The 141,681-nt window shown below is 33.1% G+C and overlaps 7 protein-coding genes and 1 pseudogene across 26 annotated transcripts; 4 read left to right on the forward strand and 4 right to left on the reverse strand.

Annotated features, from left to right (window-relative positions):
- Positions 1-24,511: 24,511 nt before the first annotated feature.
- Positions 24,512-33,124, reverse strand: LOC148619598 (uncharacterized). Of its 2 annotated transcripts, XM_088579694.1 has the most exons (5): positions 33,006-33,124; positions 31,527-31,586; positions 30,203-30,271; positions 29,227-29,308; positions 24,512-25,637 (listed from the first exon to the last, which is right to left on the reverse strand). In XM_088579694.1, exons 1-5 carry the CDS (start codon positions 33,013-33,015, stop codon positions 25,415-25,417), a joined length of 444 nt encoding a protein of 147 aa, XP_088435820.1. In that variant the 5' UTR covers positions 33,016-33,124; the 3' UTR covers positions 24,512-25,414. The 2 variants fall into 2 exon arrangements, with proteins under 2 accessions (XP_088435820.1, XP_088435821.1); XM_088579695.1 differs by lacking the exon at positions 31,527-31,586 and having other exon boundaries at positions 33,006-33,079.
- Positions 33,125-38,555: 5,431 nt separating this feature from the next.
- LOC148619599 (sulfotransferase 1B1-like) lies at positions 38,556-45,105 on the forward strand. Of its 3 annotated transcripts, none has more exons than XM_088579696.1 (6): positions 38,556-38,632; positions 39,690-39,856; positions 41,724-42,047; positions 42,709-42,812; positions 43,941-44,109; positions 44,930-45,105. In XM_088579696.1, the coding sequence occupies exons 1-6, from the start codon at positions 38,571-38,573 to the stop codon at positions 45,046-45,048; spliced, it is 945 nt and encodes a 314-aa protein (XP_088435822.1). In that variant the 5' UTR covers positions 38,556-38,570; the 3' UTR covers positions 45,049-45,105. The 3 variants fall into 3 exon arrangements, with proteins under 3 accessions (XP_088435822.1, XP_088435824.1, XP_088435823.1); XM_088579698.1 differs by having other exon boundaries at positions 42,763-42,812; XM_088579697.1 differs by lacking the exon at positions 38,556-38,632 and adding an exon at positions 38,872-38,900.
- On the reverse strand, positions 45,012-51,642 carry LOC148619600 (uncharacterized). Of its 8 annotated transcripts, none has more exons than XM_088579704.1 (5): positions 51,516-51,589; positions 49,021-49,211; positions 47,417-47,515; positions 45,789-46,468; positions 45,012-45,328 (listed from the first exon to the last, which is right to left on the reverse strand). In XM_088579704.1, exons 3-5 carry the CDS (start codon positions 47,488-47,490, stop codon positions 45,267-45,269), a joined length of 816 nt encoding a protein of 271 aa, XP_088435830.1. In that variant the 5' UTR covers positions 47,491-47,515; positions 49,021-49,211; positions 51,516-51,589; the 3' UTR covers positions 45,012-45,266. The 8 variants fall into 8 exon arrangements, with proteins under 8 accessions (XP_088435830.1, XP_088435827.1, XP_088435831.1 ...); XM_088579701.1 differs by having other exon boundaries at positions 45,789-46,471; XM_088579705.1 differs by lacking the exon at positions 49,021-49,211 and having other exon boundaries at positions 51,516-51,642.
- A 466-nt stretch (positions 51,643-52,108) lies between these two features.
- Positions 52,109-55,157, forward strand: LOC148619601 (uncharacterized; annotated as a pseudogene).
- A 3,645-nt stretch (positions 55,158-58,802) lies between these two features.
- On the forward strand, positions 58,803-89,716 carry LOC148619602 (uncharacterized). Its single transcript, XM_088579708.1, has 21 exons — positions 58,803-58,860; positions 61,174-64,361; positions 64,636-64,754; positions 66,544-66,691; positions 67,729-68,082; positions 68,554-68,727; positions 69,035-69,185; positions 70,767-71,281; positions 71,770-71,918; positions 72,340-72,693; positions 73,263-73,367; positions 74,437-74,546; positions 75,309-75,552; positions 76,780-76,892; positions 77,487-77,616; positions 77,898-78,197; positions 79,346-79,476; positions 80,968-81,145; positions 81,797-81,913; positions 83,866-84,048; positions 84,354-89,716. The coding sequence occupies exons 2-21, from the start codon at positions 61,256-61,258 to the stop codon at positions 84,444-84,446; spliced, it is 6,774 nt and encodes a 2,257-aa protein (XP_088435834.1). The 5' UTR covers positions 58,803-58,860; positions 61,174-61,255; the 3' UTR covers positions 84,447-89,716.
- Positions 89,717-91,192: 1,476 nt separating this feature from the next.
- LOC148619603 (transmembrane protein 26-like) lies at positions 91,193-98,115 on the reverse strand. Its single transcript, XM_088579709.1, has 3 exons — positions 97,592-98,115; positions 93,050-93,230; positions 91,193-92,550 (listed from the first exon to the last, which is right to left on the reverse strand). The coding sequence occupies exons 1-3, from the start codon at positions 97,783-97,785 to the stop codon at positions 91,744-91,746; spliced, it is 1,182 nt and encodes a 393-aa protein (XP_088435835.1). The 5' UTR covers positions 97,786-98,115; the 3' UTR covers positions 91,193-91,743.
- A 4,836-nt stretch (positions 98,116-102,951) lies between these two features.
- LOC148619604 (uncharacterized) lies at positions 102,952-120,462 on the forward strand. Its single transcript, XM_088579721.1, has 3 exons — positions 102,952-103,037; positions 114,606-114,678; positions 115,996-120,462. Exon 3 carries the CDS (start codon positions 116,009-116,011, stop codon positions 117,932-117,934), a length of 1,926 nt encoding a protein of 641 aa, XP_088435847.1. The 5' UTR covers positions 102,952-103,037; positions 114,606-114,678; positions 115,996-116,008; the 3' UTR covers positions 117,935-120,462.
- An 8,460-nt stretch (positions 120,463-128,922) lies between these two features.
- LOC148619605 (uncharacterized) lies at positions 128,923-138,768 on the reverse strand. Of its 10 annotated transcripts, none has more exons than XM_088579711.1 (4): positions 136,040-138,389; positions 134,760-134,865; positions 134,163-134,263; positions 128,923-132,796 (listed from the first exon to the last, which is right to left on the reverse strand). In XM_088579711.1, exons 3-4 carry the CDS (start codon positions 134,238-134,240, stop codon positions 129,545-129,547), a joined length of 3,330 nt encoding a protein of 1,109 aa, XP_088435837.1. In that variant the 5' UTR covers positions 134,241-134,263; positions 134,760-134,865; positions 136,040-138,389; the 3' UTR covers positions 128,923-129,544. The 10 variants fall into 10 exon arrangements, with proteins under 10 accessions (XP_088435837.1, XP_088435842.1, XP_088435841.1 ...); XM_088579716.1 differs by having other exon boundaries at positions 138,271-138,287; XM_088579715.1 differs by having other exon boundaries at positions 138,236-138,252.
- Positions 138,769-141,681: the final 2,913 nt, after the last annotated feature.

A 141,681-nucleotide genomic window follows, 5' to 3' on the forward strand; every position in this document is an offset into this window, starting at 1 on the left:
CCGACTTAAAAACATTATACATCGTTGTTTTTTCCAGAAAAGATGGTACACCCAGATACAAATATATATTTCTTGGTAGAGATTCATCATACTTTGTAAGAAATAATTCAAAATCATCTTCCAAATAAACAGAGGAAGATGTTTACAAAATGCTGGAATTTTTAATCGACAACATGTTTTGTCCAGTGTGGTTGACGTGTTTTTCAACAAACGGTCGGCATTCCAATAGGAACAAATTGTGCTCCTTTACTTGTTGACCTATTCCGTAACTCTTATGAGGCTGACTTTATAGCTGATCTGATCAGAAAGAAAGAATATCGTTTGGCTAGATCCTTCAATCTCAGTTTCCGCTATAATTTCGGGGATTCGATACGTCGCATCTATCCCCAAATGAACTTGAGATAAAGGATACTGCAGACACTGTGAAGTCAGCCTCATATCTTGACCTACACTTAGAAATCGATGGTAAAGAAAAACTATTTACCAAAATTTACGACAAAGGTGATTTTTCATTCAGAATTGTCAACTTTCCTTTCATATGTGGCAACATCCCTTCAGCACCTGCGTATGGAGTGGTCACATCACAAATCATAGGTTATGCCAGAGCTTGTCGAAATTACGCAGACTTTTTGTATCGCACTAGAACTCTAACAAATAGGCTTCTAGAAAAGGGTTATGTTGCTACAAGATTGAAATCATCACTACAGAAGTTTTATGGTCGTCATCCTTAACTCGTGGATCGTTATGGTGTATCCATCTGCACCATGAAAACTGATTTATTCAACGGGACATAGTTTTCCTTTCCTCGTTTGTCTACCCCGGACTTGACTTTTTATAAGCAACTCGATGGGTGTTTCTAGAAAAAGAGGACGCTTACCCTACCGGTACACCTGGTCCATGATCCCAGTTTTTAGTGGAGTCCGATTTGCTCATTTGCTTTTGTTACTTTGTATGTATGATATTAGTTACTTCATGTTATGCAATAGTTTAGGTACCGACAAAGATGTATCTGTAACGAAATGTAATCTGATATCCGTGTAAAGTAAACCTCACATGAACACCTAGACTATACATCAAAAAGGTATATAACAATTTTATGAATTTAAACAATTGCAGTTTTTGAGAGAGTAATCAAGGGAACCAAGGTTATAGGGTAATCAAAAGAATGTAATCCAGGGACAAAGACCCGACATGGAAAACAGACATACACAACAAAGAAAATACAGTAACTAAAATTATACATACAAAGTAACAAAAGCAAATGAGCAACTCGGACCATAGAACTTCTGTAGTGATGACTTCAATCTTGTAGCAACATAACCCTGTTCTAGAATCCTATTTGTCAGAGCTCCAGTGCGATACACAAAGTCTGCATAGTTCCGGCAAGCTCTGGCATAACGCACCAGCTGCGACACGAACACTCCATACGCAGGTGCTGAAGGGATGTTGTCACAGATGAAATGAAAGTTGACAATTCTGAATGAAACGTCATCACGTTTGTCGTAAAGTTTGGTCAATAGTTTTTCTTTACCATCGATTTCTAAGTGTAGGTCAAGATATGAGGCTGACTTCACAGTGTCTGTAGTATCCTTTATCTCAAGTTCTTTTGGGTAGATGCGATGTATCACATCCCCGAAATTAGGATTGTTTAAAGATAATACGTCATCTATATAGTGGAAACTGAGATTGAAGGATCTAGGCAAACGATATTCTTTCTTTCTGATCAAAACAGTGTTTTCGGCAGACGTCGTCTTTTCGTCAGTGTTATCTTAAAAGTATGATATGATTCAGAACCCTATCTCGCTTATACCCCAACGTGACCTACTATCAAAGCTCGTGTCAGTGTAACATTTGACATGTCAGTAAAAAAAGGAACAAAAAAACAAAAAACACAAAAGTTATTTATTGGCAGCATCTGTGTACACAGGGGAAACATCTTTTACACCACAATGTAATGGAACGTATTTCAGATTTCAATAAAGCGAGCTAAATGCTGCTAAAGAAGATAGAGCTTTTTTATTATATGAAATTTCAATTAATACTTTATATGTATCATATTTGATTCAGATCTGTCCGCATTTATCTGCTTCCAGTTGATGTATTATATTGCACTGTTCCGTACCATTTCACGAATACTTTGCTTTTTCCATTTAAAGCCATTCATTATAAATTATAAATCAGTACACAATATATTAAACTATATTGATGTGAAATAAGAAACATCCCACGAAGACCGTAGAAATTAAAGCATAAAGTACTACATTGAGGAATTATCTAAAATATATTTTCTTCTTGCTGTGTTTTATTGTAGGTTAATGCCTAGTTAATTATTGGTTTTTTATTTAGTTCTGTCTAAGTGACCCCAAGAACAAATTTTAATATATGGTACAGCCACAGATAATTTCGCATTCCCAACAGTATTTTTTCCCTTTTTACATTTTTTTATTTTATCAAATTGCACTTTATATTTTTACATTCTTTAATATTTAAACTATTATTTTTAATTAGAATTAATAAAATTAATTATAAATTAATTATTTATTAAAAGATTAATAAAATAATCCATTGGTCATATCAATAAACACATAAAAAACCAAAGTTTTGTCCACATCTTAAAAGCTTCAACTTAATGATATGTATCATATGTATTGAGGCTATATCAAGATATGGGGCTGACTTCACAGTGTCTGTAGTATCTTTTATGTCAAGTTCTTTTGGGTAGATGCGATGTATCAAATCGCCGGATTGTTTAAAGATCATACGTCATCTATATAGGGGAAACTGAGATAAAACAATTCCAGTATTTTGTAAACATCTTCCTCTGTATATTTGGAAGATGATTAGGAATTATTTCTTACAAAGTATGAGGAATCTCTACCAAGAACTATATATTTGTATCTGGGTGTACCATCTTTTTTGGAAAAACAATGATGATGTATAATGTTTTTAAGTTGAGATTTTAACTGAGTATGTGGAATAGAAGTATACAGTGTTGAAAAATCATAGGTGTTAACGCTATTATATTCAGATACTGATTACTTGAACTGATTGTCTCCAAAAGATCTTTCGATTTTTTCAGGATCCACATTGAATTAATACCACTACGGGAGAAACAAGTGTTGTGGTCGGACTGCAGACCCTCTTTGACAGTTGTGAGTATAGGTGTTTAAGGTTTTGAAAGAGGTTTGGTGGTACATTGTGCAGATCCAGCTATGAAACGTTGTTTGTATTGATTCTTGTGGAGTTTAGGAATCCAGAACATAGACGGTAAATCACAATCATCGTCCTTGGTAGAGAGACCAAAAGAGGATAGCACAGATTTATGGTTTTCTACAATCTCTTCTTTGGAGAGTGTGGTAACAGTATATGTTGGTTAACACTGCTATTATTTTCTACATCTAATTCTGATAATAAACATTGGATGAAAACGTTTTCCAGATAAAAACATTATTTTGGGCTTCGTCTGCTGGTACGACAGCATATTTTTTTATGTAAAGTAGACAATATTTTTTGCTACATAGGGGTTTTTGAAAACTGATGTAGCTTTTGCACTTATTGACCTACTTAAAATTTTCATTCGTTTCAAAATTAACCTCACGACCTTTAACCACTCTGACAGAGAATCAATATCTTTTTGTTCTCGTTTTATCTATTTTCTTCCTTAGTCCTCTACGGCATCCAAAAGAACTTTAAAGTTATAATTCCAATTTATGGAGCGTGGTTCACGGTACTTGCGACCTTTACAAAAGGCTATTACGCAGAGATTCCTTTTCGATGATGGTTAAATTTCCCGTAACGACGTGACCAGAAGGACCATATTTCAATGGAGAAGTTTTCCAATCTCGAGGTTCTGCAATAGCCTTTTATAATTGAAAATGTTGGATACAATTGGTGAAGTATAGGAATACGAAATAATTGGTATGGATTTGTCTTTGAAATATGGGGGAATTTTGTTGTTAACGTTTTTGTGATGAAGGGTGTTAGCCAAATTAATTGCATCTATACCTTTGTTGACAAACGGTAGTGGAAGAAATGATCGTTTTTCTTCATCTTTCATCTTCATACGATGAATTTTTCTGACCCTTCAATAAGTTTACGTTATCTTCACTGTATCAATTTGATCCGATGGAGCAGTGTAGAGAATAGAGTCGTCACATTCTGAGACGTTGTATAATACTGATTCGTTGTGACATGCATCATTAATTTGATCCTCTATCCTACATAATAACACCTAGATGAACTGTCTCGTACTACCATACATCATGTACTAAGTTACAGCCCTAGATTAATCCTACGAGGAGGAATCACCCGGCCAGCGAACGCTATATTTTTATATAGCCTAGCTGGCCGAGTGGTCTAGGGCGCTGGAGTTAGTGCAGGCGGTGTTGCCATAGATGTCACAGCGGTACGAGTTCGAGTCCCGCGGAGGGAACGACAAAAATTTGCTTCGCAAATTTGACAGTTCTAACATAGTTGGGAATTTTTCAGACCCTTCTATATATATATATATATATATCAGTATAACTAATTGTTAACTTTGTTAAAGATATCCACCCAAAAGAACTTTAGTTGACTTAGTCTAACATAAAAAGTACTCTTACGCCTTTTCCTGATTTAGAAATAGCACTAGAAAATGGCAGCTTTCAAAGCAAAAACAATTGACAAAAGAGACGATTTCTCTATTGTTGATTTTTCATTTCTTGATGATGATGCACACGAAGTATTCTCCTACACTATTTACTTTTCATACTAGGTCCATTTTGCTCGCATTTGGAAAAAAGTGATTTTGATCAACGCAACATATTACTCACAGGAAAGGTTTTGCACCAGGGATATCGATTTCACAAACTTATAAAATATTTACAATTTTCTTTTCACCGTTATAAAAATTAATACAAAAAAAAACAGTTCTTGCAAGGTTCTTAATTTAAAATGGGGTTGTTCCTCCAGTTTTGTTTTGTTTTGCTTTTTTAATTTTATTTTTTGAATTATAGTCTATAAAGTACATTCTTTCAAACAAAATTTATCAACTGTTCTTAATAGCCTAATTCTAAAAGATACGATATTTAATTCATTGTCTAATCTTGGACATTTTATTCACAAATATCAATATTCGACCCCTAATTGCACCTTCATATTAAAAACAGTCATTTTTATTGTTGCGCTTCATCAAATTTTCCTATTTAGTACTTGAAGTTATTGCTCATAATTCAGTCCCCTGGAATGTAGTGAACGATTATTTCTAATGTTTTCTATTTTTTATGGCATTAACATTCTTGAATATGTTATGTGGTAGCTTTCAGTAATTCCAAGCGTTCTTTAATTTGGTATTTTGTTTTGTCTATATGCTCTCGGTTAAGATATTCCATGAAAGGATTCTGATGTTTCACTGCGGGAATTAGATGGTATGTTTGTTTGTTGCTTCCTATAATGTTTGACCTGATATAAATGTGGATGGTAAAGGTCTTATAAAATTAGTTGTACCCTACCGCATGCATGCACCTGTCCACAGTCATTCTAACAGTTTCTAGTAAAGACAAGGTTGCTTATTTGCTTTCATTTCTTTATACATTTTATTACAGTTATTTTAATTTTTTTTCCCTTCGTTTTGTTTTGTGTGTCTATTTCCCTTTGTTTTGTGTGTCTATTTACACTTTGTTTTGTGTGTCTATTTCTGCTTTGTTTTGTGTGTCTATTTCTGCTTTGTTTTGTGTGTCTATTTCCTCTTTGTTTTGTGTGTTTATTTACACTTTGTTTTGTGTGTCTATTTCTGCTTTGTTTTGTGTGTCTATTTACACTTTGTTTTGTGTGTCTATTACTGCTTTGTTTTGTGTGTCTATTCACCCTTTGTTTTGTGTGTCTATTTACACTTTGTTTTGTGTGTCTATTTCCACTTTGTTTTGTGTGTCTATTTACACTTTGTTTTGTGTGTCTATTTCCGCTTTGTTTTGTGTGTCTATTTACACTTTGTTTTGTGTGTCTATTCCCGCTTTGTTTTGTGTGTCTATTTACACTTTGTTTTGTGTGTCTATTTCTGGTTTGTTTTGTGTGTCTATTTAACCTTTCTAGTTGTTAGAATTATATTCCATTCTTTTTGTTACCTTTAGAATTATTGTTCTCTTGATTTCCCTTTTAATTACTTATATTTCTTTTGTGTTACCTTTTGAGTGTAATTTTCCAAGTTAAAGATTAAATAACCATGAGAAGTATGATTTAATTCGAGACAATTACAGGACTTAAGCTCTCACAGATTCAAAGGTATTCTAATGAGGTTAGAAAATATATCATTCTCTTTCTATATTTTTTCAATGATTGGCATGTAGGAACACAATATTTTGGTGTAAGAGAGAATGGGGAAACTGGACGTGAGGTAACACAGCTTTGCGAGATAGAGTTGGTACCCTCTGGCAGATGGTATACATATCTCAAGTAAAATTGTCCGTCTTGGTGTAAAATGAATAATCCATCTTTATTTTATAAATTGAAAGCTCAAAAAGATAATTACCTTTTTGTATTTTTGTATGTTCTTTTGAGTTTGTGTACACTCATTGAACACTCAAAGACCGAATGCTTGTTTGTTCTCTACTTCTTTTACAACAGTTCATGCGCTTGGTTGTTAAATTGGCCACAGCAACAAATAGTCCTTGCGAGCCACAAAGTAAAGTAAAAATATAGTCAAGCCATTCAGATTCAAAATAAGCTGCAAGTATTCCAGTAATCCAAAAACATCCCGAAATACTTAAAATTCTGAGGAAAATCTTCGCTTCTGAAAAAGTCGACGATTGTCGCAAATTGCCTTTAGATATAATTGCCATGTGAATTCTGACAATAACTTGTACAATGCTGAAAGTGTTTATGGCTATTGAAGCAAGAACTGGTCCAGTAAAAAAAATGAGGTTTCCCGGAAATTTAATCGGAAAGCAAACATCATCGTTTGCATATCCAGGGGAATAATAATTTGGTCCGTACTGGTCAACAACTAATGCCGGTCCAACGAATAATAGGGGTATAACAAGCCCTATTCCTGTCATCGTGCGTCTTTTTCTGGTTCTGGTTTCTTTGGTTTGAATACGTCTCGATTTTAACTGCATAAGTGACTTTACAATGTGAAGAACTGCTAGGCTTGTAAATGAAAATACTGCCAGCCATAGATAGTGTGAAGTCACACTTACCGCATAGCACATCCAATCGTGTTTATAGGTCGCCACAGTCCCAATCATTAAGAGAAGATTTGAAAGAACAATGGAAATTCCGAGGTTCTCTAGATTTGCGAATGGAATTTCAATGTGAACGTGATGCCGCCGGTTAATAATGATCATTATAACAAGAGAAAGAGAAGATACGCCTGATAATATGAAAGTTAAAACGGAAAGAAAGGGAAATTTATATTTAACCAAAGACTTTGTTTTGCAGTTTATAGATATGACGTGGAGTGATAAGATACCCCTACGTAACACTAAAATTTCAACATCATTGCACAGTGTTTTAATAGCGATGTCAGGAATTGTTATTCCAAAATCGACAAAATAACTTTCCATTGTTCCGGTATTGAAATACCAATTAGTCATGGTAGTCATATTGTCCTCTTCGTGGGTATATTTTTGGTTGACAGAGTTAAACCTACGATCTTCATTATCTATTTCAACAATGGACACTTTTTGGTTGTTTACCTTTTTGATAATGTTAGCCAATTCATGGCTGAACACTGTTTTCAGTATTGTACATTTGACATCTTTAACTCGCATTGATTTAAATTTCTCCCCTACCGCTATCGTATGAATTGGACTCACATCCGTCAAGCCATTCACTGACTTGACAAACATTGTAAGAAGAGCTGCTTGGGTCATTTCAATTGATGACGTGTTTTCTGGCAGCATGATGTTTATGTCAATGTCAATTTCTGCGTTGGTATACCTTGGCAAATGTTCACAGTCTTTATCAATCTAAAACAAATGATGTTTGTAACACTTCATGTTAGGTTCAATGAATTACTAAGGGAGGTCTCTTATTATTTAATTATTTAATAGATAAAAACAGTATTTGTTACTTTCTGTGTGGTATTGTAAATTTAACATGTTTTCAGTGGGATTATATAAATTATCACGAGAAAATTTTCCATTACTGAAAAACTTAGTCCTTTTCTTTTCTGATTTCCTTTTTTTCAAGTTTGCATTCTAAAAGTATGTATTATAGAGGCTTGAGACAACAGACGACGTCATAAGCAAACTTAATGGTTGGCCACTCAAAGCTCCTTATTTCAGTTTCGTCTATATTCCATAGATTAAACCTATCAATTTATACAATGATCTTTTACTTAAGGAGGTAGACATAACTCTTAAAATCAGTAATATATTTGTATCATATTCAATTCCAACAAAGCCTATCAAGTTTTCATTTGAAATAAAATGAAATCAGCCCAAGTTACTTTGATGCTTACACGAGATTGATGTTAAATGCTGAATACAAACATTCAAATGACTTGTAAGACCATTGTACCTTATTCTAGGTCTATCTTCTTAATTGTCTTAATTGAGGTATTTTATTACGAGGTTTTTCTTCTTTTCTTTGTTTAAAACTGTATTTGCTCTTTGCCTAACGTTGTCGAAAAAATTGCCAGTCAATGGTAAATATATTGAGGAATTTGTATAATAATCTGTAAACTATTATTATGACAACCAAATCAAATGAAATAATAGAAACATTTTAATCTTTAAAATTTTAAAACCTTTTTCAAACTTATACAAATTTTGATTATTCAAAAGTTTGAATTTCTCAATTTTATATGTTGTAAAATGATGGAAGCGATTTTACTGAGTTGACTGGAATAAACAACTTTCGACATCGAAAATTTTCAGTCAGTCAACAGCTGATACCGTCAAAATAAAAATTATAATTATTGCAAATTAAAAATAACTTTATTTATTTAGTTTCGTTGGTTGTTTTTCTTTTCTTTTCTTTTTTGTTATTGTTTCTTTTTGTTTTTGTATTTTTTTATTTAGTTTTGTCTTGTTTTGGGTTTTTTGTGTTTTTTCTTTAGGTTTTAACCGTTCATCCTATAAACATTTAATATTACCTCCTTTTTCCATTCTCTACATTCTCGTTTGTCGATTTGCGATTTTGTCTCAGTGAACGAAAATAATATCGACAACTTTGGAAAGTCAAAGAAATAGTCATACCCTGAATTTTCCGACAAGAGATCCATGAATTCTTTTATACAAAGGGGAAACGATGTATCTGCAATGTCCCTGCACAAGTTGTTCCTGTAAAACTTTTGCTCAGCGTCGTAATAAATTGGATTACTATAGCGATTGCATAAATAATCTTCATTTTGAACCAACCCGGAAATGCAATATCTAACATTTACATCTTCAGGAATCACAAGTCTGTATGAAGATATATTAAATAAGAACTCCTGAAATTTAAAATCATTCATTTTTGATAATTGGTCAATATCATTATAGTAATCTTGGTCAGTACTAAAAACAACGTCCATACTGGAAACGGATATTCCATGACACAAGGCACAATATTTATTTCTGTAAACGCGTGATTTATTGTGCAAATCAAACACAGGTGGTCCTGTATTTCTTATATGACCATGCGTGCATTTTCTAATGTCAGTGTCGCTTTGGTAAGAAGGTGGACAGTTTGATATTGTTTGAATTCCCCATAAAATTTCCTTGCTTTCGTCAATGACCATACAATTATAATCAACATCGGAACGTTTGTCTTCTGTTAAGTTGTGACCTTGACAGCAATCATTATACTCCTCACATAGCTCATCACATTTACAGTACCAATACGGAGCATCAGCAAGATCGCATCCTCCATATTGGCTACAAATGTCTTGTTTTGGAGCGTCGGAAACACCTTGTGCTGAAATGCTAGACCCATCATGAGGTATTGGGATTTCTGGTATAATTGTTTGTTTAATGTAATTATTATTTTCAATGGCTGTTGATTTGTTGACGTTTCTAACCTGCTGATTGGTAACCGATGGAATAAAACTAACCTTCTTAGAAATATAGGTCCATGATTCAGATCGTTGCCTATCCGTTATGTCTGTGACTTGCTCAGAAGTATCTGAACTAAATTCTACCGAGTCTTGTTTATTCGCTCTTGTCATGTCTACATTCTTAACAGATTGATTATCAGTGAGTTCCTCCATTTTGTTTACATCAACTGCAATTATGTTTTTTTTCTGTACGATTAAATTGACAATCACCAAAACAACATAAACATAGCGTCTATTCATTTTCAACTGAATTCAGTGATTTACAAGTCACGAAATACTATTGAAGTCATTACAATCATGGTCGCAGAATGTTTTGATATAACAAGCGATATTGTATCTTCTTATATATCTTTTTAAACAAAGACCGACAAGGAACAAAGCCCTACTAGAAAAACATGATTGGTATCCGCAGATGACAATGCTTCTAGACTTAATAAGGCTTTCATCATATGTAACATTCCAGTCGTTTTATGTTCAATTTCCGATTAACATCATGTATTTAAACAACAAGCCAGATAATTAGAGAAAACGTAATGAGATGAACGACAATATATATAAATGTAATACGTTTTTATATAGGGAGAATAAATTTTAAAGTGGTATTTTGTTATTTTTTTATTAAGGATTAAGGAGTTTCTTAAATTTCTACACCTCCGCTAGATTAGTGCGCAGTTTTTAAACTAGCTGAAAGTGTCCTTAATTCGGTTATCAAAGAATAGCTTGGTTTAGAATTAAAACCAATACTTCTTATTTCATTTCTAAGCAATTCAAGTTAATATTATGAAGTATCTATAATCAAAAGGTAACTTAGGTTGGAGTTGTTTGCAAACTGCTGACTAGTAGACCTCGCCAAGTAAGTCTTGACAAAATAACCAGAGAACCAGTCAATCAAAAAGCTTATTTCAAATTGTACTAGGTCATGAAAGAACTGAAAATTTGAAAGATAAACCATTTTTAATTATTTCTTCTATTATTATCTTAGCTTATGTAAACTTTGTGATACTTTCAAAACGCACGTTACAGTGTATATCAAAAATTTGATTTATGCACAAATAATTTAGACCAAAGACAGAAAAAGATATCTACCTCGATTAGAAAGCGATCACTTTGTAGGCTGTTGATAACTATCTTCTCATTTTTTTCTCCAATAGTTCGAGAATGGAATTGTAATATAATTCCGTTTGTCATTAAGACCAACTGTCACAATCAAGCATGCATTATTTGAAAACAACATAATTGTTTATATCCAATTTTCATATGGTGTAAAAAAATATTTTTATGATTTATATTGCGTTGCTTTTTAAGTGTAAATGTTTGTACAAATCAGGCAAAATGGGTAAAGTCAGAAACATGCATGGCGAAACCCCAATGATCTGACCACTCAAGGATTCTTTCTTTATTTGAAAGACAATTATTTGCATCATCGGAATTGCTTAGAAAATTTTCAATAGAATCTTAGAAATGAGAGGTTTTTGACAGAGTTATCTGCCCTTGAAATAGGCATTTTCAATGCATTTCAATGAAATTGTTACTCAATGGTCCAGCATGATATGGAAAATCTTATATGTTTTCCTTGATTCTGATGGTGAAAATTGTCAAATTACACTATCACAATGATGGGTTTTTCATATCATGTTTCACCTACCGCCTGATTCTTACAGGGACTGACACTTGAACTTGTGGTTGTATGAATCTGTAAGATGACCAAACCTTTTACATTATTATGGTATACATATATATATTTACGTATATCTTTATGGTGGAAATTCATCAAATCTTACAAATCTTTTCCAATTTTCTCTACCCCGGATGAGCAACTTGGCTGTTGATTCTAGAAAATCAGAAGACAATGCCCCTACCGATACATCCCGTCCATGGCTGAGTCTAGATTTCTTTGTAAGTATTATGCCGGGTTTTTCGCGCTCTTTGTTTTGTGTGTGTCTATATTCCTTGTATAGTCGTGATTCTTCGATTATTTTATATCTGATTAACGTTCGAATCCAATTTCCTTTTTTCCCTGACGCAAAAACTATAAACAGTCGTCGCTATCGGACACATTTTGTACCTTACAATGCACTCTCATGTAATTAAAATACAAAATTCATATCTATAGATGTTCCTTGTAATTTACTTGAAAAGTTATTTGACACTTTAGTAATGCATGTAATTCTTTATGGAAGTGAGGTCTGGGGAGCTGCAAAAACTTCAAGTGACTCTGACCCATATGAACATTTACATTTGAAATTCATAAAAGAAATCCTTGGAGCAAGTAGTAAAACTACAAACAGTGCATGCTTAGCAGAACTGAACAGAACATCTTTACATCTAAAAGTTCAATTGAACACGATTAAATTTTTAAACCATATCCTTAACTCCCCTGATACACTAGTTTACAAAATGTTCATGGAAGTTAAAAACAACAACTTGTGGATGTCCCATGTAAAAATATACTAAATGAATAAGGGTTCTGTCATCTTAACTTACAACTTAATAACGTTCAATTTTATATCTAAAGAATCAAACAAAGACTACACGATCAATTTAAGCAAAATTGAATAGGCTCACTAGCTATGAGCAAAAAACTGTCATTTTTCCGTAAAATATTTATTCCGTCTAAAAGATCCCCATATATTGATTTATGTAAATCTAAAATAGAAAGATCTATCATCAGTAAATTTCATTTGAGTGCACATGCACTAGAAATAGAAAGGGGTCGGTACAAAAATGTAGACAGAAAAAAATGTATTTGTAAATCATGTGATAGTGGGAACATAGAGGGTGAATATCATTTCTTCTCGGTATGCACCCACTACACACCGCAAAGAATTCAATACAGAATGAAATTGGACAACCATAATTTAATTTCTTCATCAAAACCTCACCCCACACCAAGAGATATAGCATATATATTAAAGAGTAATCAAGGGAACCAAAGTTATAGCGGTAATCAAAAGAACATAATCCAGGGACAAAGACCAGACATGGAAAACAGACATACACAACAAAGAACATAAAGCAACTAAAATCATACATACAAAGTAACAAAAGTAAATGAGCAACTCGGACTCCACTAGAAACTGGGAGCATGGACCAGGTGCACCGGTAGGGTAAGCGTCCTCTGCTTTTCTAGAAACACCCGCCCTATAAAAATACTAAATATAACTATCAAATTCATGACTGAATGTTGGAATCGAAGTTCAATTTGATTTCACAGAAATTATATTAATATATAACGTTTAAACTCTAGATTAACCTGTTTTTATCAGATTTACACCACTGTCGCACCATGGTCATAAATTCAGAGTTTATAGGTTATAGTTTAGTTTATATGTAATGCCAATTACATTGTACATTTATGCAAAAAAATTGTTTATTGTCTATTGTAAAATTTGCCTTATGTTCTGTATGCTGTTAGTTAATTGTTATCTATATATAATATGCTATTAAGGAAGACAGCTCATATGTTCAACCTTACTTGAACCTGATAAATTAGTGTCTTAATGACGATGCTTCCACCATTCATAATCCTAAATTTGTAGAATGATGTCCTTTATTTTATCTACCAAACTAGAAATAACAAACTTTCAACATTTAAAATGTTCATACACTTCCCAGCACATTCCCAGACATAGTAAATTACCCTCAAACATCATTTCAACAAACAGACATATTTTTGGTACTTGTCTAGAGCCAGGAAATCATTAAAACAAGTGCAATCATGAACAAGAAATGATTATGATCCAAAACCGGCCATGTCAGTGTTCAAATGAGAGCATTTTGAAATTGTGGCGGGAAAAGCTGTTCCCATGGCAACAGTTATGTTCGAATTTGAAATTTCAAAAAAATGGACTCGGCAAGTTAAACTTATCGTAAAAATCAAGTTTCATCCAAATCGGAGCAATTTGAAATTTTGGTAGGAAAATTGGTTGCCATGGCCACAGCAACTTTTGAATCGTCGTTTAGCCTATAAATTCCTATTCAACATGTCATGTTTGCCCTACAAACCAAATTTATTACAATTTGAGCATTGTGACATTTTATCAGGTGAATCGTTTGCTATGGCAACAGGCAACACATCAATTCTATCGTTGTTTTTTGTATAATCTTGTACAGCATTTGAAACGCAACCACTGTACTAAATTTCAAGTTCTTGGCTACCAAGGTTTCCGAAATATTGTGATGTCCCATATTTTGACCTTTCCCAATTTTTAGCCACCATTTCAAAATGGCCGACTTTTTCGAAATTCTTGATAACTTAGACAGAACTTCAGGTGGTACAGCAGATGCGTTTCAAGTTTTGTAAGAGTCTTAAAACTGTGTTCTGTAAACAGTCCTTATTATTATACATGTATATACACTTCCATATAATTAAGCAATGGTTAGTGGACTGGTAATTTCGAAAGATAGGTTGACAGATGTTACTCAAGAAACATTAATCGACCTCTTTGCAAATAAGTGCAATGCTTTAATGAAAACGAAAGGCTATAAGCAGGAAAGTCCCACTAGGTCACATTTAAGTGTGTATTTTGGAGTATATGAATAATTAGTGTGTGTGTGTGTGTGTGTGTGAGAGAGAGAGAGAGAGAGAGAGAGAGAGAGAGAGAGAGAGAGAGAGAGAGAGAGAGAGAGAATATTGGCATATTGACATGGTCCCTTACAATTATATATTGCATTCAAAAAGCGTATCATATACAAACAAACCTATTATTGTAGTATATGCAATAAAGCTTCTTTGAAGTCCTTTTTATATATTTTTCCTATACATAGGCTATAGAATAGTACTTTTCGTAAACAGTTAAGTGTCACAACTGAAATTCTAATTCTTATTTCTTATAAATTTCCAATTATCAAAGATAAAGATATCAAGTTTATTATCATTCCATTTGCATGTAAATATAGTCATTTTTTTTCTAATTGGAAATGCTAAAGATAACATTATTCACTATTTTAAGATCCAATCAGAACATTGTTTTTAATTTCTATCATTGCAAATGAACAAAATGAACAAATATAAAGAAACAGAGGAGATAGATGGGTAAGTACATGCCATTCTAATCGAACTTTTCCCATTAGAATTTTATGAAGCAGAAGAATACTGAAGGTTACATTGAGGTGCACTGCTTCGGACACACGTCGAATTAAGTTAAACTTAAAAATAAAGGTGAAACTTGTTGAAAATATTGCTTGTGGATAGCAATCGGAACACTTCAGTCTTTCTAGTTACATAAAAGAAAAAAAATCGGAGGCACTAGGCGGATGGAATTTGTCCGGAATTTGACCGTTCCGATTCTAAAATTATAGTTAAACTGGTTGATTTCTTTTTACCATTATTTTTATGTTAACCACACTTTTCGCGCCAAAATTCTTAATTGTTTACTCAAACTGTCACAGTTCAGTATAAGTACATGCCATGTCATTATTCTTCAAACAATCATTGTATCCACAGGAAATGACTGCCCATTCCTCAGCCGATAATTGGAAACTTTTGGAAAGTAATTCTACTGTTATGGTTTTTTTTCTAAGAAACGACATACATTTGTCGTATATGCATACAATGAAGCAGAGAGTAGATATATTTTAACCGGAAATAATTATTTCATTCGAATTAATATGTTGATCGTCACATCTGTCGTCCTTTTATTTAAATGGTTCAATGCTTTTCAACATTCTGAATTTGAAACTGAAAAGTAACTTCTTTAAGGGATCATTAACAATATATGTTACAAGTTTGAAGTTGGTTCTACTATCATCCGTGGGAAATGACTGATCATTTCTTCCTCAGAGACAACTGAGAATATTTTTAATATACTAGTCATACAATAAAGCAGACATTATACTTGTTTGAACCGGAAAATTATTTCATAAGAATTGGCATGTTTTTCGTCACATCTCTCGTTCTATTGTTAAAACAATTCAATGCTTTTTAGAAAATGATTTTGTTACTGAACAATAATTGGTTAAAGGGATCTTTAACAATTTATAACATAACCAACAACAACAAAAGCATAAAGTGATGATTTTACATTTACGCATGTGCGGGACGAAATTAAAATGTTGAAGAAAATACAATTATCCATGACAAGTTTAAAAGAGTGATCAAGGAAACCATGGTTATTGCGGTAATCAAAAGAATGTAATCCAGGGACAAAGACCAGACATGGAAAACAGACGTACACAACAAAGAATATAAAGTAATTAAAATCATACATACAAAGTAACAAAACCACATGAGCAACAAGACAGCACTAAAAACTGGGAGCATGGACCAGGTGCACCGGTAGGGTAAGAGTCCTCTGCTTTTCTAGAAACACCCGTCGAGTTGTTCATAAAAAGTCATGTCCGGGGTAGACGAAAAAGGACAGGAAAACTATGACACGTTGTACACATCAGTTTTCATGGCGCAGATGGATACACCGTAGCAAATAATTAGTTAAAGCATTATCACGACTGACATTAAAACATTTGCAAATAATTGACCTACCTAAATCACAGCAAAATTAGTGTTGCTTGCATATATTAATTATATTTTGCAATTAACATTCTAAGAAGGTTTATGTGTTAATGCGTTAACTCTGATTTTTCTTCTGTTAACTTTTGTTAACATTACTTGTAAAGATTGAAGATGCACCAGGGAAAACTGGGAGCATGGACAAGGTGTACCGGTAGGGTGAGCGTCCTCTGCTTTTCTAAAAACACCCACCGAGTAGTGTTAACTGTCAATTTACGGAGATATACAGAGGGTAAGACTCTTAAAATCGATGGCTGGTTTGTATTTTCATCAACTTCATCATATTCATTCAACATTCAGTTGAAACATTGTTAAGAGGGTGCCCATAAAATACCAGCATTGGGTTGCACATTTGTTCTTCTTATAATAATTCACTTCTCTCATATCCTCATATCGCAGATGCATTCTTTCCCAAAGTTGAATGTTGGTTTTTGATTTACCACAACGTTTTAGGAGAAATAAATTATGTAGAAAGCATTGTAATTAATTGAAAAAGGGAGATAATATTTTCGTTTTATGCAAAATGTGGTTGCTTTCTTGGGGAACTTTCTGAACTATCCATTGTCGATTTTAAACAAATCTGTAATTTATATATGATATAAACATTTCATAGGAATGTAATTCCTATAATTCGAGAGGCATATAAATTTCATTATATGCCTCTCGAATTATAGGAATTACATTGGTTCGAAATTGACAGTCTCTTAAATCAATTTATTTAATGTAGATACTTACATGATAAATATATAAAAAGGTATATACAAACGTACAAATGCTTTGCAAGTGTTATGCCAATTCATCTAAGTGTATCACCTTAAATAGTTTTCATATTTTCGTGTGTTGGCAACTTTGACCTAGGAAGATTACTTACTTAATCAAAATACATGCGCTGTACATGTACAACACATTTTAGTTCTGCGCTATTAACATAAGAAGTCTAGAACTATCAAATGTACCTTAAAATAAATAAATTTGCAAATTACATAGCACGGAAAGGTTTATGTCTTGATAACACCAAAAGCATTTTTCCATCAATTTTAAGGATATTTTAAATGAACGGTTATAACAAAAAATATCGAACTGATATAGTCTAGGCAGTAGTTAATAGGAAAAGTCTATTAGGAAAGCCCGTATAACAAATGGCAAAATCAGGGCAAAAACTAGAAAGTTGCAAAACCATCACAATGGTCCTGACTTGGTACAGGCATTTCAAAATTATAGGTGGGCCAAACCAGGTTTATAGCGCGCTAAACCTCCTGACTTCATTACGGTTCATTACTTACGGAACAGTTTAACACATATGGGCATCGGGAAATTGCAAACAGTCCAAATCAGTGAAACTAGTAGTCAAACCAGTACACAAGATATATAAACAATAAAAAAATAAAAACTAAAGAACTGAATACAATTAACATGATGTAAATCCTAGCAATTATTTTCAGAAAGTATTAAACTTAGTGTTGAATGTGAGTCATGTTTAAGATGAAATAATGATGATAACTACAGAAAACTTATTTGCACTATGAGAATAAATGAATATGTTTTGAACTTATCAAAAGAAGTACCTAAATATCAATTTATAGTAAATAAATGGTGTTTTGGCTGGGAAAAAATATTTAATTTCTTTAAAACATAGGCCAATATACAAATGTTCAGAGAGCGTTGTCATTCTGTAATGTTTAGACGCTCTTTGGTTTCCCAAATTTCAAATCAATTCAACGAGGCACTTAAGGAATAAATTATAATGAAACTAATTTTACCTTTATTTAAAATATAACGAGAATGAAAATATTTTGTCATTTTTTTCAATTGCAGAGTTTGGTCGAAAATAACAGTAAAAAATTATAGGTGGGTCAAAAAATAATCAAGGGAACCAAGGTTATAGCGGTAATCAAAAGAATGTAATCCAGGGACAAAGACCAGACATGGAAATCAGACATACACAACAAAGAACAGAAAGTAACTAAAATCATACATACAAAGTAACAAAAGCAAATGAGCAACTCGGACTCCACTAAAAACTGGGAACATGGACTAGGTGCACCGGTAGGGTAAGCGTCCTCTGCTTTTCTAAAAACAAGTAATCTAAGAAACAAAAACCAAACCGATTAATCTGCACTGTCCCTGCACAAGTTGTTCCTTTAAAATTTCTTTTCCACCTCGTAATAAATTGGATTACTATAACGATGACACAAATAATCTTCATTTTGAACCAGCCCGGAAATGCAATATCTAACAACGGCATCTTTAGGGATAACAAGTCTTTATGAAGATATATTAAATGAGAACTCCTGAAATTCCCGGTCATATTCGAAAATCGGTCAATATTATCAGAGTAAAATTCGTTGGTAGGAAAAATTATGACCTTACTTAAAATAGAAACTCCATGACATAAGGCGCAATATTTATTTCTGTAAACTCCTTATTTATTATGCATGTACAACACAGGTGTTCCTGTATTTCTGAAATGGCCATGCTTGCATTTTTTGGATTTCAGTGTCGTTTCTGTAAGAAGGTGGACGGTTTGATATTGTACAAATTTCCCTAGCAATCGTCAACGCATCTATACTTCATATCATAATGTTTGTCTGTAAATTTATTACCTTTACAGCAATCATTATACTCCTCATATAGCTCATTACATTTACAGTACCAGTGAGGAGCTTTAGCAAGATCGCAGGCTCCATATTGGCTACAAATGTCTAGTTTTGGGTTGTCGGAAACATCTTGTGCGGAAATGCTAGACACGTCTTGTGTTGGAGATGTTGTATTATGATGTATTGGAATGTCTGTCATAAGAGATTGTTTAAAATTATAAATATTTTCAGTGGCCATTAATTTTTCGATAGTTTTATAATGTATAGTGCTAACCGATGTAGTAAAATCAATCTTCCTCGTAATATAGGTCCATGATTCAGATGGTGGCTTATCAGATATTTCTGTGACTAACTCAGATGTATCTGAACTCAATTCTACCGAGTCTTGTTTATTCGCTGTTATCCCGTCTATGTTCCTAATATGTAGGTTATCAATGAGTTCCTCCATGCTATTTACATCAACTGCAAGAATGATTTTTTCTTATATTGAATTAAATATCACCAAAAACTACATAAACATAGCATATATTCATATTGAACTGTATTCTGTCTTTTAAATTACACTAAGTGCTATACTTAACATTATAGCCATAGAACATTTAGATATAAAAGACACGTTTTATCTTTTAATATATTTTTTAAACAATGAAATTGAGAGGAAAGTTTTGAGAAGAACAATAAACATAACTGCAATTTGTTAGAGGGAACAAATTTGAAGTAGCGGTTGATTGATAGAATAATCAAGGGAAGTAAGGCTATAGTGGTAATCAAAAGAATGTAAACCAGGGACAAAGACCAGACATGGAAAATAGATATACACAACAAAGAACATAATGCAACTAAATTCATACATACTAAGTAACAAAAGCATGAATGAGCAACTTGGCCTCCACTAAAAACTGGGAGCATGGACCAGGTGCACCGGTAGGGTAAGCGTCCTCTGCTTTTCTAGAAACACCCACCGAGTTGCTCATAAAAAGTCAAGCCCAGGGTAGACAAAAGAGGAAAGGAAAACTATGACACGTTGAATAAATCAGTGTTCATCGCGCAGATGGATACACCATAACGAGTTCGTAATGACGACCATAAAACTTCTGTATTGATGACTTCAATTTTGTAGCAAGATAACCCTTTTCCAGAAGCCTACTTGTTAGAATTCTAGCGCGATACAAAAAGTCTGCGTAGTTTCGGCAAGCTCTAGCATAACGTATGAGTTGTGATATGAACGGTCCATACGCAGGTGCTAAAGGGATGTTGTCAAGGGAAGTTGACAATAATGAGTGAAAAGTCGTTTGTCGTAAATTTTGGTCAACAGTTTTCCTTTATCATCTATTTTTAAGTGTAGGTCAAGATATGAAGGTGAATTTACAGTGTCTGTAGTATCCTTTATCTCAAGTTAAAACCATGTCTGGTTTTTGTGCCTGGATTACATGCGTTTAATTGCCCTATAACTTTGATTTAAATTGATTACTCTAACAAATTTGTATTCATAAAAACGAAATATATAAGGTCATCCAATTAAATATATGTTGATAATATTTGGAAAGAGACCAGGTAACATGCGTTATTGCTCAATGCTTCAAGCGAGTTTGCCTGACATACAAGCTTTAATGTATTTCTGGTGATTGCATAGTGTATGTATACTTGCTGCAATTACTCTTGATATAACAAATGATAATAAAGAAGTGTTGATCATCCTTTCAAAATGAACAGATTGTGGATGGAAGGATATTGCTGTGTATTTACAGAGGAAGTGTATGGCCTTTTTATAAAGGCTCTTTTGTATTTTAGTGTTATTGCATATCTATAGAACCATGTTCTCGTTTGGCTTGAGACCATATATATATTTTTAAATACACCCTTGTTGAGAGTCCTTAGAGCTGTGTTCACTGTAACAACGTGGTTGTAGTTCATGTTTTAAATTAGCATAGTTGGTGATACTATAACCGTCGATCAAATCACAATATGTGTTCCTCACTTTGTCAACAGTTATGTCCGTCTTTGTGTCGAGCCTAACTGCCATTTGAATAGAACATAAATGGGGCTGCAAGGTTAATGAAGGCGGGAACTTAACGTTGCATAATATTGATTGTTGTGACATGCATCGTTAATTTGATCCGCTTTGATACATAATAACACCAAGATGAACTGTCCCGTACAATCATACAGCGTGTACTAAGTTACAACCCTTGATTAATCCTACGAGGTGGAATGACCCGGCCAGCGTAAGCTATATTTTATATAGCATAGCTGGCCGAGTGGTCTAGGCAGGGCGCTGAACTTTGTGCAGGCGGTAATGCCATAGACGTCACAGCGGTACGAGTTCGAGTCCCGCTGTGACATCTATGGCAACACCGCCTGCACTAAGTCCAGCGCCCTAGTGACAGTTCTAACATCGACCCTTCTATAAGTTTACGTTATCTTCCCCGTATCATTTGATCCGATGGAACAGCGAATATAGTCGTCACATTCTGAGACGTTTACATATATATATATATATATACAACGTCTGAGAATATGACGTACACTGCTCCATCGGATACAGGGAAGATATATACACATATAGTAAGGTCTGAAAAATTCCCAATGATGTTAGAACTGTCAATTTTGCGATGCAAATTTTTTGGTCGTTCTATCCGCGGGACTCGAACTTGTACTGCTGTGACATCTATGGCAACAACGCCTGCACTTAGTCCAGCGCCCTAGACCACTCGGCCAGCTAGGCTATATAAAAATATAGCTTTCGCTGGTCGGGTCATTCCTCCTCGTAGGATTAATCTAGGGCTGGAACTTAGTACACGATGTATGATAGTACGGGACAGTTCATTTTAGATGTTATTATGTAGGATAGGGGATTAAATTAATGATGCATGTCACAACAAATCAATATTATACAAACGTCTCAGAATGTGACGACTCTATTCGCTACACTGCTCCATCGGATCAAATTGATACAGGGAAGATATATAAACGTATAGAAAGGTCTGCAAAAATTCCCAACGATGTTAGAATTGTCAAATTTGCGATGCAAATTTTTGGTCGTTCCCTCCACGGGACTTGAACTCGTACCGCTGTGACATTTATGGCAACACCGCCTGCACTATGTCCAGCGTCCTAGACTACTCGGCCAGCTAGGATAAGTCTAAAAGAATCTCTGTCAAACTGCAAACTTAATGGGTATCAGATGGTCAAATCATGACGATGCAGCACAAAATAAATATATATAGATATAAGTCAAAGAATTGCACAACGATATCGATAAAGATGTTGATACACTATAATAAAACATATAATGAACAAACTTTTCGGTCATCTAATGACCCTCTTCAGTGCCTGAAATAAACTGACTGTGTATGAAATTAAATGGTCTGTGAACACAACTCACTACCCAGTCAGGGGAATACATGTGACGTATTGAAATTCTATTGACAGTTGGTGTTATATGGTGTTATAGACACACGTTGTTGTGTGCTAATCTTGAACATTGTGTAAAACTATCAAATTAAACATATTTACAGACTCTGTTATAAGAAACAATACAAAATAGGAAGAACTTTTTTTGTTTTTATCAATGCCGTGAGGATGTAAAACACGGAGTTCTTTTATCCGAAATCTCACCCACTTCACTCTCTTTAGATCGCTCCAGATCGTGTTTTGTTCCACTATAAAGATTTGCATTTTGTCGAAATCATCGAGGCAGTGGTTTGGTATTCTGACGTGTGGTCACTGGGAGTAAAGGCTATTTTGTTTGGTCGCTCCTAGGTCCGTTCAAGCGCTTGTGAAAAGGCTGTTTAGATACACCAACATATTGAAGGCCATAGATGAGACAGTGAAGCAAATATATTACATCAGCACTCTTGCAGTGCACGTTACAAAATGTTTTGTAGCGTTTCTCCGAGACCATGCCGGTGAATAATGACGAGTGGTGCATCTGGTTGCAACATTTACACATTTTGTCACCACAGGAACGACTCTCTATGTCAAAATCTTCTGACAATTCCATATTATTAAGTTGATCCGGTAGACGTAACTGTCCAATTGTTGTTGTTTTAGAACTTTAATGTATTGACAAATGAAATGTATATCAATTTGGTTTTGATGTTTTGTATAAACGTGAACAATTTGATCTTCGAACTCTATACGAACCGTCGGCAGCAATAGCCATCTTTTCCGCAATGTCAATTTAAATGAAAAGATCGATGTCATCAAAAAGTTGGCTTAAATTCAAATTGTGTATGGGCAGAAGCAAGTTTAAGATCCTTGAAGAACATTGAATACCAATCTAAAATATTTATTTATGGCGAGAAAAACTCCGAATATGCATTTTCGATTCGACAATGCTTGTTGTTAGAGGAACGGTTGTTAATGGAAGTTTTCAGTAAAAGAATATGTTCAACTTACATAAAAAGGTTATACAAGAGACGAAAAGTCTGTATGTCTGTATATTTTCTAAATTCTATTTAAGTCGGAAAAAATTGAAAGTGACAAAAGAGGTGAAACATGTGGATTTCTTCTCTATGGTATCGAATAGGGAAAAACAAGCATTTAATACATAGAAAAGGAAGATTCTGTATAAAATTATCGCGGAACTGCCAAGATACTACAAATCTATTATAATAGTTTTAATTTTGGATCTCATCCCTATTAGATGGAGAAAACCTTGAGTTTCCTCTAAAGTACAGATTTGTTTTCATTTTGTTCCTGTTTTGTTCGTCTTAGAAAGATCTTACCATTGTTCTAAATAGACTGACACCAAGATGGTCTTGTGCAAAGAGGGAAAAAAGACAAAATGATGATTAACAATGAATGCATTGGTTGAAAATAGGAAATGAACTAATCGATTGGGAACAGTGTGCACATAAAATAATTAAGCTTGATTGCTATACTTCATCGTTGTCTTTTTGCTTTAGCAAGTCTGATGGTCTTTGCACTTTTTCTCGTTTACACGTGTACATTTGATTTATTAATCAAAGATTAAAAAATTTACAAGCGAAATGCTAGTTAAACGGTTTTAAATCAATTTTATATAATCTAATTGTGAGATTGGATAGATAAATTTTGTATAAAATGTGATTAAATAGACAAAATCTATTGCAGTAATTTCTATAAAAGGGTCAATTTTATACTCAGTGTAAGCATATGCCATGTATAATTATTCTTCAAATTAGCGATATATCAATAGGAAATGCCTTCCCATACCTCCGTCGTTATAAGAAGGCCTATCAAAAGTCTCACTGATTAATATACTCACTGATAGAGGACAACTTTTTTTCAATGCACAAACAATGAAGAAGACAGATAATGAACTGAACCAGAAATTAATTAAAAAGCACAAGAGTGTTTTTTTTCTGTCGTTACTGGATGCTTCATTTTGTTACTGAACAATACATGTTAAGTAATTATTTTTTTATATATAACATAACAAGTAACGGTCTAAGTGAAAAGTGAACATTCACAGTCGTTTATAATCGACAATTTCTAAAATTGCTGTAATACTGATGCAAAAAGTCGAAAGAAGTAAGTCTTTCCAAACGTCATATGTGAGGTAAATATATGAGACAACTGTTGTTATGACAAGAAACATTGAGACCTCAGATTACCTACAAAATGATCAATCTTTTTACCCGTTATAGAGGGTTATCATTCTCTATTATTCTCCTTGTTATCCATTAAATTTGAAAAGAAATAAAACGAACAGATGTATCAAACAACTTCTCTACAATCTATGTCTCTGATACACGGCTCCCATATCCAATAAAATACAAACTATTTGATCCATTTAGTTCAATTGTTACCTACAGATTAGTGAACAACCGGTGCAAAATGACAGTTGTAAAAATCACATATTTGGGTGCCATGATTTATTCATCTGAAGATGACTCAAATTGTGTTTTTCTTTAATTTCTTTTGCAATTTTGACACGCAAGTAATTGTCATGTGATGTTTTGTTTGATTTTGAAAAAAACAATGAAAACCTGCAGCCCTTTTCACAATAAAATTGTAAGAGTAAAATAAGTTGTAAATTATGACGTCACAGTACTTTCATAATTCATAAGTTACGACTATTTTTTTCTTATGAATTTTGTTGATATGTATGACCAATGCAAAACAAATTATTTCTGATTTTTTTAATATTCGTACTTTACAAATAATACGAATATCTTTCACAGAAACGTGATGGATGCAGAAGTCTATGTTGGAAACCAGATAAATTTTTGAATGTAACAATTATTTTCCTAGGCTAGATGTTGTGGCAACAAACATGTCATTGTTTACCTTATTACTTGTATTCAGCTAAATAATAGAATGGCGATATGATGCGCGGTTTTCATTTAATAAATCATCGGCTGCTTTAGGTCGAGGTGTAAATGAGTAAATGTTTCCCATTGAGACACTTCTTATATCGTTACGTTTAATTTTCAATAGTTCTGTCTGTTCCAGTCTTCTTATTTTTGGGGTAATGTTGTTTTGTTCTGCTTTACTGTTCATCTTAGCCTCTGGAATTGCTTCCTTCCGCCTGATAAAAAGGATAGAATAATACTTTAAAGTATGATTTGCAATTATTAAATTGTGAAAGAGTATTCAAGGTAACCAAGGTTATATCGGTAATCAAAAGAATGTAATCCGGGGACAGACCAGACATGGAATACAACAAAGGACATGAAGTAACTAAAATTATCAATACTAAGTAACAAAAGCAAATTAGCAACTCGGACTCCACTAAAAACTGGGAGCATGGACCAGGTGCACCGGTAGGATAAGCGTCCTCTTCTTTTCTAGAAACACCCGCCGAGTTGCTCATAAAAAGACAAACGAGGAAAGGAAAACCATCACCCGTTGAATAAATCAGTTTGCAGATTGATACACCATAACGATCCACGAGTTCATGATGACGACCATAAAATTTCTGTAGTGGTGCCTTCAATCTTGTAGCAACATAACCCTGTTCCAGAAGCCTATTTGTTAGAGTTCTAGCGCGATACAAAAAGTCTGCGTAGTTTCGGCAAGCTCTGGCATAACGTATGAGTTGGGATATGAACACTCCATACGCAGGGGCCGAAGGGATGTTGCCACAGATGAAAGGAAAGTTGACAATTCTGAATGAAAAGTCATCACGTTTGTCGTAAAGTTTGGTCAATAGTTTTCCTTTACCATCGACTTCTAAGTGTAGATATGAGGCTGACTTCACAGTGTTTGTAGTACCCTTTATCTCAAGTTCTTTGTGATAGATGCGATGTATCAAATCCCCGAAATTAGGATTGTTTAAAGTTAATACGTCGTCTATACAGCGGAAACTGAGATTAAAGGATCTAGTCAAACGATATTCTTTCTTTCGGATCAGATCAGCTATACAGTAAAAACTTTCGTTTTGGTCATACCGATATTGTTGGTTGATTTTTACTATTTCCAGGATTGTAGCAGAAGCAGAAAACAACTCACTTAATTATCAAATAAGTGAAAAGAAAACTTTAAACTTCTTCTGAAAAATGACTAATAATATAATAAAGGATTTTGACATCCACCCCCAAATTCAAAATATTTAAACATTGCTATTAGTTATATAGAATATTGCAAGAACAGTGACACAAAAAAAAATAATTTTATAAAAGTTTAAATTTATAAAATTATAGTATGTTTAGTTACGAGTGTAACAAATGTTTTCTCATCAGGTTAGCAACAAATACAGTTAAATTAATGATTTATAAGTGTTTTCACGACGCCCTAATTAATACGCATAAATGAAAACCTGACGTAATGCTCAATTACCATATATTGAAATGCTAGTCATTGGTTTAATCTTCATATTGTTACATTGAAGATGTACACATGTGCCCGAAAAAATTAATACATCTTCGAAAACAGCTTGTATATATGATACAGAGTGGTCTATTGCTCTATGTATGGGTGCAATAATTGTGTTTAGAAAGTTAGAAGACTAAAGTTTTTCTTGTTTTCTGTCAGTTTTTCATGAATACACAACTACTTTAAATACTATCTTTTAGGACTTGAACAGGGCGGTACAAGTAAAATACTGACACTCTCCGTATTGTTCTTTCTTTGTCGCTGGGTTATTTTAACAAGCCCGATAGATTTAAGTATGACCAAGAGATAGCGTTGGCGGTTTCTTTAATTTGTGACACAGGTGTCGAATTGCGATTGACATGCATGTGTATGACTTTGATGATAATTGAAGTATAATTGTATTTTGTTTGTCTTGCGAATTTTTTAATTAATCATGGAGAATTTGACATAAGCACAGTATATAATAGGTAACCCTAGGTAAGATTAAGCAGGGACTTTTTATTACACTCTAATATACACTCCCTGGTTTAAGACATATGAATTTCATTTCATTATGGAGTGTCCCTTTTCAGTGGAAAAAGAAACAAACTTTTTTTTATAAAAGCCTGTCAACACGACCTAATTATGTGTCGCCAGAATAGAATAAGCTTGGAAAACTATGTAAATATATCAAATGCATCACAAAAACATATTTTCTCTAGGCTTACGTTTTAAACTTCTTAAAAAATAAATATTTTCCTGGAATATGGGTGGGTGAGTGTGTGAAGTAAATTGCTATTGTCTGTGTGTGTTGTCTTGTCTTTTCTTATTTTGTTTTGTTTAGTTATTTAAAATATTTAGTTCTAGCAAGAAAGATTTTCAACACGAGGAAGCATCAAACCATGAAAGGGTTATTTTATCCAAAAAAAAGAAACACGTTCGTATTATCCTCTGTAAAAAATTGTGAGGTCAATATCTTCATTACAGATCGAGATCGGAGCAGTTTGAATCCTAGAATGTGAATTTAGTTTAGTTTATGTAAAAAAAATCAATCCTACATGACAGAATATAATGGAATAATTCTGTTTTGAAATCGTGCTACAAAAGCAGAAGCCCCCACGCATTTCATTCACTCGAGCTATGAATAATTGAAAACCAATGGCGTAACACGGTCACATGACCACATGTCTAATCATAGTGCTTAGGTCATAGTCGTTTTATAATCAATTTATCATTAATTAAACCACGTTAGTGACCACAAAGGGCGTTTGGATTATATAAATATTAGGTGTACTTAATAAAATAAATCAAATAACAAATTAAAATATTTTTTGTGTCACGTCTCCTTTAAAAAGGGAAGCCACCAATATTTTTTTCTGCACACTTTGTAAGAGAAATGTTATTTGTATCCTATCAGATTATTTTATTCCCATTTTGAAAAAAAAATTCTGATCACGAAATTTATTGATTAGTAGAATTCCGTCCTGTTCAAACGAGTAATGTTTTTCGAAAGTTTTTCTTCAATAAATACTTGGAAATACAACATTAGACATAAATTCAGAAAAAATATTAATGAAACTGTTTTAGTCTACGTAAACTATGTAAAAAAATCATTTATATAAGACAATGTGAGACGAAATAATGTAAAGTATGAAAAATAGCTATTTCATTGTTTCGTGAAAAATGCGTATCTGTGTTATTAGAAATGTACCTAGGATTTGTGTTCAGTGTGTGAAAAAATAATCAAGGGAACCAAGGTTCTAGCGGTAATCAAAAGAATAAAAACCAGGGACAAAGACCAGACAAGGTAACCAAACATACACAACAAAGAACATAAAGTAAATGAAATGATATATATAAAGTAGCAAAAGCAAATGAGCAATTCAGACTCCACTAAAAACTAAGAGCATGGACCTGGTGCATCTGTAGAGTAAGTGACGATCACTCATATTAGAAGCGAAATTTGGGGGAAAAAGCTTTATTTTGATTGGTCGCAAATTTTCTTGAATCTGAAGTAAGACATTGCTATAAGCGATATAATTAGCACTGTAAGTAACATCCCCAGAAACTAAAACAAGTTTATATTTTGAAATATCATCGCTTACTTCATGATAAATGTTTGAATAAAACATTAAAATGCAATTTCCTACTACCGCTATTCAGCAAATGTACAACATTCAAAATTAAATCTTCGTGTAATAAAAGGCAAAAAAAAAAAACAAACAAAAAACAAAGAGTCAGTGATTTCTTATTCAAGGACTTTTAACCATGTTCTATGCAATCAACCACTTCAGATGTTTGAAGGCAATCTATACACAGCTTACCGTTTCCAGATTAATGATACAATCAGTCCTGAGACAACAAAAAGAGCTATTCCGATAATCATTACTGTTGCCCAAATTGTTCCTGAAAACATTCAAATAAGTCAATACCCTTCAGTAGGACAAATCCGATGAAATATAGTCGGTGCCTTTGTTCCCCTTTCTAGTTCATAGTTGATTAAAACTGACGGTTGTTTGAGATTTGTCTTTTACTTTTATATTTCTATTGAATTTGTATCTATATTCTTTGTCAGTTTTCGATTTAACCTTGTTTTGTTTTGTTGCGTTTTTTCTTGTTGCTGTTGTTATATATGTTACTGATATTGAGTGATTGAAAAGACTAAAAAACTTTGTGACCCTTTCAAATATTATAAAAGTGGCAAAATCGATAAACCCTTTTTTGCAGAACGAAAATTAAACATCCCTTTTTATTATCATTATTAATAATTGTTATTGTTATGTTATAGCTACCATTGAGAAATGATTTGTTTCACCTTTTTTATCACTCTAGATATGAATATATATATATATATATATATATATATATATATATATATATATATATATATATATATATATATATATATTCTATGTTTCAGAGGTTTGCACCCGGTCCATGCACTTAGTTTTTAGTGTAGTGTTCATTTACTTTTGTTGCTTTGTATGTATTATTTTGGTTATTCATTGTTCTTTGTTGTGTATGTCGGTTTTCCATGTCTTTCTTTGTTCCTGGATTACATTCTTTTGATTTCCGCTAGATCTTTGGTTCACTATATTACTATTTTCATTATTTTTTTATACTTTTTTCTTGTCGTACAAAGCAAACATTATCAACACTGGTTGCTTTACGTATTATTCTTGCTTATAAGATGATGCTTGATCAATTAAACCTTCTTCTCCATTGAAATAACTTTTCGTCTTTTCTTCTTACGAAAAATGCTGAATAGTTCCGATTGGAAGGTTAATATTAATATTGTACCAGATTGATGATTATTGTCCCCATCGTGTATCTGTATTCCAGAAATGTTCTTAAATCTTTCATTGCTTCCTTGAACAAAATTAATTAAATCAATATTCAGTTATATAATACATTCTGCATACACAATCTTGAAATCCGTGTAATGACGTTTGGTGTATTTAGTTAAGTGAAATTTTCACAGTTGTTCCAAGAACATGTATTATACTGTTTTCTCCTGTATGTTGTCTATTGGTTCTAGTTTACGTTTCTCTAACGCAGTCGTTATTATGTTCGTCTCGACATCATGTGACCCCTATGATGCTTAACTATAGCTACGTAACAGATGGGCTTACAACCTAATATTGTACTGGACAAAAGTGATGACAACAGTGAAATTCAATGCCCCAGTTGGGGCATTTGTGTCCGGAATATTTTCAGTCAAATATTATTATTGACTTTCATATATTACATGTAGCTTACTTATTGAACCAATTAATAATTTATTGAAATACGAATCATAGCACAGTGACCACGCAGTTCACCAAATAGAATCCAAATTGGATTTGGTATTTTTATAATGGACTGACAAAGCGAAAAAATGCGTCGGGTGAATTTTTAACGAATATACTTGTTTATCGAATGATTTTGATTTAATCTTTGCCTTCTTCATATTGCTTTCATATTGTTTAACGTTGAACGTTGAGTTAAATCATTTCTTCAGCAACAAGAATCACTTTTAGAAATGGTAGAGATTTGTTAACTTCAATGACTCAAAACAGAAAGCGATGTGCATACCAATGATAAAGTAATATTTTGAAATCATTCAGTTTGAGTTCTTCGGTATTTCGTACGTCTGTCGTTAGAATATCAAGTGATATCATCACATTTTAATTTAATGCATAAAAACTAGTAGTAAAAAATCCAAACCCAATATTCCTCACCGAACTTTAGGTTTCATCCGCGTACTCGAATATTCGCGAGTATCATGATCAAGTACTTTAGTATAAATTACATATCTATTGTCATACCTGATTATATTAAAATCAAACAATGATTTGAAATTCGAATTGTACAGATGAAATCGTTAAAATAGATGTATGCCATCAATATAACATCCGTAGTGACTAAAATAGTGTGTACTCTACTCAATTGCAAAAGGAGTTTTAAATACTAAATATGATTTGTGTTTGTCCAAGAATTGATATGATACCTTTGAAAATTAATTCAATATTTAGCAACAAAAACATCGATGGTTAAGGCATCTTTTTGAGAACATTTTATATGTATTTCTTTTTTGTTATTTTTATATGGAAATCTATTTTTTATTTTATGCACTAAAACTCACCTATTAAAATGTCATCTGTAGGGCCCTTGGTAACATTAATTCTCGATGTATTAAAGTGCTCTACAACATGCAAAACATTTGTTTGTTTGTTTGGGTTTAACGCCCGAGCAATATTTCAGCTTATTCAGGCGATGAACATGAAGTGGATGATAAAATGAACCTGAAATGATGATGAAATAAAAAATGGGATGGGACACAAGGATAATGGGGGTCGAGAAATTTTTGATTGCCACTTGAAATATGGAGAGGTGGGTAGGGTCGGGCAATTTAGCCTCCTGTGGCGGAGACCTATGGTTCCTACTTCGGGAGAATACCACAGTAGGGTTCTTTAACGTGCGAGGAACGTGGCATCTTTCCCAACACGGTGCACCATGGTTTGCGGTCAGGTTTTCCGTATTATAGCCTGACAACCCCAGCATGTAACATGCCAGGGTTACCCCATTCCGCCACCTGAGGTACAAATCCCAGTTGCTCGTGGGCAAAGCGCCTAGCCCCCGGCTAGGGTTCTGAGCACTATTTAGTCGCCTTTTACGACAAGCTTAGCGCTGCTGCAGGCCTATTCTTTTGTCACCCGGACCTGCACGGGACACATGCAAAACAATTGGGAAAGTTCGACTACTTACTGATGTATATTCAACGAATGTATCATATCCAGGTAAAATATTGTTTGTGTTTTCCTGTTAATTTCATATTACTATCGTCAGAACCAATTACAAAAATGGTGTGACATAATTCTCTTGATATACTTGATGAACGTACATTCCCGTAAATCTTAAATTAAGATCACATAATGTTTCATGCTCAGTTAAATGAGTTTTACGCGGACAGAGGAACTTTTTCTATATCATCAACATAACAATAATTTATGAATTTGCAGTATACGGATTGTGTCATATACCAGTCCCGAACTTTGAAAGACCTTAGAATAGAAGATATTAAAAGTCATGCTGAAAACAATCATTCATAATAAACTACTTGAAAAATCGACTAAAAAGGAATAATTATAATTTAAGTAGTAGTCTTTGTAAGAATCATGCAAAATATGAAAAATGTAGTACATAAAAAAGGCTACATATTTTTATTTTTTGTAATTAAGTTTTTTATGGGTCTATATTATGATATGTGTAATAATTCATTCAATTTGTCCGCTCTTAGAAGATACTCAACACTGAAAATCCAGTAGATTCTGTAGTATTTGTATGACATTTACAGAGTTATCTCCTTTAATTTTGATTTCTACAGGCAATCTTTATATTTTTTTATCTTCTAACAACACTGGTTGTATAAAAAAAACGAATGTTAATTTCTGTTTTCTTGGGCAATTCAAAAATAAATATCAAAAATAAAAATATGTAGGCTTTTCACCCAGGAATCACTTTTTGCATGATTCGTAGCTAGATGCTACTTAACTATTCAACAATTTTGATTAGTCTGAAACGAAATCTTTAGGTATTATTTTCAAAAAATAAAAACACATACCGTTTGACATGAATGTTTTAAGTAACCATTACAACGTTCAATTCAGTCATTATGTTACAATGTATCAGCGAGATAACTTTTAAAAATAAATAAACAAAAATCGGAAATAACGATTTTCCTTTGACCTTGACTTCGCTTTATCAAATTTTAAAAACATTGCATTTACAGTGCGCACATTTCGATAGAATAATACTTGATGAAGGCGCTCAAGAATGTTACAGTGTACAGATGTGGTAACTGTGATAGGTTGATCTAAGGCGGCGCTCGCGAAAGACACAAAGGACGAGCATTATTGAAGATAAATGAGAACTATATTTAAACCTAGAAAAGGAGAATAATATCCTAAATATCGTATCTTTGTAGTATCTAGAGTTAGATTGTAAATTATCGACAATGCATAGTACTGTAAAGAGTATGGATATGATCAGGTGTGCCAAGAAAAGCAAACGTAGACTCGTATAGTGCGCTTGTTCAGGGGCCTTGGGGTCGTTTTTATAGGTGGGTTGGGTTGTCAATGTCTTTTTACCTTGTAAATTTATTTTAAATTAAAACGACATTGGGATTCCTGCAAGGCAAAGGCCAATATGTATAAGAACGGCATGTACAGCGGATTGTATAACTGATTTATGTAAATGAACTCGAACGTCTTCAATAGTAATCCACTAAAGTATTCATATATTCATTAATTTGTTCAAGTTAAAGAATAAAAGTAGATCATACCTACTAAGTATCACAATGACCGTTTTTTTCTGTCATCTTGCAAAATAAAAAAAAATGTTCATTTAATGTCAGTATTCTTTTATTCTTTATATATTTTTTTTTAATTTTATATATAGCATTTTAAAACAATTCGCGAAATGGTGAAATAGTAATCAAGGGAAACAAGGTTATAGCGGTAATCAAAAGAATGTAATCCAGAGACAAAGACCAGACATGGAAAACAGACATACACAACCAAGAAAATGAAGTAACTGAAATCATACATACAAAATAACAAAAGCAAATGGGTAACTCGGACTCCACTAAAAACTGGGAGCATGGACCAAATATATGTAAAAATTGCACTTAATTATCTCGAAAAGGATTTAAATGATTAATGGTTTATACCAAACCAGTCATCTTTGAGAATAATGGGGACAGTCTAACTATTATGTATGATCAACCTTGAAGATTGTCATTTTACACAAATTCGTGTTCGGAATATAATATACCCTAAATGAAGAAACGCGGCTAATGAAAATGTGAATTTACTTCTTAACTTATAATCATCAGTTATAATGTAAGTAAGATAGATACGAAAGTAAAGTTTGGAGTGATTATAATCCAAGATTCACCTTACCTTATAAAGCAACAATGTTTCACGTCAGTCAATGAACTCTGCAGAAGACATTTGTATGTGTTGTGTCCTCCATTATCCTGAAACGCATACGCAACTCGCATCTGGGACTCAATAAGACGTTGTATTCGAGCTTGTGGTAACTTTCCCACCCATCCTGACTGGCATTGACTGGGCTTCGGTCGGTGAATGCATAAAATCAAATCATGGTGACACAAATTTTCAATTGGTTAAGATCAAATGATCGTAATGACCAAGATATAACATTTATATTCTATTTCAAGTCAACAGTTACATGGGTAGTCAGGCATGTTGTGATTTCCCTGGATAATTTATATATTTCATTGAATTATAAGGATAAAAACAAATGAAATATGTCAGTGAAATAAGGTTTTTTTTTCAATATCTAATATTAAAGCTCTTTTTGTATTAAAGTTGTTTTGTGTCGTTTAAGAAACTACTCAAACTTCCCGTGAAAATATCCGCTCCTTTTTTACTTAAAACATTCACAGCCTACTGTGAGTACAGTTATATGCGACATAAATTTTCACCATACATCTATCACTCTCTACTTGCTTCTTACTGCGGATGAAGGTTGATATATCAAAATGTGCATAACTCAAAATAACATCAAATTTGAAATCAAGACTGATTAACATTAATCAGACAGACCAGACCTAGCTTTTAAGATTTGAATCACTATTTAAAAAGTTCCAAGGTTGTCACCGCAAAATAAAGGCCAGTCCGAAACTTTTAACATATGCCGTGCTGCATTTCTTTATTTATTTTTCTACATACCCTAGAACATGACATCAGAAACTCTGTATTTTAAGAAGACAAAACAGGTGATCTCACAATGACTTCTTAAAACTTGAGTATTTTTTGTGCTGGCATTCAAAAAGAATGTAAAAACAAAATCTTTGTTTTCAATCAAATACAATATTTATAAGTGTAAATTCAAAGCCTTCACTAAATACTACAGTAAACATAAAGATTTTCTAAAGAAGCATTTCTTAATCGTCATTGATGAGCAATTATTAAAATGTCAAACTTTTGTTGTTATTTTTTAAAAGCTATGTAGATGGTGAACATGATGTATACCTATAATTGTACAGTTCCCTTTATTATGTATTTCATAATGTTATTTCATTATATGAAAACGACTACAATGCAAGCAAAGGATATTTTACTTCTAAAATAATTCAGTGTTGGGGTCGTGTAGAATTCCTCGAGCTTTCTAGTCGTATATGGTAATGTTATGTTCAAGGCAACATTGTATCGGCACCAACAGGTTAATTAAAGCCTCTACTATATTTATAAGCTACGCCGATATAAATTCTGGATAATACTTGTACAAGCCAAAACAATATTTACTGGTAACATGATAACGATACATCGTCTAGCTACATCACTGTCGTAAGTATTGACCAAAGGCATCTTTTCTTTCTCAGAATCCATTTCCTGTTGTTTTATAATTGGCTTATTACCTCGGAAAAAATGTTTCTGGTGACTTTAAAATTGATGTGATTGAAATGTAGCTTTGACAAACTTGGTACTTAGTTCTAATCAAGTCAATGTTATTGAAAAAATAATATTGGCTTGTTTTGAAATACGAAAATTTTGGCGTACTGTATATTGGTTTTAAGGAGTAACCTCTCATCAATCGGAGTCTTCCGGGACTGAATTATTATTGAAATTTCTACTGTATTGTGGTTATAAATATTGTAATTCATTTGACTTTTTTCAATAACTGCAACATTTTCATATGGTACAACATTATATTTAAAAATGATTGAGCAATTAAAATAGTTGTAACATGCAAGAAAATTTTTTCTATACCATTTTCTTTGAGCTTCTTCTACATTACACAGCGGACATTTGACAATGTTGAACTGGAATAGCCCAAGGTAGCCGCCAAATATCTTTATATTAAAAAATTCAGATTTTAATATCAGAGATCATTCATTGGCAAATACAATGCAACGAGAACCTTTTACTTGGTTGGATTTCCAAGCACTAAGTAATTTAAACAAACGAGGATGGACAAAATATTTTATCTGTTAAAGCTATACAAATTGATTTTTTCTATGCAATGTTTCAGTTAGTAGTTCAGATAGGAAAAAATCATCGATGATGAAGTTCCTTCCCTGTCATCCACTTTTCGTCATACCATAATTGAAAGTTACTGCTTTTCTTCCAATCACTCGTCAAATAAAATATTGAGTGACGACTGTTTGGCTCTTAGTGAAAATAAATGTGTCCGAGTGGTTAATATAGAAACCTGTGAGCTGTTGTTAATGTGATCTGGCATATTAAGAGCTCGACGTATATAAAAGGGTTTTTGAAAACTTTAAAACAAAATGAAATTATATTTTTTTCCCTTTTCCTCTGAATGATAACAATCATCATATTTCCCCCAATTTCTTCATTTAGTCACACATTTCGGCGAAAGCGTCAATTAAGAAATGACAAAATCAAAGATCAATTTTCATGGTAACACAATGGATAGATGAAAGCGCATTTGTCAATCAGTCAGACACCTAAGTAAGTTTTTTTACAAGATTATACCGTTTTCCTTGACGATGTTTTGATTATGTAAGTAACCTTTTACATGTAAAGACTGAAATTGTCGGAGAAATACATGTAGTAACTGATATAATTGGTTCACTGTTGTACAGAATGAAAGAGTAAATGCACTTTACGACAATCAAATAAAGGACGGCAAAGGGAAACTCAAAGATAATGAATGTGGGGATGAAAATTCAAATTAAACTATTTAAGATTAAGTGTTGCATCTTCATAAGGCTTCAAAGAAAACAGAAAACCTGCCTTTAATCTCGGACAACAATGTACTTATGTGACGAGTACTGTTAACTTAAATTTATTGTGTTAAATAATGGTCGTTTTTCCCTCCGACTTAAAAAGTAATCATGATCTAATTAGACGGCAAAAAGGATACGAAAAGGCAAACACTAGCGTTAATGAAAGAGTAATCAAGAGAAACAAAATTCTAGCGGATATTAAAAGAGTGTAATCCAGGGACAAAACCAGAAATGGAAAACAGACACAAAGAACATAAAATAACCAAAATGATAAATGTAAAGTAAAAAAAGTTAATGAGCAACTCGGACCAACTAAAAACTGGGAGCATGGAGCAGGAGTACCGGTAGGGTAAACGGCCTCTGCTTTTCTAGAAACATCCACCAACTTGCTATTAAAAACTCCAGGGTAAACGAATGATGGAAGAAAATCTATGACAGTTGAACAAATCAGTTTTCATGGTCCAGATGGATACACCATAACGATCCGCGAATCCATGATTACGACCATAACAATTTGAAAATGTGTTCAGCCAAAGAATTTGTGTAATTAGGCATTGCTTTCAACCATCTGTATGAAGAATCTGTAACACTTTATCATTTAAAAAAAATCATTAAAATATTCAATATTTTTACTCTGATATACCCACATTTACTGGTGACAAGGTAAAAATTACTAAGAAGTAATGAGGGAAAATACAGTTATATAAATTTGTTCCTCCAAATAGGTCTGCATTCAAATTACAAGACAGCATTTTATACGACATTAACTACTGCATAGGGAAGCTTACGTTAAGAAATTGAATTCGTACAATCCAATTTTAACATAGTACAGTATAAAATATTAAATCCAATGCATGTTTTAACATTTGATACAAATCATTCGCTTCCCTTGCCTAAGCAGAGTTGACCACATAGAATTATTGCAAAAGTTGTTAAGATTTACATCAGGAATGATCCCGTAATCGTACTAATGGTCTTGATAATGCATGATCTGGTAAGATTTGTTCAGACAAATAAGGACATTTTAGACTTTAGTATTATTTAGTCTATGTCTACTTTAAATAGAAATGGGAAATAAACATCCTATGTAATTTCCATTATACCTTTTCTATGATAATGATGATGATGATGATAATGATGGTTAGTATAACTGGAAGACTTATTTCACGCTTCCTGTTAGACGGTTTTAAGTAACAGCGAAGATAAATCAAAGTATTAAAGATATTCAATCTTAAAATGATAAAATATTTTGAATAATAGAAGACTCATCCAATGACATATGTTAGAAGAGCTAAATTATATACAATGAATTAAACAATTGTGTATATTACTTTGTAAAATTAGATGTACTAGATTTAATATATGTTGGTTCACACTCGAGTGGATAATAAAGTTAACAGGCCACTTATGGGAAGCGTGTCATTATCTTCATTAGGGATGGGAACTCCAGTGAAAATTCACGACCAAAGGTTAGAATTTACTAGTTTCATAAAACATGGCATTTCTTTACACTTCAAATGTAAAGTTCGGGAATATTTTAATTCAAACATGACGTGTACACTTCGCAAATTTTAGGCTTAGTGTATTTCTTCAACTTTTGTAAAACAATATTTACTTTGTGTACTTCTTTGTTGGCCTCGTGTACGCCTTCCCTCTAAATCATTGGTAAATACTACCATCATTGCAGGTTTCCATATTTAAAATTTTGTTAATGGAAACGGAGATGACAACAAACTGGTAGGAGAAATTATTGCTAGTGTTTTTTAGAATAGCAGCGGGCGCTTACATTACCGGTGCACCTGTTCCATGCTCCCAGTCTTAGTGGAGTCCGAGTTGCTGATTTACTTTTGTATCTTTGGACTATTCTTCTTTTTTTTATTTTCCGTGCTCTTTGTTGTGTGTGTCTGTTTTCCCGCTTTCGTCTCTGTCCCTGGATTAAATTCTTTTGATTTCCGCTGGAATCTTGGTTACCTCCATTACTCTTTTATCGGATTAATGCATTTATCCATCTGTTCGTTTTTGCTGGTGCATTATTGTAATGGTAATTGCATTGAAAACTGAATAGCTTTACTTAATATCAGTATATTACAGGCTGAACATGATGTTGAAAAGGTATTTTTCTGTATTAACTAATATTGAAAATGCATATTAAAGCATCTGACAACTGTTTTTAAATGGAAGTATGTCACTTCACTAGAAAAGGTCGTAACTTGAGATGCAAAACCTTTATGCGAGAGAGAGAGGGGGGGTTTACGTGTTAGTTAATTATATGAATATAGAAATCTTATGCTCTTTTATAATGTAAAAAAAATTATTAACCCATGTATATTGCCGTCTCAATCTCTATCTCAAAAATGAAAAAATCATAACGACCACTGTGTTGGAATTATGGCGCTCAGTGCAGATGAATTGATAAGTGAGTGTCTCGAATCAAAAAGAAATGGACAAAAAAATCTTAACGCATTGCATATACAAATCTCAGTCCCGTAACCTTATATGGAAATCTGTAATTTTTTTTCTTAACAGTGTCATTGATTCCGGCTTGGCATTTTATCCGTTTATTAAGTATGAAGATGAATCATTTCTTAGAACTCCATATTCCATGGATCTGGGAATTCACAATCATATGAAACTGATCAAAGAACTGAAGACAAAAGAAACTGATGTACTCCTGATCTGTCCCATGAAAACAGGTATCATTTTTTTTAAATTTGAAAGCAAAGTATAAAAATATTTTTAAATTTTGAATGACCATAAACGAAAAACCACTCTCAGAATTATAGTTAAACAGGTCAACAGGAAGGATATTAAAAATAAGGTTAGTTGACAAAAGTGTGAAAATATTTGAAATGAATTGTTCGTTTATTGACCTTTTACAAATCAGAGAAAGTGACATTTAGTTATTATAAATTACAAAAGCTATAAAATTGTGGAAAATAAACAAGTGTATACTATAGTTTAAATGAAAAATGTAAGATTGTTAAAGGAGACATGACATAAAAAAAATATTTTTTCAATTGTTGATTTATCTGATATATTACACCTAATATATATCATAAAAAGGCCCCTTGTAGTCACATACGTCGTTTAATTGAAGATAAATTGATTCAAAACCGACGATGACCCAAGCCATGCGAATTTTAATTAGTCATGTAGTCACGTGACTATGCTACGTCATTGGTTCTTAACTCATAGATCGAGTGATTGAAATGCATGGGGCTTCTGCATCTTTTACATGATTTCTACACCTGAGAGTGAAAATATTGAAAGTTTTGGTTTGCCAGCGAATATATACCTACAGTTGTATCAATTTAAACCACTTCGAGAAGCAAATGATAAACAATGACAGAAACATTTAACAATTACATGTATGAAGACTAGAGTCCACATAGAGACGACACGTGGTCACTTCTTTTCGAAGATTATACTTACATAAAAATATCTCATTATGCCCTGTCATGTCCGATCGAACTGTTTACATAAAGTAAATTAAATTCACATCTAAGATTAAAACTGTTCCGATGTCGATCTTCAATGAAAATATTGATTTCACCCCTTTTTACAGAACGTTACTCCTGACAAGTGTACCAGTACCCCGCAAGTACAGCTATAGGATAATACGAACATGTCTATTTTATTGGCTTTTGATAATTTTATTTGAGAACCCATAAAAGGGTTTCGTGCTGAAGCTTCCTCGTGTTCTAAATCTCTTTTTGCTGAAATTAAATATTTTAACTGACCTAAAAAAATATTGTTCGTACCTGGAAAAGCTCCTTTAAACTCACCTAGGGTCCCCTGTTATACATTGTGTATTGTGTCAAATTCTCCATGTAAATTGTTTTATTTCAAAATTCATAAGACAAAAGAAATGCAAATATATTTTAATTATCGAAATCATACACCTGCGTCGACACCTGTGTCACGAGGCGCCGAACCATATGTAAAGATAAAAGAAGCCGCCCACGCTTTCTCTTGGCCATAATTAAGTCTTCGTGGCTTGGTAATTGATATAACCCAGCTACAAAGAAAGAACGATACACAGAGTGTCACTATTTTAGTTGTACACTCCTGGTCAAGTCCTAAAAATAGTGTGCAAAGAAGTTGTGTTTCCGCTATGTGGGGATACATGCCTAACGAAAATGAAAAGCTGACAGAAGTTTAACCTTCTTACTTTCTAAACACGATTTTCACACTCATACGCGGATCATTGGACCACTCTGCATCATATATACAAGGTGATTTTCGAAGATTTATCATTTTTTTGGGCACGTGTATACATTTTCAATGCACCTAAATGGTGATTGAGAACCAATGACGTAGCACTTCCGTATATGGTAAGTGCGTATTATTTCCGGTTTTCATTTATGCATATTAATTAGGTCGTCGTGACAACACAAATAAATCTTTCTAACTTTATTTAGCGCTAACCTGATGAGAAAACGTTTGTTACACTCGTACCTATACATACTATAGAAATATAAAAACTGTTTTTGTTTACCGCAGAACAAGATTTCCGAAACACATAATCAAGTCCTGTTCAGCAATACTTTTCATTTTTAGGTACACATTGGGTGCATGAAATTCTATCTATGCTACTCTCTGAATCGACCGATTACAACAAGAGAGGTGTTCTGACTCACATGATTCTGGATATCGCCGCTACATTTTACGAAAAACTGAACAACCTTGACGACCCACGACTTTTTACAACACATCTACCCCTCCATCGCTTACCTGAACATCATGTCAAAAATGGTTACAAAATTATTTATGTAAATAGAAACCCAAAGGATCGCTGCGTTTCGAACTATGTATTTTTGCAAGGAAAGTTGGGTATCCCAAAATGGACATGGGCCGAATTTTTCGAAAAGATGGTTCTACAAGGTATGGTTAATTATGCTCTACAATTGCAGTGATAAATAAAAATAAAAACTATGTATAAGTGACCACTGAGTTAGTGAACATATATCGGCAAAAAAATACTGAAGCCTCAATAACAGAACAATTTAGATAATCAAAAGCCAAGTTCATGGCTTAAGCGTGAAAAAAAGTATATTAGGAGATCTACGACCCAATGTAAATATATTAAAAATGAAGATATGGGAAACAAGACATCATTCAAAAGCAATAGCAATGTGAACTCAAACAAAATACTGGGACATCAGGTGCTCCGAAATGGTAAGCAGTCCTGCTCCGCCAGTGATACCAGTCACAATGTAATTGAAGAAAATCCAGTATGTCTAGCAGCAAAAATATACCTCTCGGCACACTTTGTCAAGGCAGAGGCACAAAGAAATTTTATGATATTCCGATAAAGTACCAATTAATTAAAATAACTAAGAACAAGTGTTTCTTTCACTGACACCGGTGTGCAAAGAATAATCAAGGAAACCTGTGAGCATGGACCAGGTGGACCGATAGGGTAAGCGTACTCTGTTTTTCTAAAAACAGCCGCCGAGTTGCAAAGAAAAGGGGTTGTACTATTAAACGTCCTATTACTGATTTAGTTTCCTCAACATATTGTTCTATTATACTTCAATGATAGACGACTTGTACAGTGGCTGGTTTAATTTTACTAAAGAATTTGAATGTGCTGTAGAGAAACAGACTGCCAATATATTTTCGATCAAGTACGAAGATTTAAAGATCGTAAGTCTCATAATACATATTATTACTCAACTTTACTATTGTTCTTTTATAATCGATTTTTGAGTTACAAACTACGGTTTCCTTTGATAGTTGATATAGAAAATGCAAATACAAAGGTACAAATGGACGAAAATGTCAATTATACTTACCTTTTGGGACTTTTCAGTGATTGGATAGCCAAGTAAGTTATTTTGTGTTCTTTATGAATAGATATCAGTATCTCGGAAATTTATTTGTACATCTTTGCTGCCATAAAATATTATAGTACTATTGCGTAAGGTTTCCCACATTGGCTTAGTAATTAGTAAAATGGCTAGCCATAATTGACTGAGATGTAGCCGTAGTCCAATATTGCTAACCGACGACCGATTACTCAGCCAACATGGAAAACCTTACGCAATTATACTTTTATTGACCTACTAGTCCAATACGTCCCAATATGACGTATTGGACGGGTAAAAGCCGTATTGGGTGTATTTGTACATCTTTGCTGCCATAAAATATTATAGTACTATTGCGTAAGGTTTCCCACATTGGCTTAGTAATTAGTAAAATGGCTAGCCATAATTGACAGAGATGTAGCCGTAGTCCAATATTGCTAACCTACGACCGATTACTCAGCCAACATGGAAAATCTTACGCAATTATACCTTTATTGACTTACTAGTCCAATACGTCCCAATATGACGTATTGGACGGGTAAAAGCCGTATTGGGTGGCCAAATCCTGTTTCGGCGTACTTGTGTTTTGTATTGTATTGGCAGTATTTATTATATTTAGGCTAATATCAGAACAGTAGTTATAGCATTTATAGTGTCTAGAGTTATATAACAAATAATAATTTTGAACAAATCTATAACTTGTATTTCTATTTAACTTCGCATTCATTGTGTCAACACAATAGTATTATTAACACAAGAACCCAATTCTTGGTTATACATTTAAAATTTTGTCTAAATCTCCGAATCAACAAATGAACACTCTTCAATAAGTTTACCGAAATTTACTTCATTTCAAAATTAAAAACTATAAGTTCTTATGTTAAAACTGATGCATAATGTCCAGGTTTTCAGTGGTACGTAGAACATAAATTTAGAGATAATTATAAAAATCGTTCTTTTTTTTCAGAATCCATTTCCTGTTGTTCGGAAATTGGCATATTACCTCGGAATAAATATTTCTGACGACTTTGTCAGGGCTGTAATTGAAAAATGTAGGTTTGACAAGTTAAAGGATAATAAATACGACTCTTCACGTCTAATTGAGCCAGAAAGCAAGTCAACACTTTTTCGGAAAGGTATGCACTTGAAGAAATGACTTATACTCATTGCTATCGAATATTTATAGATCCTGATTTGAAAATACAAGCTTTTGATTATAGTGTTTCAAAGAAGGATCAAGATTCTTGAAGAATAAGACTAAATCTAGAATTAGAAAGTCAGAGGACAAATACCAATCATCGGAAACCCAGTCAAACAAAACCATACAGAAACCGTCAATACACAAAAACTATATAAAAAAAATAAGCAAACCAAACTGAACCAACAACATGAACTTTAGTAAAAGTCAAGTTACCTAGTAAGGTAACTACCCTCGTAATGCGTAATGCATAATCCAAACTAATCGTTTTTTCTTCTGTCCATTTTCTGTAGTTTAAAGTCATGTATTATTATTTTATGTTGTTTATGAGCAAACTAATGTCTGCTAATTTTGTATCAAAAGTACTCTCTGGTCTCTGTCATCATTCAAGTTGACAGAAGATAGTGTTTTGATATTCATTCAGTCAGTAACTTTACAAAAGAGTTTTATTCCCCTTGTTTAGACCAACGAACATCCGTTTTTTGTCGTGAAGATTATTTTCTGCCTTAACCCATTCATTTTCTTCAGTGGATTGTCGAAAATATAGCGTATCATCAATTCTTAAACCAGACTAGAATTTTGAGATTTTTTATCCTGGTCAAATTTTACAAAATCTGAGAAAACAGTCTCCTCCACGGAGGATATTGATTTTACGCAGCCTGTAAGTCTGTAGAGAAGAATGTAGATAATCCAGATATATTTGTAAATCTTAAGAGTTTGTTGAAGGGAGTATACTAACCACAGGTTTTAAATTTCAGGTCTTATTGGTGACTGGAAGAATTGGTTCACTGTTGCACAGAATGAACAGTTTAATGCACTGTATGACGAACAAATGAAGGGTTGCAATGTGAAATTCATTTATGAAGAAAAAAAGTGATGACAATCTAAATTAAAATGATTGTAAGATACACAACATCATTGTAGTGTCCTCAAATTTAAAAAAAAATGTGCCTTTCACTGTGCACAAGTAAGTTCTTATTGTCCGTAGTTTACTTTGATATACCTTATATAGGTAAAACTAAACTTTTTTTAATAAAGGTGCTAATATTGATTGTCGTTAGGTCATTTCCGCCAATCTTTTCCCTAAAACCTGATTTAAAAAGTCTCCCCAGACTCCATGTAACCTCCGTAATCTGGAATGTTGTCTGTACGGACTCCTGGAAAAATTAAAGATTACAATACTAGACAGTATGCCTTTCAAATAAGTCGACAGAACGTATGTGAACTAATTTGTTATTGACATATTTATATGTTCATGCTTGTTGTAATTTTTCCAACTATGCGACAAATTCTTGGATGTGATGGTTTTAGTCGAAGGTATACACATTCAGAAAACACTATAAGATGACGAAGAATAATTATACATGACATCCGCATATATGGACGTCCGAGGCAGAGTGGTGTATATTCCAAATTATGGTATTGCTATTTATGCTATTTATTTCGAACCTATAAAAATTGCATCTGTTCTTTTTATTCATTAACTTTGTTACATTTTGCTGTTTTTATGTTTGGATGTTTATCATTATTACTACACATTGCCTCAATTTTATTTGTTTATTATATTCAATTTAGATAAAACAAATTCTACTGCAGATAAATGCCAACTTTACTTACCTTCTGAAGTATTCATTGATTCAGACTCGGTTGGATAAATAATTCTGTCTGGTTCAGAAGTACGACCGAATTCAACGTCATGTGGTGCTGCCATTCCGGAGTCAATTGGATGCAGTGGTCTCGATGGTCCAGAGGTATGACCAATTTCAACATCAGGGGATGTATCTCCCGAGTGAACTGGGTACAGTGGTCTAGATGGACCAGATGTGTGACCAATTTCAACCACATGAGGATACGTGTCACCGGAATGAATAGGATAAATAGGATTTACAGGTTCATTTGTGGATCCAAACTCAGGCCCGGGTGGATTAGCAACGTAGGGAGGAACCAGGTTCGTGGGTCGATAAGCCACTCCTCCGGTAGATCCAAACGTTGTAGTTTCCGATGGATAGCCATATGTAGTGCCAACAGAAATAGGTTGACCTGGGTTACTTTTGTCAGCCGTACCAACGACAACGGGAGGACTCGTTTCTCCAACCATGGCGTCTGCTGGCGAATAACTCCTTTCAGCACTGCTAGTTACATTTCCCATTGCAGGTTGTGTTGAGCCAAACATACGGTTTATATGCTGTTTTATTCTATAATCTATATAGTAAACAAATCCTATGAAACCAATAATTACAACGGTCACCGCAACTGATCCAATTATTACTAGGATCCCAATTATTTCAGGATTCTGTCTGCTTTAAAAAGAACATTAAACTTCATGTAAAGTGTGTTGTAATTGCGATGTTTGGTTCATTAAATAATCGGCCCTCATACAATGGTAATCTTAAATTCTGTTTCCCAGTTTAAACAACTTTCATTGGATTGCCCATCAAATCATTCGTCAAAATGTTTTGTCATTTATTGTGTTTTAAAACTACTAAGGTTTTCCTTTTTGTTCAGGTAAAGCATCTATTCAGAAAGTTCGATGACCATGCATGTGTAATCGTACAAATCATGTAAATACATAATACTGTACTGTTTCAGTCAATTGTTCCTATTGTTAGCACTGAAAATACTGGCTTATATGCTGATGTACTTTTTTCGTCCATTTTTGATACAAATTAATTTGAAAAATAACATTGCAAGATAAAAACTTTCTCTCTTTGCATGTGTTTATCTTCGTATGTTTCTAAACAAGTCAACAGAATACTATAAAATTTGCACTATCTGTAGAATTGGTATTTTTGTACCTAGTCAATCGAAACCTAGAAACCACTTGTTATTAGAGGCGCATCCCCATTCTGACGTACGCGCGCTAATATTTCACCCATTTACAAATTACAATAATTTGATATGCCTTATCTTACCTTTTTTTCAAAATTATAGACCGAAGAAAACTGCTATACCTATTTCGGCATAATATCTCTTAACAATAGTTTTATTTTAATTACGTAGCTTAATTGATCAAAGTGTATGTAAACAAGTCATACGTATATCCGGGCTTCCGGTTGTGATATTGTCTAGCATAACATAGAGAACTTGCATACATATCAAGAACATTTACTCATCATGTGACGGTATAGTACAAATAAGAAGACTCGATTGCTGCTACATTAAAATAATTACGCAACTGAAATAGGGAAGTCAATTTCGAATCTAATCACGAAAAAAGTGATGCAAAAATATCAAAAGAAACTTACATTTGTTCGGTTGTTCTGTTTTCTTGGTAGACTGTGGTTTCAACTCTTGTTACAGTATAGGTCTGAACAGTCATATCAGTAACTGGATCATCGGAGTGACTTAAAGACAAATCACATTAACCAGTTCTGACGTTAAGAATTTCGTGAAATTTTTAGAAATGTTCTCAAGTATAAAGTAATGCATGGATGGTTAAACTTTACATTACAAACCAGTTTAACTGAATAATTAATCATATTAAAAAATCAGAAACATTTCTTAAAGGTACGCTGAGGAGGTAGACCTAAGGTAAGGGACATAACTCTTGAAATCAGTGGTATGTTCAATATTACCAAAGCCTTTCAAGCTTTTTCATTTGAAATAGAATAAAATCTATCCAAGTTACTTTGATGGTTAGATGAGAATGATGTCAAATGCTGTACACAAACATTCCAATGATTTGAAAGTGTTATGTCCCTTACCCTAGGTCTACCTCCTTAGCGTACATTGAAGAAATGTTTCTAATTTTTGAATGGGTTATACAAAACAACCTGGTTTGCGGCGGTTTACATTTCTAAACAGCGAAGTCGAACTTAGATATATTGAAAACACGACACTGGTTTGCTTTCAGTCAGAATAGTGTATATGAATTGGATGTCCAGTTGCGTCTGTGACTACATAGGTGATTATCAATAATGCTTCGCGGTTTATAAATGTAGGCTGTCCAAGCTAGTTTATTTCGTATAATATGTTCAAAAGTAAAACATATTTCTATAATTTGATTTCTAATGGATGATAGTCCAAACATTAAAAGTTGATTCGTAATCCAATCGTTATTTTGGTTACTTGAATCGCGGAGTGTGGACCAGTCGACTTTCATTGCGTAAAGTTATACAAAATAACCTGGTATGATGATGATTTGTATTGTTTTGTCTGATGATTCTTGTTTTTCCCCGATGGTGCTTAATAACTATCATATTGTTTTTGAAATAGTTAAATGTGATTTTACTATTCAGATTATAATTATTTCAGTGTGTAAAAGGAAGAAACAATTTTCGAAGTACTGTACCATAGAAAAAGTTTGTACATTTGTTCTTTGTTTTCACCGATGCTAGAATATTTTGTTCTTGTTTTTATTCAATGTGTTCTTGTTTTTGTCCTATAAGTAAAAATTATAGCAATACACTAAAAATTTCGAAACGTCTTTTGTTTAATTACTTTTTGAAAATAAAAACATGTCATAACCATCAGAGACACTTGGGTTAGATATACATCTGGCGTTAAGTGATTTAATTTTGAAACATTTGTGTCATGCTAATCTCAAAAACATTTGAGTGATGACATTTTCATTCATGAACATTTCTGGGCAAATATATAAATATATGAATATCGGCGCTACCATTAATTTATCAATCGTTGAAGGGCATTATGGCAAGACTTCATGCTGTGTGGCAATACCCTAAATGGAGAAAGGTTTTCTTTTGCCCTTTAAAAAATCATATATCCTCGGATTTTTCATATTTAGTTAAAGATTTAAAGATTTTTACTATTTCAAACAAAAGAAATAAACGCTTAAGTTCGGTGCATGCAATGAGCAGTGGAAGTTGACACGAGATTACTACTGTACATCGAATGTTTCTCTGGCGTGTCCGTCCAGTGCACCAAGCCTGTTTGTTCTATTTACAAATAAGAAATTGTGGAAAACCGTAAATCTGTGTTATCCTCTTTTGGTCTCTCTACCAAGGACGATGATTGTAATTTACCATCTACTGGATTAACTCCATAAGAATCCATACAAACAACGTTACATAGCTGGATCTGCAAAATGTACCACCAAACCTCTTTTAAAACTTTTAACTTCTATACTCACAGCTGTCAAAGATGGTCTGCAGTCCTACCACAATACTTGTTATTCCCGTAGTGGTATTAATTCAATGTGGATCCTGAAAAATTCGAAAAATCTTTTGGAGACAATCAGTTCAAGACTATTATCAGAATATAATAGCATTAAAACCTATGATTTTTCAACACTGTATACTTCTATTCACCATACTCATTTAAAATCCCGACTTAGAAACATTATACATCGTTGGTTTTTTTTTCCCAAAAAAGATGGTACACCTAGATACAAATGTATAGTTCTTGGTAGAGATTCCTCATACTTTGTAAGAAATAATTCCAAATCATCTTCCAAAAATACAGAAGATGTTTACAAAATGCTGGAGTTTATAATCGACAACATATTTGTCCAGTGTAGTGGACGCGTTTTTCAACAAACGATCGGCATTCCAATGGAAACAAATTGTGCTCTTCTACTTGCATACCAATTCCTTCACAATTGTGAGGCTGACTTTATGGCTGATCTGATCCGAAAGAAAGAATATCGTATGGCTAGATCATTTAATCTCAGTTTCCGCTATATAGATGACGTATTATCTTTAAACAATCCTAATTTTGGGGATTTGATACATCGCATCTACCCAAAGAACTTGAGATAAAGGATACTACAGGCACTGTGTAGTCAGCCTCATATCTTGACCTACACTTAGAAATCGATGGTAAAGGAAAACTATTGACCAAACTTTACGGCAAACGTGATGATTTTTCATTCAGAATTGTCAACTTTCCTCTCATCTATGGCAACATCCCCTCAGCACCTGTGTATGGAGTGTTCATATTACAACTTATACGTTATGCCAGAGCTTTTCGAAACTACACAGACTTTTTGTATCGCGCTAGAATTCTAACAAATAAGCTTCTGGAACAGGGTTATGTTGCTACAAGATTGAAGTCGTCACTACAGAAGTTTAATGGTAGTCATCATGAACTCGTGGATCGTTACGATGTATCCATCTGCGCCATGAAAACTGATTTGTTCAACCTGTCATAGTTTTCCTTTCCTCTTTCGTCTACCCCGGACTTGACTTTTTATGAGCAACTCGATGGATGTTTTCAGAAAAGCAGAGGACGCTTATTCTACCGGTGACCTGGTACATGCTCCCAGTTTTTAGTGGAGTCCGAGTTGTTCATTGCTTTTGTTACTTTTTGTGTATGATATTAGTTACTTTATGTTCTTTGTTTTGTATGTCTGTTTTACATGTCTGGTCTTTGTCACTTGATTACATTCTTTTGATTACTTAATTATCGTAGAAATAATATTAAGCACTTGTGTAAACAATTGACATGAATCGTCTATACCACTTTACAAAAAGTGGGAATATAAAGTATATTAAAATGGGATTAATCCGTATAACATGGGACAGATTCGTTATAGCACGACTCATAAACGCGTGGTTCTTGTCCAGGATAGGTAGTGAAAAGCTTATTAAAATTACATGTTTGACGTGAAAATGGCTCCTACGAATTGCTAAATCAACAACAAGTTTTGAATTTCTTAAATTATGTCATTTGTCAACATTCAGAATCGTTGAAAATCGTTGATAATCAGATAATCATCAGACAAGAACGCATCGTATAAAAGCAAGAACATTTGAATTCGTTTATTTTTTCTAAAATACACTATTATAAGATAAGTTTCTGTAAATCTTTTTATAATGTTATAGATAATTTTCAATTAAAATATATTGTAGTATGACTCGTCAGTACATGATTATGTGAGAACGTGGAATTAACCTTATATGCCAAAGGATATTGTACGCTAAGGGTCGTTTTTATAGCCAGACATCTCAATTTTTTCATATGCCTAGTATTTTAATCTTTGTTTCATCTAATTCAATCTTTTAAGACGTCAAAATACCAAAGAAACGGAAAATGAGGGAAAAATGAGATTTTCGTCACAAACTTCTTTTTTTTAATGCCTCCGCCAACGTGACCCACAGAAAACAAAATTGCTTTGGACACTTCTCGTAACGCAGAATCATATTCAAAAGACATTATTATATGCCCATTTCTGTTCATGCTAGAAATGAATTTATAAAACCTACCATTTCATATGTCCATATATTTTGTAGTTATTTAGATATAAACATTCGTCTGCAAATACGTTTAAGAACAAATCATCAACGAAAACTAGAATCTTCGAACAAAATTAAAAACAGAACAAATTATAGTACAAAAACGTCTTATAGAAGAACAACCATGACAAATGTGAATAAGTCTTACCTAGTAGTGTAAACAAGCAAAGTTCAGTTTTTGTTCGCTATACATCCATCGTCGAACATATATTTCCGAATTTATTTGAGGTTATAATGTCAAAATATTTCATTTCCGTCATTTGTCATTTGTTACCGTAAGAATCACTAAAACAAAAATATATTAGGGTGATGAAAACGCGTCTAATACAATCTACAGTTGTCGAAGTAATTATTTAGGCGAGGTATTAAAACTTTTTTGTAGGGAAACCTGGACGGATATAAGAACAATATTAGAATCAAGTTGATAATCAAGGTGAAGACAATCTCAAGAAAACAAAAGATTATCAATATCACTTGAACATTTACAACATGCAACTGTAAACAACTTCATAAAAAAACACACCAAAATAACCACAGCCACCTGTTAGGGAGGCATAATCTGCTTTTACAAATAATCAACTTTTTGTTTGGCTCAAGTGGCTCAGCCCAGAGGCTGTGGCCACTAAAAGTTGCCATTGAAACCATATGTGAAAATAAATTTGATTGATACAATACTACATAAATATTTGATTAATTACTGATTCATCTAATTAACCAACACACTATTTAACTATATTGATATTTTGGTCCAGAATGCCTGACAGTGGACCGGAAGGGTACCCATGTGTAGATTGTGGATTAAGAACAAAACCTAATAAAAGGCGTTTTATCATTGGTCCAACATATGAGCCATTCAGAATCTATATAGGTGTAAATAGTTGTAAAGAAACCGATGTTACATGTACGACTTGCTATTCCAGATACCATAGATTGACAAAAGCAAAAATTGATGTTGTACAGGAATGTGATGAAACTGAGGAATCAGACAATTACAGGGACCCTGATTATGAGCCACCATCCAAGAAGGCAAAGCAAACAGCCATGAAAAGTCCTCAAACAATTCCACTGCCAATTTTTTCAACTGGAAAAAGTCACTCGTCTTGTTGCATATGTAAAGAAAGGGGTAACAAGTTTGTCTGTTTGTCCGCTGAAAATAGACATAAACTTTTTGTAGTTACTGGATGTCTCTTGTTATCTGGAGCCAGATGCTGTAGTTTCCATTTAACAACAGACCATTCTCTCAAGGAAGAAGCCATTGAAATGCTAAAAAAACAGCAAGCTAATCAACAAACTTATTTCAATAAAACTGAGCACCAGTCCCTTATTTCAAATATCCGTGCAGTAGCACAGAGAAATGAGAAAAATAGAATTGACTTTGACAACAGTAGAGGATTGGATGAAACTGATTACATGAATTTGACAGGAATTTCAAAATCTGACTTTGAGGATATGGTTCCACATGCCCGGTCAATTCGTGCTTCAAAAAACCGCAGCATCAGAACCTGCACTGCACTACTCATGGTTAAACTTAGAACAGGGATGTCAAACCGTATGCTTTCAACCCTCTTTAACATAGAAAAGACTGGCGTTAGAAGAGCAATATCAACCGCTCTTAAGGAACTAACTCTGAATTTCACTCCTAAATATTTAGGATTTCAACATATCTCCAGGGAAAATATAATAGAAAATCATACAAGACCTCTAGCACAAGAACTTTTAGAAGATCTTGTTAATAGGCCTGCAATACTGGTTGTAGGTGGCACCTATATTTTCATTCAGAAAAGCAACAACTTTAGATTTCAAAGAAGATCATACAGTTTACACAAAAATCGGCCTCTTGTTAAGCCCATGATGATAGTAACAACAACTGGATATGTAGTATCTGTGCTTGGCCCATACCATGCAGATTAAAAAAACAATGATGCAAGCATCCTCAAACACAGGATTTTAGAATTACTATGAAATAATTGGGTCGTATATGATTTATTCTAATGCAAAAAGGGATAATCAAAGTAATTAGGTACTGAATCAATTTATACAGATCTTTCTTAATGTTTTTTTTTTTTTTTTTTTTTTTTTTTTTTGATAATTCATACTGTAAATTGAACTCTTGGACTCTCTCTTGCTGAAACATCACAAAAATCACAACATGAATATCAATTTGCCATTCACAAAATTTAAATTTAGTGCCAAAAACGCATTAAGATTTAACTCATGCCCTGAACAAGTTTCCCATACTCGTTAAATCTAGTCATATTTTGGCTATTCACTCTTTCCAATTTATTATCTTATTAGTATCGATATTATTTAATACAGTTATTTAGTTCTTTTGAAGTTGTTCAGGGCTTTTAGAAATGAATATCTCGATTAAATCTTGCACTCATTCGTGTTCACATACAATATGCATTTACCTTATAAACATTGCTTCCTCCTTTTACAGTTTTAATTTTGAAACATGTTGCATGTTTATTTCAGGCAAAGTCTTCACGACTCATCACCAAGCTACGTTGGATTGTAGCGTCTGTTAATGGTAGACTAAAACAGTGGAAATACCCAAAACATAGTTCCAAATACACAAATACCATATATTGGAGAATATGTTCGTTTGGTGGCAGCCATATGCAATAAATACAGGAAACCTTTAAACCCTGGTGACCTAGAAAGTGAATTAGCAGCAAAAATGAAGGTAATAACATACACTACCAGAAACCAGGTAGGAATGAGATGGTCCATTTCTTCACTGCACTTTCATACCTTATTGATCTTGGGTTAGCTGCAGCCTTCCTTCAGATGTAATATATTCTTTATCGTTCATTAAAGACACATGGGGTTTTGGATTTTTTTACCCTATTTTGGGGATGTTGTTTCTTTGACATATAATTTACTCCTCTGTTTCAATTATTTTTCATATGGTGCTAGCATATATGAACAACAAGTATTTTAATAGAGATTTGGCTTGTACCATAAGTTCTTAACAAACCTACATATTATAAGACAGCTACAAATACATATTCTTTATCTCTCTTTAAAGTTTTATGCAATCAATTTGATACAAGTAATCAAATATATCAGTGTCAATTATTTCATCAGCTACAACATTTGCTTTAATTAATTGAGTCGCATGAATATTACATATTGCGGCATATTGAAGTAATGAAATAGTTATTACCAATAATATATTGAAGGGCTGATACCACCAAATAATTTGTTAGTATTTCATGCATACCACTTAAATACTGGTATTTCTATATTTTTATTTTTAGGTAATAGCCAACAGAAATAATGATTTAAAAAAAGGTAGAGGAGCAGCTTTTAGACAGAAGAACAGCAAAGTGGAAGAAGATAGATGAGCCAGGAATTCTAGCAGATTTCCCTTTAATGGCAGAGGAAGAACATAGGAATGTAACACTTGGTGTCTACCAACTAAAGCTGGCACAATCCTATACAATTGAACACCTTGGTGATGATGGTACATATAGTTTTATGGTCAATGAAGATTTTTAAGGTCTGCTGCGGATTAGACTCCAGAGTCGGCACACATCATCAAAGTCATATCTACTTTGGATTGAATATGACAGCACAATTTTTTGTTGTACTTTCACATGTTTTTACCAAAAAATGTCTAAGATATTAATATTTGTGTATGTTGCCATTTTAAAAATTCAAAGTGTCTTATCCTATGACATTCTAACCCTTTGTAATTTTTTTTTTATTATTCCAATTTTCATGAATTCATCTAATGACTTATTCATTCTTTACACCAATCGTTTTAACTTACATTAATCGTTATTCAAAATTCCAAGAAATCCTCTTTTTTTGCACATTCCATGATTTCACCAACAAATGTCATAACATTGACTTTTATGTACATGCATATTTCACAAATGTAAAAATGCATTATCTAATGACTCATTTATCTTTTATTTCAATCAATCTAAAGTTTATGTATTCCTTATTCAAATTCCTGGATATCCTTTTTTGCTGTATTTTCCATGTTATTCTAAAGAATTGTCTATAAAGCATTAATTTTTGTGTACATTGATTTTTAAAATTAATTTTTTTTTTTTAACTTCAATGGTTTTACCCCAAAAAGACTTAATTATGCATTCTGGGTATATTTCCTATCATTTAAATGTAAAATGCATTATGGATTAAAATTCTGATATGTGGTTACAATCATTTTAAGTACCCAGGAGTTTGTATTAAAAATTCTAAAAAAAATCTTCATTTTTTATGTATTTTTCATGTTTTTTACCCAAAAATAGCTAAAATAAATATATTTAATTTTATATCTATTCTCAAAATTATAAAGTACAGTATTATGCAATATATCCATCATATCAACCATACCTATTATGTTCTATTAATTGTTATTTCGAAATTCCCAGAAATCACCAGCTTTCTGGTTTTTCTCATGTTTTTATCCAAAAATGGATCTCATAATGCTTTTTTCGGTATTTTGTTATAGCTCAAAGTATGACTACGTTATTTCTTAACATTTCATTAATTATCATGTTCGTACGATGAAAACTGAATTATTTATAAAAAAAAAAAATCAGAAATCCTTGATGTTTGTTGCTTTTTGCTAGTTTTGGCCCAAAAATGAAATAAAATGCTTTGAATGATAAAAAATGGTTATTTATGGTAATAAACAAGTTCCAACAAAGAGAAAACCGTAAAATCATTTACTTCTAAGATTGGGCAAAAAATGGCCCTTAATGACCCTTCTCCTTTGAAAGTGAACTGACAAAACAGCAACAAACAAATAAAAACTGGAACAAAATAAACAACAAAGAAACTGAAAGTAAACATAGTGAAGACTTAAAGTAAACCATTATTTTAGACCATGGTCCCGGTGTTCACCGATAAGATAGGCACCCTATTCATGTCGAGCCAATGGACCAGACTCACTGGTATGGTAAGCATCATATATATGCTTTAAATAGAAATACCTGCAGCTGTCGAGTTGCTTAAATTATGGGAATAATCGCTCTAATTGTCGAAGAGTGTGATAGGATGCATCAATTCTCTCAAATGGGGCCCTGAGCTATATATGCGCAACTGTCCTATTCGATCGAAGCAAACCGGAAAAAAAAACAAAAACAAAAAAAAACATTAAATAAAAATACCTTAATGAAATACTGCTACTTTCAGTAAAAGCAACAGTTCCTTATTTAAAAAAAGAAAACTTCCAGTAAAAACATCGTTTAAAGTGGCAAATGTTGAAAGTATTAGTATTGAGTGGAGTAATATTACCACATATATTACGCATGTATGTGGTGTTACTTTAGTGACCAGTTGCATCTGCATACTGGTTTATATGCGCATTTTTTTTTTCATTAATTACTGTTATTTTTTCTGACATATGACAGTACTAAATTGTTTCGAGACAATTTCAGTCGTTGTTCACTATATATAAGCCGACTAAAAATTTGCGTTATAAAATATATCCAATCCTTTCACGGGCATCGAGATCGGAGCTTTGATGGACAGCAGAAGCTACTTTTTGCTCTATCGATGGCATGATACATAGTTACAGATGATATATCGTCCTGGTAATGTGTCTGTACTTCGAAGTCTGTGTGATTCGCATACAACATCATTCTTGGACCTACTTCAGCAATGCTAGAGGTTGTTTGGCAAGCTATTTGTTATTGTAAAGAAACTGTATAAAACGTTTTAAATGGAAAATATTTTATTATAACTCTGCCGATTTCAAAGAACGTCGGGACGACAGTTATATGCAATATTGCGCTCGAAAGTAAGTGGTTGGGGTATGGAGGAATGGAATTCCAACCTCTTACGTTGTAGGCGTATCTTGGATCGAGTTCTCCTAAAATGTAATGTTTGTTAGGAAACAACAGGATTTGCACCATTTACTCCCAGACTTCAGCATTGGACTCTTGAGATGCACCAGAACAGTCTAAACCCTCTGTAGTAATATTGCCTGTATTGAAATGTACGAGTTTTACAAATTTTAAGGGTGCTTTGCATGAAAAACTGAAGTGTGGCAAGTCTACGTTCATCTGATTGTTTGTGCTTAGATATTACACTGACAGACTCAATTATTCAAATATATATGATTGTAAAACATAAAGAGAATTGTTCTTCAATGAAATGCTCAGATTATTGGTGTACAAAGTTTGTTAGATAGGTAAGTTCAGTGTTTTTGAATAGTTGTAATTTATTCAAATAAAACTTTTGAAACGTAATTTTATTTGTGAAACTTTTTTTTCTATAAGTACATAGAAATCAAATACTGATTGGATTATTTATATAACATAAAAAAAAAACAAGAAAGAAAACTTACAGTGTAAAGAGAGTGTACAAAGTCTTAGTTTCATTTCTATTTTTTTTTCTACGTTCTCAAAATATGTTTCTCGTCTTCCCTTAGACATGCAGTCGTTTGAACAATTGTTGCAGTCGGCAAGACAAAGATAGTTTTAAACGTTTTTTAATACTATCACCGAATCACCGAATCAACAAATCACGGTACATTATCTATACAACATAACATAGGCTATAAGATCATTGCTCATTTTTTTCTCGACCACCGTGAATTTCTCTTTGATCATTTAAACTCAGTGAAAATCGTAGCTTTTTTCTGTTTATACACATTCATTGATATATTACAAAATGGAAATACACAATTCGATTACTTGAAATCCGCAACAAAAAAGGGCATTCGGGTACTGTAATTTGGGTTGCTAGGTCAATTGTCATTGATATTTAGGAGGATTGGATTTACGAAACCGCGATTAAAAGCTATATATTACTCTATCAGTAAACTGTTGTAGAAGTTTACCAAAAAGTTAGTCTCTTATTGAAGAAATGCATGTAAACGCATTTAACCGTATGCAAAGAGTAGAAAAAAATTTATTTTCCAAATCATGGGCTCATCTTGACCATCAACAAAATACTAATTCTACTTATTTGAACAATAACATACAAGAAAATAGAAAAGTTTTCAAATAGTACTTTATGATTTTTTTTTAAATATAATTTCATTTTAGGATGAATTTTGTGCATTCATTTGCAATGTAGCTAATTTAAATGGCAGTTAAATTCATTACAAAGTCGTTTAATTATCTTCCTTGAATGAAAATTAATTTTCATTTACAAATGATCTGAAAAAGTTTTAGAGAAGAATTTCATTTGTAACTTGAAGTCTAAAATGTATCTTTATATGGTATATTCTGCAGGGAATGTACAATGTACAGTCCCTGAGTTGTATTACTTTTAAAATGTGTTTTTAACTATGAAGACATTGTGTAAAAAAAGTAACTTAAAACTACAAAACTGTAAATTAGTGGCATTCAATAATGATACAACTCTCAACATTCTTGCAACATTGCAGTATTAAACGGTAAGTTGTATATTGTGTATTATGTCGCTATTTTGGTCTCTTTTTGGTTTTGGGTTTAATTCGGATCCGTTCTGCTCAAAAACATCCATTTCCGGAAGAAAACAAAGATGGCGTCTGGGGCAAATTGGTAAGATTAATCAGATATCACCTTATTTCTTCCCAGTATGATAATCTTTGCTAAATATAAGGTCTAAAAGTGATGGTTAGATGTACAGAAGGTAATACAGTTTTGTACAATCTATGCAATGATGCTTCCTTTACAAATTAAGATGTGTTGAAGAAGTAGGTCATCGAAGGGGGGAGTTAGTTGCCATGTAAATTTGTAATGTGATCCTTCGACAAAGCTAAAATTTTGAGAATTATCGGTCGACCATTACATTGGCAAGACTCTTGTATAAAAATATTGTTATTTAATGTTTTATTTGTCATGGTATCACTTTGCATACGGAAATTAATCCTTTGTTTAGGAGCGCCTACATCTTTTTCATTGTTTACTTTTGCCACATTTGTAAATCTAATGAATGTTAATATAACGATTTATGGCTTTGTGGAATAAAAAAAAAGATCCTAGGCTAATAAAAAAATTGCAGTCAATTCAGCTTTTAAATGTGTGAGATCTGGCACTATAAACGATATTCCTAAAATGGAAACAGCTCGATAGTCAATGCTTTTTCACTCTTAGTCTTACGGTAAAGATTATTTGGAGTAAATTGGCAGGTCACTCAATGAAGAGCAAGAGAAGAATTTGTTAGGGAAATTGTTGTTGATTGATTTTAAGTAGAAAGTATATTGCTAAAGTCAATGCTATTTCTTTCTACGAACGGAAAGTTAGCATCCATTATGATTTGTTTGGAAGGTAAACAATGTTTCAGATAAAGTTTTGTTATATGGGTATGTTTATTTTGGAACCAGAATTTGTCAAGTAGGGTCGTATATTTATGGAACAAGTTCTGATTTTCCAAATTAGGAATAATATCTGTTGTAATTGAATATATGTGTAACACTGTAAATAATAAAAGACTGAAGTCTTTTAAGTCGCTAATTGTCAAGTATTCAGTGTCACTGATGTTGGCTTACTTTCAACATTTGAATTGGTACAAATGCGATATGCTCTAAAATTGGATGATTTTCAATGAAATCGAGATTGTGTACCCTTTTGAAACCGATATGACCCCAATGTTTTCAGTCATCCGGAACAAGATTAAACAACTGGCAGTGGCTAGATATAGATATCGGTGTCGCTTATGTTATTGACCAGGTAACCAGTTTCAGAACCTGATTAAGCAGCTGGCAATGAGTATTCATAAATATCCAGGCATGCTAATGTATATGACCTATATACATGTAATCTTGTAACAAGCCTCAGTGTCTGAATCAGAAACTGGGTAATGTTCAAAGCTAACCGATCATTTCATGTAAATTTCCTGTTCTTGTACAAGCTAGAAACACATGTAGAACACACATGTATGATACTTCAGAGGTACATTTTTTTTTATCTCGTATGAAGCTAGACATATGATGCTATAATCACAGCAAGGATCTGCAGCATTATGTGGCATATACATGTAACTACATATTAATACAAATCATATGCTAGTATTAAGTACTGAAATTAGGAGTGGAAGAAGTCGCTAACAATATTAGCGACCTAAAAAATATTGTAATGGCAAATGTTATATCTGTTAACATTTGGAACAAAAAATGTATTTTTGATCTAATTGATTTTAAACACTACATAATGCTAACCATTTTTTTTTTTAAACACTGAAAATTTATACGTCAACAGAGTAGTAAATAACCTGATTTGGGCCAGTTTGCACTTTTATCAACCACAAGTGGTTTATAAGTGTAAACTGTCACAAACCAGGTAGTTACATGTAACCTGTTCAAAAATAAGAAGCCTTCCTTTTTCAAAAATTGCCCCTAGTAAGTTGTTGTTACAATGTAGTTATTCATGATTTAGAATGAGGTCTGCAATCTTGACATAAACAAATTTATCAGCTACTAATACTAACTTAAATCATGACTCATCAATTTTTACTACATATGTAGACCCAGGGTCTGACATTCAAGGTTTCCCTATTGTCTTAGACAAATGAAACTACATGTACAGTCCATTTGGACAAGTAGAACTTAAAGAAGGAGAATAAACTAGTAATTTTGGGCATGGACTGGTACTGGTTTTCTCAGCATATTTCAATACAATGTTTCAAGTTGCAGTGCAATTTTGTATATATTCAATCAGGCTTGACTTTGAATACTAAAACTTCCATGTTTTCTAACATATACTAAACTACTAATACATGTAGATATATATACATCATATCGTAGTATTGTAAAAAGCAATAATAATTCTTTTAATTGTGGCTGCTTACCCACAACTTAATGCTTTGCAATATGTAGATTTTCTTTGTGTTTTCATTTTGATTTTATATTTCAGGTCCTTTTCAATATGTAAGACGCCAAAGAACTAGCCATGGTTTCCCAAGGATGGATATATTATTTCTTCCCAAACCCTGATCATGGAAAATCAAGATACAGACTCATCAAATAATGTAGAAAGTAATTTAGAAAATAAAAAAGACACTAAAATTGTTGATTCAAATACTGTTAATGGAGTAAGTGGAAACAATATCAGTGATAAAGGAAGCAATGTGAACTCTCAATCAGCTTTGTCAAATTCTGTTGCTGGTCAGCAAGAGACATCTGATTCTTCTCCTGTCATTCCAAACGGAAAAGATTCTCCTAGTGATATACTTATTACACATTCTGATCAATTAAAGGGTGAAGTAACAACTTCAGAAAAGCAGGAAAGTGTTAATCATGTGGCACACTTGGAGAAAAAAGAGCCACATGGAGACAGCACTTTCACAAATAAAAACTTATCAGAATCATCTAACAGTGTATTAACTAATGTATCTACTAATGGAAGTTCTTGTTCCCAGCTTTCTGATAAGGTAGAATTGAAGCAATCAGTCATGTCAAATGATGTGGAACAAAAATCTGGAATTGTGTCTGAAAAACAACAGTCTTTAGAGGGAACAGATCAACTAACACCATCAAACAATGCTTCTGAGAAGACTGAATCTCATAGCATACCAAGTCCTAATCAGAAAACCGAGCCATCACATCATATAGCATCACCTGGAATTCCTGGAACAGCTGGAGATGCAAGAAAAACACCTACTTTTGTATCTGTCAAAAATGAGGTCACACATACTGGAAAACATACTCAAAATGTGCCACATATTCCTCCAATTCACACTGGCGCCGCAACACTGTCAACTCTGAGTCATAATGAATCTAAGAAAGAAGTAAAACCAGTGATCTCTAGTCATGCATCTGAGGCACATGGGAAAGATAAATTACCAACACCATCAACAAGTAGTGTCTCAGTACCAACTTCCATGCCTCACCTACAGATGCCACATCATGACAAAAATAATCCTCATCTCATACCAATTCCATCGTTACCAAATTCAATGATGAATCCTGCAATGTCTATAGCTGCTAGTGGTATGAATATGTTTCCACCACATATGATGAACCCTTATTCCATGATGTTTGATCCTAGATTTGCAGCTGCATTTCAGCAACAGATGTTTCGTGGAATGCCACCATTTAATTTAAGGTTTCCATCACAACAACCTGCTACAAGAGGATCTAGACCCCGTGGACCAAGAGGTCCCCGTCAAAATAAATCACAGCAACAACATCATCAGCCTCTACCTCCAGAGGCTATGCACCATCGAAATCGACCTCCACCACTAGATTCAAGTCATTTAAAAATTGATCCTTTGCCAGATAGCATTTCATCTTTGCCAGGAGGAAACATTAAAGATCATTCAAATGAAGCTACACATTCATCATCATCAAGATCATCTACACCAAGAAGTCAAACTTCACTGACATCACCTGTGACCACTCAACCAGAAGGTGTAACACAATCTGACTCAATGCCGCAACAACCGCCACCGGCACATTATCATGGGAAAATTGAGATTCCACCACTTCCTCCAGGTATGATGCCACCTGCGCATTCTCACAGCAAAAGTGATTTTCCTCCTGGAGCCGTACCTGTGGCACATTCACACAGCAAAACTGATTTACCACCTCATCTGTTGGGTGCAGCACCACCAGCACATTCTCATAGCCAACATGGGCTACCTCCACCTCATCCAACTGAATCTCTACCTCCACTTGCACATTCCACACCAGCCAGTACTGCTGTGAAGACATCTGCACCTTCGATACCATCCACCGTTTCAGTGACTCAGAGAGATTTTGTGACTCTAAGTACAGCTAGCACTTGTTCCTCAGTTGCATCATCTCACCATGAGACAATACAGAATACAAGTCAAAGCATTTCCACCACAGCTGAGATATCAACTGTTGATGTGAAGGCAGGTCCAACTGTTTCTAATTCGACATCAATATCAAATTCAATATCACTATCTTTAGCCACATCCAGTCCATCAGAAGTGACTACAATAGTTAATTCTCATCATGACAATTTACCAACAACAGTAACTTCTACAACTACCAGTAATAGCATACCCATGCCTGCCCATGTTCATCCATTGTCACAAGCTGTAGCAGTCACATCAGTCTCAGAACTTATACCATCTCACGCAGGTACAACCAATCCAGTGGATGCTGTTTCAACATCACACGTTCCAGTGTCGGTTTCTGGTGCATTAACCCAAGCTCCAAGTACATGTATAACCACACAGTCAACAAGTTCAACATCATCCTGCCATGAATCTCCTTCAGTTGCAGTGTCTATTCCTATATCTGATGGAAATTGTTCTGTGACTCCAAAATCATCTTTGCCACCTCTAAGTCAAGTTCCTGGTGCTATACCATCTACTGCAACTATTCCACAGATGACAATGCCGGGACATTTTACTCCCATGGGACCTATGCATCCTGCTATGGCTCCACATTTTGTGAAGCAAAAAGGTAGGGGTCAGAGAATGCCAGGTAAACAGAGAGGGGTGGCTCCTGAGATGCCACATGGTATGCCACCAGGAATGATGCCACCATTTGGAAGATTTCCACCCTTTATGTCACCTCAAATTCAAAGAATGGCAATGTCTCCTGAGATGATGGCTCTTGCACAAAAAATGGTCAGCAGTGGACCATCTGTCTCTGAAGGTGAACCAGGATCAGGACCACAAATGCCGAAGCTTGACCCCAACCAACTTGAACTTCTCAGAAATATGAATATGAGAATGAGGCCACCATTTGGAATGAGACCAGGCATGCCAGCTTTACCAAGAAACATGCCTCCACCACCTAGATATCCAGGATTTCCAATGGTTTCACCAATAAGTTCAGAAGGAATGCCACCTAGGCTCGTTGGATCTCAACAACCTCAAGCAACATCTGGTCAAGGATCTGCAGGTTTGACCTCACCAACACCATCATTGAAGAGTGCATCAGAATCTCAGAGTCCACATCCATCAGCTTCACCAGTTGCTCCCTCAGCTAGTCCACACAGCTCTGTTACAGGTATAGGAGATAAGACCCCTAGTCCTGTACCACGTTCTCCAGCAAACAGTGACACAACATCTGTTGGATCTACACCTATCAAACAGGAGCCTATTGAACAAAGAATCAGTGCATGTAAGTTTTTGTTTTGATTTCTTGTTTAATTTGTAAATAAAATGCTCATGACCTGAGCATAAGAATATATAAGTTGTCATCAAAATATCTATAAAATGCTACCAAAAAAAATTCTACTGCATACATGTATCATGAGGATGTCATGTTTGGTTTTTAAATATTATGTAATAATGTAAGGTTGTAAATTCATATGTTGTTCTAAGACAATATTCATGTTCTACACACAACTTGTTTGCACAGTGACAACAACTAAACTTTGAACTTCATTCTTTAGGTTTTCCAGAAGATGACCCCAGAACTGCAACACAGAATGCTTTACTGAAACAGTTGTTAGCCAACAGTCTGGCTATGAATGGTGGTCATGGAAGACCGCCTGGCACTCCATTTTCTGAGGTATTAATTATTCAGTTTTAGCTATAAATGTATGCCTTGAAGATATAGAATCAGTTTGGTACCCCTGTGACAATCATAATGTTATAATGATGGTACAACCAAAACTTTCAATGTACTTGTTGGTTTAATATCAGGTTTCCTGGTTTCTTTGCATACATAAAGCTTTGTTTTATAATCCATTACTTTTTAGCTCACCTGGCCGAAGGCCGTGTCAGCTATTGCCATCACTTGGCGTCTGTCGTCGTTAACAATTTTTCAAAACTCTTTTCCTCTGAAACTACTTGACCAATTTGAACCAAACTTGGTATGAATGTTCCTTGGGGTATCCTGCATAGAACTGATGTGGGGATTTTTGATCCGTCGAAAACATGGTCATCATTACTAAAAATAGAATGTAGGGATCAGACATTAGTTTTTCACTTATATCTCCAAAACGGTTATGTTTAGCCAAATTTTGACAGAGATGAAATTGTTCAGCATGATGAGATCTATCTGCAGATAAATTTTCATTTTAATCTATTGAGCCATGTTGGAGTTATTGTCCTTTTTCAACGTTTTTTGCTATTTTTAATTTTTTTTCTTTCAAAACTCTTCTTCTCTGACACCACTTGACCAATTGGAACCAAACTTACTTTGAATGTTCCTTGGGGTATTGTGCATAGAACTGACCTGGGTATTTTTGAAAAATATGGCCACCATTACTAAAAATAGAACAGGTGTCAGACAGTAGTTTTTCACATTTATCTCCAAAACCGATAGGTTTAACCAAAATCTGACATTGGGTAAAATTATCCAGCATAAAGAGTTCTATCTGTGGTCAAATTTTGGTGAAAATTTGTTGACCCATGTTTGAGTTATTGCCCTTTTTGGATGTTTTTGTCTGTTTGTGATGTTATTACTTTAGAAAATCTTCTCCTCAGAAACTGCTCTACAGAATTCAATGAAAGTTTGTATTTTTGTTTTAAAGGGCATCCTTAACAAAAGGACTGTTTGGATTTTTTATCGTTATGAAGCATGGCTGTTGTTACTAAAAATTGAACATTGGGGTCAGACATCAGATTTTAGCATATATCTCCAAAACGGTTAGGTTTAACCAAAATCTGACATGTGGTAAAATTATTCAGCATGAAGAGATCTATCTGTGGTCAAATTTTGATGAAAATTTGTTGACCCATATAGGAGTTATTGTCCTTTTTGGACGTTTTCTGTTTATGATGTTTCTTCTTTAGAAAATTTTCTCCTCAGAAACTGCTCTACAGAATTCAATGAAAGTTGACATTTTTGTTTTATAGGGTATCCTTAATGAAATGACAGATTTTTGATCACTGAAAAAACATGGCTGCTGTTTCTAAAAGTAGAACAATGGGGTCAGACAGCAGATTTTTGCATACATCTCCAAATCTGTTAGGTTTGCCAATAGCTTTCAATTGCTGAAATGATCCTTATTATAAGGCTTAAAAATGTGTACAATGAATTAAATGGAGTCAAAATTGTCTGACAACTCCTTGTTAGAGTTATTGCCCTTAAAATGCAAAAATTTAACCAGGTGAGTGATTCAGGCTTGTGGGAGCCTCTTGTTAATGTATAAGCTATTTGGGTATAATATCATGGTATTTGTTTTTAGAAATCGTGTATTTTTGTTGTTTTTATTTATTTTTTTTTTAAGGGGAGGTTGTATCATTTTTTTTTTATTTCAAACATCACAATTCTACTCCATTAAAATAATATTAATTAGTAACCTTTTAAAGTAAAACTCAAGAATTGGCATTGTTAGTTGTACATAATTCAGGATTCTGAGGATGGCACTAACTTACAGCTTACCCCAGAACAGCAAAAGCAACTTGATATGATAGAGAATATGCCTGCCATAAGAGAAGTAGAACTTACTCCAGAGGAATGGGCAGCAAAAACTCCAGAAGAAAGAGAGAAAATCATAGGTATTGTCTCAAAAACTTCCATAGTAATTATAGTGCTTACAGTATGTGGAAAAATTTAGCCATGCCATTAAACCAAAATGTCAGTAATTTTTAAAATTCATTCTCAAGGGTGCAAAAGTTTTGTGGTAGTGGGTTGTAAGAGGTCAGTGTAATGGTATCAATTAATTTAAGCGATGCAAGTATCATTCCTGTAAGATTCAGGCAGTATGTGAAATATAGCATGAAATAATCCACCACTTTGCCACTGTAAATTTGACTATTTGTACCAGTAGAATCAAGAAATAAAGACAAATTTATATTCTATATCATTTTGGTAAGATTAATTAAAATTTAATTGCAATGCACTGCAAATTAATAACCATTTCAAGGTTGGATAAATCTATTGCATCATTTGTATGCTATGATAGTGTCCTCTTGTATACCTTTTGTGTCTGTGGTTATCAATAAAGTTATCTTGTCTTGTCTTTATAAAAAAACTGTATATTCTAACATTCTAATGAAAAGTTCCAAACATATCCAGTGGTGCAGAGATCAAATAGTGGTTATTACAAATAAAGAAAGGGTCTTTTAGAGAAATTATATTGTCATATCCATGTTTTCTTTTTACATGCATGTTTCAGATTTTTTTCATATTTTTCATTCTTACAAAGACTTGAACATAACTGAAGCATTTCTAAAAATCAAATTGTGTATCATTTTAAAAGAAGGAAATGTAATCACACTTCTACAATGAACCAATGGAAATAAACAATTTCTTACACTCTAGGTGAACTCATGGGGGAGGAAACCTACTTTCCTTAACGTGAAAGCATTTAAATGGTTGCTTTAAGTTCAACTTTAGTTTGTTGTAAATAACATAATTACCACATACCTTTTAAATGACGTCCCTACACTAAGGTGTGAATGGTTAATTTTTTTTTTGTTTATCACTTTTGTTTTAGGTAATAAATCAAGATATTTTCTTTGTTAATTTACAGTAGACTTTATATGAAAACTTATGCATGAATGCTAGTAAATACATGTAAATTTGATTAAAGAAATAAGAAAGCAACAATTTGAAGAAAGAAGAAGAGAATTTGAAGACCTCAGAAAGAAAAAGAAACCTACAGGTGAACCTAGAAAACGGAAAAAGAAAGGAAACATTGATCAGATGTTCCCACCTGACATGTTTGGAGATGGACAGATGATGATGCCACAGGGTCCTCAACCACCTCCCAAGAAACGACAACGAAGGCCAAAGAAGAAGGTTGACATAGAGGAGGACAAGGATGCTAGAGTGGAGAGTTTCTTGACCCAGCTTCGTCTCCTAGCTAATGTACCTCTCCAGGAACCTAAAGTTACTAGTGCTATTGTAAATAGTCCTGTCTATGGAAGTGCCCAGACCCTTACAGGTAAGGCTAGGCAAACTTTATTCTGAGGTTTTCTCAGGCATGTCTTCATTTAAATGAAAGATAACAGATTCCATTTTTTGACAGTGTACATACATTTGGCTTCAAAAACTACCTAAAAGATACTAAATTCATGATGACTTGAAAGAGATGTCAGTTTGAGAAAAAAAACTGACTAAATTGATTTATCAGTGCAGTAAAAACATACGGATTCAGACTCATTTATTCACCAGAGATGCATCAAAACAGTTTTTATCAATAGAAATCGGCATTGCTAGAACTTCTTCCATTCATTTAAAAAATTCATTTCAAGAAAAAATTCTCAATGAATAGCATTCTCTTTGAAAATACACAACTGGTCGGTGTTTTTTCTAGCTCATATGTGTTTTATATTAAGGTGAAATGAAAACCACAAAAATGTCTTCTTTGACAGATAGCTAAATTTTGACATTTCATATTACTTAAAATCTTCAGGCGAAGGCCAGTTAAAAGGAGGATTTGGTAATGCCTACTTAGAAAATGTTGCTGACTTCTACGGTAGTAACCCATTGGGTGGATTACCTCCCCTTGGATCATTGCCAGGTCCCTTGCAGACTAAGGATCTAGATGCTAGAAGAAAATTTCTTAGTGATGGCACAGATACAACTGGTAATATGATATATTAATTGAGATTCAAACTTTTAAATGTATTCTCTCATTTTTTAAGAATAAGTTGATGGAAGTATATACTTCGGAAACTTTCCTAATAATATGAAAGTTTTGAGCAGAATTAGTTTTTTATCTTTTAAACCACAACAAAAATTTGTTCTAATGGTATATTCATTGATTGTGGGTGGTATAGAATTGTAGAAAATGACTGAAGAAGAATAGATTGAAAGGCAAAGGTTAATTAATACCTATTATAGTAAATTGGTAAAAAGTATATATTTGATTCATATTTTGCCATTTTTAACAGAGCAACAAAAGAAGCTATCGGACACAACATTCCCAGGTCAACGTTCCACACCACCATTCTCTATTAGTTCATTGACAGGGATGCCAACAGCTCCTGTTGTCCCAGTACTGCCACCTGGACCAAAGATAGAACCCAGGAATCAGTCTCTCAGGTATTTTATCAAATAGATCTTATCCACACACTGAGAAAAAAAGGGGCAAAAAGTGAAATTACCAGTAAGTAAATGTACACCCTGTTTTCACGTTTTCACATCTATGTCCTCTGCTAAAAGGGCTTGTGGGCTTGAGAAACAAGTTAATATTGTCTTAAACATTTTTGTAATTTCTGAGGTTTGTACCTTAGAATGATGAGAAATGAAGACATGATATGTCCATCCCTGATTTTTTTTTCTGCATTTGTAATTTTCTTAGCCATAAAACCAAAAATTAGAAAAACAATGAAAAGTGAAAGGAGTGAGCTACCTTCCATGAAGATGAACAATCCACATTCTACCAAAAATAATCAAAATACCTCATAGTTAATGAAGTGTGGACAGTTACACAGTGGTATACCATAAAATGTCCATCACAATACACAGATATATTAAAACATGAATATATTACAATGCTGGAATATTTTTCTTTAATACTTTTTGTAACAATATATTTTTTATATTAAGTGTACAAATTAATATGAATATTATTTTGATTGGAGAGTTACCCCACTTATGATAAAAACAAGGACATTTTTAATCCACTGTTGAAAGAAATATTGGTATATTACTTACGAGATAAATGCAGCTCCTTGTTTGTGTCTGTTGGGGAAAAAAGTTGGTCAGGTTTGAACAAAATCTGAAAGTGTTATGTCATCTTTGTTGCCGGGTGTTTTGTGGCATTAAGAAAAATGTCGTCCTGTATATTTTTTCATTCTGAAAATACAATTAATCAACTTTGTAATATAAAATTACAATAGCGAGCTTAACATTTCTCGTATTGAACTATTAAATAATTCCGAACATTTATTATATTTATAATTGACTAACCTGAAAATACGGGGAACTGTTGCAAAACAGTTGGCTCTGTTCCACGTATGCCCATACAATGTAATGACTACAGGTGTGACAGGCAGTTAGTAAACAGGTGATATTTTTCATGCAAGAGTGCATTCAAATTAAGGTGCGTTTGACTTTTTAATTTGGTCCATCAGTTAATATGAACTGATGATGTAATGAATGATTAATGAATGAAATGACTTGGATAAAATGTATATCATATTTTATAAAAATCAATATTTTTAATTGAATAAAACCCAAAATATGGAAAGCTAAATGGACCTTCCTGTGACAACAATACGGAAAGCTAAAAAAAAAAAAAAATACAGAAAGCTAAATGGACCTTCCCATGACATCTTTACAGTCTTAAAAAGGTGTGAAAAACTATGCCTTCAGCATCACCCTACCATGATAACATGATAATTAATATATTTAGCACCTAAACCGCTGAATGATTTCTTACAATGTTTTCGAGGTAAAAACCTGTAAAATAAGTGTCAATAGGAATAAGCTAAGTGTGACAAGTTCATGAAATATGTGTATAAAGGTGGTATTAGAATGTAATGTTTTTCATTTTTGTATTAATTACTGCTTGTAATTAGGTTGTTTTAAATGAAATTGTTTTGATTCAACATGTACAGTGGAAACAAAAAAAGGGTTTCGATTATATGTAAACTTAACTGAAACTAAATAAATTTCTAGAATGACAGACAGTCCAGACACAGTGATATCTTCATCCTCACCAGAACATGAGTTCGGTGAAGAGAACCCAGATTTTCCCATGCTTAAACCTATTGATCCACCTGCTGATGAGGATCGTAGGTCGTCTCCAGCACTGCCACTGCTTCAGCCAGTAGCAATAAAAGCTGAGGACATTCAAAAGAAAGATGTAGAGCAGCAGAATGTAAAGAAAGATTTGAGTGATGTAAAACCAGTCACTGATGTTGAAATGGCAGACAAAAAATTGGCCAAACTTGACCCAACATTGGCAGCTTTAGCAGAAAAAGATTTGAATGGCAAAACAAACAGTTTTACATCATCTATTTCTAATCCACTTAAAGACAAGGATATTTCAGTAACCTTGACCTTGTCAGCAAAGGCTGCTGAAGATATAGGTGGAGTTTTGTCCAGTATTGCAGAACTGCTGAAAATAGCTGTACCCCCTACTTACCAAGTCAGGAGTCCATCTCCAGATTCTCTCAAGATGGGGCTGAAGCGTAAGTTTTAAGATATTGTATAATTGCTCAATTTGTTATAAAAATAAACTTGCAAATGAAATTAAGACAATACATTATTTTCTTGTTGCTTATTCCATGAAAAAGAAATAAAACAAGATACTTATTCATAAATGGTCAGTAAATGTACTTTTTTCTAAGTCATGTTATTATTTATTGACCTATATAAAGAAGGAAATAGATTGATACTTAGAATTGAATATTTTACTTTATTACTTTTCAATTTACCATTGAATTGATTGTCTTAATGGACACTTATTTTGTTTAGTTCAACATATTAAAAGCGATGAAAGACAGTGTTTGCATATATAATTTGTGTTATAATACTTTGTTACCCTTTACCGTGCTGGGCCACTAGATTTCAACACTATATGTACAGGTTAACAATGCCCATATATAGTAGAAATCTATAAGAAGGAAACTCTTTAGAAAATTCAATACTAAAGCTTGCTTAGATGTTTTTTCCACAGACAAAGAAGATCCCATCAACATACATAACCTGATAAAAATGAAACCTAAGTTCTGCCGGAACTGTGACATGGTAGTGATAGACAAAGGTTATATAAGGAAGAAGTCTGAGATGCCATTTATGATCAAGGAGGATCACTTCACATTTAGGGTAATTAAGAGCAGATTTTGACATCCTTTTAATTTTGCCTGAGGCTTTTGTAGCTAAACCATAAAATCATTACTAGACTTTAGTGAATTAGGCTCATATAGATCTTTTTTTTTTCAAAGTTGTCTTTGAATTTATTAAATTGTACTTTTCTATATCTGCTTTCTCATTAAATATGTTATCTTTCTTAAAAAAAAATCTACAGTAAAGCGAAGAAAGAATCACGTTCACTATAACAATTTTTAAATTTCCTTAATTAGCCCATTTAAAGCTTATTAGGTATCTTCCATAAGCATTACAAGTTCTTGTGTGACAGCTGTAATTTGACCCAGTTGGAAACTTATTTCTGTAAAATCTATCACAATGTTATTTATTTCACACAGCTCGGAAAACTTCATCTGATTAAGGGGACTTTTTTTTTCAGGAGTCTGAGGATGAAGACATAGCATTTTGCACTCAGAAGTGCTATGAGAGATTTGTAATGGTGTACAAGAGTATCTTCAAATCTGGTGGACTACAGAAACCAGGACTGGATCCAACTCTCCTGTCTGACAAATCTCCCACAGCTTCATCTCTTAGTCCATTTCCTTCAACCCCACCCACAATGATCAGTCCCAGGGGATCTGGATTCCTTACTCCTAACTCATCCGGAGAAAGAACTCCACAACTGACACCCACCACACCAACTGGTGCCCCAATGCTTACAGCTGGAATGGAACCAGCAACACCAACCAGGCAGGACAAACCACGCAAAAAGAAAGCTGATGTACCTCCAAAGGTATTTAATGAAATATCACATTTTAACTTCTGTTTAAACTTAACTTAATGATTTTTGGTTGTATTTGGTTGATGGTAGAAAAAAAAGAACCAATATGATGAAATACAACAAATGCCACAGTATATAACCTATTACAAAATAGTGAGATCTCCAAAAGGTCTTCAACAAGTGTAAACACTTCTTACAGTTAGCTCTGAAAGGCCCTGACAACAAAATAATAAAATCCATTGTAACAGAATGGTGACACTTTGTCAACCTAAAATAAAAAGTAAAACGATGACACAAAGACACATTAATAACCGACATCTCCTAACTGTGGACGAGCGCATGCCTGCAGTGGGGTTGAACTAGTTTTACTAGTACATGTACTACAAGGAGAAAAATATTATTGATGACAGTAGTTATTCTGATAAATGTGTTAGATTTCTTTAAAAAGTATTACTTAATAGTACAAGAAACCTTACAAACTGTTTTGTCCTATTAATACAATCTTTAAATGAATGTATTTTAATTCATATGTACTTCCAATCAAAGTATTGAAAGTATTGCCCAATATCTTGTTATTTTAGCCCCCACCAAAACGTTGGAAGAATATTAGATATAAAAAGTGGGATCCATCATTTTCCCAAGAACTACAGCCTCGACCAGAAACCCCCAAAAGTGAAGTCGAAGTGGTAAGTGGTCTTCTACAAAGATTCTGTGACACCACACATTTTTCAATTTTCCTATTAAAACTGTATCAAGACATTAATGTACTTCCCTATAAGCCAATGAGAAAAATATGTATGAAAGTTGCATATTGTATTTAAAAGGTATTAGGTACCTGGGAAAGGCACTTTTTCACCAGGGGAGCCACCCCCTAGAAGTTCTGTTGATGTTTTGTATTAAACCATATTTTGTCAAGAGACCTGAAAAGCCACCCATATACAAAGAACAGGGATGATTTTCTTCCATTTTTTATTTAGCGGCTTTCCACTATTTCAAATCTGGATTTTACTGTTATGATTCTTTTTTTACTGTATATATACTTCTAAATTTCCGATTTGTTGACCTCATTAAATCATCTCCGAAAGAATAATGGTGCCCTCCCGTCCCTCATGTGTTTTACTGGAACAGCCATTATATTTGAAATCTACTTTACTATAATTAATACCCTGCTGGAAGAAATATGTAAAAATAAATTTTTTTCTTGTTTTGTTGAGATGAAATTAATTATTATCTTGTTGAATTTCATAGACTTTTGTTCTTGTGTTTACTAACACTTAGTATTGGTGGAGAAATAATTTTAAAGTTTTTGAAGAACAAAAAAGATTCTCATTTAACATTGTTAATGTATAATTCTATAACAAGACTAGCCTTTAGACCGAACAGATTGCACTTTTGTCCAAATTGCACTGGTTCAAATTGGTTTATAGAATGGCCAATGTTGGGTGGGTAGTAGGCGGATGGGGAAAATATTTTAGTAAATAAATATTTGGTATACAACTTCAGTACAAGGTCCTATATCGTGGGATGCGATTTCAGGTCTGCCACACTTCTACTTCCTGTTAACTCGTATTACGTCAACCCAGCCATTTATGTCTTTAACCAGTTTTATTTTCTCATGGTTGCGGAAGAATATCATTTACAGGTATAAAATTGTTGAATTTGCAGGTGGATTTTCAGTTAACTAAGATAATATAAGAAAAAGGTTTGACTGAATGTGTATGTATATAGTCAGTGTATTATACATTGTATTTATAGTTATGGAAGGCACTGGGTACAATAATTACTCCAGATCCTATGCCAGAGGATAAAAGATCCTGTGTATTTTGCAACAGTGTTGGTGATGGAGTCACTGATGGACCTGGAAGGTAATACTCTGATGGAGATCGACTCACTAATGACATGTAAAATGTACATTGGTGTGAAATTTGAAACAAATGTTAATTGATTAGATTTGTATTTCCTGAACTATTTGGTGAAAAATCCTTACGCCATGTTAATAATCTTTTTGCCTGCTTATTCTTTTTCTTTAGTCAACTGACATCATTTCTTTTCACTCACTTTAAAAGTCAAATTATATTTTCAATACTGTGTAAATGATTTTTAAGATATTATTTTTTTCCCTTATTTTGCACACATTAAGTAGTGGGCACTGAGTTTGAAAAACAAAACAGAATTGATGTTCATGTAGCAGACCTGAAATGAATCATATTTCAATGATTAAACAATGATTAAAAATATTATGTTGGCAAAACTGGTTATTTACTCGCCATATCGGCAACACAGACAGAAAGCAGCTATGTTTTTGTACCTTTCTTCAGTTTGTAGTGTAAAAGATAAAGCCCACCTTACCATAATATGTTGGGTGTTTGAATTGTACAGAGTATTTTACCAGCTTATGATTAAAGATACCGTAAATGTATTAATTTTTGCGGATTCTGTCAAGTGAGCATTTTCATAGGTATCAATTTTTGTGTGTTGAAAAAATGATTAGCGTTATACCATGTTAAAAATCAATTTCACATGTACTTTATTTGTGGCTTTCTGTCCACCACGAAAATAGCAAAAATTAGTACGTTTACAGTATTTGAAAGAAAAATTCTAATTTTAGTTGTGATTTTTAATTCCAGGTTACTTAACATGGATGTAGATAAATGGGCTCATCTCAATTGTGCTTTGTGGTCTTCTGAAGTATATGAGACAATGAATGGAGATTTAATGAATGTTGATGTGGCCTTTAAACGAGGTCAAACTACTGAGTGTCACACATGTAAAAAGTTAGGAGCTACTTTAGGATGTTTTAAATTGAACTGTTCTAAAACTTATCATCTTGGTTGTGCTTTGAAAACAGGATGTATGTTCTTCCAAGATAAGGTAAGTGTGGAGATTTTAATGTACTTTTATTAGTGGAGGTGCTTGGCTTTTCAGTTTCATCCAATGGTCCACTTGAGGAAAATCAAAAGTTCACTAAAAGTCGGTTGAAAGGGTTAAAAATCTAAGGCCCAGTTAAATAAATTTTCAAAGGTCCTTTGTCAGGAAATGGGAGCCCAAAACCTCAGGCCACCGCTAATTTGAATCCCTGAAGTGTTTGTAATTTTCAAAATTATGATATTACCTATCAGAAGATTTGTTAATTAATTATGCTTAGGATTTTTCCAAATAGGGGTTATGTTACTACAAGAAGTTGTATGGTTGTCATCATTAACTCGTGGATCATTATGATGTATCTATCTGCACCATGGAAACTGATTTATTCAACGGTTCATAGTTTTTCTTTCCTCGTTTGTCTACCCGGACTTGACTTGTTATGAGCAACTCTGCGGTGTTTCTAGAAAAGCAGAGGACACTTATCCTACCGGTGCACCTGGTCTATGCTCCCAGTTTTTAGTGGAGTCCGAGTTGCTCATTTGCTTTTGTTACTTTGTATGTATGATTTTAGTTACTTTATGTTCTTTGTTGTGTATATCTGTTTTCCATGTCTGGTCTTTGTCCCTGGATTACATTCTTTTGATTACCGCTATAAACTTGGTTCCCTTGATTACTCTTTCAGCATTTAAACAAAATTTAATTTCAGAAGTTACACTTTTTCTGATAAGATATTTGAAATAACCTCAATGCCTGTGGTTCACACTTGAAAAAAAAATGCTTTGAGAATGTTGAGGGTTATTTAGTTAAAAAGGATTGTGTTAGTGGCAGTTATATTACACTGCCTAAAATTACATTGCATTACAGTATGTTATATTACTAAATGTTAACACTTTTCTATGTGGCAGTCGTTAAAATACACGTAAGTTGCCACCAACTTGCAGAAAATGTGTAAAAAAACTTATTTTTGAAAATTAAATGATTTACAGAGTTATCACTGCTACATTATTTCAATGATCAACATCAACACTGACTGTTAGGGGTAAATCAAAACATTACAAGATTGTTCAGAGAAGTAGTTGCACTGAGAGAAAAATATGAATTGTTTCTGTTTTCTTCTATGCATATACTAGTACATGTAATTACAATGTTTGATATTTTAAGGAATACAATTTTCAAATGTTGTAGTAAAAATAAAAATAAAAATGAAAGACAACAATTTTTTATATATTTCAGACTATTCTGTGTCCTCCACATGCACCGAAGATCCTACCAGACAATGTACTAACTAATTTGTCTGTCTATAGGAAAGTGTATGTCAATAGAGATGAGGACAAACAAGTGGCCAGGTAATATTTTACTACACTGCTCCCCTTACCTGAAATATTTTATCCACTTTCTGGTATATCAAAAGTCCATAATTCATTGCTGTGAGGTGATTCTATATGCATGAATGCAAATAGTATATTAATAAAGCATGTGACTCAGGATAAAAAAATTGTATACTTACATGTATGTTAGCCATTCCAAGAAGTAATACATCTTCCCATGAAAGTTTAATAACATCTCAGTTGAAGACTCCATTGTTCCTGAAAAGGTCATTTGAAGATTTGGTGTAAAATGTCATCTGTGAATTGAAGTATTTAAAAACTAAGACCAAGCCTGTGATTAAGTTGGTATATAATTCTGAATGACAAAAATGAAAAAAAATCATTACATTGCCGAGTATTTTCCACAATATAATATTGCTGCTTATGATACATGTATCTCTGAATCATTAATTGAATGAAGTTTAAAATCTGTTCAAAAAACCATCATTTGAAAATGGCATGCTCATATCCTTTATTGTTTTTGGTCACTCAATGAACATGCTAGAGTGCATTATAGTGAGGTGTTCCAGCAGTATTTTAGTATTTAGTATAACCAACTTTATTTTATTGCAGTATGATACGAGGACAGGAGGAAGGAACATATGCATTACGTATTAGTTCTCTCATTTTACATAGTGTAGGACAGTTATTACCACATCAAATAGCCACTGGCAAATTTCATACCAGAGATTTTATTTATCCTGTAAGTAGTACAATTAGAGATCAGACTACTGGCAAATTTCATACCACAAATTTTAATTATCCTGTAAATAATACAATCAGAGTTCAGATTGCTGGCAAATTTCTTATCGCAGATTTTATCCTGTAAGTAGTACAATCAGAGTTCAATATCACTTTCCTGTTTCGTAGGACATTTTTCATGTGGAATGAGTGGTTGTATACATGCTACTTCATGTGTGTAATAGCCTGTAAATATTTATTTTACTTTAATGTATTATATGATTTATATCTGCTTTGTTTCAGGTTGGTTTTAAATCTAGTCGTTTTTATTGGAGTATGCGAAGATTATATAAACGTTGTCGTTATGTGTGTAGTATAAGTGACAATGATGGAAAACCGGAGTTCATGATCCGTGTTGTCGAGGCTGGTTTCGAGGACATAGTGATGAAAGACAATTCTCCGAGAGCTGTGTGGTTTAAAGTTCTAGAACCTTTGGACAAAATGCGTAGAAATGCTGATTTAGTGAAAATATTCCCGAGTTTTATGACAGGGGAGGAATTATTTGGTTTGACAGAGCCAGCTATTATCAGGGTGATTGAATCTGTAAGTTTTCAGTGATAAAACAAAGTTTTCCTTAAGTACTTATATATTTTTGTGACATCACATACAATGATGGTGTTCAGGGAATATAGTTAATCTTCTCTTCATTTAATGACAGACACCTGATTAACTTCTAAAGTTGTCAACTGGATAATTAAAATTTAAAACTTTATATTAGAGAATTCTCTTGGTGATTAATTCCATAGTTATTTGAATCTACATCGGATTAAATGTTTGAATCCGTAGCTTAGTAAGCACTTTGAAAAATCCCTATGAAGTGTAGTTTACCTGTACCACCAACAATGATAGGTGTATCAGCCTTCAACTCTATTTCTATCATGCTTTGGGAGTACCTTCTATTGTGTAATCTGTAACTCAGACAGTATTGAACCAAGGTTATTTAAACTTTGCACAGTGTCATGTAAATGAAGATGTGCACGTCCTATTATGGACAAGTTTGACAAACATTTGATGTTAATTTTTAGCTGTTGAACTTTGTCAATATTCTATCAGTATATATCAGTTGTGTTTAGTTCGTACTTCAGTAAATTTGTAACCAACACTACAGTTTTTATACAACTTAAAAAAAAATTGTGGTTGTATAATGGTATTTCGATGTGGTCATCATGATGTTATCATCTGTACACACTTAGTTTTTGTGCAATTGCAAGAATATTTGTTGGTTGATTTTTATAATATTTTATCATTAAAAGTACCAAACCACAACAGGAAGGTTGGTATAAATTTGGGGGGTTATGGCCCCAACCACTTTTGAAATTGGGGCTAAAAAATGCCCAAATACAAGCATTTCATGATATTAAACTATGTTAATCCAGTAAAAGCATATGGATGTCTATGATATTGCTGGGTTCCTTTTACATTCATACAGCATAATGCATGTTCTGTTCCTATGGATAGAATTACGAGATCATCAGTAAGGAACATGTCAGTGTCCTAATAATAAATTATTCTTTTAATAATAATTAAGTTATATCTTCAGATTTTAAAGTTTATGTATAGGATTACTTCACATAAGAAAAAGGTATGTCTAAGTTAACAGGATGGTCATATGTTTCCCATTACAATCATCTAATTATTGTCTCTTTGTCCACAAGTGACCTGTGTTTAACCCTTGCTTTTTATTCTTGCAGCTTCCAGGAACTGATCTCTTAAAGAACTACGCCTTTAAGTTTGGGCGCTGTGAATTAATAGAAATGCCGTTAACAATCAACCCTACTGGGTGTGCTAGAACAGAACCTAAACTTAGAACTCATTTTAGGAAGTAAGTCCGAATTATCTATAGCTGTTTCCATGTTCTGAACAGTTCATACATAATAGACTTTGTGCACACATTTATGCATGGAAGAGGGTATTATTTTCCTTGCAATAATTATATTGGGTACAGATTTTTGAACTACGTGTAGTAATGTTTTACTATTAAAAGAAATAAAGGGTGTCTACAGTCAATTTAAATCTGAAGTTCATTATTGAAGAAATTAAGATGAAACAAAGAAAACAGCACATAACATGAAAAATAAAACTCACAAAAATTATATAGTAAATGTGCAACCAGATTATGAAAGAAAATGGTGATGATGAAAATTTGTTGCTCCCATTTACATGTAAATATTTTTTTTAATTTGTAACATGTGTACAGATGTTGGATGGTTGGTTCCTTTTAGCAAGGCACATTATTTTGTATAACCTATCTAAACACTGCATTATCATAAACTTGGTCCACAACCCATGACAGCCTTATCCCAAACAGTATAATAAATGGATTATACTCTGTAACTAGTTTGGACTATTTGATATTAAATTATTATAATCCAGCGAGTTATGCCTGCATACTAGTAAACAACTGTAGTTAAGTTAATACTTATTCATTAACCATTTTGTTGTTGTGGGAGAAGAGTTGCCTCATACATGTAGTTGATTATAATGCAGAACTTAAAATCAAAAATTGAAAACAATCCTTAAACAGTGTTCTCCCCAGGCCCTTAAAGTGCTGCACTTCACAGCACTATCTAGTTTCGCACTATTGACCTTAGTATTGTGCTATCTTGCTGCCACCAATGTCCAATTAAGTTAAGCCATGATTTTAAAAATGTAGATGGGGGGTTTTTGTCGTGAATAAACTTAATAACAATAATTGAAAAAAAGCAAACAACAAAACAAAACAATTAATGTGTCATCTTCAAATAGCAAGAATAAGATTTTTTTTTTCTGACAACTATGTTACCTCCAATCTATTGACTTCCTAAAAATTGACAATTGGCATTTTTTGGCAACATGGATTTTAAGACCTGAGTAGCCTAGTAAATGTACATGATTAGATAATTCTAAATCTATAAATATATGAAAGTTACAAAGACTAGAAAAAAGACTTTATTAGATAATGCTCTTAACCAAATGAATACCGCACTGAAAAGAGGCCCCTAAACAAATTTAATAGAACATCTTTTTAATTTCTATGTTAAATATAAAAAGAAAAAAACATTAAAGTTATAATTACTTCAAGTTCAGTTGTAAAATATTTAGTTATGAATTATTCATATAAATATAAACAGCAAAGTACATATTGAATACACAGATCGGTTTTTGAATAATACATAAAATACGATACGGCACTTTTCAACACGGGATCTATTAATGTTGTGTCACATGCGCTTCATACAGCGCTATCAGTTAATCCTGGGGAGAACGATCTTAAATGGCTATCAATTTTCCACTGTGTTGTAGGATATTGATATGAATTGAAATTATTTTACAGAAAGCATACATTACAATCAAGTCATACATCTCGATCCCTCCCTGTCATGGTTACAGGGGTGACAGGAGATGTTAACTCACCATACATGAAACAGTTTGTTCATTCCAAGTCACAGCAATATAGGAGATTAAAAACAGAATGGAGGACAAATGTTTTCTTAGGCAGGTCTAGAATTCAGGTAATAGCAGAATGAAGGACATTTGTTAATTAAGCCATCGGACTGGTGCAAAAATTTGAATGATAATTCTATAAAGTATAAATGTATCTAGAATATGGGAATACCTTTAATAAGTGTTATTGGTAATGAGTAGTTTGTTTATGTGGATAATAGGTGGAAACATTATACTAATTCAGGCAAGATTTTTTTTTGCATATTTTAACTTACTGTGAAAGTACTTTAATTCGTGGATACCAATTTTCATGGATCAGGGAAGAAACACAAGTTCATGGATTCCTGAATTTGTGGTTTTGAAGTTTTTAGAATACACATCATTGGGAATCTACTATTCATTGGGAATGAAATTTCGTTGTTTCGCCAACCCACAGAAACCACGAAAACTGGTACCCCACGAACAGTAGTACTTTCACAGGATGTGATATCACAATTCCATGTACTTTATTTGAACAATTTATTGCAGTCACACTGTAAGAATTTTTTTAGCCAATTTATACTAATACTTCTTTGCCTGTACTTTGACTTGTCCAAATATCAACTTTGTCAGGAAAATAAGTAGGTAATTACATGTATTTCTAATCAAAGTAGATTATTGGACTTGTTTGTTTGTACTTCATTGATACCAATACCACTCTGGCTTTACTTTACTTACAGGGACTAGGTCTGTTTGCTGCTCGAGATTTAGAGAAACACACGATGGTTATAGAGTATATTGGATATCTGATTAGAGATGAGGTAGCCAATAGATTAGAAATTTCCTATAATGAACAGGTGAGAGAATTAACTTTTACTAAACTGGGAAGGGAGGTGACTAAACACTGTAAAAAAGAGAATCTTTTCACTAGGTCGCTCAGATGTGTTGTAAATTCAGAAACCATTCCAAGTATTGTAGCTTCTCTGTTTTTATCATAGGATCAAACCTGAATATCTGCTGTCAGTACCAAAAACCTTAGAATTTTTCCTGAAGAGTAACTTTCTAACACTTCATTATTATTTTAAAACCATTACAGCAATCAGCACCAGAAACCTTAAAATCTTCATAAAGAGTAACTTTCTAACACTTCATTATTATTTTAATACCAACACAGCAATCAGCACCAGAAACCTTGAAATCTTCATAAAGAGTAACTTTCTAACACTTCATTATTATTTTAAAACCAATACAGCAATCAGCACCAGAAACCTTAAAATCTTCATAAAGAGTAACTTTCTAACACTTCATTATTATTTTAAAACAAATACAACATTCAGTACCAAAAACCTTTATATCTACGTTATTACCAAATTCTATATTTGTTATTGATTGAAGGCTAGTTGTATTGGTCTGAGAGGGCAGCTGAAGACTAAAACTACAATGTGTAGTTTTTTTAAAGTAGCTAGGCCAATATAAAGTTAACATATAATGATTTCTTTATTTACTAGTACAGTGGATTTCGCTTAATTGCATAGCCTATTTGCCAGTAAAAATTATGCAAATAACCGGGCTATTCTTATAACCGAAATTAGGATTTTACCGGAAGTGTGAGTTCAGGTAAGACGACGATACTGTGAATCAACCAGGGGTATCACTGTTCAATATTTCTGGTCTGGTATTTGATTGTTGTAGACCTTCTCATTGTATTGTTCTTTCATCAATAAATAATAATATATATTGTGTTTGTCTTGTTTATTGACCTTCTTTACGTTGTGTGTATTTATAAGTAAAACCACGTGTTTCTCATCTATAAATAGTCAAGTAATTTCCTGACCTTTCTATGAAAGAAAATCCCATATTTCATAATTCAGCCAGGATTCAGTGTAATATTCATCAATGTTTGCAGTTTGTGGGCTTTTGAAATGGTCTGTGTTTTTTTATTCCTCTGTTCATCACCATTGTACACTGATAGTTGTGTATTATACGTGTCATTGACCTCGATATATTCCTATGAAGTGTGGATAGTATGGGGCACCTTAGGATAGTTGAATTTCATTAGACATTGTACTGAATGAATGATGACTTTTAATTTTCGGTTGATATTTTTGCCTAGTAACCCAAGCTCACTAAAAACTGTTCAGCTTATTAAAGAATATTAAATTTACATTGATAATCATTTGTAGTCGGAAGAATTTAAATAGGGATAAAAAATACCCCAAGCCGAATCCCAAGCCGCATCATAAGGTGATGTTTGGTATGTCGTCAAAAGTCATTGTTCACCTAGGTGCTTGTTTATTTTAATTAGAAATCATTTAAATTGTCTTTTATGTCCATTACATTTTTAATCCATTATTAACACCTCCTGATTGATGATAATTTAGTTTTTACAACAATAAATATGATTGACATATTTATGACCTGAAGGCTTAAAATAGAATTTGGGAAAACCTGTCTTTACCTGGATGAGGCAAAATTCTCTATGCAATAAACCGAAATGCACCTGCAAGGCCTTTGCAAATAAGCGATTTTTTTCCTAATAGAATAAAAGGAAATGGTTTTGTGCAGGAGAAAATTATGCTAATAACCGAAATATGCAATAAAGCGATATGCCATTAAGCGGAGTCGACTGTACTAGACAACAAGATACTGAAAGTTGGTTAAAACAAGATCAAAAATTGTTTTGAGTATTTTTATTTTATTGACCTTTTTAATTAGTAATGCAAAACTTTGGGCCAAATGATATGATTGGATGTTATTTGTAACTAATACGATATTAGGAGTTTTCATGAATGCTAATTTATATTTTTAGAACCGTGGTGTCTATATGTTCCGTATTGACTCAGATCAGGTCGTGGATGCCACAATGGCAGGTGGTCCTGCTAGATACATAAACCATTCGTGTGATCCTAACTGTGTGGCAGAGGTGGTTCCATTTGACAAGGAGAGTAAAATTATCATTATCACAAACCGCAGAATACCAAAAGGAGAAGAAGTAAGTTAAATTTAATGATTTGTAAGCAAATTCATTAACATTTTTTGTCATTTTATCGAATATAAAAATAATAGCAAGTAGAGGTAATTGACATTTTATCAGATTATGAATTTAGAAATTACAACAGCTAGTAGAAGCCAAGAAAGGAAATATTAAAAAAGGAATAAAAACAATATGTCCTTGATAAACTTTCATATTTTTGGGTAACATCATTAATCTTCTATATTTTTTCATATAAAAAAATATGCAGAAAAATATGTAAATCTTGGGGAAAAAAAAGCTTTTACATTTTCTTCTCTTTACAGCTCACATATGACTATAAATTTGACTTTGAAGATGAGCAACATAAAATACCCTGTTGTTGTGGTGCTAAACGGTGTAGAAAATGGATGAACTAATACACAACTCAACTAGTGCATCATTCAACACTCACTGAAGTGGGCATGTACACATACTGAGTGGAATTGGTACACAATTGGAAAGACTTGTGTATTGATAGACTTTGATTACAGTGTATACACATGTCAGTTGTGTTTTCAAAGTACACCTGAATAGCTTTCCATGGAAAGGTTAAACCAGTTTTAGCATAAGAAGCTTGTGTTTCTGTGGTTTTAGCCAGTTGTGATGTAGTGTAGTAAAGAAAGATTAAGCTAAGTAATGAAGAAATATTGACATGTGGATCACTTGACAAAACAGTGCAGCTATACTCCAGAATCTATATGTAGTCAATTTATTGAAAGAATAGGTGATTGTTACAGTCATAATCTTGATTGATGTTAAAATCTTATGGTGTTGTCGGTGAATATATACTTTGTTTATATTTATATTTTGACTATTGTATTTTTTTTCGATTTTTGTCATCTAAATTTTTCTAGTAATTTATATCAATTTTTTTTTAATCTAATTGAAGGCTTAGAATTTTTTTACAAGTATATTTTAGGTTAAAATTACTTTCAGCTCAAAATCTAAGATAAGTTTCTTTGCTGTAAAATTTGAGTTAATTTAAAGTATACTAAAGTAAAGCTATTTTTAATGATTTTGTTCCACGAAACACTGGAATGTGTCAATTAAAATAACACCAAGTTATCTTAGATAGGAACATTTGTAAATTAAGATAATTCATCTTTGGTTTTGAGCTTGTTACTCTTACATAGGTAACGTGTGATGGAAATGACAATAAACCTGGCAATTTTGATCTTAAAAAAATGTTCTTATCTCTTGTATATTAGAAATTTTGTGCAAAATTTTAATGCTTCTGAATTAAAGAAACTTTCCTCATTTTTCTCAGCAATTTCAAAAATAGGCACAATGATTAACTTCCCAGAAAACAGTGTCAACCTGCGAAATTTACAAGTTTACATATGTAACTTTCTCTTAGTATTATTTCTCTATGTAAATGTTTTTGGGAATTTGACACTATGTAAATGTTTCGGAAATTGGATTTTTTTTTTATTGAACTAAGCCATGTTCTAGTCTTTTCTTGAAGTTTTTACTTATGAAGTTTGATAATGAGATATGAGATTTACATTAATAATGAAGTAGAACATTATATCTTTAATTAAGCTTTCCTAGTAGGATTTTTTTCAGACAATTTTACATTGGTTAAAATGTCAGCAATCATTTAAGATTTTACTGTACTTTCTTAGAATTATTTTCAAAACAAGTTATAAATGATGAACTCAAAACTTATATGGCAATAATTTTATGGTTGTCAGATCAGAATTTCATTGTAAAAATCCATCATTCAGATTTCCTAGTTGTGAATAGTAAAAGCCTTTGTTACATGACTGAGGATGATTTTTTTTATCCTCTTTTAATGAACATAGAATAGATGACAACTTTTTTGTTAGAGAAATCCGTAAAAATACTTTAAAAATGGTCAGTAGCGTTCCTAAGTTTGTTTTCCTCACTGAAATGAACTAAATAATGAGTTGCATTCATTGACATAACAGTAGGGAAATAATGTATACTGATGTTTTCTTATTGTTGCTAATTGCATTATTCAATATCCATATGATTTTTACTGAATGTATCCTCAGAAGGAGATGGTTTGAATGAAAGTGAAGCTATCTTTTAAATTTATTAATAATTTTCACTTTTGACTGTGGCAGTATATAAAGTATCAAGAATTACAACAATTAGATTATTATTACTATCGCTATAGATACAGTATGATGAATTGTATTAGTATTAGAATATAGATGTTTTAACACTTGTAGTTTTCTTGTCAAGAGATGAAGGCTAAAGATTGTTAGTGTTTTAAATATATTTATCTTGTTAATTTAGTGCAATGAGACTTGTTTACATATTTTTCTTGTACAAAAGCTGTTTAATGGATTTAGAGTGTATTTTTTCCCTGTAAAAGGATTATTTTGTAGTGTGAATATTTTTCTGATGGATCTTGCTGTAAATTTCATGCATCAAATACTGACATTTAATTTTATCAACAACATTGATGAATAGGAGATATATACTATTTAGTATTTTGGTAAGGTAATCAAACTTTATTATGAATTTTAAATCTATTTAATATATTAGAACCAGGAGTATAAAATTGTGACAAAATTTATTTTTTTTGTTAATAATCATAATATAGAAAAAATAAAAATTGTAATGAATTAACAGCAGATTCAAATGTGAATTAATTTTTTTTTAAGTACCATTGATGTTCTATTATCAGATTTTAAATGATTTTTTTCTCCGTGTTAAAGCTGTCGAAGCTATTCATTGAGACGACCAAATTAAATTCACTTGAGACCTTGTGCCATGGTGAATTGTCCGATAAAAATCAGGGTTAACATATTACTCACAACAATCAAAGCTTTTACAAAAAATCCTTCATATATGTGTGTATTTCTGGTGTGCTTGTTGAATGCTTTGTATATTGCAAGTTTTTGCTTTCATACCTATAGGTTTTAAGGTGTACCATAATAGTTAAATATTTAAATTTATCATATTTCATATACATGCATCATCATTTTGCCATCATTAATACATTTTATGCAAATTTTCTCTTTGTCTAATGTTTGAAAGGCATAATAAGAGTATAGCTACCTCATAAGTGTAGAATTTGAAAATCTTTTTATCATTTAGCTTTAGTGGCCCTTCCCAAGATCAGGGCTTGTAGTTAAATCAATTATCAATAATATATTGTCTGTTTCCATCTTAATAGTATTAAGAATTAGTGAGGCCTAAATTTTTAAAATTCTTATTACTAAAAAAAAATGTTAGTTTCGTAATTATTAATTACATCATGGAGCTGTTGTATGAAGGCTTTTACTGAAAGCATAACCGTCAAGATGGCCTCCAGGTTTACAGAAGTAGATAACATTTAAATTAATTGTTCTATAAAGGCATTTCACTAATTCGTCTTTTATTTGGGGGGATCCATGAACAGTTCGCTAAATAATCAACAATTTTAATAATTGAAATACATAGATTTGTCAGCTTCCACTTACTTATATTGAAAACACTTGGTATTCTTTTAATTTTATAGCTAATAGATTTAAAAGTTGCTAGATTAAGTCATAATATTGAAAAATGCTGAGTGATTTTCCTCCACTTCCTAGTCTCAGCACCATAAGATTCATTTGATTTAAAATATTTAAATTTGTTTTGTTAACGCTAAATTTATTGATATATTTTAATCTTGTTCTCTTACATGCCTTTAAGGGTGTTTTAAAACTTGTCACAAAATATCTTAACAGTACTCATGATATCATTTGAATATTACAGGCTGTACAAAGCTAGTTTGAATATTTATTTTCAGTGTTTTTTTTTTACTTTTTTTTTGTGTTTAGTCATAGAATGAGTATTCTTGAATAACTAAAGATAAGGATAAATTGTGAACTCATAAATTCTTCCCTTATGTATCATTTTTGTGTGTGTGTGTGTCCACTCCAACAGATACGGAGAATCAGTTTAACTAATGTAAGCTTTAAAAATTGTAAGAGAAAAACTTAATTTTTTCCATGCATTCTTCTTGGAAGTAATCACAGGTTCACTATCAAGCTTAGAATTTTGCTTAACTGTTCTTAACGTGTGAATATCAAGCTTACATCCTTGCCTAAATTCAGATTAACCGGTTATCACTTTCTTTCACATGAATTTTAAAATTATGTTGCAGTGATTTATTATAGAGAAAGTAGTAATTAGCAAATTCTACACATAAGTAAGTGTATAGTTCTGTTTTATTTGTAAAATGTTTATTTCAATTGTAAATAGTGTATATTTTTTGCCTGGAACTATTTCATAAAATTGACATATTTTATACCGATACATACCATTCATTGTTACTATGTGTCAAATTTTGTCATTTTCTCAAAAAAAATACTTTATGTATGTTGTAGTTTTAATAAATAGAGGTAGCATTTATCATCATGAATTACAGTTGTCGGTGTTACATTTTAGATTTTTGATAAATGTATTCTCCTTCATTTCGTCATTCTGTTTTGTATAGAAATAAGCAGCTTTGGTTTGTACTTATTTGTATTTTTTTTTTAAGTTGCTTATTTAAAGAAAAAAGTCATTTAATTTTCAAAACTTTAAAAATGAGGACAGTATGAATTATCATTTTAATTTTGTAAGATTTTTTTTATCTACAGAAATACATGTTCCAGCTATACTTTTTGTATTTGTGTGAAATTGATGAAATATGTATAGGAATTCTCAATTATAATATTGAAAGGGTCTAAATATTTTCTGGTGTATAAATAAATTATTAAGCATTAAAGAGCATAATTTGAAGAGTCTTTCATGGAAATGAAAACTGTGTATTGTGATTCTGCACTGGTTTTCTGATTACCTCCCTTTGTTCTTTCTAAAGTACTAGTGTGTAACTTAATTGTTTAGAGTTGTTATGGTAGCACAATGTCACCTTTATCTTAAAAAAACTAACTCATTACAAAATAGTCTGGGAAATAGGTTGTTAAGGGGAGATAATCAATGATTTGAACATGATATTTGTAGTCTTGCTATTAAACTTCCAAGGTATGGTTTGGAGTCACCCTCAAATGGAAGGTGGACTTTAAACTCTTACTTTAGAGAGAGTCAGACTATTTAAAATGATTTTTTGAAGACAGAATTTCTTGTGAAAATTATTTCTATTGTGATTGATTTGTTCTGATAAGTATTTATCTTTTCTTTTTTCTAGTCTTTATTCTTTTATCCTCTACAATGTTTCTCTTCTGTTCTGTTTAAAACAAAGAATTTTCACTTTTATATATACCAGCACAATTAGTTTTTAAGTACTTTTCAGGAAAAAGTACTAGATTTCTCTTGTGATTTTGTAAAAAGAATAAAAAAGATTGCATATTCTAATGACTATTGTAAAAAGAACTATTATGTAAAAATCCTACTTGAAACTTAATGTTGGAATTCCTTCTGATTGGTTTGGTTTTTTGAACTCCCAAACTTTAATTTTTCTCTTGTTTCAGTTTTGTGTAAAATTTCATCTTTCAGCTGTAGTATAAAATCATTTTGGTAACACTACATCATGAGTAATGTACATTGTAGATTTTTTTTCTTCAAGGTTACCTAAACATTCATTAAATTCAGTGTATAATTGTACATTTGACAGTCATGTAATCCATTCATGGTTTAGTGCTATTCATCCTTACTTGTATTGATGATTGTAATATTATCAGAATAAAATTTTATCACATGTTTACTTGGATTCGTCTGATCTTTTGAAAATTTTATATTTTAACTATGATTTCCAAAGTGATTTGCTTTCAAGTATTTTCTATTTTTTTATTACAACCTTTTTAATCAGCCAGTTAGTAAAACTAGGATGAACTGCAGCATCCAAGCTTACAACTGTTCCTTCCCTTGGTATTCAAGTTATTGTGATCTGTGTTAAATTAATTCTTCATTGACTATGTTGTGTCTAGTATATTTTCTGCTCCTAAATTATGCCAGGTAAGGTGAGTGTGACTAGCCATTATAACCTTTGCTGTTGTGATACTGTATATAGTCTGGAGATTATCTATTGATTAGTAATGTTAGATTCAAAACTGCTGTAGTTTTCTTTTTAAAATTTTAGAAGGAATTTTAAAATATTTCATTTTTTTTCTGTTGTGTACTATACCTAGATTCTTAAAGGACTGTTTTACTAGTTATAGGTATCATAAGTATATCAAATCATATTTTTCAAAATTCAGGGAATTTACACGTTGAAGAAACTAGATGGTGCTACAATTGTTAAGCAACCATTTTGACAATAAACACAATTCCCTTCAGTTTTTTATAAATATACACCCAAACATTGGAGTATGGTCTATTTCGCTCATTTATTGTTTTATACACTGAGAAAGAGCCTTAATTCTTATTGATTCAATCTTTGGATGGAAGTAAGGGTATAGGACTTTATAGCCAACTCAAATATACACAGATTAGATCAGTTCTAACTGTTCCATAATGTCAAGTAAAACTTGCAAAGAGACCAGGTCTATGGTAGATTATAACAATTCTTAGACCCTCTTCTTTGGAACTGTGCTTTAACAATTTTAGAAAGCTTAATATTCCAATGCAGGCTATACGGACAAGGTTAGAACTGCTCAAATTTATGCTGCCTTCTGGATTTTTTTTACTATTTATAGGACTTCCTCAACTCGTTTTTAAGAACGATTAATAATTGATTTTAATGCACCGTGCATGGTGTATGTGACCAAAAAAATGGAGACAGAAACGACAAAATTTACAGAAACTAAGGAATTGTCATTAGAGAATCATAGATACTTTATTAAACGTGTTTGTAATAGATCAACTAACAGCTAGGACGGGTTTCCTTTTGGGAAAAAGGCAAAACGTGTATGGTGTCGGGGAAATTGCCTAGTAGTTCCAATTTTAACTGATAGACTTAAATATATTATTTTTCATACAAATTATAATCTCCCAATTATTTGTTGAGAGGAGAGTCTTTCAACAATATGAAAAAGGAAGGAACTTGATAACCCAAATGTAGATTTTATTATAACCTTTCTTTGAACATTTGTTCCCAGCTGGAGCCGAGGTGAATTTTTTCCACAATACTAGAAATCAGCAAGTATACAAATTGAATTCACAAAACATATAGTTAATCTTCAGTAAGAAATAGAATAGATATATTATGTTGGCTAGGTTTTGCATTTAAATTTAAACGCCCACAAAAAAGTGATAAAAACTTAATAGGTATTCTTCGACTATAACGCTTAACAATCACGAATTGCAAGATCAGTCTGTGTAGATTAGATTTCAAGTTTTTATTTAAATATGAGTATAATTCAGACATTTGATTAAGATGGACAGTATTAGTCAGTGAAGGTTATACCTTTGAATGTTCAATAAATGCACATAATACCTCTTTAAAATTTCAAGTATACACGAATTATTCCGTGTACATAGAAATATAAAACCCCACGCACTTCCAAAACAAACATTCTCACTACAATTCGTAATGAAATGGTTCGTTTAGTTCTGTCGGCATGCAATCGTTCTGTATCATGGATGCACTACAGATCTCACTTTTTCATAAATGAATTCCACAAAGCTTATCTAATGTGATAACACGCATAATAATCTGACATGCATGTACAAACATATTAAACCTCGAGTGCCCTTGTTGATTCAACCGTCTCAAATAATTGATAATTTTCTGCACAGAGGATGACACAGAAAACAATCATCATTTTTTTCCGTTTTCTAGAAGAAATACTGTTAATAATAACCAACACCGTAAGCATTGTAATTTCCGGGAAATCCATAATCCTGGTTGTAGAAGTAATTTGAATTCGGCCAGTAATGTGCTGGCATCATGTTCTTGGGACCGCCATACTTCCTGGTATATTTGTCTCCATTTCTTTTCTGTACTTCTGTTAACTCCTTCGTGTTGATTTCTTTCCGATTGTTTTGTTCCAAGTTTTTGCTTTCTCTGTTCTCTTTTTTGCTGGCTTTGAGTTCTAGTTCCTTTTCATGTGTTCCAACGACTAGAACTCTATAGACCAGCATCATTATCATCATTCCGTTCTTTAAAGAGAAAAATATTATACCATAACTATATACATCTTTGATAAATATGGCACAAAGCCTGATTGTCAAATACGGCCCATCTTGTAATATCATGGCAACGAATAAACTCCAGATTTCTAACTCTACTAATCTCGCGCAACATTGCTCTGGTTTGCTCCTCCAATTTTTTGAACGTCTCCCTTTCTCAATGTGACCACCTCGTTCTTTTCTCGTAGAAGTCAGAACTAAGGTAAACTGTAAAAGACTGAAAGTCCAAACCGCCAAAATGGCATAACTGAATGTTTTGTCACTTCGAATTTTTGGTTCTTCAAAAATTATGAAGAGTTCCATGACATCTGAACCGGACCCGATGTAGACGAACAATAGTTGTGATAGCTGGTCACGAGTGAGTTTACCACGAGGCAAAATCCAACGTCCTAGTATGAGAATAAAAAGAAAGCCCTGCTCTAGGACAGAGGCCCATGTGTCTGCATCTAAATATATTGGTATGGTGATCTGTAAATAAAGGGAATGTACAGATAAGAAATGCATGCAATCATAGTATGTATAAGCACAATCACAGGAACTTGCTTCTATATCACTATTCAGCTTTCTGTTATTTTCATAGTACTTCAAGGTACTAAATTGTTGTATATTGATAGTCGCTGAGCGGAAAATTATTTATTTATTTATTTATGATATGGTCACACCAAAAAAAAACCACGAAATTAACCGAAATTTTCAAATTTCTAAACTTAAAGGGGGTCTAACCACTTGAACCCTCTTTTTGGATAGTAAAAAAAAAATAACACATACAAAGGTAACAAAAAATAACAAACAAATAAATATACAAAAAAAGTAATATTGACAAGAAATACTGAGTAATGATTAACACGTTTTTAAGTATTTTAGAAGAAATTTTCATCAGCCAAACTAAGATTCCGCGTTCGTCAAAATCTTTATTTCTGTTCGAGAAATAAATAATAAATAGTTAAAGCAATAAAAATCTAATCACCCCTTCTATCGACGAGAGTGCCTCTGCACCACCATGATTATCGCTGGAATTTGTTGTCGGCGACGTCGTCGATGTAGTGTTGCTGCCGACTTCTGTTAATTGCCTGTTTAGTCGATCGAATTCTAGTAACCAGATGGCAGGTATTGTATTCAAAAGATGAATGAAGAAACACGGACAAAACCTGCAATTGAAATACGATTGAGTGATCATATAGTACATACGTAATTTATGCAGTTAATGTGGACATTCTATATGCACAATATATATTCTTGAAGAGTGCTATCAACCTCTGACTTAGTCCTCGGCCAATATAATTTGTTCAGGTCCATTTGCATGTTCATTGCACTAGTATCTACTCACATCTTATGTCACTTTATAACTGGAAATCTGTTTGATTTTAGTGCTGGATATACATCTTAATTTAATTCTATAGTGAATTAGTGAAAATGTTAACATAACAAATCATCTAAAAATTAGCGAAATTGTCGAACTTAAATGTCCGTCGTTTATTAATGTCGTAATAAAGAAAACAAGAATACATAATAATTCTAATTAGAATTCCACTTTCCCGTTTCTATGTACTGGTAATACGATCCGACGAGTCAGTCTGCTTCTGACTTTAGATTAAAAAAATATTAAATGAAAATTAAATATTTTTACCATCAATCATGAAATATGAGTGTTATGTTAAACAGTTTTTTTTTCTAAAATCGTAGATATATTGACATAACCGTGCACACGTTGTTGTGTCACCAGAAAATATTTAACCCTTGAAATAGAAAAATGTTGCTGCTCCATTTGAAACCCATTGTCAGTGGGTCGGTCTTAGTGTAATGTAAGTCTGGAGTGGGTGTATAAAAGTTAATGGCGGATTCAGAGAAGGGGTTCCAGGCTATTTTTGGTCATTCTTATCCCTAAAAAGTGCATGAAATTAATTTTCCAACCCTGCACCCGCCTAAATAATTTCCATCCACCACTGATGTTATGGGGAGAAATACATAAAGACTCATATGAAAACATTTGGCATTATGTACATTATATTAATATTAGAAAAAAAGTTTTATAAATGAGTTAAACCATATTTTAGCAATTCGTCTTAAACTGACATAAACAAAAATGGTCCGCCTAGATTTTATTTGAGCATTCTCTAAGAATCCAAGGTTTCATAAGTACTTCGTGCATAGAACTGAATGGAACATTTTAAATAACAGATCTTCATTTAGAGGAGGAGTTTCCAGGAGATAGACTTGTAGTCCAGTCCGAACTTCCTCTGACCATCTTCTTTTTTATTTGGATATTGATAACCCGCGACATATCGATATCCAAATAAACAAAAGGTTGTTGAAGTGGCAATGCTTGTTTTCAGACCTTGTGTTTATTTACTGTAATGAGCTTTTTTTCTGAATAAAACATGTTTAGTTAGTAGGTTTTGACACTCCTGTTTCATATTCCTATACTTTACCCATTGCACCCAAAATTTTCAATTATAAAAGGCTATTGCAGAACCTCGAGATTGAGGACTTCAAGGTTATAAACCACCTGACTGTTCTTGCAAAAACTCTCCATTCAGATATGGATCTTCCGGTCACGCACCGTTACGGAAGATTTGACCATCATCGAAAACGAATCTCTGCGTAATATCCTTTCTAAAGGTCCTAAGTATCGTGAACCACGCTCCATAAATTAAAGTTCTTCTGGATGCCGTGGAGGACTGCGCAAGAAAATGGATAAAACGAGAACACGAAGACATTGATTCTCTGTCAGAATGGTTAAAGGCCGTGAGGTCTTTAATTTTGGAACGAATGAAAGTTTTAAGTAAGTCGATGAGTGCCAATGCTACATCAGTTTTCAAAGACCCCGATGTAGCAAAAACATTGTCTGCTATGCATGACAAATATGTTGTCGTACAAGCAGACAAAGCCCAAATCAACAAAATAATGGCAGTGATAAGACTCTCCAAAGAAGAGATTGTGGGAAAAAAAACATAAATCTGTGCTATCCATCTTTGGTATCTCTACCAAAGACAATGATTGTGATTTACTGTCTATGTACTGGATTTCTAAACTCCACAAGAGTCCATACAAACAACGTTACATAGCTGGATCTGCAAAATGTATCACAGCTGTCAAAGAGGGTCTGTAGTCTTACCACAATACTTGTTACTCCCATAGTGGTATTAATTCAGTGTGGATCCTGAAAAATTCGAAAGATATGGAGACCATCAGTTCAAGAATATAATAGTATACATTAAAACCTATGATAAAACACTGCTTACTTCTATTCCCCATACTCAGTTAAAATCCCGACTTAAAAACGTTATACATCGTTTTTTCCAAAAAAGTTGGTACACCCAGATAAAAATCATCTTCCAAATATTACAAAATGCTGGAATTTTTAATCGACACCATATTTGTCCAGTGTGGTGGACGCGTTTTTCAACAAACGGTCGGCATTCCAGTTGGAACAAATTGTGCTCCTCTACTTGCTAACCTATTCCTTTACGCTTATGAGGCTGACTTTATATCTGATTTGATCCGATAGAAAGAATATTGTTTAGCAAATCCTTTTATCTCAGTTTCCGCTATATAGATGACGTATTATCTTTGAACAATCCTAATTTCGGGGATTTGATACATCGCATCTACCCCAAAGAACTTGAGATAAAGGGTACTAAAGACACTGTGAAGAAAGCCTCATGTCTTGACCTAAACTTAGAAATCGATGGTAAGGGAAAACTATTGACCAAACTTTACGACAAACGTGATGACTTTTCATTTAGAATTGTCAACTTTCCTTTCATATGTGGCAACATCCTGTAGCACCTACGTATGTTCATATCACAACTCTTACGTTATGCCAGAGCTTGCCGAAACTACGCAGACTTTTTGTATCGCACTAGACTTCTAACAAGTAGGCTTCTGGAACAGGGTTATGCTGCTACAAGATCGAAGTCATCGCTACAGAAGTTCTATGGACGTCATCATGAACTCGTAGATCGTTACGGAGTATCCATCTGCGCCATGAAAACTGATTTGATCAACGTGTCATAGTTTTCCTTTCCTCTTTCGACTACCGCGGACTAGATTTTTATGAGCAATTCGGTGGGTGTTTCTAGAAAAGCAGAGGACGCTTACCCTACCGGTGTACCTGGTCCATGCTCCCAGTTTTTAGTGGAGTCCGAGTTGCTCATTTGCTTTTGTTACTTTGTATGTATAATTTTCGTTACGTTATGTTCTTTGTTGTGTACGTCTGTTTTCGAAGTCTGGTCTTTGCCCCTGTATTACCTTCTTTTGATTACCGCTAGAACCTTGGTTCGAATCTTGATTACTCTTATATCAATTAGACTGAACTTTCAAGTCATCCCGTCATTATAAAGCGGCTGCATCATATCATTTACTGCGTAAATCTTTCAATTCGATTCGTGGAAAACTTACAACCTATGTATAGGACAAATTATGTGAGAAGACGTTTGAATAAGTACTAGAATTTCATAATATATTATGTTTGAGACAATTACCACATCTTAGGACACTTTTGTGACACTTAATTGGTATAAAACGAGATAATAAGTGCCATAAATCATTATATATAATTATGAATGGACCAAGGTCACGGAACGGGAATATGATTTAAGCATGACCTCATATTTAGTATATGATGTTTTACATATTATTGTACGTAATATATATGCCCCTAACGGTAAAAAAATTGCAATACATGCAACTTATCGTTTTTTACAGACTTGAGACAAACAAATGACCTTTCTATTAGATATCATCCCTGAAACGTCATATGTTCCTCATTTTGTTTCCTTTTTACATAGTCTGGTCTATATTCTTGGGGATTATCTTATGAAATATATCCATCTACTAGTATCTAGACTTTTAGTTGAAGTAACCGTCAGTGTTGAATGAAACTTATATCTTAGAGATGAAATCAGTTCTAATGGAGGAGAGGCAACAATCCTACCAAACATTGTGGGAAAAACAGCCTAAGCCAATCTATGTGCCTTCAATAGACAATGTTTTTTCGCCAATTTGGCTTTTTTGGCGGCAAAAACTGCGTCACTGAGTGATTTTCAGTTGCTGTAATTACGCCATACCTTGGAATTTCACGGTATACACTAACTAAACCAATCTCATGTAAGCCGCGCAAATATATACGCGGTCTGTATGTACACTAGCTGTTGCTGTTGAAGTAACTGGTAAATATAAGCCTCATCAGTGTTGTAGTGTTTTTGGCTTGATGTGTATATTACATTTTTGTTGTTGATATTTCCTTTGAAAATGCCTATTCACACGGTATTTCGTGTCGATACCGAAGTTTATTCAACAGTAAACTCTACCAATATTTCATCAAAGTCTAGCATCATCTTAATTGTGCAGTGCATCTAAAAATAAATGCACCAGGTGCATGTGTGTTGATAATTACCGGTATGTAAGCGTTTTAACTAAACGTGAATTAAAAAAATGGGCTGAAATTAAGTTTTCACGAAACTCTTTTATACTATTTTCCCATTCATTAGCTATATTCCCATCTTACCATTTATCTTCCTGTCCCCTCTTTTTCAGAATTCTATGTTCCAATTCAACAATATGTAAAATATTTCCCATTCCTAGGAGCCATATTAGGCTTTCCCCTGTCACATCTACTGCTCTCCATATGCACAGAAAACTGTGGATAAATAACAATGCACGCACAAAAACAGCTTGAACTATACTCCATATGATGACCATGTTTTTTACTGCCTGTCAATCTCAGATTGTCAGAATTTATGTCTCACTCTGCGAACTATATAGTGGTAAACTTACGGTTCACTTAATTCATTTTAAGTCAGTCGCTATTTTTTTTTACCCCTGATGAAGTCATACTTTAAATGTATCGATAATTTTTTTTTCATTCAAATAACTTTAAAAAGTATGTCACTAAATAATAAATGTTGAGAACCAACTAATATCACGAAGCACTAATTCACCATTTATCAAAATTTAATTTAAATCTGGCCTCATCTTTGTAATTCCCACAATCTTTAAATCTCTGCTCAACTTTCGTATGATATGGTTAATTGTAGGTAGAGTGTTTTCAAACTTGTTTGCATAGTCACTTACTATATCTAATTCAACATCTTTAAAATGCTTTAAAGGAGAATACGTCTTTGTTTGTTATAGAGATCTGCCTGTCTCCTTCCATTTTTCCAATCTTATATGATATCGCATATACATATGTACTATACAAGTTATTTCAATAACCGGTCTTGAAAAGAATAGCAGTTCAAGTGCTGCAGACTATATTTGCTTATACGTGGAAGGCCACAAGCAATACCCATATACATATATATGTACATATCGAAACCAGGGGCGTAGCTGCCTATACGCAAATACGCAGTTGCGTACTTTCGGAAAAGTAACAAAAATAAAAACACATATTTTAAAGATGAAATAAAGGTTTTATGCAATGACTCACTGGGGGCCTTGAGCGACCCCCCCCCTCCCCCAAGACCCCTCGCCGTAATTTTGCGTACAAATAAAACAGGCCTAGCTACGTCCCTGGAAACTTATTAACAAAAGGTAATAATTTTAGATTTTTCCACTAACCTCCTTGAATAACTGAAATACGACCTGTTAAAAGGTCTTTTGCTCTATATATTTATGCTTGCATATATATTCAGTCATTCATTGGTTTAGTGAATAAATTTCGCGTAAGGCGCCTGGTTTGAACTATAGTGTTTTACTTTTTTAAACAATAGAAAGTCTTGAATTGAATAAAAAGTTTGAACTCATGTAACGTAGAAAACAATTCAGGATTAAACGAAGATACAAAAACATACATTAGCAAATAAAGAAGATTTGGAACGTATTCGTTCTACTTATAGTACCTACATGTATAAATATTCATGTTATTATTGTTTTTCCGAAAAGCTTAATAAGTAGCGCCTTCTTTAAAAAATAAATCCACGTAGAATAGAAGTATGTTTTGTTTGTCCTTTTAAGTCAAAACTGATAAAAAGCAACACCTAAAGGTTAAGGCTGAATGGGAAAAAAAACTTTACGATTCATATATATGCATCCCCCCAAAACCAGTATTAATGACCTTAATTTGGTTGAGTTTATTGTCATATTGAAGGACAGGTTGTCTCGTGAGAATCATTCAAACATATCTTTCTCTTTCAATTCATATTGATATACGTTTATCGATGATAAAATTGTCACCAATATACATAAAATAGAACCAACGTTGCTGGAAACCTGAGTTCGACACTTATATTGACAGTTTGCCAACATTTTGCAAGCGGGTCGTTATCGGGCGAATTAATGATATTTAGATTACTTGGTTGTGTTCACAGTTAATATTGCTAGATATAAAAGAGTAATCAAGGGAACCAAGATTCTAGCGGAAATCAAAAGAATGTAACCCAGGGACAAAGACCAGATATGGAAAACAGAAAAACACAACAAAGAATATAACGTAACTAAAATAATACATACAAAGCAAAACGTTTGACTGTCTCATGTTCTCTCAAAAAGATAACTCCATTTTATATGAGAGTAGACAGATATTTTATTTTTGAATATATCAAGATAGTCATAGATTTTTTCCGTGATAGTGTTCTTTGCACCACCCCATGACTTAAACCATATTTTGTTCACTAAGAATATGACGACGTAGCATATTTCAACATGAACTATTGACACACATATATTCTATAAAAAGATATATTTATCAGCCGGCTTGATCAACAACAACAAAAAAAAAAAGGATTTGCAAAATATTTGACCCGTAATTTAGTATAATTATCTTCATTATTGGAAGGTCATCTTATCTCGTAATTTATATCTATGGAGAGCAGGAAGGGATCACGCGAAGCAAAATTATTATAATAAATATTATGCGGATTTTTCAATATATTTTTTGCGCATCCTGTATAGTGTGCATACAGTATATATCTATTACGTGCTTAAATTATTTCATATTGTGCTCAGCTTTACTTTACTTATTCCACTTCGTCCGATGTTACCGACAAAAACAGATGCATTTCTTACCCAACTGCATCCACCCCTATATATTTTTTCAATTTTTTTTGCAGATAATTTAGACTCTTTCCGTGCTTTCCTACGTGCAGCCCTCTTCAATGACAGATGTTCTAGGGATTCTCTTCTAGTTATCCTTGAGAGTTCCAGTTTATAGTTCTTTCTTTTTAATATTGTTCCATTCTTTCTCGAGGTATCGCTTATCTACTTCATTTTCTATCGATTCTGTTTTCCCTACAAGTCTATTTAACTATTTGTCACCGAAAATACTTGTAGGGTATTGCGTTTGTACACGAAAAACTGAAATGGTTTAATTGCAGCAAACGGCTTAGCACTCAATGATTCTGAGATTATGTTGCTGTTGCTGACTATATAACAGAATGTTAATGGAAGTTTATGGAACGCCTAAACTGTCTGACGAGATACACATTTGTTTTGTTTTGAATTGATCAGATCCGTTGAGTAAATCATTATCTTAATTATGAATGCCTAAACTATGAGTTTCACATTGTCGGTATGCTGTGAATGAGAATTATGTTTGATACTGAGACCAGTTTTCTAGGGGTAGGGGTAATATTTTTAAACATTTTTTGAAAATTCTGTCTTGAAAATTAGTTTTGGTGGTTTATTAATGTAGAAAATTAAATTTAGTCACGCATAACTGGTAGAGTCGAATTTATGAAAATTTTCGCGGGAGTCGAAATTGCCATGTTTTTGGAATTAAAAAAAATATATTCTGACTACGAAAATCGCCACAAGTCATCAACAGAGTCCCAGGTGTATCAATTGTGATAATATTGAACGTAAATAACAAACAAGCTATTTTTTATCATAGAATAAATACTCTAGGTTGACTGGATAGACTACCCAGGTGTATTTCGTTCAGCATTTTTTAATCGGCGTTGTGACGTCTATTTTGCCTTTTACGGACTGATTCGAAGATTACATGATCAAAACGTTCCAGGCTCACACGTCATCTTGAAATTTTTGTCTCCATCACGTAAAGAAGAAACCACATCATGTAAAGAAAAGAAAATGCACATAATTTATTTAGAGATCGACATAACGTAAAGATGAAACGACCTCACGTTATGAGAAAACCACTGCAAGTAAAGATAAATCCACATAACGTAAATATATGTTGACATAACCAATCATAAAACGACAAAACGTTAAGTCAAAATTACAGAACGTAAAGACGAAATGACAGAACGTAAAGACGAAATGGCAGAACGTAAAGACAAAACGGCATAATGTAAATATGTTCATACATAACGTAAATACAAAATGACCACATGTAATTATAAAACCATAGCAAGTAATATAAATTGACAACACATAAAAAATGTGTATTTCATCAGACAGTTTAGGCGTTCCATAGAAGTTCGTATAAACGTCCAGGTGTCACACTGTAATCTGAGAGAAATGACCGCGAACAGAGTGATGAGTAGAGTCAAGTACACAGGCACTTGGGTCAAGGATTTGTTTTAAATTCAATATTTTCCCACAAAAAATACAAAACTAATCGTTTTTAATCACTATAAGTATGTTCTGCCGAAAAATGGCAAAATTTTCGTCAGAAATTGCCATTAATGGTTAAGAACGATGAATTTTCGGTTTTTTAGGGGGAGGGTATTAAAATTTAAAAAAAAAATCCTGGACCAAAGTGCCTGTGGTCAAGTAAGTACTGCACAGTGAACGTAGGATGCAATCGATAATTTCCATGCAAATAATCTATAACAATTAGAAACAAATTTAGAATGCCGTCAAAATAATAATCATTTTTATACTAGTATATAATCTGACTTGTCAAATAAATATAAACAAGGCCACAAAAATACAATGGATTAGGAAAACCAATTTACACGACTAAACGTCAAAGCAAAGGTTAATTCTCTCTCTAAATTTTCACTGTGGTTCTTCTTTTCATCAGTCGGCAGTTTGTTTTTAAGTACTCATCGTGGCTTGGCCCTACAAGTCAACACTCAGGTTCAGGTTTAACGAAAACAAAACTGTGGATTTTGGAGGCTTTTCCCGGGGGTTTTCCTTTTGGTTCCTGGCAGCAGGTATGAATGATATTTTCTCAAAAAGTGTTCCTACATTATTAAAAATTGTTTGTTTGTTTGTTTGTTGGGGTTTAACGTCCGAGCAGCAATATTTCAGCTATATTCAGACGATGAACATGAAATGGATGACAAAATGAACATGAAATGAAAAAAAAAAGGATGGGTCTCAAGGATAATAGAGTCAACAAATTTTGATTGCCACTGGAAAAAGGGGGATGGGTAAGGTCGGGCAATTTAGCCTCCTGTGGCGGAGCGCAAAGGTTCCTACTCCTATCGAATACCACAGCAGGGTTCTTTAACGTGCGAGGAACGTGGCATCTTTCCCAACACGGTGCACCACTATGGTTTGCGGTCAGGTTTTCCGTATTATAGCCTGACAACCCCAGCATGTAACACGCCAGGGGTACCCCATTCCACCACCTGTGGCACACATCCCAGTTGCTCTGTGGGCAGAGCGCCTAGCCCCCGGCTAGGTTTCTGAGTACTATTTAGTCGCCTTTTACGACAAGCTTAGCGCTGCTGCAGGCCTATTCTTTTAACACCCGGACCTGCACGGGGGTATTAAAAATTGAGTTTAGAAAGTAAAGTAGGTTGCTATCGCTAACTGCAGGAACTAAATTCCTTTATATGAAAAGTAGACTGGAACTGCAAGTTTAATTACTGCTGGTGCATTTGATGACAGCTTTGGTACCATCGTTGACAGAGCGCTTGGCCAATTATCCGGGTGAGAGGAGAATAACTATGTCGCCCTCCGGAGGCAATTTCAAAAACTGTCCGATAAGGAATAGGCTTTTAGTATCATAACATCACTTCCGGTAAAAAAAATCCAGCGGGAGGTTGTCAGCTAGAACTCTTCTTTCTCTTAACATTATTCTCAAAGCTAAATTTCAAGAGGTACTGATTAGAATCAGTCTTAACATAAACAGGAACATATACTACGAACTATAAACGTATTATATGTCCTTGATATAAACAAGGTTAACATATAACACTCTTATTTGATATCTTAGTCGTCTGTGCCCACTGTCACTGACAGTGTGCAGTTGGCTGTGCCTGAAGACCGTTCATAATTTTCAATAGTCCGAATTTCCTCTGACCCTGTAACCCTCCTCTTTTTTATTTGGATATTGATATGTCGGGTTGGGGTCAGAACGAAGTGCCATACAAAAAGTCGCAGATTTAGCGGTACCACGGAGTACCGCCCTTCAACCGCTTGTAACAACTTTCAAGTTGAAATTGTGCAAATAAAAGCATAGAAACAAAACTAAATATTTATTAAATGAAATTCCATAACGTGGTGGTTCCTAGTTCTGATAATTTTCATAATAAAAGTTTGTTGTTGTTTATTACCTAATTATTACAGTGACATGTAGGACAATGGCATGTGTCGCATTGTGAAATGTTGGTCTAAAAATCCTAGTCTGATAAGAAATTCTTTGCTTCTGAAAAAGAACAAGGCTGGCAGTTTTAGTCTTGTTGACTTTTAATCCCTTTTGGGATTCAGTGTCCGGAGCTAATTTCTGATTTGGCCGCCCACTGAATCCCTTATGAATGCCGCAAATTTCATTCTGGAAAATTGGAAAATTTTACCTCACCTTGGAACAAAATGTTTTACATCACATGCTTCATTGGTCACACTCAAACAAGGAAGGGGATCAATTCTATATACATTTTTCTCTTTGAATCATCTTGGTTTATGATAACTGCCATACTGCAGATACAGCCAAAAGTTGTAGCAATATCGTTTCGTTTCAATCGGGTGCAACCAATTTTGTTTACAGTGAAACTAGATCAAGTGCCTCAGTTTGAATATGAGATGAGTTATAGTTTGTTTCTTACTTTCACTTTAACAGTGCCTATATGATATGTAGAGCGGATGTTGCTTATTAATGGCATAAAAGGTTTTAATGGAGTACTATTGTTGTGCATCTGTTTTTTGAGGGAGGGAATATACTTTTATTGTTATTTTCAAATGGTGGGGGGTTTCTTTTTTCTTTTAGTTCTTTATATGCCTCAATATTTTTATACACTATTTATAACCTTCTGGGTTTTTTTTGACTGGGGGTATTTTTTCTTTTGGTTTTGTTTCAGATGTGGTTGCTCTATTTTTATTGATATTTTGGGATATTTTATGTTTTTTTTTTTTAGTTTTTTTTTTTTTTTTTTTTTTTGGGGGGGGGGGGGGGGTCCATTTTATTTTTTTTGTGTTTTGGGGGTTTTCTCCATTTAGTTCTGTTCCAAGTTCTTTTTTAACAGTTCCACAATATTTCTACTATGTTAAATTGGGTTTTTTTTTGGTGGTGGCCACTGGGGAGAGTGTTATTTTTCTAATGTGTCTATTTTACCTTCTTTTTGTTGGGGTACTGTTTTGGCCTTATTGTCCTGGTGTTGTTTTCTTTTCTTTTTTTTTGTGTCGGGGGGGGGGGCTACAAGTATTATCCATGTTGCAACAAGGATAGTTTTGTTTTTATCATTTTTTTGAGGGGGAGTTTGTTTGCTTTATTGTGAATTATTTCTATGTACTTAAAAAATTTTGTCATCAAATCATGTAAGAGGAGGGTATACTGTTTTACCCTTGTCCATGTTACCATAACAATTGTTTCCACCTAGTTTTCTCAGCTACTACTCATCACAGTGGCTTGAAATTTAACACATTCTTCCTATAGGTATGTTGTATAGTGGGATCTATGTTGGAAAAATTCAACAATAACTAACTGCTTACCAAGGACTGTTTATTTTCCTTATATCCTGATTGAAACTGGGGATATCACTAGTGTGCCATCTCTCACAGATATCTTTTTTTTAAAATATATTTTTGTTGATATGTGAGAATCAAATTTTGGAAGAGATTCAAATTCTTCCTATAGGAAGTTGATATTTTTGTGAAGAAAATCTTTCAGTTTATTCCAAAAATAAAGTGAAAAATTGTTAGGTCACTTGAAACAGAACGTTGACATTGGACAGTACCCAAAATCACTTACATAAGTTACAATGTATGTTCCATCTATACAAAGCACATATGGTAACAAGAACATAGTCTTTACATGATTTGACATTTAAAAGGGAAACTTAAATCTCTTGAGAATAGGCAAACATAAATCTTTTAAGATACCCTTGATCCGCAAAATCATTCGTTAACTCTTGCTTTAGGCACAGTATTTACTGAAGAACTTTTTTGCAAATGTAGTAAAATTCATGTCTTGTCTTGTTCTTACCATATACATAGCAAACAGCTACATGTATTTCAAGGTTATCTTGCAAAGGAAACTCAATATGTTGTGACATGAATACACTTGACAGGAACTCAATTGAATTTGGTAAAGTTCGAACATTTATAACACTAGCTCATTAGAAATCTAAGGCACTATATCACTTTATTTCAATACATGTACTACTAATAAATAGTATTTAAAAGCTTGTTTTAGGGATAGTATTTGAATAAAATTGCCAATTGCCGGTGAAATGTAAGGAAATATGATATTCCAAAAAATCCCCTTTTTTATGACAAACTCATTATTGTCATATTGAAACTGAATAATATGCACCTGAAATGAGCAGATATGTTGGATATATCGTTAATTAAAACAAAAGTTCCAACATGTCTGTTGTATACTGTTTATATGCTAAAAAATTAACATTGTAGTTCATGTGGATGTATTTTTTTTCCATTGGACGGGATGGCAATTTCTCATCTAACTTGATTTGGAAAAGTTCAAGATCTGTTGATCTGTTTTCTGAGGGTGGGCTAAGAGGTAATATTTTTAATATTTTTCGAAAATTCTTTCTTGAAAATGAGTTTTTCTTGGTATATTTATGTGGAATATTAAATTATCTATCAAATGATACCAAAATGAGAAGTTTATATTTGAACAGTAAGTTGTAGATTTAAATTTGTGTGACTTTTTACAAAAAAATAAAAAATCCCATTTTTAGCTTTTCTTGATGAATTCTGACTACGAGAATCGCCACAAATCATCAAAAGAACCCCAGAAGTATTAATTGTGATAATACTTAACAGAAAATACCTAATAAGCCATTTCCTACTGAAACATAAATACTGTAGGGTTTCGATATTGAAAAATACATGTACATTGCATGTCAATTTAAGCGATTTTTTGGTTGGACAGGGGTACATTTTGTTTATTTACTCCTAAGCCCTAATTGTTACCGGAACTGTCTTTGTAACATTGTAAAGCTGAGACATTTGGCTACATAATGATACATAAATGTTAAATTTTATTATGAATATTGTCCCGAGAAGGCTTAGATGCTGGAACGATTGAAAAAAAAAAGAACTTAAACTAAATGGAGAAAACCCTAAAAACAGCTTAAAAAAATAAAATGGAAAACCCCCCAAAATAACTAAAAACATAAAATATCCCAAAATATCAACAAAAATAGAGCAGCCACATCTGAAACGAAACCAAAAGAAAAAATAGCCCCCCACCCCCAGTAAAAAAAACCCCAGAAGGTTAAAAATTGTGTGTAAACATATTGAGGCATATAAAGAACTAAAAGATCCCCCCATTTGAAAATAACAATAAGAGTATATTCCCTCCCTCAAAAAAAGATGCACAACAATAGTACTCCGTTAAAACCTTTTATGCCATTAAGAAGCAATGTCCGCTCCACGTATCATATAGGCACTGTCAAAGTGAAAGTAAGAAATAAACTATAACTCATCTCATATTAAAACTGAGGCACATGATCTAGTTTCACTGTAAACAAAAATGGCGGCGCCCGATTGAACTTTTGCTGAAATATGGCAGAAAACATCATAAACCAAGATGATTTAAAGAGAAAAATGTATATAGAATCGATCCCCTTCCGTGTTTGAGTGAGCCCAATGAAGCATGTGATGTAAAACGTTCTGTTCCGAGTGAGGTAAAATTTTCCAGAATGAAATTTGCGGTGTTGATAAGGGATTCAGTGGGCAGCCAAATCAGAAAATAGCTCCGGACACTGGATCTCAAAAAGGGATTAGTTGACATTAAGACGGACAGAATTTTTCAATGTATTTATTGTCTATTATTATCTATAGCAGTGTTGAATCTCGGATAAAATCTTTTTTTTTTTATATTCTTGTGAGCATAGTTCAGACATGTTCTTTTCAAACTTAGGGTTGCCAGAACATTTTTACCAAAACTCCCCCTTCCCACCAAATCGAATGGTCGTCCCTTAAATCATATTCTGTAAAAGTTTGTTTCATGTGTTGACTTGTTGTTAACTCTAAAAATCCTGCACTTGTCTGCGCAAATCACGACAAATATCAGGAAAATGACGGGAGTGGGGCAATTCCAAATGTGAATGACATTTTTTTGACACATTTTCATAGAATCTTCACCTATGTTTAGCTTTTTGTTCTGCACAAAGTAATCGGTGATTGCTAAGTCATCACGTTTTCTATAAATTGACACTACGTTAAATAGTCGTAGGTTAAAGTGCTTTACTGATTAGATTCCGATGCGGCGATCTCACTAATTACCAACAAGAGGCGTCAAGAAGCAACAAGAAATTGATTTAGCGAGAAGAAGTTTGAATTAGCAACAAGAAACTAAAAAATACCGACAAGAGGAGAGAGACTATATTTATTTGCTGTTTGAATTACAGTCAAACCTCGGTAGCTCGAACTGCAAGGGACCATTTAAATATGTTCGAGTTAAAAAAAAGATGAAAAAATAGAAATAATTGTAAGAAGTTATAAATCCCTGGTTATATTAAAAAAAAAAAATTACATGCAAAGTTGATAAAAACAGAGACATTAATACACATTAATGTCTCTGGTAAAAATATGCCATATAAGGTTTAAAATTTCAGTAAACTAATATTAATTAAATATATCATTGTAAATGACATTTTAAAATATAATAAAGAAATAAATTGATGAAAAGGGTGAAAAATAACATAATTTGCAAAGGTTTGTGTTTAAAAAATGCTATGTTTTTGACAAAAGATTGAGATATTTATTATCTATTTCTGCTATATTTATTTTTAATAAATGTTTGAAATCATTTTTAAAGAATGCAGATATGTCAGAATTCTAAATCATTCTAAATTCCGATAGATTTGTATATTTAGGCATATCAGCCAATTGGATTAATTAAGTTATGCCATACATCCACACGCCAGTCAACAAGGTGTTAATCACTGACTTATGGTGGCATGTGGGCTTTCCACGCATGTGGGTCGTTAAATTCAGATAGTTATGATATTAATTACCTGAAAGAAGCCACTCACCCTTTGATCTCACAATCAAGAGTTTGGTAGCTAGAATTGTTGTTGTAACCTTCAGAATCAAACACACTGATTCTTTTGATGTAAAAATTTAAAATAATATTGGCCGTAATAAGTTTTTTTTAGCATCATAATTTATGAAGCCATATACCAGAAAACTAAGTAGAAAGTAAAAACACTGTTGATGATTCTAAGCGTGGTTGTTTTGTCAGTCATTTATGTTCAAAGGGTTACTAGTACAGAATTTGTTTTTCTACCAAGCTGACTGAAGCCAAAATTCAACTCATCTTATACATGCATTCAATACACCCGAGCTGAAGAAGCTACACTTTTTACTCATCTTTAACATAAATACCGGACCCAAAGCAGTCACTCTGGTTCTTGCAAAAGTACAACTCTGTGCGTTTGTAAGAATCTTTGCTACGTATTTGCATATGGTTTTGCTTTGTTACACTGACATTAATACCATTGGTGTTAATAAATAAATAAATAGATACCCTCAGGAGGAGAGCTTCCCCTTGGGCAAGGGGATAAAAACTTTGTGTTAGTCCAAACCCTTAGAAACAGGGTTCCCCATGGGCAAGGGAGTGAAGTTGTATAATACCATTGGTATTACAAACCCTTTAGTACAGTGTTTTTCCCTTGGGCAAGCGAATCAAAATGGCAAAGTTTCCTTGTGGAGACTGGCAAAAATTGCACTAGCCTTTGTGTTTACTGTGAATCATGTGAATCATGTGAATTATGGTTTCACAACAAAAAATAAAGAAAGACCAGTTCACTATCTTAATGCAATGTAGAAGTATAGACTTCGTCTGTATGAACTGTTGTCATACAAATGGCACCTTTGATTACGACCTCTTGAAAACGTGTCAAGGCATTTAAGAAACAAGATGGGTAATATAACTTCTTACAATCTTCTTCATTTTCAGTTCTCCTATTAAAAAACATAATTTTTTTTTTCATCTTTTTATTATTCAAACATCTAATAAATATAGTTTATCTCCTCTTGTCGGTATTTTTTTAGTTTCTTGTTGCTAATTCAAGCTTCTTGTCGCTTATTCAAAGTTTCTTATCGCTAATTAAAGTTTCTTGTCGCTTCTTGTCGGCAATTAGTGAGACCCTGACGCGGACCTCGACGAAGACACCAATTATATAAACAATAATAAACACTTAAGAATGCCATTTTGGAGATATACCTGTAGCCTACAGACAGAACGATCTTGGATATCTATTTACTAGATTTTTAGCCCTGTGCAGGTCCGGGTGTTAAAAGAATAGGCCTGTAGCAGCGCTAAGCTTGTAAAAGGCAACTAAATAGTGCTCAGAACCCTAGCCGGGGGCTAGGGCGCTTTGTCCACAGAGCAACTGGGATGTGTGCCCCAGGTGGTGGAATGGGGTACCCCTGGCGTGTTACATGCTGGGGTTGTCAGGCTATATTACGGAAAACCTGACTGCAAACCATAGTGGTGCACTGTGTTGGGAAAGATGCCACGTTCCATGCACGTTAAAGAACCCTACTGTGGTATTCTCCTGGAGTAGGAATCATAGGGCTCCGCCACAGGAGGCTAAATTGCCCGACCCTACCCACCTCTCCCTATTTCCAGTGACAATCAAAATTTGTCGACCCCATTGTCCTTGTGTCCCATCCCTTTTTCATTTCATCATCATTTCATGTTCATTTTATCATCAATTTCATGTTCATCGTCTGAATATAGCTGAAATATTGCTGCTCGGACGTTAAACCCCAACAAACAAACAAACTAGATTTTTCTTCATGATTTTTTTTGCTTTTATTTTTTCTGCTGGTACCAGACACAACCGTAGCCGGGTAAAAGTACCAGGTACCGGCTCTTAATGAAAGCACTGGTTATCCATCACATATTTGATGATTACTAACTGCTGCATGCATGGTAAAAACCAAAACATTAAATGCCAAAAATAGTGATGAAAAATAACAAAGATCATGTGTATAAAAATATTTACATTTTTACTGGATTTAATTTAAATTTCTATTGTGGAAAGAAAAGCTGAAGTAAGCTTTAAAAGCTTTGTCTGAATTTAGCAGTGTAATATGTACAGGTACAAAATGCCATTGTGGTATTCAACTTATAATATCAGGAAGGCAATTACTTCAGCAATGCTAGAGGTTGTCTGGCAAGCTGTTTTCTGACTTAGTGCCATCCTAACCTCTAGTATCTGACATGTTGAAAGCCACCACTAATGTTAATTAGCTAAACATGTTTTAAAATACTTTATGTCTTTTATTTACATTAAAGAAGTTTAACTTACCGGAAATCGAATGTCACGAGTGGGAGGTCAGGAGTTCCCCCAAAGTGTCACTGGTGTGAAAAAATGAGGATCTTTTCTCATTTTTGGCCTCAGCTTGGCCTAAAACTAGAAGTAGTCAATACATGAGATGGACATAGAAATTGTTGTGAGAGACATCATCCTTATTTTAGATTCCAGGCAAAATAAATCACTATAGAAAAATTCTGCTCTGGCGAGGGGCCTAGAAATGAACTCTACTCCCTTCAAAAACTTGCTTTTTTGGGCAGAAACTCATGACCTCTTTTTTGAGCTCTGAAGTAATTTTTTAGCTCACCTGTCCTAAAGCCTTGTGAGCTATTGCGATCACTTGGCGTACGTCGTTATGAATGTTCCTTGGGGTATCCTGCATAGAACTGACCTGTGGATTTTTGATCCATCAAAAAACAAGGCTGCCATTACTAAAAATAGAACATAGGGGCCAGATAGTAGTTTTTTGCATATATCTCCAAAACTGTTAGGTGAAGCCATTTCTTATGTGGTTAAAGTGTTAAGCATGGTGAGATCTATCAGTGGTCAAATTTTCTTTTTAATCTGTTAAGCCATGTTGGAGTTATTGCTCTTTTTTGACGGTTTTTTTTTTGCTATTTTTAATCTTAATCCTTTCAAAAATCTTCTCCTCTGAGACAGTACCTGACCAATTTGAACCAATCAAAGTTGTCAGATGACTCCATGTAAGGGTTATTGCCCTTGAGAGTTGAAAAATTACCTTTTTTTTTTTTTACAGTTTTCAGCCTATATCTTTAAAACTATGAGTATGATAGCTAGAATGAAACTTTCAATTGCTGAAATGGTTCTTATTATAAGGCCTACAAAAGTCAAAGGGATCTAAGTTGTCAGACGACTCCATATAAGATTTATTGCCCTTGAAAGTTTTCAGTCAATATCTAAAAAACTATAATAGATAGAATGAAACTTTCGATTGATGAAATGATCCTCATGATAAGTCCTACCAAAGCATTCATGGAGTCAAAATTGTCAGACTTCTTGTTAGAATTAGTGCCCTTAAAAGGCAAAAATTTAACCAGGTGAATGATTCAGGCTCCACGGAGCCTCATGTTTTTGTTTTTTTTTTTTTTTTACAGTTTTACATTATCTTAATAACTCTAATAGATAGAAACTTTCAATTGCTGAAATGATCCTTATGATAGTCCTACCAAAGTCTTCTTGCGTCAAAATTATTGGACAATTCCTTCTTAAATTTATTGCCCTTGAAAGACTTACTTAACCAGGTGAGCGAGTCAGGCTCCTGGGAGCCTCTTGTTTTTATCAAACTATATCAGGTTGCCTCATTTTTCTATTTTTAGTGCAATTTCGACTGTGAATATAATTGTTAGCTAGTAGAATCGGACCAGGTGATGTTTAATATTGGTCTCTGGGGAGTTCATTTGTAGCATAAATAAGGTCTTCAACATCGTAAACATTGCCGACAAGCAACTACAAAATGTACTAACCGGTTACCTGCATTGGGTTAACACTCAACTTTAATGTACAAATGATAAATGACAACAAACCTTTAAATTCATTTTGATGCAAAGTTCAGATGAAGTAAGGAAATTATTCCTGCAGAAATTCAGACTGCCCTATATCGACCCTCAACTGTGTGCATTACAGTTACACGTTATTGATCAAAAGATCGACATATGCTAAGTGTATTCAGTGATTTTGTACTCTGAACTTTTCAGAAAGATCTTTTGAAGGATGTTTGAGTTATGGGTCCTGAAATGGATTTTTTTCCTGATTTTTACATTTGAAAATCTTCTACTGTGAAACTGCTGGATGGATTGTAACAAAACTTAGCATAAATGTTAAGTAGGACAACTTTAACAATCTGTGATTGGGGATTTTTGATCTTGCTGAAAACATGGCTGTCATTGCTTCAACAGAGGTAGAGAGATGTTTTCTCAGGTTCAAATGTAAGGTAGTACCGTACAGTTAGGTCATTTCTGAAAATTTGGTCTCATTTTGTTGAAATAAAGCTGTTTTGAGACAGTCCACACAGAAATTTCTAGTGTTTTGTCGTAAAAAAGTGCATATTTTTTTAATCCTTGGTGTGTGGAGTTTCAAGTCATCCATAAGTAATTTACTGATTATTCTTATAAAATCCAGTAGCCATGGTAACATACTGAAAAAAATATTACTGTGTTGTAGTACAAATCAGGGGTGCCTTTCCAAAACTAACATCCAATGACTATGTTTTATAAAATATTAGGCACTTAGACACTACCACAGGATGAAAGCATGCATGTACTAGGTGGAAAATAGGTAAAAATAATAAGACCCTTTCGATTCATTCTCTCACAGTTTTAGTCCCAAAAGTTCGTGCGAAATAAGGTATTTTGAAAATCAGCTATCTGATGCTAAGGAGAGAACCTAATACGGCACAGGACTGAAACGTTCTGGATACCATTCTTCATTTAAATTACACCTGTTTACCATTACATATATTACATCTGTCTTTGTATAAATGCTTATCTACATTTAAACAATATATCCACCAAATTGCAACTGCTAATTTTAAGTTTTACAAAATTTGACGGGGGTAACTTGGTGTGTGAAAAAGTGCGCCTTAATGTTACTGTAGAGTGCACCCTAAGTGTCGTCATAGAAATGAGATGAAACAGATCACGTTAAACAATATTTTACATGTTAAACTTAATTGCGCCAAAAAATTGTGAAGCTCTGTCAACTTACAAACTTACACTTTTACTGATTCCATAATCGTAGCTGGAACACTGGTGTACCTTGCAACACTGTTGAATCTAGACTTTGAACAGATCATCACTCAGGGCCTAATCTAGATATGGATGATAAGGAGAAGTTTTAGTAATTTCTATTTGAAAAATAACAAGATTGACATTTTTAGGTTTTTGATTTATCAAAATACCTTATGTCGCCAGTGTATCACTGGAACTTCCCTACTATTTTTGAACATTACACAAAAATATAGTCCAAATGTAATTGCTTTTATATCATTCAAAACCTGTTTTAGAACCAGCAAATATGTTTCTTGCAATTATTCAGCTCAATGATATTCTACAATTTCTGCAAATAGATTTGAGATCTAATTTTCATATCAACTGAAGATTTGAGGGACTCCTTTTTGGCTTTGAAAGGTCATATTTATTAATAAATCTGCATTTAGGAAATTTAGTTCTTGCAGTAATGTGTCAAGAAGCATAAAATGTGTTAAGCATGTTATGTTTAACACACTTACCAGTTAAATTCTCCAGCCTTTCATTAATGATTTATCATTAATAAACAAGAAGTGATGAGCAGTGATTTTTACCCAGTAAAATTGGCGGGAAAATTCAATTTGATAAAATTCTTAAGTTTTTGGAAGTCTTATGTTCATCAAGGAAATTTTGTTCCTAAGCTGAAAATTGTTTTAATGGAGTACATTGTATAATAAATAAACTGTTACTGTAGTTTGTTAATGTTTTGGAGTGTTTAAGAATTTAGGAAAAGGTGAAATGGAACAAAATTTTTATTTGTGTGTGGAGATCAGAAGTATGGATTGACAACCGGTTTATACACATTATGAAAAAAAACCAGTTCTTGATATTAGATATGAAAAATGCAAATGTATGATCCCAATTTTATTTTACATCATGTAATCTTTGAAATTTTGTTCATGCTAGGATTTTCACAAGAATCAAAAACCACGAGTGCTGGCAGCACTTTGATTGTACCCTGCTATCCCCCTTTTTTCACCACAATGTGGTGGGTAATCACTTAATGTTCCATTTTTTTTAGATGGTTTTGCTGATTTCTCCCTCTAGATTATGCCCTGGTCATAGTGCCAAACCAGGATATACATGTACAAAATAAGAGAGAAGGCCAATCAGAAAGGTAGTATTAAAATTAAATTATTTTTCCTTAAATATCTTATTTTCATTTCAGGATTGTAATGAAGTGGATAGTTACAAGATCAAAGCATGAATTAAAGGACAGTAGAACATCTGAGTAGTAGAAGGTGAAGATAACAATTTATTTTTTCTTTTCAGTGTTGAATTGACACTGAAGCTCTTATTAACTCACCTTGCCTGAAGGGCAGTGTTAACTGTCGCCATCAATGAGGTTGTTGTTGTCATTGTTCATTAAATTTTTCAAACATCTTCCTGAAGTTACTAGATAGATTGTAACCAAACTTTGCATGAATGTTCCTTAGTGCATTTTTATCAATCAGTGTGTGGGAATTTTTTATATATCAATAAAACATGGTCACCGTTACTAGAAATAGAACATATACATGTAGGGGATCAAATTTCAGAATTTTGCAAATAACTACAAAACAGAAGGGTTTAGCAAAATCAGGCAGGAAGTAATTTTTTTCTGAATTTTACTTTTCCAGCTTTGAAAGTCTTCTCTGAAACTACTGGATGGATTAAAATCAAACAGGGCATGAATGTTTGTTAGGATATCTTTAACAATCTGTGTGAGGAGATTTTTGATGTGTTGAAAAAACATGGTTACTCTTACTTAAAAATTGAGTTTTATTTGTGAAAATAACTTAAAAACTAATCTGTTCAGCCATATTCTCATGTGGTAAAATTGATTGGCATGGTGAGACGGTCCTATGCTGATATTTTCATGAAGATCTGTTGACTTTGAGAGATTTATTTTATAATATGAAAACAGGATGGATAACCAAGATACTTTTAATTGATTAAATGATTCTTGTGACAATAGTACAGTAGGGTCAGGAGTCCAGCTTTGAATATTCTAGAAAACAATTGATGACATGTTTCTCTTTGGGTTTTTGATCCTTCAGTTTCAAAATACTTTGTCACCTGATCATTAAAGGAACTTCCCTACTCTTTTTTTTTTTACACAAAATCTAGTCGGTATGTAATTCCTTTTATATCAATCTGCTTTGAAGACATTTGACAGATTTTATGGGATTGTTCATTGTTACCATTATGTTAGTTTGTTTGTAACAAATTTATACCATGTAAATATATGTAACTTGTTTATATTTGCCATTGAAATTTGTGGCACAGTTTTGAGATTAATTGTCTATAACTTCGATCATAACAAATTTTACCGGTGTTATGATGTACATGGTGGCTTGTTTAACTTTCTATTGAAACTGCTTGCTGATTTCCATCAGAATATATTGTTATGATGGGTAGATTCACACACTACACCACCATTTTGCTGATACAAATTTTATTGGAATTTGATGACATAGGCATCTCATCTGTGACAGGGCACATATGGTACAATCTTGTTAACAAGCAACCAGAGTTAATGAGACCTTGATTTTATATTAATTATTTTCTCATTTCAGTAAGCAAGTAGCCATGGTACATCAGAAAAGTCAAAGGAAGACCCGCCATATTCTAAAAATACCTGAAAGGCAAACTCCATCTGAGACAAGTTCAGTTGATAAAACGGAGGTCCATGTAAGTCATATTGATAAAAGTGGAACTGCAAATCAGATAAAAGATGATGCTTTTGGTGTTATGAATGAGTATTACCAAAGTTCTGAAAAACATGACGATAGGCCAGGTATGTCTGCAAATGTAAATTGTTCTGAAAAACAAGATTTTAATCAAGAAGAAAGCATAGTGTCAGATGCCATTCCAGAACCGGGGAAAGATGAGGAAGAATCTGGTGCACAACAAAGTTTCTTCATCCAATCACAAGATGATGACTCCTCAAGGTCAAGCAATGAGTCCGGTTGCTCTGACTCACCATGTATAACAAAGTTTGAATGTGTTTTGTGTGATATGGTTTTCGAGTTGGTAGATGAATTTATAGAACATGTTGATTCTCATTCAAGTGGTGTTGGTGTAAGAACAGAAGCTGAATCTTTGAATGAGCAGAAAGAATCTTATCAAGATGGTAGTCATGTCTTGCCAGCCTTTGAAATTCCGAATGAAGATGTTGATAATGAGGAAAGCATGGACAAATGTCTAGACAAATTTTCAAACACGGTTAACCAAAGAAGTCCAGATAATGGTGATGATCAGAACACTGTAAATCCACCATTTCTGAAACTTGATCATGTTAAAAAAGGGAAATTAAAGAAAATGTATCTTTGTAGGTATTGTGGAAAGAAATTTATGGGTGAACGTTTTTTAAAAGACCATCTTGTCACTTTCTACAACAATGTAACTGAAAAGGCAACTGAATGTATGTCTCATCAAAAACTAAAAGAAATTTCTAATGTTGATGAATTGTCTGAAAATATAAGGCTCCATATGTATTCTGTTGAATATGGGTCATCTGGGAAAAAATCCTCAAAATCACAACAGTCAGATGACTTGAAGGGGAAGAAAAAAGCAAAAAGATTATACAAAAAATGTAGCTGTGAGTGTAAGCACTGTGGAAAGACATTTGTAAACAAAAATAGATTGCGTAGTCATTTAATAGGATGTTTGCATTGTCCTGATAATGAGCGTAATATTATATCTGACGATGATGTGGATGAAGAACCATTGAAGAAGAAGAATGATGTAGAATTACCATGTACTAGATGCAACAGAGTTTTTGATTCTGCAGAAGATCTAATAAAACATCGAGAAACTACACACAATACTAAGTGCCCAAATGAGGATGACAACACTGAATATTTTTGTGCTCATTGTAACAAACAATGCCCCTCACAAGCAAAGCTTTACTCTCATCTCCAGACCCACAGATATAATAAGAGAGAAAGAAAAAAGGATGAATATGAGAGCTGGATGACTATCAACAAAGAGACAAACGAATGGGTCTGCAATATTTGTGAAAAATCTTATTCCAACAAATCAAATTTAAGGAGACATATCTCACTTCATGACATAAATGAACGAAAAGACTATAAATGTCCTTTTTGTAGTCGAGTGTTTCAGTATCAGCGATACCTTCAGCATCATATAGGGTACATGCATAAGTCTAAAGAAGAAAAAGAGCATGAGTGCTTCGTTTGTGGTTTAACTTGTACTACTAAAAGTAGTCTTAAACGCCATATGATGCTTCATACGGGAGATTTAGAACGTACCAAAGTATTTGAATGTGATACATGTCACAAGAAGTTCAAATACAAGAAAGAGTTGGAAAACCACATACAATATCACCTGGACGAACGTCCTTACCCGTGTGACAAGTGTGACTACAGGGCTCGAACATATTTTAATCTTATGAATCATAGTGGAATTCATTTGCATCCTAAAAAGAGAAAAAGAAAAATATCTTCAGAATCAACTGAGCAGAAAGCAGCCAAGATCGAAAAAAGAAGTTGAACACACCACAGCTCCTGAAGATACTTGTAACTTTGGTGAACAAGAACACCACCACACCTGAAGATACTTGTAACTTTGGTGAACAAGAACACCACCACTCCTGAAGATACTTGTAACTTTGGTGAACAAGAAATATGTTACAAGTTATTGTTGGATGTAAATCTTTAGTGACATTATTGATTTTATGATTTTTAAGAAATTAAGTTTGGAACTGAAAGTGATTCATGTACATATAATATATTTGTAAAATAACTTGGTTTTTAATTAAATACAAAATTTAAATCATACAATTTATGTTATGGACACAGAACAAGGTATACATGGAATTTCAGGCCCATCAGATTTATATGTCATGAACTTATTTGAAGTACTGATCCAGTGACTGGGATAGAATTTTTTGAACAGTGCCAACATTAGAAATTTTGAGAACCATTTTAAGATAAGATGTATTAGATTTTCAGTTTCAGTCTGCAAATTTTGACCCTTTGTACCTGCTGAACCACAAAACTTGATACCATTATCTAAAACAGTGTGTGTTTCAATTATGTGATGTTGACTTATCTCCATTAAATGTTTTGCTACTTGCAAACTGGTACATTTTTCCATCTTTATGTCATGTTATGTATGTCATCGCATGTTTACATATGGACTATTTACATTAATTGGAAGAAATGTTGCTTTTTTTATCAAAACATTTTTTTTATAATCAGTGATCATAAATGATTTTAGTAGTGGTGTTCTGATGATAGATAACTTTCTCAATTGGTTGGTTTACTTTCTATATAGGTGAATAGATTAAGGTTTTCAGTAACCAGTTGTCCGTCAATATTATTGGTCTCTTTTTATTAACTTTTGGGGAGTTTTTTTCCTTTTTAAAAAGTCAAAACTTTATCCATGACAGTTTTAATAATTTCTTCTCCATTAATCAGTATTTCTATTTGAACGGAATTTGAATAGATGAGTATTCATGAAGAAGTGAGTGAGTTATTAGTATCTGTTAATTTTAGAAAGTATGTGAAGATCATTGAAATGAAACCTTATGCTACATGTACATGTTTTCATACCAGAGTACTGTTATGCCAAATTAGGATCAACTTTTAGCACAAGATATACTGTAAATCAAATTTTCATGCCAGTAAACTTTCATGGTTTTAGACTGAGTCTCATGAACAAGAGTGTTGATACAAATTGTTCATGGATCTGTAAGCAGATAAAAAATTGTGGAAAATAATGATTAAATCTACATGTATATAGAAAGATAATAAAATTTGGCAGGGAGTAACCCACAAGTGTTTTTAATGCAACATTTCTTTTGTTATTTTTATTGTTTATTTTAAAACCAAGCAATTTTTTTGTGGAGATAAACGTTGGTGATTTTGATGGGGTTGTGAAAATAGCGAAAGTTTATATTAAAATTTATTGGTTTACAGACTACAGTACATGCAGATTAAACAGCCGACCACAATCAGTAATTGGTCATTTATTATATACCAATAATAATAGATAACCAGTTGATAAGTCCTTTTAAAATATGATTATTGGCTTAAAAGAGTTTTACCAGAATCTTTTAATTTAAACATGTTTACAAGTTAGTTTTTTTTTTATGACAAAATCTGCATAGGGGATTTTTATCAATTGGAAAGGTATGGCAATAATTAATTATTCATTGTGTAATGTTCAGCGCATGCTCTCTCAAAGAAAACAATTATTTCAGTGATTATCGTACTTAGTATGTCTATTTTATATAGTCCAGTCAAAACAAATTTTTAACATAAACAAATTATATATATACTGGTAGATATGATGGGTACATTAGAATTTTGGCATAATTTTTTATTTGAAAAAAAATTATATTTCCTGGCACTTCTATCATTTTTAATTCTTTTTTTTTTTAAAGTTGTTATTGTTTACATTTGTAAACTATTTATAAACAGTTTTGGCTTTGTTAAAAGAATCTTTTAACCACACAAAGTAGAATATTTACTACATCATTTTCATCACAATTGAAATTCTTTAACTTCATTATCTCCATAATTGGACTGATGGTTTACTATTTAGGTTCTAAATCTAAGTTGTTGTTTGGTTAAAGATATGAAACCTCTTTTTAAGTTGTACATGGTCTTCTAACTAATCCTAAAATGTCCACTATTGCTACTTTTTACTATTTTATTTATCAAATACAGCATAATTATGAATTTGTATCAAATTTCATTGTTTTTTCAGCCTTTTTTTACAAAGTTACCTCCTTTTTCCAATGTTAATTTCCATAAGAAGTTTGAACTGCTTATTTTGAGTTTTCCACTCATTATATTTTGTTATGACTTTATTCTATGTTTATAATGCTATAGATTAGAACTTGGATACCTTCTGTTGCATTTTTTAAGATGAAGGGTGAAAATTTGCTAGATTGCCTGGACTAATACAACACAATTCATAATTACACTACATTGTTCATTCATATAAGTTCATGTATAATTTTTTTAAAGCCTGATTAAATTAGGCAAAAAAAAAAAAAAAAAAAAAAACAATGTCTATTTCTTGCTACCCTACCTACCCTATTTTTTTTTTGTACCTACCTTAAACATTTTATGGCCATTTTGGCTCTAGCACTGATCAAGTTTAGATTGTTTCCCCATTAACTATATGTAAACAAAATGATTTTGAAAAATCATATAATATCCCTACCTACTAATCATATTTTTTCTTGCTGATATGAGGAAACAACACTACTTTTTGGCCTTAGGCATTTAAGTGTCAGTCCCTGTAAGAATCAGACATGGTATGAAAAAGAACCGTCATTTTGATAGTTTAATTTGATTATTTGCAACCATTAGAATCAAGGAAAACAGACATGATTTCCCATATCATGCTGGATAATTGAGTTACAATTTCATTGAAATGCACTGGAAATGAACATTTCAAGGGCAGATAACTCTTGTCAAAAACCTCATTTTTCTAAGATTCTATTGAAAAAATTTCTGTGCAAAGCCACTGAAGCAGAGATCTAATAATTATCTTTTCAAATAGAGAAAGAATCCTTGAGTGGTATTACATTGTCAGATTGGTGTGGTTTTGACATGCATGTTTCTGATTTTTCCCATTTTGCCTGATTCTTACAAACGCTTACACTTTAGTGCATTTCACAATTGTAATTGTCCCAGTCTATGTGATCATGTCAGACTATTGGTCATTTCTACAGTACTTTTGTGAATGGGTCTCGCATATTACTGTTGGTCCAGATATTAGTGATATAACAAGATTTAAAGGTGCATCATCTAAAAAGTTAACTGTAGTTTGAGCACAATTAAAGCTGTCCCTCATTGGCAAAGGCTATGAGTCATGTTGGTACTGACATGAAATAAAATCCTTCCATTTTGATGGATCAGTATTTATGCTGATATTTGTTACAGTAAGAAATTTCATCAGACCATATGTTGAGTGAAATATTGAAAGTTCCCCATAAACTGGTGTTTTTTCATCTGATGATGACATTTTAAATTGGCATTAGAATTTATGTATATTTATATGATGGATTTTATTTTGATGGATGTACCAGGTACATGAGTTATTGTATGTTTGCTGTCTACAAATGTTTATGTAAACTTTTAAGACATTATGAAGGATTTTTGCATATTGTTTGTCTTTTAGGAAGGATGATCCCTTTTGTTTTTATACAAAGTTCTGAAAAAAAGTAATTGTTGTTATGATGCTGTCATCTATATTGTTACCTTCATTCTAGACACTTTGTTTTCCTACAAACACTTGATCTTCATACAATTTTAAAAGCCTTCTATCTTACCATTGAAGGGTTGGGGGTGTAGACAGTTTTGAAATAAGGAGATATTTAAGAATAAAAAAAAAGTTTTGTAAAATGTACATGTATAAGTATGCGGGCTTCATGATGATGTACCTCAATGTTATATACCTAAAAGGTAAGACTGGGATTGCTTTTGGGGTTATGACCTGAAGGGCTGAAAAGTGTCTTTAAAAAGTTTGTCCCCCTCTTGCATCATGAACTGATTGCGGTACTTGGTAATGGTAGTTTACGTTCAAGGGGTCTTGTTGAAACGACTGGAAGTACTCTTGATATTTGATATGTTGTATTTTTATGAGGTGTAGATTTGCATACTATATCACCATTTTCTTTTGGTAAACTTTGTTAGAGTTGTTGGACTATTTCTAACAATTAAAAACCTTGTTAAAGGGATCCTCTAAAAACGCTTCATGGATTTTTTTTTTTATATTTAGTGTGATGTATAACTATGACAATATGTGCATTTTGAATTAGCAAATTTTGGAAATTGAACTGTTTCAGTTTATTTAAAAAGTAGAAGACCTTGGGAGGTAATGATTTCGTGTTATGGCTCTTACATTTTAGAATATGACCGGCACAGAATTTATATGAGGGGACTCCGCCTACGTTCTTTCTATAAATTTGTGAAAAAAAAATTTTTGCTGCACGAAATCCTAATTTTTCAAAAGTTTACCCCCAAATTGTTCCTGCATGGCTGAGTCATAATTCTATTAATGCACATAGCATGAAATCCTGGATTTGCCTCAGTATGAGGCCAAAAACAAGCATGAAATCCTGGATCTGCCTCAGCATGAGGCCAAAAACAAGCATTTCTTAAAATATACAATGTATAAATCAAGTATTAGCTTATGGATTTCTGATAATGTACCAACAAGGTCAGGCTGGGTTAATTTATGGCAAACTTTTGTTTTTTTTTTTAAGTTAAAGCTTCATTTGTGGATATGCATGAAGAAAAATCGTTGTGTGATGTCCATGAAGTGAGGGAATCAGACTAATAGGATTTTTATTTGTTGTTCAGTTCATGCTAACATTTCATAAGCACTCCTTTTCAGTTTGAAGAAAGAAGAAATAATTGTTTGATATTCAAAAAGGGAGATAATCTAATGTAGGTTTTTTTTTCATTTTCGAACTCCATCTAATCTCTAAAATGGATTTATTGAAATTTTATAAAAGGTTACTATCATAGAATAAGCTTCATTTAAATTATGGACCATATGAATTACAATCATTGTTTAGAAAAAATACAATTAAGAACATACCATGTTAAAAAATAAGGAATATAGTTCTTTCATGTTAAAATTAAGGTCTTTTTTTTCAGATTGTTATATGTAGATTTACATGAAAGAAGATAATGACAGACCACTTAAGGAAAAAGACCTGGGGTAAGGGACACAACTCTTACAAATCATTGGAGTGTTTGTATTCACCATTTTACATCAATCTCATGTAAGCATCGAAGTAACTTGGACTGATTTCATTCCGTTTCAAATGAAAGCTTGGTAGGCTTTGGTGAAATTTAATATAATACATACTGTACATATCACTGATTGAAAGAATTATGTCCCTTACCCTAGGTCTACCTCTTTAAAGAGAAAGTGTTCCTTCTCATAGGGTTTAACATGATTTAAATTCATTCGAAGCAGGGGTAACGTTTTGCTAGCTTGTTTGTGTATTTTAGTAATACATGTACTTGTACTTAAATGACTTTTTGTTGTAATGCTTTGTTCAATAATGTTTTTAACCAAATGATTTCTTTCTTCTTTGTAAGCATTATGAAAACTTTGTTGTATTTTGATATATTTACTCATACAATGAAATGATGTGACTGAAGAGTGAAATCCTCCTTGATTGACAAAAAGAACTAATCTGCAGTCTCAAACTCACCAAGGTCTTTTGTCATTCATTCTCTTTTTGTGGTATTTTACTCAAACAGTTGTTAAAACATCAGAACTAATTACCCTTACTTAAAAGAATCATTTGTGTGTGTGTTGTCAACATACCGATAATAACTTTTCTCAAAGCATGTAACAAATTTAGTGTTCATGTGCTCCAGAAATAATTTCAGAATTTTCATTACATAAATTGTATACTGTAAACCAACTAATATTCACTTTAGTAAACTTTCACAAATTTTAGTCTATGGACTGATTCGCGGATACTAATTTTTGCAATATTGACATTACTGAAAATTAATATTCACGGATCTATGACTATCTTGTCAAATAAAATTGAGTTATCTTTCTTTGTCTTGTCATGTCTTCTATGGATATCCCTCCTATGTGATGGGGAACCGCCATTTATTGTCTAGTTAACATCACTGACTTTGTCTTGTCAACTGCCTTTCGATATTTATGGGTGAATGATTTTAATGCTACAAAACATGATTTAATTGTGAATTAAAACTAAATATTTTATATACTTATCTTACGTTTTTTTCAGGTATTCAGACGACATTTAAAATCAAACTTGAAAGATAACTGTATTTGATCTACCATAAGTTGAAAATTCAATGGAAAAATTGTACAAGACACCCAACCTGATCAATCCAATTTCCCCCGACTTGTTTGCGGATATAAACTTTCTTGATTTTCACAGGCTCACGAAAACCGCGAAAGTTTATATCACGCAATAATTTCTTGGTTTACAGTAGTCAAGCTCTAAAGCTCTATGCTGGTATGCTAATTAATGATTGATTACCATGTTTGTTTAGTTTGTTTGATCAATTAAACAATATATTCATGTATTTGGTTATAATAAAGCTATTATGTCTGAAAATGACTGTTTCTGAGATGTTCTCCCATGAAGCATTGTAGGTAATAATTATAGGATTGATTGGTCTTCTATTGATCCTGCTGAATTGGACTTTGTTGTAAGGTATGGACCACTTTATTTTTTAGGGATGCCCAAGGGATGAGATCTTTTTAAAAAGAAAACCGTACTTGTTGTACCCCATGGAACAAAGTTACAGGGGTATAATGTTTTTGATGCATCCTTTCTTCTTATGTTCCATCAGTCATAACAGCCTGGACAGCCCTTTCATTTTTTTTACTAATTTCTTTTAAACTTTAGGGAATGATTAGAAGCAATAAAATCTTGGATGGGATTGATTTTCACAGAAATCAAGGTAGACCACTATTTTGATAGGACTTACTAAAAAATCAATGATTTAGGCGTGTTGCTTTGATAGCACCTCCATTTTTTAAACCCAGCCATGTGAAGTGGCAAGGTATTATGTGATACCCTCATTAAATATTGAAGTTTTGTCTGACTTGAGAAGATATCAAAGGATCTTTTATAACCTTCAGACTAGTTATTGAGTATCAAAAAATACAAATCAAGATCAAATTTCAGTCAGATAGGATGATTTACCCCAAAATTATGGCCATTTTACCATCCAGTTTTGGTGATCTTTTTTTTTTTGATGAATTGGAGTTACCTTATTTTGAATATACAAAATAAGTATGAAAGTTAGTTCTTTTTGGGTATTATGGAGTCTAGTTTTATTTTTTTATTTCATTTTTACTTATTTTCCCCGTCAATTTCTTTTTATGGTCTCACTAACCACTTCTAACGTTTCCATTACTTTACATGTTAAAAAAGTAATTTTCAAAGTCTCACTGTGAATTCCCAGGACAAATGACATCTTAAAGCTGCATACCGTTGCGAAGCTTGGAAAATAAGGCTTCCAAAATCATTATGCTAATGGTACGATCATAGTAGAAATTCTTCACAAAATTTACTTGAATAAATAATACTGAAAATCCACATTTTTACCTGTTCTGCTAACTGACAGCATGGAGGCAAATTACTCACACATGTAAACAATATTCATACACTTTTGTAGTTAATTACATATATGATTTTAAAGTACACATTCTCAGCTTTATTTTGACTACTTTTAATCATAATACACACAAATAATGCACTTACAATGCATATGTCTAGGTTCAGTGTGTTTTTGGTACTACATAGGGGGGTGGCCATTTGACCCGGAAGTGGTTAGTGAGACCTTAAAAACATTTTATGAGTTTTTATTTTTTCTTTTTTTACATTTTATGAAAGCTTGTGGTATTGTGAGTCTAATAAGACCAAAACTATCAAAATCAGACATAGGACTACAAAGAAATGGTCATTTTTATATCATGCCCCTCAATGATATTTTCCCTAAATTACTAAAAAATTACAATTTTAACTAACTTGTCACACCAAATTGATACCTATGATAATTCAAGAAGTTGTAATAGTAAATATCATTTATCAATATGAAAAAAGAACAGATTTCAACAATTTATATCATACCTATTTCATTACTGTGTGATTCTTAGTCTGTGCTGTGTGACTATTGGAGTACTTTGAATATCCCAAGCAGTGACGTTGTGTATTTCATGGATGACGTCAAGTTATGAGTCACTGTTACTGATAAAAATCTTGTTGCTATGTTGTTTTTTAAAATACCTTGCACAATGCACCTCTTAAAATCTAGCCAGATTACCAATATCACTATACTGATTTTATGGGAAAATGGAAATAATGACCAGGAAAGGCAATTTTCCTCAAATTATGCATTTCTCTGAAATATGCCATAATTTAATTTATGGTCTCACTAACCACTTTTAACGTTTCCATTACTTTACATGTTAAAAAAGTAATTTTCAAAGTCTCACTGTGAATTCCCAGGACAAATGACATCTTAAAGCTGCATACCGTTGCGAAGCTTGGAAAATAAGGCTTCCAAAATCATTATGCTAATGGTACGATCATAGTAGAAATTCTTCACAAAATTTACTTGAATAAATAATACTGAAAATCCACATTTTTACCTGTTCTGCTAACTGACAGCATGGAGGCAAATTACTCACACATGTAAACAATATTCATACACTTTTGTAGTTAATTACATATATGATTTTAAAGTACACATTCTCAGCTTTATTTTGACTACTTTTAATCATAATACACACAAATAATGCACTTACAATGCATATGTCTAGGTTCAGTGTGTTTTTGGTACTACATAGGGGGGTGGCCATTTGACCCGGAAGTGGTTAGCGAGACCTTAAAAACATTTTATGAGTTTTTATTTTTTCTTTTTTTACATTTTATGAAAGCTTGTGGTATTGTGAGTCTAATAAGACCAAAACTATCAAAATCAGACATAGGACTACAAAGAAATGGTCATTTTTATATCATGCCCCTCAATGATATTTTCCCTAAATTACTAAAAAATTACAATTTTAATTAACTTGTCACACCAAATTGATACCTATGATAATTCAAGAAGTTGTAATAGTAAATATCATTTATCAATATGAAAAAAGAACAGATTTCAACAATTTATATCATACCTATTTCATTACTGTGTGATTCTTAGTCTGTGCTGTGTGACTATTGGAGTACTTTGAATATCCCAAGCAGTGACGTTGTGTATTTCATGGATGACGTCAAGTTATGAGTCACTGTTACTGATAAAAATCTTGTTGCTATGTTGTTTTTTAAAATACCTTGCACAATGCACCTCTTAAAATATAGCCAGATTACCAATATCACTATACTGATTTTATGGGAAAATGGAAATAATGACCAGGAAAGGCAATTTTCCTCAAATTATGCATTTCTCTGAAATATGCCATAATTTAATTTATGGTCTCACTAACCACTTTTAACGTTTCCATTACTTTACATGTTAAAAAAGTAATTTTCAAAGTCTCACTGAATTCCCAGGACAAATGACATCTTAAAGCTGCATACCGTTGCGAAGCTTGGAAAATAAGGCTTCCAAAATCATTATGCTAATGGTACGATCATAGTAGAAATTCTTCACAAAATTTACTTGAATAAATAATACTGAAAATCCACATTTTTACCTGTTCTGCTAACTGACAGCATGGAGGCAAATTACTCACACATGTAAACAATATTCATACACTTTTGTAGTTAATTACATATATGATTTTAAAGTACACATTCTCAGCTTTATTTTGACTACTTTTAATAATACACACAAATAATGCACTTACAATGCATATGTCTAGGTTCAGTGTGTTTTTGGTACTACATAGGGGGGTGGCCATTTGACCCGGAAGTGGTTAGTGAGACCTATAAATATTAAGAGTTATCTTTCCTGGAATATAAAAGCCAAGATTCCAGTAGATATAAATATTACAAGGATAAATACTACATGGGGAAAACAGACATACACAACAAAGAACAAGAAATAACCAAAATAGTATGCACAAAGACGGAAAAGTAAATGAGCAACCTGTACTCAACTAAAAACTGGGAGTATGGACCAGGTGCAATGGTAGGGAAAGCGACCCAATAAGTTAAATTTTTTTTTCTTCATTAAATGGAATGCTGAAAAAAGGAGAAAAGTAGTTCTTTCTGTTAACATGTGTTATTGAGTGGAGACAAAGTTTGAGCTTACTTTGTTGTTCCTATTGTGTCCAACAATATTAAATACAATATGGCGGGGTATCATTAAATGCCATACCATATTTTCTTCAAACTTTGGGGAATAGTTAGTTGCAATATAATTTTGGATGGGATTGATTTTCCCAGAAATTGATCAAGAGGACCACTTCTATGGGAGGGTACTAAGAACAAAATAATGATTTAGGCTTGTTGTCTGGATAGCATCTCAATTTTTCTACCAATTTCATACAAACTGGTAAATTGTTAGAAGCTTTACAAGCAGTCTAATTGAAATTAGACCTTGCAGTTTTTAATTTTTTTCAATTTGCAAAACTAATCGGAGGGGCTTATTAACTATACTGCGATAAAAGTTTCAAATGAATTGATTTTCACTTTTTGGGGAGGGGGACTTAATAAAAAACCACTGATTAAGGCATGTCGTCTGGATTGCACCTCTATTTTTTTATGGATTTCATTCAGACTTTAGTAAATGATAAGTAAAAATAAAAACCTGAAATTTCACACAAATCAGTCAAGGGGGACCACTTAGGTATAGGGACTGAAATTTTTCTGAGTGTGTGTGGGATATTGTGAGTGTGCTTAATAAGGTTTTCTCCAAACAAATATATGGCTAGCACATACAAAATATTTCAAAATGATTGTTCACAAATTTATCATAAAGAGAAAAAAATCTATTTTTGGCTCCTCCTTACCAGTAGTTATTTCTCCTAATTCCTACATGGTTAGGGTCATAACCCTGAAATAAATTATATTCTTTCCTTTATTTAAAAAAAAAATGATACAATTTAACACATACCTACTCATGCATGGAAATATTGTACAGGAACCATATGTCCAAGGATACTACCAACGAAGCTGACAAGGATAATGACTTAGTCATAGAGCAATTTAATAATTCAGTGTTTTTGTCATTAAAAAAAACTTTTTAAATCTTAAATTCCCTATACTAGGTTTCAATACAAAGTTTAAATTCTACCAATCATCTGCCCTTGAAAAAGGGTTTTATTCAACAAATTTTTATTGCAATGCTGCCATTTATTGACTTGTTAAATTTCTATAAATAATTTGTAGAAAAATATTTTGTACTATTAATCTTTATAAATAATATTGTTTGCTTGTTGAAAAAAGACGCACTGCCTAGATTATTACTCCCAAAAAATTACTGTTAAGGTGCAAAAAAAAAATAGACTCCAAGATAATAGAATACATGTATATACTACTAAATCTGACTGAACTACACATTGTTGTAAAAACTTTCATCAAATAAATATACTCATGTAAACATGGTAAACGAGTTGGCAGATGTAGAAAAATACTTGAAAAAAGAACATATATTTGAATATAAATATGATCACATTATAGTTTCATTCACTTGTGTTAATTTGGCTAAAATCTTTGATACTTATGACATTTGACAGAGTTGAGATAGGAACTTGTGATACTGTTATTACAGAAGTTGATCCTGGACTAGAGATTGAAGCAACAATGGGAAAAGTTGTTACTGTTTTTGTCTTTGGCAGCTCAGTTTTCTTGGAACTGCTGGTACAAACAACACTGTGCTCTTTCTTAACAGATTTAGTTCCAATTTGTTTCCCTTTTGCAGTCTTTGAGGTTTCTGTTTTTACTGGATTTGTTTTCTCCTGCTTCATGGAGCCCATGCCTATAATAAGTGATCTCATTTCTAAGATGTCATGGGTTTCAACATGTTTTTCCAGTTGATGACTTGTGCGAAATGTTGTATTACAAATGTTACACAAGAAATTATCTTGATGAGTTTGTTGATGTCTCTGAAGCTTGTAGTTTGTTGGGAACTGCTTACCACACACCCCACAAGTTGGAATACCCCTTTCATGCTTTTCCAAATGTCTTCTAAGGAGCTCTTTGTGCTTGAATTTTTGGGAGCAGATATGGCACTGTTCTGATTTTCCCTTGCTATGGATTGCTCGGTGTCTGTCAACATCACCCTTACTCCGGAAATTTTTGTTACAAATTTCACAGCTGAATGGCTTTTCACCACTATGTATTAACTTGTGTCGCTTCATATTTGTATTTGATGAAAAACTCAAGTTACAAATGTCACAAGTCACTTTTACTGGATTCAAATGGATTTTTCTATGGTCTATTAAATAGCGTTCAATTTTGAAAGATTTGCCACAAATTTCACAGACATGATCTTTGCTGTCATTGTGTGTAGTAAGGTGCCTGCGCAAGTTGGACATTGACATAAAACACTTCGAGCATTTTTCACACTCAAAAGGTTTCTCCCCTGTATGTGACCTCATGTGAATTTCCAGATCACTATTAAATTCAAATCGTTTCTTGCATACTTCACACTCAAGTTTCTTATTTTGGTCTGTAATTCCATAATGTAAATTAAGATGGCGATTCAAATTGGAATTCCCACTTAAAACAATATGACAATATGGACATTCTTGCTTGCGTTTCCCAACAGATGCATGAACATTGACCGTGTGTTCCTTAAGGTATCTTGAGCACACAAATTTTCTATTGCATTCTGAACATGGAAAGTTCTTATCTGCAGAATGCAATTGCTTATGGCGTCTAAGATTTGAAATTTGACTGAATTTCTTGTTACATATATTGCATGTAAAACACTTGAACCCAGAATGCATCTCTTGTATGTGCTGGTCTACTTGGTGCTGATCGTCAAATACTTTGTTACAAATATAACAATCAAACTCCATAGGTTTTTTATGTGTTAACTCGTGCCTTTGTAAGTTTGCTAGAAAGCTGAACTTCTTGTCACAGTGTCTGCATTGATAAGGTATATTGTTATGAAACTTAATGTGTCTTGTCAGAGCTCGTTCAGTGGCAAAATAGTTCCCACACATGTCACATAAATAAGACGAGGGTGACCTTGTCAGCGACTCATCTTCTGGTGATGGAGAAGCATTTGGTATATCAGATTCTGCTTCTTCCACCATATTGAGGAATTCATCTATGTTCAACTGATTTTTCTCCATGAATTTTTCGACCAGTCTTTCATGCCCATGGACTGATTGCCCGAGAGCATGTTTTGAAATATACCACTGCAAATGATTCTGCAAGTAGTCCTTTGACACAAATTTTCTTTTACATTCAGTACATTGATATTTTTTAGGCCCATGAAGTTCTAAGTGCTGTTGAAAACGAACCACTGTTGTAAAGGTTTTAAGACAAACATTACATTTGAGACCACCAATGGGTTTAGAACTAGATGTTGTCCTTGATCTTTCTTGTGATCGACTATTCGTCCCTTTAATAGAATGAGATTTTACATGACCAATATAATTGGAGTAGTTAGTAAAGACTTTTTCACATTGAGAACAGTTATACAATTTTTTTTCATTCACATGGGACATCAAATGTTCTTCCAGATGCCAGGGAGATCTAAACATTTTTTCACATGTCTGGCATTTATAGCGGACATCAGTACCATGTGATTTTACATGCTTATACATAGAGGATTTCAAAGTGAATGCTTTTGTGCACAATCCACATGTGTAAGGCTTACTTCCTTTATGAGAACGTTTGTGTATAAAAAGAGTTCCAATATTCCCAAAATTTTTTAAACATATGTCACATTCATAACGAACTCCTTTCATCTCTTGCATAGGTCGACTAAATTTACATTTATGTTTGTCAAACAGTTTACTGCTGAGAAATGATTTTTCACATACTTTGCATGTTACTGGTTTCAGTCCAGTATGGGTATAAAGATGAATATCAAGCCCAATTTTGTTGCAGAATTTCATTCGACAATTGCCATAATTACAAACATATAAAAGTTGACCTTTTCTTTTAGCAGATGCATCTACCTTTCTGTCGAACAGTTTTCTTCTCTGCTTAATATTTTTTGCTTCATAATATGTCTTTAAAGTATTGCTTACAGTTGAAGGAGCTTGAAGAAAGACTGATTCTTCAAAAGCAGCAGCAACAATATCTTGAGCAGGTTGAACATGTGAAATGGTTTCTGCTGTAGAAATATGTGCTGTCATTTCCCCAATGCTAGTTGTACTGTCTTCTTCAGGCACAGCTACAGTACTTTGAAGGGCGTTAATCAATTCTGGATCCATTTTACTACTTTCAAACTCTATTGGAAATTCTGTATGAAAGTTTTGTGAATCTATTGATGTTCCTGCAACTGGCCCTATTTGGTAAGGTTGACTTCCCAATTGTTCAGATGGATAAAATCCCTGTGTTGAAAAGTCTGAAGTAGAAGGTGATGGAGCATGATAGCATTGTGCACTCGGAAGAAAAGACAATTCATTTTCTGAAATAGCAACTGACTGTATAGGAATACCTTGAATAGATGAACCAGAGTTGCTTAGGTTTAAATTGTCTATAAAGTTGTCAACGGTAAATTGACCACTATTGTCTCCAAAAGAGTTCTGAAGATCTGCCACTGCTGACAGGTCTGTTTGGAGTTCAGTATTTACTTCCGGTTTCAAATATAATGGTCCATCTTTGTTTGATTGGTCTGGTAACACTATCTGCATTACTTTCTTTCCATCACGTTCATACATCTTCACAGGGAGAAATTGATCACCAATTTTAATTCCCTGAATTTCTGAAGTGGGAAAATCAGCCTGTTGCATTATCAGTTGTTGGAGAACCTGTAGAATAAAAAAAATATATATCTGTGACCTAACCTTTTCATTATATTATATATTAATAAATTTTTGCCTTTTCAATTCAATAGAAATTAAAAGTATATTATGAGCCAATATTTTACAATGTTTCTCACACTTTTTTCATTTATTCTGGGAAAAATACTGAGAAGTTCCTAATGTCGATTTCAAAATTGCACACTTGTCATCTGGTTAACAAAATAAAATAGCAGAACAGGACACTTTGTATCTTTTGAGCAAAGGAGAATTAGTCAAACTATAAAAAAAACAAAGTCAATTAAACAGTGAACTGAAGATTTTGCATGTTTTTGCAATGCTGGTAATTGTTCCCTGCACAAGTTAAAACCTCCAAATATTCTTGGCACAAGTAAATATATTTTGGTCATTCATGATAACTAGTTGTTAATCTACAAAGATTTTCTAAATAATTTATTTACTAGAGTGAAATAACAGAATTTATTTCACTGATGCCTATGTAAAGGGATACTGCATGAATATTGGCCCAAGCAAAATTTATTATTGCACTAGTGTAGTGCAATATGATACTCTGAAAAGGCCAATATTCGTGCAATAACCCTTTTATTATATATCAAATTAATTTTCTAGTGTTCCTTAAGTATTATTTTTTTGCTGAGCTGTGATTTTTATAAGCCTGTCAATTTCAATGGGACGTATTATGGTATACACATGTCTGGTGTCCGTCTCTCTGAATTTCTTGAAACTTAGAAAAGTTGTTTCTTATGATGGTCAAATGGTCTGTATCTCAAAAACAATTAATGATTATTGCTTTAGTTAATTGTTAAATATATTAATCTTAAAGTATGTAAGTAAAAGCAAAGATAAAGGCCAAAATGTGTTTCCCAATAGGGTTCCCAGGGCAAATTTGAGTGGTAGCAGTCACTCGCTGAGCCAGCTGAGCCATACGAAAAGTGAACTGTTTGTAAAGGGCATATAGGTCATTAACATCAAGTTTCGAAACATTGGCTCCCGTGGATTCAAAGGACTTGATCTTTGAAAATTGGCCAATCAGAAGCTTAACTGGCCTCTGGCGGCTACCTTGTTTAATCAAGCAAATCCAAAAGTGTACCTTTTATAGAGGCTTTCGCATACATGTTTGAATATCATTTCTGCCATGTTCCATTAAAATTGGTTTAAGGGATTTTCATGTAGTTGAGCAAAATGTGAAAAGTTTACAGGCAATGGACGTAAAGCGATGATCTTTGGTCCAGATGAGCTGTAAACTGACTTTCTTAGATAATCATATGATTATAGAGACGATTGGTCTAGCTATCAATTCATCATATGATCAAAAACCCTCAGGAGTGTTATACAAGATGAAAGAAATATATACCTGTGGATTTGACAATACATCCTGCAGTGTACTAGTGTTGCTCAGCAGATTTTCCTCTGTGGTTACATCAGATTCCATTTTCAACAGGGTTTAATTTTTTTCTAGAAAGATAAAGATGAAACTGTCTTTTGAAATTTTAACTATAAATTTGTTATTTTTTTATTTGCTTCCTATAGATATCATTTTGTTCTGATTGAAAAACCAAAGCAAGTATGTTCATAAGGAATCCTATTAAAAACTTTGTTTTAAATCAGACAAAAAATAAAGAAGTTGATTGTTTAGGTGTGGCCCAATTCTGTACACCTTTGACTCAAAAAAGGTTTAAGATAGGTCAACTTTGTAAAAAAATGTAAAAAAGAATTTCAAAAGTTAACAGGTGCCTATGCCAACAAGGGGATACCATTAAATGATCAAATCTTTTATGGTTGTATATACAAGAGTTTACGATTTGCCGTTTTTTTTAACTAAAAGAATTTATTAGCTTGATACCTTAAATTACGAATGGATATCATATCTTCTTTCATAATTTGTAAGTAATTTAATTAATGGGTTGAATTAAAACTTGATTACACTGTGTGGATTTTGCCAACCACGTACTTTAAATTACAAACAATATCATATAGTCAATGTGCCAACCAAACACAAAATCACATGTAACTGATGAGGAGGAACTCTCCAACAGGATATGAGTGTTACATATTGTCTGTAAAAAACAATCATTGTAATGACTCCAAAATTGTTTAATCAAAGAATATTTAAGTACATATTGTTGTAAATATGTTCTTCTATACTGAGCAAGGGTGTTATTTATGTGTTATGCTACCACTGGCACCCAAATCTACATACATTTCTAGGAGCGGCTGTTCATGTCATTGGTGGGTATAAATATCTGTATATTATCAGGATATACATGTATATATTTGTTGTATTGTTTAATATACAAATACATGCATTGGATATTTTTTTTATATACACATATTCCCACCATATACACTTATATATTTGTTATATACGTGTACTGGTCAGAGAGTAGATCTTGCAATTTTCAAGATCAAAGCAATTCTCAACAATCTGCTCTGACACCAAATTGTATTCCTCAATGAAAATTTTTGTACCATAGTTCATGTTTAAGAGAAAAAATACCAGTAATCTGTTAAATCATTTTTCCTTAAATTTTGGAAATGAAGCTGTTTCACAATCACAGGAGAGGACGAAAAATTGGTAAGTGAGAATTACTTGCTGGGAGATCTACTCTTTGACCTGAGTAGACCTGTAATTGAATAAAATCTTCAGTTTCCCATTTTTACGTCTTCTGGGTGTCTGTTACAATTCATTTCAGATCAGATCATCAAAAGGGGAAAAAGTAGTTTAATAGATAAGTGGACAGGTCAGGGAATCTCATTCCCTGCAGTGATAATTTTATCAATAAACTGGCTAATTAACAAGTTTCTTATCTCTTCAATTTATCTGAATACATGTATCTTGCTTATTCATTTTATTATGCTTATACACACACATTTATTTTAACAATATACAGTGTGTGTAAATATTTTCAAAATGATATATGTGTATATATATTTGATGTATATGCATATATTTGTGTGTAGCTGGTTATTTTCAAGTGTGCACCATGGGCATTGAGGTTATTTCAAATAGACCAAAAAAATTACAAGTCATTCCTTATAATTTAAGTATTGAAATTTAACAGGTATACATCATCAAATATAGTTGTTGACATCACAGTCAAATTACAAATTTGGACTAAAAGATGATGGACAAAACTTTTTATCCAATCAGAAAGCATGTTACTTCTGAAATTCAACTATATGCATACATTGTTTTATTTAAACAGAATAAAGAAAGTAACCAATATATACACTCGTAAATTATTAATGCGTATATATGCAGTCAAGGAGTAAATCTTGTCACCCAATTTTTTGTCCTATATGGGTCATTCTCAAAAAATGTGCAATGGTGTTGTCCCTGTATGCTGGTGGATGGAAATTATTTAATAAATATACAAAATATGTTTTCTGACATGTTTTGGCCTAAAGATGGGAAAAAAATATATGAAATCATAACATATATATATGGTAAAAAAAATTCCACCCTGATTAGTAGGCATTTGTTGCTGTTTTTTGCATGTCCCTGGCACACTTTACAATCTTTTTACAATGGTCTAGGGATTTAAAAATGCATCAAATATTATACATAAAGCCAATAATTTAGTGTGTTGATGTATAAATTTGATTTTGTAGCATCCTATAATGCATATATCTTATAACATGTTGATTTTTTTTTGCCGATGAACATGTCCCTTGTTTTTTTTTGTCTTTGGTATAACACCAAAGAAAAGTGAGGGGCATGGCTTGTTTTGCTTTTGATAATAACTCAAAATATAGTTTTTCCCCTTCCCCATAATCCAACATAATCAAATTGCACTTGATGTTTCACAGCAGAAATGATACAATGATTTTAAGTCAAAATATGCGAGTACAACTGACTGCACAACTTTTTTTACTGTCTTCAGTCTAACATTGCTATACAGTCAATAATAAAGTAAGTCAATTAATTCTCATTACTGAAATATCAAAATAAGTGACAGCAATTGATGATGTCTTTTTTTTCCTTTCCTTTCTTTTTTTTTTTTTTTTTTTTTTTATAAACAGTGCAGTTATTTGAATTTTAAATGGAAATTTTCTTATGTTTGTCCAGGGTGTAAAGGTCCTTGGTGTAACAAGAAAAAATGTTACTTAAAGGACTAAATACATAAAACGAAAGACTTTTTTTTTTATAAATTATCATATATTTAAAGATGGGAAATGAAATGTTCAAAGAAACAATACTTTATAATAGATAACACTAAACAATTGTGTTTGTCCACAGACATTTATACAGTAACAATCCATTTTATTTATCATTGAGTTTATATTTTTTCAAAGTAATTATATTTTTATCAATTTACACATTTATAATTTCAGAATCTGATATTTCTAACACTATCTCTGGGGTACTTTTGAAGGAAATTGGTTCTTCAAAATTTGTGTTACGCCAAAGACAGAATGTGTTACATCAAAGGCAATTATTTTGTTATTCCATGGATATTTATGCATTAATGATCCTTTTATTTTTCATATAGTTTATCTTGAAAAAACAACTAAAATTATGATTAATTAACTTCTCAATTGTGAATTAAAATTCACTGGACTATTTACAGGATTCCTTTTGATGGAAAAGGGTTTTGCAATATTTATGTTACACCAAAGACGACATTTGTTACACAAAAGACATATATTATGTTATCCCATGGACATTTATGTATTAATGATGTATTTTCTTTTCTTTTCTACATGATTTTTGAATGTGTTTTGGTTTTTGCTTCCCCTATCTAAATTGATTAGTATTCAATTAGAATGCCTGGAGTTTCTACAGTGTTTGATAAGCAGTCAATATTCTTGAAAATTGTCCTTGGTATAACACACAGTAAAAAGTTCAATAACTGCAAAATGAAACATTTGTTTTTAAAATGATTGTTACTGTATTGATGCTTCACACTAACATTATAGTGCTATAACAAAAATTCAAAGAATAATTTGAAATAAGGCATTATTCTAGAAATTTTACGTGGTTGATTTCGACTACATTTCGCATCTGGATATGAAAAATACCAATTGCAAAAATCATGAAGCTTAAATAAAGTTTTTTTTTTCGTAGTTTTGAACCCATATTACATTGCAAACTGTCTACGTAAACGGTCTATATGACTTATTTCTTTCTTATAATGACTAAAATAATCTGTTTTATACCAAAGACATTTGCTGATGAATTTAAACACACAACTTTTGATGGATTTGTACTCTATTTCCTGGGGAGATATTTTGGACAATGCAGATTTGGAATCCGCAGACGAAAAAAAACCTAGAACCGTTCGTTTCTGCACATTTTTTTTTTCAAAACACCAACCCAGGAATTGCACATATTTTGAGAATGACCCATAATACAGTGAAACAAGTTCATAACAAAAGTTTAAGAAAAATTGCTTCTGTCTTGAAAACGGCAAGATCTACTCTGACCAATATGGATAAAGTGAAAGAGTAATCAAGGGAACCAAGGTTAACATGGATCGACGCAAAACAGAAAGTAGCGTGTACGCTTGCGCTGCTAAATGTTGCCGTGTTAGCAAACATTACGGCCGAATAGTATTCCGTAGATTTGTTAATAAAAAGTACATAACTTTCCATTTTCGTCTTCTCAGAAATACACAAAAGTATAAATTAATTACCAATCAACATATATTCATTCCTAATTTGTCCAGGTAGAAAAAAAAAACGAAAGTTATAACTGCTGATCAGGATTGAGTAGGACAAAAATGGACGCCACAATGTGAAGGTCGGCTTGGAACAGAATATCACGTGGTTCAGATTCAGGTCGGTCTCACTTAATTAGTAACAAACGGCCTTAAGAAGTGACATAAGCGTCGGGAAGTCTAGAACGTTGACAATCGGAACTACACGACCATTTCCGTTACACTAAAATTAACTTCGGATGCAGAAAGGAAAAATCTACAAAAAAAATTGTTAGCCATACGCGACTCAAAGTAGTTCTATCCACCAGATGGCGCTAAATAAATGTTTGATATTAAATGAAATAAAGAACAATAACTGTGCCAAGAATTTTGGCGCGAAGCTAGGAACTATGAAAAAAAGTAATCGGTTGAGCTGTGACGTCATAAGCAATAAATTTTCCGTTTTTCTAATCAACAAAACATGCTGTCTTGTAAAGAGTAATCAAGGGAACCAATGTTATAGCGGTAATCAAAAGAGTGTAATCCAGGGACAAAGACCAGACATAGAAAACAGACATACACAACAAAAACATAAAGTAACTAAAATCATATATACAAAGTAACAAAAAGCACTTGAGCAACTCGGACTCTACTAAAAACTGGGAGCATGGACCAGTTGCACCCGTTAGGGTAAGCGTCCACTGCTTTTCTAGAAACACCCGCCGAGTTGCTCATAAAAGTCAAGTCCGGGGTAGACAAACGAGGAAAGGAAAACTATGACCAGTTGAATACTTCAGTTTTCATGGTGCAGATGGATACACCATAACGATCTACGATATCATGATGACGACCATAAAACTTCTGTAGTGATGACTTCAATCTTGTAGCAACATAACCCTGTTCCAGAAGCCTATTTGTTAGAGTTCTAGCTCGATACAAAAAGTCTGCGTAGTTTCGGCAAGCTCTGGCATAACGTATGAGTTGTGATATGAACACTCCATACGCAGGTGCTGAAGGGATATTGCCACAGATGAAAGGACAGTTGACAATTCTGAATGAAAAGTCATTACGATTGTCGTAAAGTTTGGTCAATAGTTTTCCTTTACCATCGATTTCTAAGTGTAGGTCAAGATATAAGGCTGACTTCACAGTGCTTGTAGTATCCCTTACCGCAAGTTCTTTGGGGATAGTTGCGATGTATCAAATCGCCGAAATTAGGATTGTTTAAAGATAAAACGTCATCTATATAGAGGAAACTGGGATTAAAGGATTTAGCCAAACGTTATTCTTTTTTCGGATCAGATCAGCTATAAAGTCAGCCTCGTAAGTGTAAAGGAATAGGTCAGCAAGTAAAGGAACACAACTTGTTCCCATTGGAATGCCGACCGTTTGTTGAAAAACTCGTCCACCACACTGGACAAATATGTTGTCGATTAAAAATTCCAGCATTTTGTAAGCATCTTCCTCTGTATATTTGGAAGATGATTTGGAAATATTTCTTACAAAGTATGAGGAATCTCTACCAAGAACTATATATTAGTATCTAGGTATACCATCTTTTTGGAAAAACAACGATGTATAATGTTTTTAGTCGGGATTTTAACCGAGTATGGGGTAATGCCAAATATATTCAGATAATAGTCTTTAACTGTTTGTCTCCAAAAGATCTTTCGAATTTCTCAGGATACACACAAAATTAATACCACTACGGGAGTAACAAGTGTTGTGGTAGGACTGTAGACCCTCTTTGACAGCTGTGAGTATAGAAGTTAAAAGTTTTGAAAGAGGTTTGGTGGTACATTTTGCAGATCCAGCTATGTAACGTTGTTTGTATGGATTCTTATTGAGTTTAGGAACCCAGTACGTAGACCGTAAATCACAATCATCGTCCTTGGTGGAGAGATCAAAAGAGGATAGCACAGATTTATGGTTTTCCACAATCTCTTCTTTGGAGAGTGTGGTAGCAGTATAGGTCTTATCACTGCTATTATTTTTTACGTCTACCTCTGATAATAAACATTTTATGTAAAACGTTTTGCAGACAAATACAATGTGGTTTTAGGCTTTGTCTGCTGGTACGACAACATATTTGTTATGTATAGTAGACATTGTTTTTGGTACATCGGTATTGGGGAAAAGTCCCAAATTTGCGCTTCCTTCGGACATCGCAAAAACCTAAAAAACCGACTTCGTGACGTCATAGCTCAACCGATCATGGTGGCGCACATAAGCGCGGGAAATTCAAATTTCCTATTTAGATTAATTAGTTAAGAAAAGGAATTTAATTTTCATTAATATTTTACAGATTAGTTTTGGTATTCATGGTAAACATAGTTTTCTCCTTTAATTTTAGGCATCACTGTGTAAGATCTATCAGTAACGTATCCAGGGAATCACTTTAGGCGGACAACTAGGGTAGTCCGCCTTAAATGATTTAGGTGGAGTAACCTTTAGGTTCCCCCCCCCCCCAAAAAAAAAAAAAAAAAAAATCTTGGAACCACCTATTCCGTATATATATTTATATAAATAGTGCGGTAATTTCTTATTTAACTCCTGTGCTTTTTATCAATTTTGATCGGAGATCAGCATTGATACAGCAGTCGCCAGAGGCTTTAGATTTGTAAAGCCTGTTAGCATCTGCAATTATCTTGCACTACCGCAGGAAAATATCTCAATAAGTTTCAAATGCAGATAGTTAGGTCCACTTTATAGATATTTTGGGTTCGATCATATTTAATTCGATGTTTTTACACCAATTAACAAACCCAAGTAACAATTTTAACTGCGACCTAAACATGATCAATTATGTTTGTATTGACAACGATTCAATTAAAAGTAGTTGAAATCTAACCTCTTATCAGTACCTGTTTCTATGCGTTTACCTGAATAAACACATCGTTCATTTTTGGTATCTTCAAGTTGCCTACAAATGCTGTTTTCTTAGTTAAATACGCCAAGGAGTTAAATATATAAATCCTTGTAGACGCACAATAAAAAATTGATGTTTAGCTAGAAATGAAAACCCTGCGAGATTATAAATAATCATTGATCATAGAATGAAATATAAAGAGGAATGCTGAGTACCAGTGGGAGGAGCTGTCTTCTGATATTTCATGCCGGTCCTGGCGGATCCATACACTAAGTATTTACAAAAATGGGGTAGCGGTTCCGATCAAGAAACTGATAGTAGTATAAAGGAAGAGGTTCCAGGCAGACTACACGTCCTGTTCCAGT

This window comes from Perna viridis, chromosome 4, assembly GCF_037379345.1.
Source record: "Perna viridis isolate PV_CMFRI_1.1 ecotype Kerala chromosome 4, ASM3737934v1, whole genome shotgun sequence".
NCBI lineage: Eukaryota > Metazoa > Mollusca > Bivalvia > Mytilida > Mytilidae > Perna > Perna viridis.

Bases quoted from the DNA above. Each gene is read 5' to 3' on its own strand.
- LOC148619598 (XM_088579694.1), bottom strand. The intron at 29,309-30,202 runs GTACAATATTAA...GAATGTTTTCAG, and splicing joins GGACAATAATCATCAATCTG to GAACAATTTGGGCAACAGTA. The intron at 25,638-29,226 runs GTAAGCTGTGTA...CCTTTTTATCAG, and splicing joins GTATCATTAATCTGGAAACG to GCGGAAGGAAGCAATTCCAG.
- LOC148619599 (XM_088579696.1), top strand. From the start codon at position 38,571: ATGGGAAGCGTGTCATTATCTTCATTAGGGATGGGAACTCCAGTGAAA. The intron at 38,633-39,689 runs GTTAGAATTTAC...TTTTCTTAACAG, and splicing joins GTGAAAATTCACGACCAAAG to TGTCATTGATTCCGGCTTGG. The intron at 42,048-42,708 runs GTATGGTTAATT...CTTCAATGATAG, and splicing joins CGAAAAGATGGTTCTACAAG to ACGACTTGTACAGTGGCTGG.
- LOC148619600 (XM_088579699.1), bottom strand. From the start codon at position 48,482: ATGTACAAACTTTTTCTATG. The intron at 47,516-48,462 runs GTACAGTACTTC...TTTGTCTTTAAG, and splicing joins ATGTACAAACTTTTTCTATG to TCACTCCGATGATCCAGTTA. The intron at 45,329-45,788 runs GTAAGTAAAGTT...TAATTTTTCCAG, and splicing joins ATCAATGAATACTTCAGAAG to GAGTCCGTACAGACAACATT.
- LOC148619602 (XM_088579708.1), top strand. From the start codon at position 61,256: ATGGAAAATCAAGATACAGACTCATCAAATAATGTAGAAAGTAATTTA. The intron at 71,919-72,339 runs GTAATTAAGAGC...TTTTTTTTTCAG, and splicing joins AGGATCACTTCACATTTAGG to GAGTCTGAGGATGAAGACAT. The intron at 78,198-79,345 runs GTAAGTTTTCAG...TTATTCTTGCAG, and splicing joins TTATCAGGGTGATTGAATCT to CTTCCAGGAACTGATCTCTT.
- LOC148619603 (XM_088579709.1), bottom strand. From the start codon at position 97,785: ATGGTCATCATATGGAGTATAGTTCAAGCTGTTTTTGTGCGTGCATTG. The intron at 93,231-97,591 runs GTAAGATGGGAA...TTTCAATTGCAG, and splicing joins AGGGGACAGGAAGATAAATG to GTTTTGTCCGTGTTTCTTCA. The intron at 92,551-93,049 runs GTGATTAGATTT...CTTTATTTACAG, and splicing joins CACTCTCGTCGATAGAAGGG to ATCACCATACCAATATATTT.
- LOC148619604 (XM_088579721.1), top strand. From the start codon at position 116,009: ATGGTACATCAGAAAAGTCAAAGGAAGACCCGCCATATTCTAAAAATA.
- LOC148619605 (XM_088579710.1), bottom strand. From the start codon at position 134,240: ATGGAATCTGATGTAACCACAGAGGAAAATCTGCTGAGCAACACTAGT. The intron at 132,797-134,162 runs GTATATATTTCT...TTTATTCTACAG, and splicing joins ATGTATTGTCAAATCCACAG to GTTCTCCAACAACTGATAAT.